The following is a 144179-nucleotide window of genomic DNA, read 5'->3' as shown; positions in this document are numbered from 1 at the left end:
CAATTGTCACAGAGACCAAAAAAGTTCTGGCTGGGATTACAATAATAAAATATACAGTTCTGACTTACATACAAATTCAACTTAAGAACAAACCTACAGACCCCATCTTGTATGTAGAAACCACATCTTCATTTTGCTACATAATGGGACCGGGCATCAAGCCCTCCACCCTTAAATTACGGAATTACTCCCAAATACATTATATACCACAAAAAAATAAGGAGTCAAACAATTCTCCAATAAAATTACATATAGTTTTTTATTTCATTAATATATTAAAATTACAATTACAATGGATGTTAAATGGAGGATATCCAAAAAGTGGTCTGGGTATGCTGCCCACCTCACTAACAACTGACTTACATACAAATTCAACTTAAGAACAAACCTACAGACCCCATCTTGTATGTAACCCGGGGACTGCCTGTAATAACACTGTTATGAAATCAACTACCTTAGGCTACATTCACACGATGTATGCATACCTCAGCGCTGCGGAGAGAAGCAGGGAATGAGCGCAGATCACCCCCGCCCCTCTCCACAGGAATATACAGTGCACGGCGCTGTAATACACATGTCCTACGGGCTACGGAGCGGTACCTGTGCTGCACCGTACCGCTCCCGGACGGTGCCGTGAGCCCATAGAAGTGTATGGGGGACGTATATCGGCCGTATAAACGTCCCCCATACATGTGTGTCAATGTAGCCAAATATATACGAACAGTTCAGAGATCTTGATGCCAACAAATCAAAATCCTTTTAGCTGCAGCAGAATAAAGAAGCTCTGCTGATGCGGACAACACCATGATTTCCAGAATGCTACTAATCATCATACTTGAAATCCATGCGATGTTAGTGGTACATAATTATGACTTTTGTACAAAATGTATCTCTCATCAGTGGTGCATTTATATGATCATAACGATGGTTTACTAATCATTTTCATATTGCCACATCCACTAAAAGTTTACAGTAAACCATTGTCTATTAAGTTTCAGTTTTGTTGTGCACTGAACATTTTTTAATCTAAATACCGTAACTCATTTTGGTTAACAGAACCCATACCGTCTACTAGTTTCTGCTTTCCTATACTAATATTAATAAGATCACTCCGCTCACCATCCCCCAGTCTATACAACAAAGCAGGCTATTGTGGCTATTCTTCTTCTAGTGTTCATATTTGTAAATGTGTTTCATGTGGACAGAATTACTGTAATTCTTTTTTTTCTTCTTCGGAAATATGTGATTTTTTTTTTTTTTTTTGATGGTACATTCCAAATATGTTGGATGTGTGAAAAACATATACAACTTGCATGACTGTGTGGCCTTCATAAACAATAAAACGTCACACAACACTCAGTGTACAAGACCAGCGACATCATACTCATAGTCACATATTTTTTTTTCTTCTTTGTGCGACATCTGAGCTGGTGCCAAGAATTAGCAGTGGTGACGTGGTTTGTTGCTAAGCAGCAATTGTGACCTACAAAACTGGCAGCCTGTGTAAGCTATGCTGAGCTCTGTCAACACTAGAGATATGCACAAAATATACGTACGTCACCCAGCATCTCGCCGTGAAATGCGTTACAGCTCTGACCTTTCTAACATCACATCAATGAGAAAGCATTTATAGACCATGTACCTGCGTGCTAGAGACAGCTGGGTATCCTATACAAAGTTAAAATCAGAGAAAAGCAAATCACCTAAAAATGGATTTAGCAGAACAGGCAACAATTGCAGTAAATAATCCCTTACTAGAGGCACTCATTTTACGTAAAGAGACACTTTTCAGACAGCTACATCTCTATACACAATAGACATTTCTGGACACTTTCTATAGCAGATCTATTTTATTATGAGGAAAAAAAAAAAAAAAAGCTATACAAAAAAATGTAGAGACCTTTGTATAGCACTGCAATATAAAAGCTGACGGCTTGTGGTACTACTATAGCCGTGTACCTAAGTGGATTACAGCGGTTTCCTGGGCTGGCAGGCAACTCTGTGATACAAGTTATACTGGGACATTGCTTACACTGCTCAAGCAAGGGAGGCCACTCACGGAAAACAGAATTATTTTGGACACGTGCGGTCTCAAATATAGGGCATGCCAGTCAAAAATGTAAAACTCCGTAGTGGATTTGGACCCGGATTCAAAATTTTCAGGTGGACCTCACACTCATGGTGAATCTTGATTTGCAAATAAATCAGAAAAAAAATCTTTCCACTTTCAGGCCATCTGTTTTACACACATGGCCAGTCATTTTAGAGCTGACAGATCCCCTTTCACAGAAGTAAGTGACTATAACGACTGACAAAAAAAAAAAAAAAAGAATTAAAATTGACTGAAGTACAAAAAAATGAATAGAAATATTACTTGAAGTCTCGGAATGAGCACATAATAGAATATGAAGTAGAGTGATTCCTGAGGGACCATACTCAGACAATAGTATGGAGAATGTATTTCCTCCACACATACACTCCACCCTTCCTTTTATCCCTCCACCCTGGTTTGCCTTTTCTGTGCTTCAGAGAAGATGAGACAAAGAACTGACGGAGAATCAGAATGGAGAATGGAGTTCAGACATTAACAGCATGGGCAGACACAGGTGACTGTCCTGGTACTGGAAACAGAGGGGGAGATTTATCACAAGTTTCTGAGGTAAAACTTTTCTAGTTGCCCATGGAAACCAATCTGAGCTGAGCTCTAATTTTATTAGAAGCCGTGCAAAAATGAAAGCAGAGCTCTGATTGGTTGAACTAGAACAGTTCTGCTCTAAAAGACTTCAGATAAATCTCCCTCAGAGTCTATGTGTTCAGATTTATAAAAATACTGTCATGATTCAGGAAATGCAGATGGAAAGAGGCGACATCCACATCCTCAAAGGAAATCTAACATCAAAACCAGACATGGATAAACCTGAGGCACTTACTCATAGTCCCAGGCACCGTGACTGTGTTAATCTTATTATATTTGTTATCCATAGCCTCCTTCCTTCTCAAATCAACTTTTATAATTATGCTAATGAGCCTGAAAGAGGCTGCAGGGGGTGTTCCCAGAGCAGAGGAAGTTTGAGCACACAGTGGGAGGAGGGAGTGATTTTTGCACACTGTAACAGCCGGTGAAGTTACAGAACGAAGGGGCTCTGATAACACTAAACAGAGCCCTTCTGGTTCAATAGCATAATTTAAAAAAAAATTTGATTTTAGAACGGAAGAGGCCATGGATGACAAATATAGAAAGATTACCACAGTCATGGTGCCTGGATCTATGAGCAAGTCACCCTGGTTTATCATGCTTGGTTTTCATGGTAGATTTCCTTTAACCCCTTCCTGCATCCGGACGTTCCTGAACATCCCGTTATGGTAGGGGGGAGTATGAAGAAAGTATGAACCCTCGTCGTGATTGCTAAGTAATGCAATAAACACCTATCACTAACACCAGCAATCAGTGCTGGCAACAATCGCGGGTCTCAACTATTCAAATGCCGCAATGACATCATCAGGGCGGGCGCTTGATCACCACGGCAATCAGGAGTTTGTATTAAATTCTCAGGCCTGCCTTTAGGCAGCATCTGTCATCGTCTGTGAGTAACAAACCCATACAGATGTACTGCAAAATCGCCATATACCGCAATCCAGTAGTATTGCAGTATTTGGTGGTAGTGATCAGACCGGGTTCAAGTACCCTAGTAGGTCTAAAAATACACTAAAATAAATGAATTAAAAAAAAAAAAAAGTTTAAAATAAAAAAAATTCTAAAAATCCTAAAAGCTCAAATCATCCATCCCTTCGACCGATCTAAAAATAAACAAGTAAAATCCTGTTATGTAGCCATGTCCCAAAATGCCCAATGTTTTAAAATATAAAACTGGTTGTCCCTGGTTGAAACCCGTAATGGAAATTTGCTTCACATAAAATTTTAAACAAAAAGTGATTAAAAGGTAGTAACATCCCCAAAACGGTAGCAATGAAAAGGTCTTCTCATCCTGCAAAACAAAATTACACTGTACACGGAACATCTCAATACACCAAGGGGCAACACGGTGACTTAGTGGTTAGCACTACAGCCTTGCAGCGCTGGGGTCCTAGCTCCATGTCCCAGGGTCAACATCTGCAAAGAGTTTGTATGTTCGCTCTGAGTGTTTCCTGCAGGTTTCCTCCCACACTCCAAAACATACTCGTAAGTCAATACGATTGTGAGCCCCATGGGGACAGGGACTGATTTGGCAAGCTCTGTGTAGCGCTATATATAAATAAAGGAATTATTAATTATAATTATTAAGTTATGAAAAAGTTATTAGCATAAGAATAGGGCTAAATCAAGATTATTTTTTGTAAAAATGGTTTTAATTTTTTTAAATCTATTAAAAACATCATAAAAACCATAATAAATTTGGCATCACTGATCGTACCGACCAAAATAATAAAGTAGAGGTATTATTTGCACAGTAAAAGTTGTAAAAAACAAGCCTTCATAAAGCAGAAATATAAAAATAGTTATGAGTTTTGAGGGTGGGGAGCAAAAAAATGGAAACGAATAAAAAAAAAAAAAAAAAAAAAAAAAAAAAAAAAAAAAAGGGCAGTGGCGTTAAAGGATTTAACTTCCCAGCAAAAACAAGCCATATATTATTGCACAGTTCTGAACATTATTTCTACTCTGAACTTAAAAGAGAAAATATAGTGATTGTGGGAATTTCCACATTTCAGTGCTTCAGAAAATCACTTTCATTTTTAAAAGGATCACTGCAGACATCGCAGTAACCCCTCCACAAGTGTCAGACGCGTCCACATGCAGTATTACTCTTTGTAAAGTACCGCATGCATCTAAACACGCACTGACTTTTCCCTGTGACTAGGGAGACTAAGGAGCTGCAGCAGCAGCGGTTCCACTATGTCCTGCCGTGCTGTCAGTTTGGCACATGCTGCTGCTGAGAGGAGATGGAAGAGCTGTGAAGTTATTATGGCTGCTGAGAAGAGATGGAGGACCCATATGTCTGGGGTGTCAACAGTGGTCTGGACGGCAGGAAGGGGGTCTGGGGCATCAGCTGTAGTCTGGTCTTTACGCTGAAACTTTTTAAGGAGACAAAAGAAAAGAGCTTCCACTCCATTATTTAATCCAAGATGTCAAATTAATATAATTGTCTCATGTGGCTATTTAAGGACACAAAACACTGGCTGTAATCATTTTCATGCATAAATATACGCCTTAGATTTATTTATATGTATTACTGAAAATTTCATACTCCTCCTCGCCTAAAAATACTCCCCAAAAACGGTGAGATGAATATTATTACTCTTCTGGGAAAATGTTAGTGCGACCTCTGGATCAGTGTATTCTATAAAAATACATAAACAGGTAATATCAAGTTGTCCACCCAGTATTTTTACTTCTCAAACATCTAAAGATCTCTCCTCTATCAATGAACAAATTATAAGAACTATAAAAACTATCACTAAAAAAAGTATAATATTGACCCATGTTGCATAACATATCCATATAAAAAAAACTAATTGTCCTAAGATGCCAGGAGGTCACTGCGGTCATTACAAGAATGCCTGAATGCAGTCACATGGATGGCCATTTGTGAAAAGAATTCGAGAAGAGTCACATGAACACAAAATCCTTTACAATGCACAAAATATCCTCATGGTTTGTCTTGAGAAAACCTAAGAAAGTTAATGGTGAGATTTAGAATAGAAGCATACAAATACAATCCAGCAGCTTTAATACCTCTGGTCTTGTCAGATATAAAGTAACAGCGGCTTCTATACACTGTATTTATCCACATTCAGGAAAGAAAGAAGAGCACATAGCGCTCCAGTATATAACACAGTAGAATTTTTTTTTTACACGTTACTACGTTAACAGATCATGACAACGCGGTCCTTATTGCAGATCTATCCAGCCATATTTAGCCCTGTAGTCATTTCACTACACAGACTATAGACGCATTAGGCAGGCTTAGCCAGGCTTAACCTGTGCTTATGAAATGACTTCTATTTTTATGTTGGGATTAAGTAACAATTAAGTTTATTCTCCTGCGTGGGCCCTGGTTTACATAGATTCAGATCATCGTACAGTACGAATTACATTCTACAGCAAATATGAAGAGGCCTAGTCAGGAGCCAGGTGACAAATGTGACACTTTAGTGGCAGTCTTAGCACAGCACTAACAAGCCTCCCGCTGGTTTATGAGAAATGGAAAGGAAAAGGGGTGACCTGGATTCTAAAATAGAAGCAATGCTTCACCACCGCATTAGACATAGGTTGCTTTATAATATTATTTATTGATACATTCCTGGGAGAATAACACGTGCGGGTACAGGAGGGAAGGAAATGGACCAGGTTTTACTGCAAGCACAACCAACACTTGTGTGATTAAACCCCATGTTGGATCAAAATTCTTTCCGAAACAAATTTGTCCAGCGGCTGCCTGCAGATGTAACAATCTATTAAAAAAAAAAAAACAACATCAAAATAAATTATGATAAACCAGGGGCACTCACTCATGGATACAGGCACTGTGACTGTGGCAATTCTTATATTTGTTATCCATAGCCTCTTTCCGTCTAACAACAAATGTTAAAGTTATGCTAATGAGACACGTGCGTTTACAAGGTCAGTTTTTCAGATGCAGTTTTCTAAGCCAAAAAACAGGGGTGGATTATAATGGGTGAGAACATATCATTGAGAAATGTTAGTCCTCCTCTTTTATTCACTCCACTCCTGGTTTGGACATTGAAAACTACAATGAACCCTGTGAATGAACCCTGGAGATGTTACCAGAGCCCCTCTGTTTAGAAGGAAGGAGGCCATGGATAACAAATATAAGAAGATTACCCCAGTCCCAGTGCCTGGATCTATGAGTAAGTGTCCCTGGCTTATGATGGTACAGGTTACACAGGGTGGCCATGAATATTATTTAGTGACCATTTCATTTTAATAGTATATTGTACAATCACTAAATAAGAATTATCAGCAAAATGAGTTAAATGGATGGCCGCATTATAACTGCGGCCAGCCACATCCCGGCTCTGATGTGTATTGGCAACCTAAGAGAGAAGGAATTAAACGTGGATTTATGTCTGCACCAGAGACTGCAAGTCTGAGTCACAAGCAGAGGCCTTACCATGCAAAAACTGGAAAGGCTTGCAAGAAACCAGTTGTAAAGATCACCTGTCAGCTCTCCGGACAGGTCTCAGTAAATACCTCTATTCTTATGGAAATAGAAAGGTTTCTCCTTTAGACTCTTCACATTGTGCTGTTACTCCAAGGAACGCCCATGTACAGTCCTCTCCCCTATAATGATTGTATGTGTACTATGAGAACTTTTAGGCCGCTTCAGTGTTCCTGTGTTGGCAGGGACACAAGGTTAGTATGGAAAAGCGCTAGCATAGCGACAGCAATTACTTGTCACCTGCAGAACGTCCCATGGTTCTGTTTAGGTTTCTGCAGCCAAAATTCACTGCGCTCAAAACATGGGGATATCCCGGAGGGGAAGCTAATTGTCATTCTGGGCGCTCCTGCATAGTAACTGTGCATCTCCTCCATAACAGAAACTAGCCAAAGGACGGAAATTACTTCCAAAGTGTAAATCCATGATAAACATGCAGTAATATACTAGAAGAGTACATGAGCACAAAATACACCAGATCCCTCCTACATATCGGTGATTAATAAGAAATAAATCAATAAAAGCTGTAGTGCAATTGTCTGTGCAGCCATATACAATAGAAGTACAGCAGATGGGATGTATACAAAATCTGTGATAAAAACCAGCAGCCGGTTCATTAATGCTACAAACTCAGGAAGCAAAACGCAACATCTGCCGTGCAAGGGTTAAACTCTGCTCCACTGTCACAGCGAACATCTGACAAAAACAACTGCCGGCTATACCCGGCTTTATTGTAATATGTTTTTGTGCCTCCAGAATCCAGACAAGAATATATACAGGTCCTACTCTGTGTGGAATACACCTGTATCTGTATATGTGGCACCTTCTATGCTCACAAATATCAAGCACAGGAGCAGAGCACCATTTATGCCTAAGGACAGCCTAAAGTCAATGGCAGCTAATTACCTGGTCCCTTGTGAAGGATTATTGGTCCCTGAAACTTGTAGTAATCAGTTTACCATGTACAAACCTAGTATAGATGCCAGGCATCACCCAAATCCCTCAGAGGACAGATACACTAAGGAGAGCAGGTAACAACAAAAACTAAAGCTTTTAGCTCACATTATCATGATCTTTCCAGGGCATACTAAAAAAAGTAATTTCCAAAACGTCAGCAATAGAGCCCCGGGCCATGTCGATGTGACACCCATGTAACTTGACTGCGCTGTATGATGACTAACACATATAGTGCTAAGGTAACAAAGCACAGTGTGAGCATACCCGATGTCTGAGATCGGGTTCAGCTGCATGACCCAGACATAATGTTGGATTGGCGTCCGAACAGCTAATCCAACAAAGTGACACTTATTGCAAGGGGCATAAATCTGCCATATTTGCGGTTGTGCCACCAATCCAGCATTATGTACAGGTCATGCGGCCAAACCTCAACATCATATCTGCTCATTTTACATATAACCTGTCACATGGATGCACAATATGATGTCACTACAGCCAACAATATCAGCTGAGGCACACTGTGGTATACGCGGACAGATGTACAAGACCTGGCACCTTTTCTTACATGGCTGTACATTGTACTTGTATACAGTATCTTTTCTTACAACTATGCTGTACCTCCAATGTATGAATACATTACTAGTCCTAGATGTGGCCGAATAAGCACGGACTGATCACTATCAAGTGCAGAACACCATCAGAAATGTGTAGGAGGAACCAAGCCACTACACAAAGCTCCGGATTTGTTATTTCATGAGGAATACAAATATTTACAAAAGCATAAAGAGTAACACACAAAGCGTACAAGTTCATAGAACACAGAACCGTCTACCAATCCTCTTTCAGCTACAATATCCTCAGTAGTAGAAGGAAGCAATAAGAAGGGATATGTAGATACAGAGCCCTGTGGTGCCCTAGCAAGTTTTAGCCAGGCCTAGATAGGCTTCTTGAGTAGAATAAAATCACCTTAAATTTCAAAACTGATATGCAGCTGTATACATGTCCATATAAAAAACACACTTTATTGCCTTTTATTTAACTAGTGCCAGGTAACAAGTACCTAGATGTTAATAAGCGACTATAGTTTCTGGAGTTGGCTTTGTCCTCAACCCTTTGATGGTATACTGACACCAAAGATGAATGGGGCAGATGAGCAAACGCCTTGTTTGTGGCTGGATATACATCCTCTTCGACGGCTATGGCATGCTCTATCTTTCCCTGTGTACAGGGCGGTGGATGTCATTTCCTATGGAGAGGGGGAGGTTCAGCACACGTACGTATAAATGCGTGAAACGCCACTATACCTTTATTAGTCCAGGGGAGATATAGAAAATAGAGCAGTCATTCCAGTGTTTCCTTATCTCCAAGTGATATAGATGAAGGTGACCATTCATATATCAGGTGCTGGGCACAGGTTACCTATAAGAAAAGTTTCCTGTTTCTAACTTGGATAAGATCTGCCCTGTAATAAAAACTAATACCCAGTGCAGTCCCCGTAGAAAGACTTCATATAATAATTTCAAATTGCTACAGTGACTTGGAAGCTCTAGAACCAAAAACATCCTTTATAACCTAAGCCTACCTTCACATCGTCAATTGGGTTTCCATTACAAACAAATCACTTAGGGTACTGTTTTATTTTAGTTAGTTAAAATGTTTTTTTTTTTTGTTTTTTTTTTACTTATTTTTTTTTTAAACTGAGGCACAAAGTAAAGGAAAAAAAAACCAAGGAAGCTATGACAGGTTGATGCACCCATATAAGCTCCCACATTGATACATTTTCCATCAGGTTTCCTTATTTTTAAGAAAATGAACAACATGACATTATCACGTAGAACAATAGTGACCGCACACTTGAGGGGGGTGGTGCTCAATGTAGGATTCTCAATCCACGTTCAATCTTATACGGAGAACATGGCACACACCAATTCTGAATTTTTTAAATGATTTTTATTTCAGTGATTCTATCACATAGCAAAGCCTTCACCATAGTACAAAGAATTTTTTAAAGAGTAATTTTTCACAGATCTTTAAATATTTAGTACGACGTTTCGGTCATCACGACCTTTGTCAAGTAGGATCTGACATAAGAAGTCTGTAATGGGGGGGAATTGGTGAGGCTTTGCTATGTGATAGAATCACTGAAATAAAAATCATTTGAAAAATTCAGAATTGGTGTGTGCCATGTTCTCCGTATAAGATTCAACATGACATTATCGTCACTGAACTAATAATGCAAGTGTAAAATGAATAAATGGACAATTAGTGATAAATGGACAATTAAAAGTGTAAATATTTCCGTTTCACAGGAAAAGTGTGGCATTAACTGACCCTAATATTGTGTAGATCACCATGGCCAGGACAGGTATCTGGCAACAAGTCAACAGGAGGAAATTATCTAAAGGAGTACTCCATCCAGAAGTATTCAGCACTAGAGATCAGCAGACCCAAACCCAACAGTTGCTAGGGGCGCAAAGTTGCCTGATAGGTTGCTTGATATCCAACATGTCAGATGGTGATTGTTATTAAACTGATGGGTGTCCTTTTGCTGGGGACCCCTTGATCACCACATTCTCCCATCCCTAACCTAACTTCCAGCCACAAGACTGCAGCTAGCAGGTGTTGTAATACAGAGGTCCCTATCTATGATACTAATGGACATAGCCAAACACTGCACACTGTAACCAGTTAATAAATGTCAGCAGTCTTGTGCATGACAGGTCTCAGGTCTTCTCGGATTCTCTTCAGATCAGAGGATGTACATAAAGATGAAGCTGAAACTTAAAGAATATTCCATAATAAATAGCAGATTCCCTGGGGCTGATGAAGTTCATATGTTCAGGACCTTGTAAGGAACATTCCTTATGGAGGACCTGAGGCTAGGGAGTCTGCTAGATACAGAGCGGCCAACTCATCGAGGCAGAAGAAAGAAACCGCTTAGGAAGTAGCGTGATCACTCCCTAACCACATCCACAAAGTATCTAACACCTTCTCTAACTTCTAAATCCATAAGATAATATTGTTACCTGGCTGTACAGTACATTATTACATTATCTGAGTGTATACAGTGCAGATTAGATAAGTTATATATACTTCTAGTACAGACAGGTGATCCCATAGTAAAGTGCCAGGCTCTAGTGCTGCACCTGTGACGGCACAAGAAATACGACTAGTGACACCCATGGAGGAGAACATGTCAAATCTGACAATAAATCACCTACCTCAGGGCTGTCACCACAGCATATAGTAGTAGAATAGTCACAGCTGTAGTCTGGCATAACCTAAGCAGAGCTGTCACCACAACATATAATAGTTGAATAGTCATATAGTATAATAATGGTATAGTAGTGACAGCAGCAGCCAGGTGGTCACAGCCTGGCATGACCTAAGCAGGTCTGTCACCACAACATATAATAGTCATATAATAGTATAGTAGTGACAGCAGCAGCCAAGTGGTCACAGCCTGGCATGTCCTAAGCAGGTCTGTCACCACAACATATAATAGTCATATAATATAATAGTATAGTAGTGACAGCAGCAGCCAGGTGGTCACAGCCCGGCATCACCTAAGCAGATCTGTCACCACAACATATAATAGTCATATAATAGTATAGTAGTGACAGCAGCAGCCAGGTGGTCACAGCCTGGCATGTCCTAAGCAGGTCTGTCACCACAACATATAATAGTCATATAATATAATAGTATAGTAGTGACAGCAGCAGCCAGGTGGTCACAGCCTGGCATCACCTATGCAGATCTGTCACCACAACATATAATAGTCATATAATATAATAGTATAGTAGTGATGGCAGCAGCCAGGTGGTCACAGCCTGGCATCACCTATGCAGATCTGTCACCACGACATATAATAGTCATATAATAGTATAGTAGTGATGGCAGCAGCCAGGTGATCACAGCCTGGCATCACCTATGCAGATCTGTCACCACGACATATAATAGTCATATAATAGTATAGTAGTGATGGCAGCAGCCAGGTGGTCACAGCCTGGCATCACCTATGCAGATCTGTCACCACAACATATAATAGTCATATAATAGTATAGTAGTGATGGCAGCAGCCAGGTGGTCACAGCCTGGCATCACCTATGCAGATCTGTCACCATGACATATAATAGTCATATAATAGTATAGTAGTGATGGCAGCAGCCAGGTGGTCACAGTGTGGCATCACCTATGCAGATCTGTCACCACAACATATAATAGTCATATAATAGTATAGTAGTGATGGCAGCAGCCAGGTGGTCACAGCCTGGCATCACCTATGCAGATCTGTCACCATGACATATAATAGTCATATAATAGTATAGTAGTTATGGCAGCAGCCAGGTGGTCACAGCCGTACATCACCTATGCAGATCTGTCACCACAACATATAATAGTCATATAATATAATAGTATAGTAGTGATGGCAGCAGCCAGGTGGTCACAGCCTGGCATCACCTATGCAGATCTGTCACCACAACATATAATAGTCATATAATATAATAGTGACATCTGTAGCCTGGTCTTCCATGGGTGTAATGGAGGGTCCCGCACACAGACTATGAGAGGTGACAACTCACCGCGCCCCCATCTTTCATGAGGATCCTCTTGACCAGCATAATCCTGCTGCCGGCCGCCTTCTTCTTCTTCGGGCCCTGGCTCATCTTGGCCTCGTCATCCTGGCCGCCTGTCACCACTGATGTCCGGGTCACTATCAGGGGACCTTCGGCCGCGCTCTCGGCGGAGTCCAGGGCTGGCTCGCAGCACACCCCGGGGGAGAGGTCTATGGTGGCCACCAGCACTGGGTGCACGGAGTGCAGGGCTAGCGGCGAGGCTGGCTGCAGGGGCACCGGGCACAGGGAGGCCGGGTTCAGCAGGACAGGGAGGCTGCGAGGGGCTCCCTCCTGCTCCGCACAGGGGGACTGACGCGCCGGTCCGGAGGAAGGCTCGGGCCGGTCAGCTCCGGTGCCCTCTTCCGGCCTCCTCTCGTCCTTTGAGGGATCCAGACTCCAACCCCGGTCCGATTGGACCTGCCCGCCTACACACTCACAGGCCGGCAAGCTCGGCCTCCACCTTCTCGTCTCCAGCACCGACTGCGCACTCCCCTGTGCTCGCCGGATGCGCGTCACCAGCCGCCCGTACAGCCTGCCACTCGCCGGGAGTACAGTCCTCTGCCTGCACGTCTGTATATGGCCTGTAGAGGGCGCCGGCGTCACTGCAGCTTCCACAGCTGACTGCGAACAATAAAGATGACGCAGACGCGTTCCGGGAGGATGTTATCCGCAGTCACGCTGTAGAGGAGACGTTACGTGCAGGACGCGCAGTCCTATAGAGGGCGCTCTGTCGTCTGGACAACAGAGCCTTCACAGCAGCATCACACACAGCAACCAGTCACAGACACCTTAGCCTCATAGGGGATGTAATAGTTGTCAGGTTTTTACATTTATTGTTTACATGTGCAACACCCTCGCCAATGCAAGGCAGAGCTGTGGTTGCAAATACGTCCCACCATGTAGCTTGCAGCCTGTGTAGGGTCTGATTAGCCTCACAGCATGTCACTACATAACACAGATGAACTCTGCAGTGGTAGATCCTGCCTGGTAAGGCAGGAGTTAATTCTTTGATGTGATGTAAGATGTGTCATCCAATCACATGTATTATCCTAATGTACTGTAAGCTGGGATGTAATTGGAGGAGTAACCACCACATGACCAAGAGCTGAGAAAAAGTGACGGTTGGAGATTTCCAACAGTTAGTTCAGTCAGAGAAGTGAGTCTGACAGGATTCAGTCAGAAAGACTAGTCAGTCAAACCAAGCAGTGAGTTAGACAGAGAGAGGAAAGGGGTATCATCCTACCTTCAAGGGTGATACCTGAAGCACTCCAGGACAAGCTGAAGCTTCCTATTAGGACACAGCTACCTCCCAGCCTGCCCTCTGCATCCAGGCTGGCGATCTACCTCCTGTGGCTCCCTCCAATTGCAACTCAGTACTCCACCATTTTGTTAAGGCACGTTGCTGCGGTTCCTGTCGGTTCCAATAAAGAAATGTAAGTTGTTTTTGTTCAACCTCTGCCTCCGTCTGGTCCCTGCTACTACAGCTGCCATCATCACAGGCACCCTGTCCACTACACAGAGACTTATACTCTAGACACCAAAGGGTTGCCCCAGGGAGATCCGCTATAGCAGCCTCTCCCTCATCATTTCTTGCCAACACCACCCTGCTGGAGACCTGCCAGGCTGTAGGACAGCCCTCCGGTTCCCCATACCAAGCACCGTGACACTAGCGTGCCTAGGCCGCAACCGCCAGCCACTCAGGTACTGTGGGTCCCGGCTGACTCCAGGCCCCGAGAAAAGGCTAGGCCCCGGTGGGGGATGTTGCAAGTGGCGTCACGAACACAGGATCATTACTTCTGTGCCTTATTCTGGCACTAGAGACTATCCTTTATTGAAAAACTACTGTGCTGCCTAACCCTGCTACCATTCGGGTATAGGCCCAAGTGATTTTGTGCTATATTTCACATTGACTTTATTACTGCTGCCAAGCGCTGTCAAGCATCGCTCCAGCAATCAGGGGGTTAATCCCTGCCAACGGACTCTGTTAGCTCAACAACAGTTGGTGCAGAGCGGTTGAAGCATTTTTACCTCAGTCACTAGGCTCCGCCCTCTGTGCGAGGAGGAGGCGGAGGAAGTGGAGGCTGTGCGGCCGGCAACGAAGAGGGTTAATCAGCCATCTTGGATTTCGGCGCAGGCCGCGCCTGAAGCCTGCCAGCAGTGTGCGCCTCATTCGGAGTTCCGACGCACGTGTCCTGCGACTGGAGGAGAACACCGCTGAGCATCACCGAGCCCCTGCTGCCTGCCGGACATCGGGAACGGAGTCCTTCATGCACCGGAGCTGTCCTGTCACCGCGGCTGATCCTGAGTGAGTACCGCTGGGGAAGTTAAAGGGGGGTAGAGATTGTTTCCGATGCTAGGTTATTGGCTCACCTCCCAGGGAATAGTGACTGTGTCTTAAAGTGCCCACGTCCCATTCTAGCCATCGCCCATAGCAACGGACATTGTGTAACCCTACAGACTTCCCTCAGCTAGGCAAGTCATGTCCGCCCAGGACGAAGATACGGGACTGGAGCAGGTCCCGTCCCCTGGTCCCTCCTCAGGGTACCGGAGCATGTTAAGCCCTCCAGAGAGTCCTTTCACCCCTGCTACAGTCAGGGTCCCTGGGACCCCCACCATGATGCCTCTGACTATGCCATACTATCCAGGGGCCCCCTGGTTACTCCACTACGAGGGAGAATCACACACTCTCCCTGAATTTAGGGACAAGTTGTTAGCCACCTTCGCCCTGTACCCGTTCACAGAGGAACAGAAAGTGGGCATCCTAACCGGGCAGTTGAAAGGACCCGCTCTCCGGGAAGTCAAGTCTTGGCCCCAAGAACAGTGTGAGAATGTGGTCCAAATTCTTGATAGGCTGCGCAACACCTTTGACAAGTGTACTGCCTCAGAGTTGAAGCAGCAATTCTTCGGGAAAAGACAGAAGCCCCAAGAGTCCCTCCGAGACTTTGCCCTCTCCCTACAGGAGACATGGAAGGCCATAACCCGTCTTGAGCCCAAAGACGCTAAAACCTCTGATCAAACCCTGAGGGAACAATTCATTAATGGACTTGTTGATAGAAATCAAAGGTGTCAACTAAAGATCATCTCTTCTCAACATGCCCAGGCCTCCTTTCTTGAGTTTAAGGAAATTGCCATTGACATATTAGGGGACCGACCGCCTACTGGACCGCAGAAAGAGCCTGAATCCATGGAAATGGAGGACTCTGCTCTAGCTTGCCATCCATTGCAGTCGACATCACCTACTCCTGCGGCTACGGAAGTTGCTGGCTTAGCAGGACAGATCCCTAATCTGGCGGACACCCTGCATAAAATACTCGATCGGTTGACCCAGTTGGAAGTGACTGTCTCCGCTATGAGGAAGAAACCTTCAGAGAACTCTGTACGGTCAACTACCCCTCGTGACTCCCCGGCCAAACAGCGCCCAAGAGAAGCGAAGTCGTTAAGCACCTGGAGTCAGAAGGAACCCCGCCAGCGGTGCAGCTACTGCCATAAATATGGGCATGAAGAGGATGGATGTCGTCAGTTAAACGACAAACCCTTGGAGCTAAGGGACGACCTCCAAGGGAAGGACCTGTAAGTCCCCGAGATGCCAACTGGATGCCCAGGTTCGTGGGGACTCGCCCCATGGTTCATGTAACCATCAACGGAGTTACCCTACCAGCCTTAATTGATACCGGCTCTCAAGTGACCACCCTCCGGAGTGCTGCCTTCGAGAAATGCCGAGGAGGAGCATCCTTAGTCCAGCCTCCCAAGGCTTACTTGAACATTATTGCTACGAACGGAAAACCCGTACCCATCCATGGCTACTGGGAGCCCACGCTAACCATTGGAGACACTGAGTTAACCAGACAGGGCGTAGTGGTGACACGAGTGCCCGAAAACGGTAACTTCTCCCTGGTACTGGGTACCAATGTCCTCCGCAACTGTTACCCTGAAGTGCTGAAGGCTCTCCACGACTCCCTGCCAACAGTGCCCAACAGTTCCCGGAAGGTAATTCAGGAGACTATGCAGGTTCTAGCGGCGCAACAGAAGTTTGCTGGCCCTAATGGAGAAATCTGCAGAGCCCGGATCAAGGATCCCCAACCTGTCCGCCTTCAACCTGGGACTGAGACGTTAGTATGGTGTCGAGCCTGCATGGGTGTCCAAGGTCAAGACTACCAGGCGATAGTAGAACCTCTACCAGCTGATGAAGACCTGCCCATTCTAGCCGCCAGGAGCCTAGTTACTGTATCCCGAGGACAAGTACCCATTCGACTACTAAATGTGGGAGACTCCCCAGTGGATCTGAGAAAGTACCAAGCCGTAGCCACTCTCTTCAGCGTCCATCCTGAAGACTTGGTGGAAACCTCTCTGTCTGCCTCCCAACAGTTGGAACTCTTGCAATGTGCTGAAGGTGAGCCTGCCGAGCAATCCTGGTGGCTTGAGCTCAATATTGGAGATGACGATTTTACTCCTGCAGACCAAGTACAAGGTGTCCTGGATGTCGTTATGAAGCACCACCAGGCCTTCAGCAAACACCCACTGGATTTTGGGCAGACTACCCTGATTCAACATACCATCCCTACTGGCTCTCATCCTCCTATCAAGGAACGATACCGGCCCATACCTCCAGCCCGCTACCAAGAGGTGAAAAAGCTGGTACAAGAGATGAAGACAGCCAACGTTATCCGGGAGAGTCACAGCCCATGGGCTGCCCCGCTGGTCCTTGTGAAAAAGAAGGATGGAACCCTTCGATTCTGTGTTGACTATAGGAAGATCAACAATATCACCCACAAGGATGCCTATCCTCTGCCTCGAATCGAGGAATCCCTCGCAGCCCTAGGGTCAGCTGCCTACTTCTCTACCCTGGACCTGACCAGTGGCTACTGGCAAGTGGCCATGGCGCCGGAAGACAGAGAGAAGACGGCTTTCACCACCCCAATGGGCCTGTTCGAGTTCAACAACATGCCGTTCGGGCTATGCAACGCCCCAGGCACATTTCAACGGCTGATGGAGAGATGTTTGGGTCATCGCAACTTCGAGACCGTCCTGCTATATTTGGACGACATCATCATCTACTCCAAGACTTATGAAGACCACCTCCACCATCTGGCTGAAGTCTTCCAAATCCTGACCCAACATGGGTTGAAGGTCAAGCCATCCAAGTGCCACCTGCTACAACCTAGCGTCAAGTACCTGGGACATGTAGTGAGCGCTAATGGAATTGAGCCGGATCCAGAGAAGATTGAAGCTGTCCACGACTGGCCTACCCCATCAACCATACGGGACATCAAAAGCTTCCTGGGATTTGCCAGTTATTACAGGCGTTTCATCCCGAAGTTTGCCCAGCTTGCGGCTCCCCTGCAAGAACTTCTAAGGGGCCTGCCAAAAGAGAGCCAACGTTCCCGAGTATCCATTGAGTGGACAGCCGAACGAGAAGCTGCCTTCCAGATGCTCAAGCAACGGTTGACTGAGCCTCCGGTGTTGGGATATCCAGACTACAGTCTGCCTTTCACCCTATACACTGATGCCAGCAAGCAAGGCCTAGGGGCTGTACTATCCCAGCTCAAAAACGGAACTGAAAGGGTCATAGCCTACGCCAGCCGTTCCCTCCGAGAACCGGAGCAAAACGACCAGAACTACAGTTCCTTCAAGTTGGAGTTTCTGGCGTTAGTCTGGGCTGTGACCGAAAAGTTCAAGGACTACCTGGCTGCATCCTTCTTCACTGTCTTCACAGACAATAATCCCTTGGCGCATCTGAACACCGCTCGTCTTGGAGCACTGGAACAACGGTGGGCCTCCAGACTTGCCAACTTCAACTTTACCATCAAGTACCGGGCTGGTAAGACCAATGACAACGCCGACGCTCTGTCCCGTCTCCCTGACCAGTGGGAGGGACCCTCCACAGATGCTCAGTGGGAAGATGTAGAGATGCCAGCGTTCTATGCCCGGTTTGTGCGTCAAGATGCTCAGAGAGTTTACTCCTTACCGTCAGAAGCAGCGCCAGCTACTCCTCAAGAAGAGTCAGAGCTCCCTGCGGAAAAGGACCTCTGGATAAGTCTTCAGGCTGATAGCCGCGCCATAGGAGAAGTAATGGACTATCTCTCTAGTGGGCGAGTGCCTGAAAGAATCCGCCGCAGAAGAGCTGATGGAGAACTGTCTCAATTGTGGCGCCAGAGAAAGACTCTGAACATGCATCAGGGTCTGTTAAAGAGAAGAACTCTGGACCCTATCACTTATGACCGGCTGTACCAGATTGTGATTCCCAGGAGGGACGCCAAGATAGTACTGGATATGTACCATGACCAGTCTGGACACTTTGGCGCTCAGAAGACTGAAGCCACCCTCCGAAGGCGCTTCTACTGGGTCAATATGAAGCCCGACATCGAAGCCTGGTGTCGGGAATGCCCAGCCTGCGCCATCGCTCGAGGAGAGCGACACAATCAAAGGGCCCCTCTACATCCCATTGTGAGCCAACGGCCCTTAGAGATCCTGGCATTGGATCATGTGAAGTTGGAGCCCAGTAGATCCGGTCATAGTTATGCTCTCACGATCATCGACCACTATACCAAATTTGTGGTTGCAGTACCTGTTAGAGACCTATCTGCAAGGACCACCGCAGCGGCCCTGTGGAAGAGCTTCATCCTCCCCTTTGGCTGTCCGGACCAGATCCTTACGGACCAAGGAACGGCATTTGAGTCCCAAGTCTTCCAGGAGCTGTGCACTCTGTATGCCTGTAAAAAGCTGAGGACCACAGCCTATCATCCCCAAGGCAACGGGCTTTGTGAGAAGATGAATCAGACTCTAATCAACATGCTGAGGACTCTGACCCCTGCAAAAAGGGCTGACTGGCCAAAACTGTTGCCCGAATTGGTGTACCTGTACAACAATACAACTCATTGCTCCACAGGATACACCCCGTATTATCTGATGTTCGGGAGACATGGCCATCTCCCTGCTGATATGACCTGGGACATGGAGTCCCCTGATTCCCAATCTTTACTCCCCCAGACTGACTGGGTTCACGAACACCAGAGGCGCCTGGCGGATGCCAGAAAGGTTGTGGATCTGCGGTTGGAAGAGGCCCGAGAGAAACAAAAAAGGGACTTCGATCGTAATGCCTGTGCTGAGCCTCTTGCCCCAGGAGATCGAGTGTGGCTGCACAACAACCATCCCACCAGTAAGCTAGATGGGCGTTGGGAGCGTGAGCCATACCTAGTTAGGGACAGTCTCTCCCCTGAAGTCTACGAGATTTCAAGAGGAGACCGTCCACTACTCCGGGTACATAGGAACCGGCTGAAGAGATGTCTTCGTCCTTTTGCCCCTATGTCCACACCTCTCACCTCGACCCCCAACTTACAGACCTCCTTGTGTTCACCTACCCCCAGTTTCTTAGAACTTGTGACTGTGCCTCAACTCTGTTTTGTTGTTTCCACTCCAGTAAGAGGTACCCCAGAGAGACCATCATCCCCACCGCAGTCTCCAATACTGCTGCCTGTGGAGGATGATCCGGCTCCAGTGTCTGCAAACCCTGAAGCATCAGAGGCAGCTGAGACTCTGACTCCAGCGCCTGACTCAGAGGAGGACGATGAGGAGGTTGTTATCTTCTCCAGGCCGGAACTTCGGAGGTCTCAAAGGGAGACAAAAGGTAAAGCTCCTGCGTACCTGCAGGAGTACCAACTGGTGTCACACAGAAGGAGGAGGCAAGTACGCTTTTCTGACACCGAAGTACTTACCACCGAAGAAGATACTGAGTAACCCCGATGGGCTGTAGCCCACTTCAGGTACTGTGAATACTGTGTACATATGTAAATATTATTTCCGCTAACCCTATAGAGCCAGAGACTTTCCTGAGACTGTCACCCCTATTTCTTTATTTCAGTCAAGAGACATACCTTGAACTGCCCACTGTAATGTGCTATGATAGCACCCCTACAAAGGAATCTGTCCCTCTACACATAGAGGAGACCCTTTGCATCGTTATTGCACTTTTCCCACTTCAAGGGCTGTACCCAGAAGATGGACTTTGCTATTAAAGACCTTCTGAGAGACTTTTGCCAACCTCAAGGAAAAGTTGCTACTTTATTTATTTTTATATTGCACTTAATGGCTTCCTTTTAGGTACGGACATTCTACATGCACTTTTATGCCTTTCCTTTTCAGGTAAAGAGACATTCTATGCTGCTACCCTGAGTAGCCTAACTATCTGTAACGTTTGTAATGTTATAAGATGTGTACCCATTGGGCTCCTAAGCCAATGTGAGTTTACAAAATGTTTGCACACTGTCAATTTATGCCAGTAGTTTGCACTAACCTTTGATAGGCTTTCCAGATTGTAGTGTGGCTGTGTCGGACCGTTTATATGTAAACCCTGACTGCAATCTTATGCAGTTTGCAAGTGGGGGTAGTCCGTAAACTGCGGGTCCTTAGGGGACCGGGGGTGTTAAAAATATAGCACCTGGATGCCACTCACACAAAGGTAAGAATGTCAGTCGGCAGATACTTGTACATTGTACAATGTTTTATTGTGTCACATATGCCAATGTAATGCATATATACACTATATATTTGTCGCCAGGGAAGAAGTGTTTATATAACAAATATACAGGCCCCGGTGCAAGGAGTGGATTACAGTACATGACACCACACCTTTCCTACTGTACAGTTTGGTTTAATGGCGTCAGCAACCAACTGTCACACATGTCCTTGTCTTAGTCCGACACCAACCCAGGTGCCTGTCTCCAGGACCATGGGCGGTTTGTCCCTACAGATCATGTAGCCTGCACTTCACAGAAGTGCCCCTATCTACCTCTGCACCCCAATCAGTCTGTAGTCGAGCCGAGGGCGGCTCTTTCAATTGCCCCGGGGGTATGCAACACCCTCGCCAATGCAAGGCAGAGCTGTGTTTGCAAATACGTCCCACCATGTAGCTTGCAGCCTGTGTAGGGTCTGATTAGCCTCACAGCATGTCACTACATAACACAGATGAACTCTGCAGTGGTAGATCCTGCCTGGTAAGGCAGGAGTTAATTCTTTGATGTGATGTAAGATGTGTCATCCAATCACATGTATTATCCTAATGTACTGTAAGCTGGGATGTAATTGGAGGAGTAACCACCACATGACCAAGAGCTGAGAAAAAGTGACGGTTGGAGATTTCCAACAGTTAGTTCAGTCAGAGAAGTGAGTCTGACAGGATTCAGTCAGAAAGACTAGTCAGTCAAACCAAGCAGTGAGTTAGACAGAGAGAGGAAAGGGGTATCATCCTACCTTCAAGGGTGATACCTGAAGCACTCCAGGACAAGCTGAAGCTTCCTATTAGGACACAGCTACCTCCCAGCCTGCCCTCTGCATCCAGGCTGGCGATCTACCTCCTGTGGCTCCCTCCAATTGCAACTCAGTACTCCACCATTTTGTTAAGGCACGTTGCTGCGGTTCCTGTCGGTTCCAATAAAGAACTGTAAGTTGTTTTTGTTCAACCTCTGCCTCCGTCTGGTCCCTGCTACTACAGCTGCCATCATCACAGGCACCCTGTCCACTACACAGAGACTTATACTCTAGACACCAAAGGGTTGCCCCAGGGAGATCCGCTATAGCAGCCTCTCCCTCATCATTTCTTGCCAACACCACCCTGCTGGAGACCTGCCAGGCTGTAGGACAGCCCTCCGGTTCCCCATACCAAGCACCGTGACACTAGCGTGCCTAGGCCGCAACCGCCAGCCACTCAGGTACTGTGGGTCCCGGCTGACTCCAGGCCCCGAGAAAAGGCTAGGCCCCGGTGGGGGATGTTGCACATGTATTGTTACAGCAATAACATTTATATGGGTTAAAATTCAGGATGTAATGGACTGGGCTGTATTATATTTCATGTCCTTGCACAAAACCTTATATTGAGCCATAGGATTGCATGCCTTTCCCTCGCCGGATAAAAGATAGAGCAGACTGTATGGGCCGGCTGCAGTGCTTCCTATGGAGAAGGGAGGGGTGAAGAGCGACCGAATGTATGGTACACCCAGGTCCCGGCCCAGACGTGGCATACGTACAGGAAATCTACCATCAAAATCCATCATGATAGTCCTTCAGATGCAAGGTGACTTTCGTATTTACTCTTTCATGGCTCCTGGTACCGGGATGAGAGCAGAAACCAAGACACACCAGTCTCTTAGAAAATGCAGAATCTCTCCCCATTTATTAGTGCGCAGTTACATATATAAAACACATAACATCATCAGCTCAAGTGGTGATACAATACTGCAATGCTATTGGCCGTAATGAATGTATCAGAACATTCTCCAAGACATTCTTCCAAAATGCTTTATGAACTATAAACCATTTCTTCCAGAGACCTTGCTCTAATACAAACAGAATGTTACAAGATGTACAGAGAATGGCTCCTAAAGCTTCTTGCTAACCAAAACAAGATTTGGGGAAGAAAACAGGTTGAAGGACAACTATCTCACAAGCGTCAAGGAGAAACTGTCAAACAAGCAAGCAGGTCACAAAATGGAGTTTGAATCATGACATGGCTGACAGTGCTCATCATAACCCCCTGGCTAATACTAAAATGGCCGCTAGGTCCAAAATGGCGTCTTTTAGAGGAATATATCTTCAACAATGGCCTCCTTCAGTCTAAAATCAACTTCCAAAGTTATAACCAATTATAGTGACATATGTGTATAGTGACAATTATAGTGACACAAGGATGCCCTGCGGCCAGCACCCCACTTATGAAATGCCTTGCAGCCAACCCCCCCCCACACTATTAAATGTCCTGCAGCCAGCCCCCCTGTTCCCCTCCATTGATGAAATGCCCTGCAGCCCCTGGGTATATAAAATAATAAACTACTGTACTCACCTTCCGGCGCTTACCATTGCTCCTCTTCCATTTAGCTCTTCATTTGTAACAAAGCGGGAAAGTCACGTGCATGACCTCTGCCCATCGGCTCACACTATGACACACCGGGCTTATTTACTAAGGGTCCCGCGGCCGCATTTCCGTCTTGTCTTCTGACTTTTCGGGGATTTGGAAGGGCATTGTTGCATTCGATGCGATTTTGGCTTTCATGCGACACAAATTGAGAGGCGGGCCATCGGACTACCCGAAGGATTCGGACAAACCGCAGGATTTAACTTAAAAATTGTGTTGAAATCCAAGCACTTACATGCACTGTGAACAAGAAGGTGAACTCTGGCAGACCTGATCGAGGAGAAACACATGCAGGAAATCGGGCTCACAATCTTTGTGAATTGCACCGGATTGCATGATCATCGGACACTCAGGGAACTCCTGTGGCTGGGTAAGTAAATGTGCCCCACTATGTCAGCAGCGGTGACGACGCTGTATCATAATGTGTGCCAGCTGGCAGAGCGCATGGAAGCATCTATGCCTACTTTGTTACAGATGAAGAGCTGAATGGAAGAGGAGCCGCGAAGAGCATCGGACAGCACCGGAAGGTAAGTATAGAAGTTTATTTATTTTTATACATTATTTGTGCTGAAAAACTCGTCTTATATATGTGAGTATACACGGTACTACTTCATTTGTTGCCTACTACATGTACTTATAGTTTCATGACACAAATGATTGTGCATATAAACTTTTTGCCTGTGTTTTTTTTGGAAAATAAAAAAAAGAATGTGTTTTATTTTATGTTCAAGTTGGTTTATTGTGCTGGGATTCATTCATTTTCCTTGCTCATATGACAATGGGCTCACCTCTTCTGGGCTCATTTCCATCATCTGAGGACCAGTGTGCTTAGATTTTCAGGAAAACTTCGGTTCTGCATGAATGCAAAATTTACGGTGATTCGTGGGCACAAATTTTTTTTTTTGCGGCAAAATGGCCGCAAGCACAATGTGTTACATGGGGGCAGAGAACTCTGGGAAAAAGAAAGGAACACCCTGATGGAGTGATTTTTGCTCAAAGTCCAAGTTGTCCGTTTTGGGGATCTGCATACGCCAAATTTAAATTCTTTTTTGTTGCTAAAGTTGATATCAAGAAATCCGTGTCAAATCCACATAGTTGATTAACTAATATGTCAGACAGAGAGGTGGCAGGTGGAGCAAGCACAGGTCACAGCACAGTAAGGGGACGTCACAGCAGGGGTGACTCTATGAGGCCAGAGCTGCCGGTGTCATCTAGAAGCAGTATGTTGATGAACAACCCAAAGGTTCTCGATTGGTTGATTAGGTCACCCACCTCCTCCCAAATGGCATCTGACAACCCCGGTCAAGAATGATAAGTTACAAAAAATGATAAAAATAAAATGTAACAAATAAAGGTTAGTAGAAAACTATACCAATGATTAATTATAATAGGGAATAACATATGCTCCTCTCACCTGGTGAAGGATTTTAATGACACAAACAAACAAACAAAAAGGGCATACAAGAGGAATGATATGCACAAAATTTATAATGAATTAATAACAAAATTTATTGATAATAAATGGATAAAAGTACACATACATATATTAAAATCTGGCTTTCAGGAGAGACAAGAAGGTTCACATGAACCGTAACCATGGCACATATAATCAATATTACATGTTGCCTAAGACAGGCATGATGGGGTATCCAACCATTACACTGTAATGGTTGAGAAAGACCGGCGTGGTTGAAACGTGCGTTGGGGGATTCTTGCAGTAAGGTAACCATGGTTAACAAGACCCAGACCACTATATTTCATTGATGCATGGACATTGCTTCACCTTTATGCTATTGCACTTTATATGAGTGCTAATGTTTACGTATGGTCTGGTTGGGCACAGTGTATAATGGTTGGATACCCCATCATGCCTGTCTTAGGCAACATGTAATATTGATTATATGTGCCATGGTTACGGTTCATGTGAACCTTCTTGTCTCTCCTGAAAGCCAGATTTTAATATATGTATGTGTACTTTTATCCATTTATTATCAATAAATTTTGTTATTAATTCATTATAAATTTTGTGCATATCATTCCTCTTGTATGCCCTTTTTGTTTGTTTGTTTGTGTAACCCCGGTCAAGAGTCTGTGGGTTCCTCAGATACAACCCAGGAGCAAGTCAGCGGCCCTCACCTGTCCTCAACCAGCCTCTGTCCTGCTAGGTGGTCTGAGCTATATACTACCTATTGTACCCCTCTCAATGAGGAGAAAAAGTGAGGCAATTCAGTATCATCGAATAGCCAAATATACTCACAATTTATACAAAATTAGCACAAAAGTAGGTGAGTGTGGACAGTATTAGAATATAACTTTTAATTCAACAAGTATTAAAAAAGTGTCACATACCTAGTATTTGTTATTGTAACACCAATCGCAGAAGTAAAATACTCCAAAATGTAAAACAATTATGCAACATCCAGGCAAGGGCACCCTTAGGAATGAAATATGTACTCTTACCGTGATTCGGACGTAAGTGCACCCATGGGCTGGAGATCAGGGATACCAAAGGAGTATTTTACTTCTGCGATTGGTGTTACAATAACAAATACTAGGTATGTGACACTTTATATCATGGTTTTTAATACTTGTTGAATTAAAAGTTATATTTTAATACTGTCCACACTCACCCCCTTTTGTGCCCTCCTGTCCCCATACCAAGCACCGTGATCACAGTGTGCCCAAGGACGCACTTGCCAGTGTGGGGAATCGCTCTGGTAGATGCCTTGTAGCAGTGCAGGAAGCAGGGACACACACAGAGTTAAAGTCCAAAAGTCAAGTGTTTATTCACACTTCCTTGTCAAAACACAAATTCAGCCTTGGCTTAGGCACATACAAAATAAACCCTGCCTGGCTGGGCACTGCCTAGCACAATAACAGCACCTAACTATACATGTACCAGGCTGCCTGGCACACATTCTTGGCCAGCAGAATATTCAGGAGGCACTCAGTTACCTTCGCTGTGTGAACACGGTCCAGCCTTCAGCTCTCCAGGTAGTGCCTCACCTACTGCTTCTGGTCGAAATCAGGCTCTAACGAGGTCTGTGATCTGCACCTGTGGGGGCCAAAGGACCAAAGCCTTGATGGAGTAGGAGTCCCACTATCAGCCTACCCCTACTCCATAATAAGCAGGCCCAGTACGGACATTACAAAGGTGTCTATGCTAGCTAGGCCAACATAGACCAGATCGACTTCTCCTGCTTACCACATGTCTGCATTAACCCATGGATTACTGCAGACAAATCCAGGGCTTTTACAACATACTTTTTATCTGCCTGTAGGACAGATAGCGGTGCTCCCAAATGACACCTCTCACTTTCTCACACCAGCCACTCCGGTATGCTGGGCCCCAGCTGTTAATATCACCTTTTTCTCAGCTGAATTCCGGTCGGTCTTTAAGGAACCTGCCCAGGCGTCTTCTGCTGAAACCGCCCTGCTGAACTTGAGTTAAGGGGACTTATCTGTTCGGTGACTATGCAGTTCCGTACCGTAGCTTCAGAGCTGGCCTGGAATGAAGCACCCTTGGTTGCAACCTTTAAAAAGGGACTTTCTGGACAGATTAAAGACGCACTGTCGTCTTCACTGAGTGGTCTCATCTTTTGGCCAATCGGATTGACATACAGTTTACTGAGCGTTCTTTTCAGGGCTGGGAGTCTGTGGACCCTCTGGACCACCGCGGGAGATGGTACTAGCCAACCTGGAACCGGAGTCTAAGTGGCACCCGATTTTCACCAGAGCCCGCCGCAAAGCGGGATGGACTTGCTGCGGCGGAATACCACCAGGTCGTTCCACAGGTGCAACTAGCCCGCGGCTGCCAAGGCAGTAACACAGGAGACAGTCTGTACCCGGAGTGACGGCAGGAGAATAGAACTGGAATGCACAGTAGAAATTGCAGGAGCTGGCACACAGGAACGGACTGGAACACAGGAACGCAGGATCACAGGAACGGACTGACACACAGAAACGGACTGGCAAACAGGAACGGACTGGCACACAGGAATCACAGGGCATCAGCCTTGACATTCTTTTCAGCCGGACGAAAATGGATAAGCAGATCGAATTGGTAGAAGAACAATGAACACCGGGCTTGCCTGGGGTTCAGACGCTGGGCTGTCTGGAGGTATAACAAGTTTTTGTGGTCAGTATACACAGTCACGGGATGGAGAGCACCTTCCAGAAGATACCGCCATTCTTCTAGCGCAAGCTTGATGCTCAACAGCTCTCTGTCTCCAATAGAGTAATTTCTCTTAGCTGGGGAAAAGGTCTTGGAAAAGAAGCCGCGTGTGGAAGTTCGACCCTTGGGCCCTCTCTGGGAGAGCACCACTCCAGCCCCAACGGAGGATGCATCTACGTCAAGATGAAAAGGTTTGTTGGTATCAGGCCTAGAGAGGACTGGTGCTGAGGCAAAAGCGGACTTCAACTTGGAGAAGGCCTCTTCAGCTGTGGAAGACCAAGCACGTGGATTGGCACCCTTCTTAGTGAGTGCCACGATGGGAGCCACGACAGTGGAGAAATGTGGAATAAACTGTCTATAGTAATTCGCAAACCCCAGGAACCTCTGTATGGCTCGGAGACCTTCTGGATGTGGCCACTGAAAAACAGCAGACAGTTTCGGGGGATCCATCTCAAGGCCTCTGTCGGAAATTATGTACCCGAGGAATGGAAGACTGTGCTGGTGAAACTGGCATTTCTCCAGTTTGGTGTAGAGATGATTGGCACAAAGTCGACCAAGAACTTGACATACGTGTGTCTGGTGGGATTCAAGGTCTGGAGAGTATACCAAGATGTCGTCCAGGTAGACCACGACACACGTATAGAGAAGGTCCCGGAAAATGTCATTAACAAATTCCTGAAAACAGCAGGGGCATTACACAGTCCAAAAGGCATTACTAGATATTCAAAAAGCCCTTCAAGAGTATTAAATGCCGTCTTCCACTCGTCACCTTTGTGGATCCGGATGAGATTATAAGCACCCCGAAGATCCAGCTTGGAGAATACCCTTGAACCGCGTAGGCGATCAAAGAGTTCCGTAATCATTGGTAGAGGGTAGCGGTTTTTAACCGTGATCTTGTTCAGCCCTCGATAGTTGATACAGGGACATAAGGAGCCGTGACAAAGAACAAACCTGCACCAGGCGGAGAGGTATGTATTCCTTGATGTATTCAGACATGGCAGCCGTCTCTGGAACGGAAAGCAGATAGACCCGACCTCTGGGAGGAGTGGCACCCGAAGGAGATCCACTGGGCAATCATAGGGACAATGTGGTGGCAAGGTCTCCGTTTCTTAGAGAACACATCAGCAAGTCCCGGTAACAAGCTGGAAGACCCTTCAGGGTTGTGGAAGACGCAGAAGAGGTCAGGACCTGAAGTGGTGCACGGGAGGACCGGTACCGACACGGAGGAGCACGGGAACAGTCAGGCATGGAGAAGCTGAATTCACACCTAGGGATGCCTCTCCCAGAAGCCCTAGGTGCTGGCGTTTCCTAGATGTTGGGGACAGACTGGACAAGCCCCGATGAGATGTTTGGGGCTGGCACAGTACAGACAAAGGTTTTCTTGGAAACGTCTGGATCATTCTGCAGGTGAAAGTCGAGCTCTGTCAACCTGCATAGGCTCCCCTGCAGACTGTACAATCGGAGGCTGGAACGGATTCTGGAAGACTGGAGCCAACCGAGGCAGACGGGGAAGCCGGACAAGAGATTGCTCGTGCCGCAACTCTTTAGCTCGTTCCAAAAACCGCACCTCAATCCAGGTGGCCAAGGTGATAAGACCACTCAGTGTTGCCGGCAAATCAAGGGCAGCCAACGGATCTTTTACCCAAGAGGCAGTCCTTTCTTAAAATTCGCACATAAGGCCACCTAGTTACAACAGAGTTCAGACGCCAAGGTGCGGAACTGAGTTGAAACTCCTTGGAGTAGGTTCAGTAGCGCTGTTTCCGCTGAGGAGGCTCTTGCTGGTTCCTCAAACACCGACCGGAACTCTGTCAGGAAGTTGGTATGGGTAGCTGTATCATTCCTGTCCCACAGAGGAGTAGCCCAGGCCAGGGCCTTCCCGGTGAGGAGGCTGATGATGAACGCCACCTGGAGCACTCGCTGACCAACTGAGAAGACATTAACTCCATATGCAGCTAGCACAGGGTGATGAATCCTCTGCACTGTTTGGGATCGCCATCGTATTTATTAGGCATAGGCTCTGGTGCCGATGAACTAGCTGCGATGACAGATGAAACCACAGAGGTAGTTGCTGGAACTGCCGCAGGAGTGGCCACAGGCACCTGATGCTGAGGTCGGGAGTCAAGCAGCTGTTGGAGAGTGGAAGCGACTCGGCCTAAAACTTCTCCTTGGGCAGCAATCTGCTGCGACTGCCGGACGACAACACTGGAAAGTTCAGCCAGAATCTGACGTGGCTCCTTGGCGGGGTCCATGGCCGGATCTTACTGTCAGGGCTTGGAGTCTGTAGACCCTCTGGACCACCACGGGAGATGGTAATAGCCGACCTGGGACCGGAGTCTAAGTGGCACCCGTTTTTCACCAGAGCCCAAAGCGGGATGGGCTTGCTGCGGCGGGATACCACCAGGTCATTCCACAGGTGCGACTAGCCCACGGTGGCTGCCAAGGCAGTAACACAGGAGACAGTCTGTACTCGGAGTGACAGCAGGAGAATAGCACTGGAATGCACAGTAGGACTCACGTCAGGAATCGCAGGAGCTGGCACACGGGAACGGACTGGAACACAGGAACGCAGGATCACAGGAACAGACTGACACACAGGAACGGACTGGCACACAGGAACGGACTGGAATGGAGGAAACACAGGAGATCTTTCTCTTCATGGGGAAGACTTGAAGATTCGGCAAGGGTCACAGGAAGAGGCAGAAATTTATAGCAGACCAGCGCCAATTACCGGCGTGCTGGCCCTTTAAATTTGAGCGAGCTGGCGTGCGCGCACCCTAGGAGACAGGGCGGCGTGCGCTGAGCCACGGGAGCAGGAGAGCACATTGCTGGAGCCAGGGGAGGTAAGATGAGAGGTGCTCCGGAGGGAGAAAGGATCGCGGGAGCACCCGTGACAGTTCTGAGGAGCAGCATATTGTGTAAGTGTAAGTCAGAACCCAATGCCTGCCCCCGTTTGCTCCTGTCTTCCGACTTCCACCTCAGCCGTCTTCTGTTTCAGCTGCCGAGGAGTCCATGCAGGTGGATAGAGCTTGGCTGACTCCCCAGGAGCTTTCCAGATGACGACAGGAGAACCTCTGTTTCTATTGTGCCAGCCTGGAACACTTCCTTCAGACTTGTCCACTCCGTCCTCAGCATCCAGGAAACCCACGCACCTAGAGTTCTTGGGAGAAGCATCCCTAGGTGAGATCAAAGCTTCTCCGTGCCTAAACATACCTGTTCTACTCATCTCTGGGACAAGGGGCCAGTTTCAAGTTTCGGCTTTCCTGAATTCCTGCTGTGTCCGTTAGTGGGCAGATCCTCTATGATTCCATCCATTACCACAATGAGCTTCATTCTCTGCAAGTTGGGACATTGCACAAAGAGAGTCTGTTGTTTTATTTGCTTCACCGATCCACATCCAATGTGCTTTTGGGCCTCCCGTGGTTGCAGCAACATGCTCTTGTTCTCGACTGGCAGACTGGGAAGATTCTGTCTCACGGCTCTCCATCCGATGCCCACCATTCTCTCCGTGGTGACCTCCAAGACTCTGATTGGTCTCCCCGCTTCTTATAGGGACTATGATGATGTCTTTTCAGCAAAGCAAGCATAGATTCTGCCTCCACACCATCCTTACGACTGCCCCATTGAGCTGCTTCCAGGTGCATCACCTCCACAAGATCGGGTGTACCCATTGTCTGTGCCGGAAACAGAGGCTATGTTGGCGTACATCAAGGAGAATTTGCAGAAAGGGTTCATCCGCAAGTCCTCTTCTCCTGCTTGTGCTGGATTCTTTTTTGGGCTGATGTCCCACTTTGTCCTTCTACCATGTTTGCCATCAGCTACACACATTGCCAGCCTGTTCTTCCTGCAAATCTTCCGGCTTCATGGACTTCCTCGGCACATCGTCTCGGACCGCGGTGTCTAGTTTGTTTCCAAGTTCTGGCGGTCATTGTGTAATCAACTACAAGTAAAGCTGCATTTTTTGTTCCGCATATGATCCACAATCTAATGGACAATTAGAGAGAGTCAATCAGACTCTAGGCTACTACCTTCAGGCACTTTGTCTCGACAAGACAACTGGTCTACTCTTCTATCTAGGGCATAATTCTCGTATAATTCCTTGGACTCTGAATCTGCTGGTGCTGCTCCCTCTTTATTGTCTATGGACGAATCCCACATCCACCTCTCCCTCTGTCTATTCCTTCGGATGGTTCTATGGTGGTTCAGGATTCGATTCAGGATTTCAAATCCGTCTGGGAGCAGACACATCAGTCTCTACTTCGGGAGTCTGCCCATACTAAGATTCAAGAAATGCAGGCCTCCTCCAATTTTTTTTCCCGGTGATAAAGTGTGGCTTTCTTCCAAATACATCTGGCTTAAGATTCCCAGCTATAAAGTCGGTCCCCATTTGTTGGGTCCTATCGAGGTGCTGAAGCACATCAATCCTGTGGCCTACAAGTTTTCCTCCCAACATGCTCATCACAAACTCCTTCCATGTCTCTCTCCTGAAGCCATCTTGAACTGCTTTTCCAAGCAAGTTCTTTCTCCTGCTCTTGAGGCTGATTTCACCAACATCTTTGAGGTCAAAGAGGTCCTGGACATGAAAATGGAAAGAGGAAAGCAGTTCTTCCTTGTTGACTGGAAGGGGTTCGAGCCTGATGAGAGGTTTTGGGAGCCCGAGGACAATATCCTCCAGACCAAGAACAGGGGGAAAACAAGGGGGGTTCTGTCACGGGTGCTCCTGCAACCCAGGACATAGGGTTGCAGGCACACCCGTGCACCTCTCCGCTCCCTAGGACCCCCGCGGCTGGCTGTCTCACCTGGCCGCGTTCCAGTGATGGCTCTGACGGCCCAGCGTGCACGTCCCTGCTCCCTAGGGTGCGCGCGCTGGCTTCCAGAAATTTAAAGGGCCAGGGTACCACTTATTGCCGCTGACCATCTGATATGTGTAAAATTGCCAGCCTCTTACCACATTCCCCGCAGGATCATTCTGCCTCATGCCTGAGAAAAAATACTTTGACCCTACGCCTTCTGATTGCCTGCTGAATTCCCATTGTGACTGTTGGTCTGTTCCCAACTTCGCTCCTGCGCTGCCTGACCTGACCTTCCGGATCGTCCCCGACTCTGATCCCGTGCTGCCTGTCCTGACCTCCTGCCTGTCCCCAAATATGATTCTGCTCTACGAGTCTGTACTACACCTTGGCTGCCACCGCGGACAAAGTCGCACCAGTGGAGCGACCTGGTGATACCACACTGCAACAAGTGTAACCTGCTTTACGGCAGGATCTACAGCTGCGGTGGTAAGTAAAGGTAGGTAAGTAAAGAGGTAAGTAGGGAGGAACACAAGAAGAGAAAGAAGCCATGTTCAGCATAAAAAGGGAGGTAAATCTATGGTAAATATAGGGCAGCAGAATGGTTTAGTGGTTAGCATTATAGCCGTGCAGCGGGTTCATGTCCCAGGATCAACAAAGTGTTTGTATGTTCTCTCTGTGTTTGCGTAGGTTTCCACCGGTTCCCTCCCATACTCCAAAACATACTGGTTGGTTGATTAGATTGTGAGCCCCATTGGGGACAGGGACTGAATTGGCAAGCTCTGTGTAGTGCTGCGTAATCTGTGGGCAATATATAAATACATTACTATTTATTATTAAAATATCCAGTCTGTCCTTACAGGAAGCATATTCATCATAGTCAGCCGGCCAGAGTCTGCAACCAGTCACCGGCGCCACCCTGCACCGCCACCCGTCAAACCGGTAACGGGCAGAAGTTTGTTTATTTGCAGATTCACATTTGAACTTGATAAAGGTTGCAAAAAGGCTGAAACATTGTTAATGTGATCTGCTAAATATTTAGTATCAAAATATTTTTTCATATCTGGTGAAGGCTATTTGAAATTTCCTATATAACTTGTATATCACATCTGATTAAAAGATTTAATGAAATGAAAACAAGATTAGTAAGTGCCATGCTTATGTACCCTGAGTGTTTTAAGAAATCTTTTCTACAAGCTTCTATTACTTAGATAAATAACAGAGATATAGAAGGATAAAGGATAAATAACTTGTACTTTCGGGATAAAATATATGATGGATTTTATGTGATTTGATGCATTTTTATGGGAGTTATGTTTGTTATGTTGTATGATTTATCTGGGGCTAATGTAACATGTTATATTTTGTAATATTTGCAATATTTTGGGATGAATATAGTTATTATTGTTATAGTAAGTCTGCCCTAATGAGTACAGGAATTGACTTGAATATTTGAAGCAGGTATTGATGCCATAAGATGATGTCCAACTTTTTGCAAATCAAACTTTTATCACCTATGAGTAATATTTTTAAAAACTTGCACTAGGTCCTAAGCTCTATTAAAATGTATTTAAATATTTATATAGTTTTTTACGCTCTGAGATGATACATACATTTCTGCATTGTAATTTTTTTTCATACTGTCCATGTAGTTGCAGAGTATATGCATGCATAGCATATGTAACACACCTGACACTTAGTGATCTGATCTCCTGAACTGAACTTGCGGAAACAAAGAGTATAGCATATCAATGTTACCTGCCATGTGTTCCTCTACTTAGCCGGAAACTGCTCATGCAAATTTCATAATTTATTGGCAGTCCTTGTTTACTCTGATCCATGGCAACTGCTGCCAAGTAAAATAAACCATTTGTCAAAGATACAGCCAGTCTTCAGTCCTCTGAAGTGTTAGTTAGCTTTTTTATACCAGTTAGCTGCTTATCAAGTAACACAGTGCTGTGGACATCGGCAGATCACGTAGGTAAGTCTAGCAGTCTGTGTAATAGATAGTTGTGTATTAATGTGTGGTATTTTTAATGATATGTATCCAGAAGGACTTTAATATAATTTTTATGGTGTTTATCTGTGTTTTAAGCTTAAAAAACATGGCTTTGGCAAGTGGGCATTGGGTACAAAGTAACGTCCTCGGAGATGCACCAAGGCCTCGGTAGGTTTGCTTTCTCTATCTTTATTGTATATTTAGAATGTTTAATGAAGTGTGAGTATCCCAGGACTGGACTGTAATATTGATGACCTAGGATAGATCACCAACCAAATATTGGTAGAGTCTCTCTTCTTGCAGGGATGGGGGTACCAATCAGCTGTTTAAAGATTTGACAGTGCTCTGGAATGCTCTGTAGCCTCTTCATTCTTTGCTAGGCACAGAACTGTACAATGCTCGCTATTAAGTGAATGGCATTTGAAGTTGAAATTCCAAATTGAAGTATCCACATCTCTTGCTGAAACACAGTGGTTATTTCACCCAGATGATCAGCAGGGGCACCAGTTGGACCCAACATTCTGATGTTGGTATCCTAAGAACGGGTCAACAATACTAAAGTCCTGAAAGAAACTGTTTTAAGGAAACCTACCACCACCTACCAACCTACCATCTACTGATTAAGGTAGATCAAGTGGCAGGTTCATCTAATCTATAGTGGGATAGCCCTTGTTTTGGCTAATCATTAAGTCACCCATAACTTTTATAATTTTTAAATGCCCTAATATGCAAATTCACTAAAGAGGCTACTGGGGCGTGGAGTAGCTGGAGCTTAGGCTACACGGTGCGGCTACTCCACCTCCAGTAGTCTCTTGTGACCCGCTTCGTAGCTGCGCGCACTCGTCTGCGAAGCCGGCTCTGCGCGGTGCAATCGCCGGTCTGCACAAACCCGGCTTCATGGATGAGTGCAGAACAACAGCGCAGAATATCATAATCTGTCAATCAGGAACAAGGAGGCAGGGCAATGAAAGTAAAATTTAATATGCATGACTCAATTTGTGTGAATGGCATCAGGTGAGTTGCATATACAGTAAATTCACAAACTGATTTTTTTAATATCGCAACAAGGGAAAAGAACTATTTAGGGATAAGGGCAATGCTTTTTAAACATAGTTTTTAATGAGAATTTATTTTGAGTGAGTTAATTTTCATGACGGGTTCTCTTTACCAATTGATAAAAATGGAACACTAAGGGGTCATTTATTTTACTTTTCTTTCTTTTATCTATCTTATATTTGCACCTTTTGTGGCCTGTTTGAATATTTACACAAAAAGTAGTGCCTTTTTCATTCACCTAGCAAAGTTCACTGCCACAGTTTTTTCAGTGTTGCATCTAATATATTTTTAAAATCCAGATGTGGACATCGCAATAAAAAGTTTTTATTTTGCAAAAAAAACAGACATAAGCAAACTCAAATACCAAATATTGTATATTACCCTCTAAGATAAATTAAACAAGGCCAAAATCTGGAAAAAAAAAAAACAAAACAAAGAAAGACACACACAAAATGATTCCCTTAATCACCCAAATACAAATTATACACCACTAGTTCAGAGATAGATGAAATGCTTCTGGGCCAAATTTGGTCTTTAGTAATTTCAGTACAATGCCTCATGGTTATGACTTCCTGAAACTAGAATTGTAGTATTGGCTAAACATGCCACTTGGCTACCAGGGACCCCACAAACAGTACAGATTAAGTACACACAACACGTACAATTTTTTTTATTATAGAGGTATAGTTTATGCTTTTCATACAATCTCGCCAAACTGAGCTTTATTTCTTTGAAATTTTACCTTATTCAAAGTTGATCTGGACTTTACATATCTTTTATTCCATAATCTTCTTCTAATTACTCAGTCCTTGCTCAACATCAGTTGAATAACTTGATTTTGTAAGCTTGACTCACCCGAACTAACAGGCTATATGGTGTTAAAGGTTTCCAAGCATGATTGCAGAGAGTGTAAACAATAAAATACCAGGGCTACTTGCCAAGTAGTACATTACTTTACATGCTGCCCCTGTATTTGCTATTCTAAAAAAAACTCAGGTGTTGGTAAAAATGTTTGGGACTTTGGGGCCCCTTTAATTGGAAGGACTGGAAACCAACCCTCTCCCTGAATCATGTGAGTGAATTTAAGAATAATGTATTCATAGATTGAGACTCTCTTCATAATTGAACCCCTTAACTGCTGTATCGGGTTTTTATGCTGCTCATCAAGTGTACTTTATTCACTTTAAATTATACAGTGTTTAGATACACTACTATACAGTACAGTCCTGAAATCTCCTGACCTCCCCTGAATCACAGTTAAAAAGAAAACGCATCACATATAATTTTCACTCATTGCACCAAATAAAACTAAAATGTATTTTTCCTAAACTGTTTTTATTTTATGATGCTGGATTTTGGAAGAGATGATATGGTTTAGGTAATTGAGAATTGGTTTAATGGCACAATGGGGGAATTTATTATATGATAAAGGCCATGCCCCCCCCCCCCTCCTCCCCTGTTCCGGCAGATAAATCAAGAGGCTTAGACCTCTTGATTATCCACGGGTTAGCCAATTTTGCATAAAAACAGGTGCTTGCAGGCTCTGGGCAGGAAGGCCAGCCTACTCCAGCAATGGCCACGTAACTCTACTCTAGCTCCACGCACACATGGTGTGGAGGTGGTGTAATGCTAGGTAATTGTATTTTCTTTCACAAGGTGAAAATAAACAATAAACATAAGGTTCGTTATGATACTGGATCTTGAACATGCATATAGTTAACATTTTTATTGTAGCATCTGTAAGTTTCAGTTATGACTTAGTTATTTATACTTACATGTTTTGTTATTACACTTAAATGTAGCTATGGCCATGCATTAGCTGTCGCAGGTAATATTGCATTTATATATGGAGGCTGCACAACTAACAACATTCTGGTAAGTGCTGCATTTTATCACGTTATTGCATTGAATAGTCACTGCTACCTTACTTGTGCTGGGTTCCCACATTCAGTTTTTCTTATCAGTTCTTAAAGGTAATCTGCCATCAGGATGAAGGATTGTAAACCAAGCACACTTACATAATGGTGTGTGCCCCCTCTGGCGGGATATGCTCTACGTTTAGCTTCTTACGTCCTTGCTTTTACAAAAAAAGGCTTTACAATTACAATCATTTGCATATTTTTTTAAAAGGGTTTGCCCATGAAAGAAAGTTCTCAAATTTACATCCTATAATGATGTTTACGTAACAATTTACTTTACAATTTACTTTACAATTTACTCAGTTTTATTGCTGTTTATAACAGCTCCTATAACTCTCTAAGCAGGCACTGTATATCCCCTTGGTGCTGAGTATTCTACTAGTATCTGGCACATAGAAAAAGATAGATGAGACACATCTGTGATGAGATAATCAACTTGTTTTTTAAATCAATATGGAAATCCACCAAAATATGTGGAAATAGTTTCTACAAAGAGATTTACAGGATTTTTAATAATGTGATCTATGATCTGGGTGATTTTAAAAACAATAAACCACTTATACTCACTTCCTCCACTGCTCCCATTCAGCGGCTGGCCTTACTTTGTTTTCGGCCCGTCAGTGCTGTCCTGAACGCTGCCATGCTCCGACTACAGCTTGAGTTTCAGTGTGTAGCAGGGAGTGTCAGGACAGCACCACCAGCGACAGACTGCACAGCAGCTGAACAGGAGTAACAGAGGAGGTGAGTATAAGTGGTATAACTTTTTTTAGCCGCCACGGGCCATAGATAAAAAAATTTATTTGGTTTTATATTATTGGAATTGTATTTTTTACACTTTTGGTACATACCTTTTTATAGGACGAGGAGCCAGTATATTTCAATGATTTTTACATGCTTTCAGGTAAGATTTTGTCCTCAATTCTATAAACTTTATATAGTAATTTATCATGGTGAAATATTGTATTATTTAAATGCAAATAATCACATTTGGTTAAATAATGAGTTATCATATTTATGTGCTATTCACCTGGTTGGAAATTAAATGTATATGTGTTGCTAATATAAAAAGATAGTAACTCAAACGGTGGAGGCTAGCCCATTTGTATGTTGTCTGTATGAATGGTCCAATTACTACGTTTAGATAGGTCAGTTTTTAAAGCCTACGCGCATCAAGATGTACTATAACGTTCCTGGTGTTATGAGGGGTTATGGAGAGAGCTCACAGGCTGAGCTGTCTCCAAACACAGCGGGGTCAGGTGTATAATACAGCGCCTGTTACTAATGCAGACGGTGCTGGCACCGATCAAGGATGTTAACCCGACCACCGCACCTAACTTACTATTCCATGACATCATTGTAGGATGAGGATCAGTTGCCATGGAAGCCTACAATCTCATTAATACTTGTAGAATTGTGTAATGATCTCTGATAGCCAGCAGATGGCAGGCTATTAGAGGTCAGCAGTAAAATTGCTATGTACTGCAATACAGTAGTAATGCAGTACTGTATATAGTATTAGGTTAATGTACACTGGAGGGTCTCAAATGGTAAAAAAGTATTTTTTAAAAGAATATTAAAAAACTGTAAAAAAGTTAAAATCACCCCCTTTCCCTAGAACACATATAAAAATAAATAAAAAGTAAAAGCCACAAATATGATAGGTATCACTGTGTCCCCAAATACCTGTTCTATCAAAATATTAAAATATTATTCCCAGCCATGAACACTGTAATGGAAAATAGTACCCAAATGTCCAAATTGCCTCTTTTTTCCCCATTTTTCCATCCATGAATATTTGATTAAAAATTTATCAAACAGTCAAATAGGTCTATTGATATAAATTAATACGCCAGCACATACCGTAAAAAATGACACCTTACATAGGTCCGTACACCATTGTGTGAAAAAGTTATTGGCCTCAGAATTTGGCAAAAAGGCAAATATTTTTTAAAATGTATGAAAACATAATAAAATCTATATCACTGTGATCTTAGTGACCCAGAGAATAAAGAGAAAGTGTCATTTGGAGCACAGAATAAAACCCGTAAAAACTGTGGCCACAAGAAAACGCCACAAATGTGATTTCCCTGGAATTTGATTTTTTTTTTTTTTGCAGATTTCCAGTACATTGCAGGGAATATTAATTGGTGCCACTAAAGTGGCCTGCAGATAACAAGTCCGCACATCTCTGTAAACGTAAAAATAAAAAAGCTTGGAATGAGGGAAGTAAAAAACAGAATCACAAAAATGAAAAAGGGCCTGTACAGAGTCCTGTAAGGGATAAAGGTTACTGACAAAAATGAAAAAAAAAAACAATTTAAATATTTATCAAACAAAAGTAACGTTAAGTAATATGTTTTCAATATAAGCAATATGTATGCAAGTTAAAAGTATATGCACAAATCACAAATCATTTCTTCAACAGTTACATCCAATGATCTAACATGGGAGCTAATCCCTCAGACTGGCCATATACCGACCCCACGAGAAGGCCATGACATTTTGTAAGTATTTAATATGACTATTAGAAGAATTTGTGTAATGATAGCATGTATATGTTTAATAAGTACTAACACACATACTTATACACATGCATAGTACATTTTTACCTGATTATATATATAAGGTAAATACAACAGAGAAAGTTCTGAGTGCCCACATGAAAAAATTGGCATTGTGTAAAGTTTCAATAAAATGTATGGAACTCAACACATTGGAGCTTATTTACTAAGAGTCCGCGGACGCACTTTCGTCGGACTTTCCGACGTTTTCAGCACGGCTTTGACAGGTATTTAACAGGGGATTGTATCACACGCGATCGTATTGTGGCGCAGCTGCTCCGGCTTTCATGCGACAGAAAACAGGGGGACGGGCTGTTGGACGATCCGACGGATTCGTGCGGGATTTAAGTTTCAAATTGTGTCGCAAGACAATGCACTTACATGCACCAGGAAGAAGAAAGTGAACTCTGGCGGACCTGAGCGGGGAAACAACACATGCAGGATATCGGGCACACGATCTTAGTGAATTGCGGCACAATGCATTATCGTCTGACAATGCATACTGTGAACTCCTCGGACCGGGTAAGTACTGTAAATGTGCCCCATTGAACCACATTTAGAATTTTTTTTTTTCTGGTGCACTCAATTTAATGGACATGTGCCACATTTATGTGGGACTTTCAACATAAATGTAATGGCCAGTGCGAATGTGCGCCCCTTTCAGAGCACAGTATTGTGTCCATAGTGCAGCTGTGACACTATATTAGCGCTTAAGTCCAAACAAAAAGGAGAGGAGGCAGCAATCCAAAGAACTGTAGTGGTTCAGATATAAGGTGCACGTAGCCCAAGGTTCTGGTGCTCAGCAAAACCTTGTGTAAACATAGTGATTGGAGAAGACCACAGCACCGGAAAGGTAAAGTTCCAACGATTTCTTTATTTACAATTCATCCAGGTAAAAAGAGCAGCGACGTTTCGATTCACATTGAATCTTTATCAAGCATGATAAAGATTCAATGTGAATCGAAACGTCGCTGCTCTTTTTACCTGGATGAATTGTAAATAAAGAAATCGTTGGAACTTTACCTTTCCGGTGCTGTGGTCTTCTCCAATCACTATATTAGCGCTTAACACTTCATAAATACTTGTACTTGTGCAACCACTTTGCACATGTATATATGTGCAGTCTACACCAAAATTCTGGCACAGACTGCATAATGAATGTGGGCCACTGAATTATTTTTTGTAGTTTACTTTTATTTAAGATATTTGTCAAAATGAATTTGTTAACCAAAGTATATTCCAAATACTTCAACAAACATATTTCTATCGAATGTAGCAACCAATCTAGTAGACCCACAATCTAGTCACACACTGCATGATCTTGGATAGTTACTACCTTAAAATTTTCACATTCGAAAAATGCACCTTCTGGAAAAAGCTTAATCTTACACAGAACACCTTTTCTTCATTTCTCCACAGTGTTGTGAAAAAGAAAATCTTTTTGTTTGGAGGTCATGATAACAAAGGTGCTGTTGAGTGTTTGCCAGGGATATACTCATTTGACCTGGGTAAGAAGCTTTAAATCATTTGTAGATTTCTGTTTGCCTACATTGGGGTGTCACCTCTCCTGATTCTCTGTTTCAGTACATACTTGTTTTTCCCTTTTTATAATATCTTTTTTATTTAAAGAGGACTTGTCACCCCAAAAAAGACCCCCACCCAATGTGCTCCCCATAACCCTCTCCCCAGCCCCTTTCTTCCTGTCTCCCCAGCCAGTTTTTTTTAAATTTATGTTTGGAAAGTTGGTTTAAACAGATACGAGGATCCAACCTCTTATTTGGTAAGAGGTCGGATCCTCGTATCTTGTGCGCTGGCAATTGGGTTTATTCATAAGGGGGCCAACCGGCACTCCCCCAGCACGCCCCTGTCAGCAGAGACCTGTAATGGATCTCAATAAAGCAAGCATTATCGTTGATCTATCTGGCGCTGGACTATCCTTCCTCTTCTCAGAACCCAAGCGGTAAATAGGGCTTCCGTCTTCTCTGCATGGCACCCTGCAGTGAGAGATCCAATAGTCAGCTGCCTGAATGCTTGGGCAGCCTCCTAAAGCATGTGCCATAAATATACTATGGCGCTTGCTTTAGGGCCCCAAACTGCCTGCTGTACATATACAGTGTGCATTATGAATACTGTGACAGTAGGATGAGTGAATTTTATTTTTATTATTTTTATTTTCCAGAAATATTCTAGTGTACCCAAATAAACTCTTAAACCACTTAATTACTTGTGACATATTAGTATGCCACAAGTCTGTCAAGGGAGTATGGAGAGGGCTCACCGGCTGAGGCCTCTCTATAGAAGCAGGTTGTTTTCTGCGTATTGCAGTAACAGCCATGATCTATATAATATTCTCCATATACTGATATACAGTAATATTGCAGTATATGGTAGGTGCAATCAGACTATCTAGGTTTAATGTACCCTAGGTGGTCTAAAAAAATGATAACAATAACGTAAAAAAAAGTCACACCCCTTTCCCAAGAACTGATATAAAAATAAACAATATCATAAACATGTTAGGTATTACCACATCCCAATAGTCTCAATCTATTAAAATATAGAAACGGCTTTCACAGAGTTAAATGGAAAAGACAATTAGCACCTGAATGTCCGAAACACCACTTTTTCACCATTTTGCAACACATAATAAATTTAGGAAAACACCATCAAAAGGTCATATAGTCACCAAAATGGTAGCAATGAATATCAGATCATCTAAAAAAAAATTCACATTACTGAGCTCTGAAAAAGTTAGAATATGGTGAAATGAAGTAAAAATTTTTGTACATAAGGTTTTAAAGGGAACTTGTCACCACACTAACACTCCCAATCTTACAAAGAGTACATTATTCTGTAATATGTACATCCCTGGTGGTGTTTTTAGCATATTTCTAGGTTGCAACATGAATGAAAATAGCTCTTTTATTTTTTTTGTAGAGGGCCTCCTATAGTCAGACAAGCCTGCCTCCCTCAGTCAGTCTGTTGTGTCTACTTCATGCATCTGGCACGTTGGATGCATGGGATGGGCAGAGCAAACTGATGGCAGCAGGTGGGGTTGTCTGACTGCATTCTACAAAATACATTCTACAACCTTTTTAAATTTAGTATCCCCTTGATTGTTCTGACCCAAAGAATAAAGGTTACGTGTCCTATGGGACGCACAGTGAAAGTTGTAAAAACTGAGCCCAACAGAAAATGACACAAATGCTTTTTTTCACCAGCTTCCCCAAATTTTTTACCCACTTTTGAATACATGGCATGCAATATTAAATATACTCAATATAAAATACTATTTATTATTCAGAAAATAAGCCCTTACACAACTATGTACACTGAAAAATTTAAAAAGTTATCTATTTTTGAAGGTGGAGAGTGAAAAATAGAAACACAAAAACAAAAAAGAGCCAAGTCCTTATGGTGTTAATTTTGACTTCCTCTCGAATGTATTGGATAGATGGAATGAAAATGTGGATAATATATAATCACACTATTCACAAATTTGTAGATTTTTTCTAAATTTCTACCAGCTAAAGAAATGGTCACAAAGATTATACTTTCCATACTTGTCACTTTTCAGGTACTTTAAAATGGGAAAAGTTAAAAACGACTGGAGCTGCTCCTCAAACATTGAGCCATAGCGTTGCCACTGTTGGTGAAAATGTCTTTGTTTTTGGTGGTATCTACCATGGAAGAGCTGTAGATGACCTTCACATGTTCAATACAGGTGACTTCTAAAGTGTATATCTATCTATCTATCTATCTATCTATCTATCTATATTTATATATATATATACACATCTAAGAACTTTTTTCTTTCAAACAATTGTTGTGAAGTTAGATTAAATTAGCTTGTTTGTTATAGTATAATCACTTGCATTTTCGTGTAAGGAAGGGACAGATAAATTACCTCAAACATTCAAGCATTAGAAAAACCAATAAAACCTAGAAATACTCACCTGCGTTCCTCTTGATGTTGATCCGGTTACTGTCCCCCGCTAGTCTTGATACTCCAGGATCACCAGACAAGAAACTTAGAATTGGCAGCAGGGGGCATAGGGACAAGTTTTTCGGCACTCCAAGCTGCTAATTATGCATGCCCATGCACCTCCCTCTCCCATGCTGGGAGCATGGTAGAGGGAATAGACATCACTCAAGATAATTAGCAGCCTGGAGCACCAGACATCTTGTCCCAGCGCTCCGTGCTGCTAATTATAAGTTTCTTTTCTAGGTGATCTCGGCATGTCAAGACAAGTGGAGGATAGCACCGCGATCAACATTAAATTCGTTATGAACCAAATATACCTTGAGAATGTTACAGCTACACTGATGCAGAATCATGTTTCAGTCACTGATTGAATCATTGATCATCATCTTGTTTAATCCCTGTGCTGAGTGGTTTTGCTGTAAAAACAATTATAAAATTCAGGACCTTGGGAAAGCTGGTACACATTATACACAAGCTTTCTGAACAGCCAAGACAGGACTAATCAATTTGAGCTGGATCACTCAGCAGCTGGGGGATGGTGCACCAATTGATTATTCTGCCTGGCAGGGAGAACCGTGATTGTGGCATCCTCTGGTGCAGTATGATAGTAATCAACTATTTCACATTACATACAGTTTATGCTGCATGCACATTAATTACAAATTACACACAGTACTGACAGTCCCCGGGTTACATACAAGATAGGTTCTGTAGGTTTGTTCTTATGTTACATTTTTATCTAAGTCGGAACTTTATACTTTATCATCCAAAGTACCAGCCAATTTTTTTTTGGTCTCAGTGACAATTGTATTTTAAAATTGTTGGATTCTAATAAGAACTAAAATTAACAATAAAGATTCATTGCAGACACCTTTCAAATCTATTATAGCTGTTTATTGTAGCCAAAGGCTAAATTACCAACATCCAGAGGTCCGTTTCTAACTAGGGGTCGTCTGTAAGTCGGATAATCTTAAGTAGGGGACCGCCTGTATAGGCATATGCATACAGACACACATCGACATGTGTGAAGGATATGTGTGCAGCAGGGAGTTATGGATACATGATACATTACACTGCATGTCTCACAAACATTATTTACACATTGCAGGTTGAATACTTCATTTACATGTTACCCCCACTGATCAGCAAGTGGATGGGCCTACTAAACTGCAATAGCTCCACAAATAGCAATGTTCCATCCACTGGCCATGGATGGGACTGGCAGGTGCTCCCTATTTGCTATTCCTGGTGCTGCCACAGACTCTTAAGTTAAGAAAGAAATACCAGAAGTGGGTTTCGTAAGCAAAGTTCATCAATCTAAAAAGTCCTGGAAGACATTTTGGTTAGTTTGCATTAAGGTGTTGGCATTGCCCACATTTATAAACTAGTGCAGTCTGTACTATGTGCAGTTTGCCTATGGAGTGTGCAGAGTGTGTCAGATTAAGCAAAACTGGTGCATTAATCTGGTACCCCCTGCACTGGTCTGGAAGTGTGCACCATTTTTTTTGGTGCACTTTGTTTATCCTGCTTAATTATGGGGCAATCAGAATTGTGGCGCAATAAATGTCTCAGTAATATATGTGGCTCAAACTCTGACTAAGAACTACCACGCCCCTTTAGGTGTACATTTTTGTCAGACAGTGTAGCCGTGACACAAAACTGGTGCAGACACTTTATAAATACATGTGCAAGAAGTTTGCTCATTTTTTTCAGAGCAAAGTCAGACAGAAAACAGGCGAAAACACTTCCATAAATGTGGGCCATTGCTGTTTCTTATTTCATTTCCATATAAAAACACCATGAATTCGGTTAAATAAGGATACTTTTAGCGATATATCTATATTGTATCTATAGCTTGTCATAATATTTAAAACTGCATAGAAACTTTTACTATTTTTTTCTATTTCTTTTTTTTTTAAGTTTCTGCAACGTGGGTACCAATAAAAACATCTGGTACATTGCCTACAGCAAGGTAAATATCTATAATATATCACTAAACTAAATTATAATTACATTTTACTATCCAAAAAATAATCAAGTGTTTTTCATAAATATAGTAATTTTTTTCATGTGTTATATTAAGGTTGGGCCACATATTCGCTCCGGTTGGACAGCAGATATACATGTTTGGTGGCTGTTCAGTAGATGGAGTTTACTACAATGATGTATATCTACTGGATACAGGTGAAGGATTTCTTTTTCTTGCTAGACATAACCAAGTAATTATCTACAATTCTTTATAACATGACTTAAGGTGGTATTCTTTTTTTATTTATCTATAGAACGCAATATCGTACAATATATTAATAAACATGTTTATAAAGTTGCATACAATTATTCTTTGTATATAATCTCATGACCAAAGTACAATAGTATATCTCATTGATCTGAACTATGCATTACATCCATAAAGAATACATTTAGGCCATGTGACATATCTTGTATCCCCACCTGTGTTATTTAGTATAAAGAATTGGAAGAATATTATGTTAATAATAAGAATATTAGAAAAGTGTTCAATATCCTTTTACCGATATAAATAAATGAAATTATGAAACCAATAATACCGCATTAAATACATTTTTAATTTTAGATTATATCAGTAGATAAATATAATTATGCATATTTTTCCCATGAATACTAAACAAGTATTTCTGCTCAGACAATGTAATATGCTTCAAGCCCAACAGCCAATTAGCTAAAGATTTTGACAGTCTAATTTCGGTTATACTCATCTCTGAGACTGTATCATAGCTCACTGTCTTCATTAAATCAATTATATTGAATTCAAGTCAAAAACCTGAAAACATATTATACATGCAAGAAACAAAAACAATCAAAAACATAAAGATCTGATTGTGTTTGTTTTTAATGTACATTTGTCATGAAATAAGTATTTGCCGTAGCACTTAGGCTACATTCTCACGTACTTTGGTGGATGTATATACGGCCTCAAGCAATAGGCCGGCAATCGGCACACGGATTGTTCAGGGGCGAGTATGCGAGTTTGCACCAAGGTGTGGCCTTAGTATACATTTCTGGAATATTTTACACCTGCCATCAATTACAATAAATCTTTTAAGCCATGGTAACTCTTTCTCCTGCCGGGGCCCCTTTTAAAAGTGTTGTGAGTTTCATTAAGGTGGGGGGAGTTGGAATTTTCCGAATAAAGAGGCGTATAAACTTTAGTCTGTTAACATCTAAATGGATGTTCCATGCACACGTCCCCTATTGTTTTTTTTTTTTTTAAATAGCCACAGATCAGCATATGTAAAGGTGGTGGGGAGCCGCTTCATTTAGACAGGCATTCATCGAGATAAATAACTCCTTGTTAGGAATAATGGGGCTGATTTATCAAGCTGTCTAAGAGTAAGACCAGTAAGAGCAACCAATTACAGCTCCCCTTGACAGCTCCCCCATGAGCACTGGTAAAATTAAAGCTGAGCTGTAATTGGTTGGCCGTGGGCAGCTAAAAATATTCTTACTCTTAGACAGCTTGATAAGTCTGTCGCAATGTCCCTGTCTGACAACAGCATGATGTCCTCCTGGATGACTGGATGTCTAGATAAAGCTGTCTCCAACCCGTTTGACTAGTTAAGATTTGTTAAAGGGGTTGTCCAGGTGCAGAAACAATTTGACAAATGCTTTGGGGGGGGGGGGGTATGAAAACAAAAATCAGTTCACAGTTACACTCTTTAGTACTCAATTTCAGCCATGACATTGCCTGCGACCACTGGCCTCTGTCTGTGTCTGTCTGTATACAGAGCCCTAAAGAGACACCATGTGGACAAGTGTGTACAGGAGTAGCAAGACATTGAAATCATGGCCACTGTTGTGAGGCTGGCAGTAATAGGTGGCACCACAGCTGAACAGATGAGAGGGTGAATTAAGCTGTTTATTATTTTCACATCCCTCTTCCCTGGAAGCATATATCAAAAGTTAATGAGAGTCACCATAGGATAATGTATGTGAATGCTGGTGCCAGTATAGGGCAGAAAAAACACCTGACAGGTTCCTTTTAACTACTGCCCAGAGTGAATATGATCATATTGACATTATTTGCTTACTTCTTTCAATAGCTACTTTGTCATGGCAGTGCTGTGAGATCAAAGGAGAAAGCCCAGCTGGAAGGAAGTTCCATTCATTTACTGCACATCATGATAAGGTACTATGCTATAAAGTATTGTAAAACACAATAGAAAGACTTTTACAAAGTACAGACATACAATGATGCTGCCAAGTTATCAAGTTTAAAGGAAATCAACCACGTACAAAACGTAATAAAACCTAATAATACTCATCCCCGCTCCTTTTCACCTTGATCCCGGCACTGTCTATCACTAAGCTTGAAACGCCGGGATCACATAGAAAACATAAAATTAGCAGTATGTAGCGCAGGGAGAGGGAGGTCCAAGGGCGTGCATAATTAGCAGCCCAGAGCGCTGGACATCCTGTCCCCGCACTCGGCGCTGCTAATTATAATTTCCTTTTCTAGGCGTGTCAAGCTTTGTGACAACAGCGCTGGGATTAAGGGTAAGAGGAGAAGGGGTGAACCCTTCTTGTTCATGTAGCTGCTTGTAGCCATTTCCTGTGCCAGCTTTCTTTTCCCTGCAACTCCCTCCTCCTTCTTCTCTATGCTGCTGTCAGCTGAAAGGCTGGTGGGGAGACATTTGAAATATGAATACATGAAAATATTTGAATAGAATATGAAAAAAACATTTGCCTAATGAAATAATTTCTCCCCCAACCTACTGTATCTCAGGTCCAGATGTGGTATTCTCTTGGCCTGCTTTGATCTATGTATGGCTTCAAAATTACATAGGTCCCCTGGTATTTGTACAATGCAATTTAATGTCCTTGTCTATTTGATTTGGCAGGATATCTACTTGTTTGGTGGCATCATAGAAACTGAGAATGAGACTAAAATGTTGAAAAGTGATGTGATTAAGTTAAGTCTTGGTAAGTGATGCAAAAGTAGCAATGTACACTATTATATTAACATAAAAATCAGATATAAATTATAAACCTAATTGTAAAATAATTCTATTGTTCATATCAGCAGTTAAAAAATAAAGGTTCGGAATTCTAAAAGTAATGTATGTGTTAATGATTCTATTTATATGCCCAAATGCCATGGTATGACAATATATAAATAATACTGTGTGCACAATAACAGTTTTCCACATGTCACCAGGGAAAGTGTGAAATAAGAGTTCATAATATGTAATTAAGTTTATTCCTGAGCAGGCAGCTCTTGAGCTGTTTACTTCAGACAAGATGGTGATGCTGAATGTCCTAGATATACTGTAATATGAATATAGTTACTGAAGGTTATGCAGCTTGTCTATGCCACTATGGGTATCATTACCTCTGCCAAGCCTTACACAGGTCACACTGACTGTGCAATTACCATTACTCATTTTATCTCCTTGTCCAAACTCCTCCCATGGTATGGAATACAGGATACACGGGAACACACAGGAATGCAGGACCCGGGAACTCAGGATCAGGAACACACGGGAGCAGGAACGCAGGATACACGGGAACATACAGGAACGCAGGAGACACAGAAACGCAGGAGACACAGTAACGCAGGAGACATATGAACGCAGGAATATCGCTCGGGAGCTTTTTCTAAGGCTGTGAGGCACAAAGATCCGGCAGGCTGTGATGGGAGAGGCAGGTTTAACTAGCCTTCTGGGAAAATGGGCAGCACCAATTAATGGTGCACTGGCCCTTTAAAGTTCCCAAAGCCAGTGCGCGCGCCCTAGGACATGAGGACGCGCACATGGAGCGAGGATGAAATTCAGGATCGGGGACAAGCGACTGGCGCAGCCACTGTGTATGTGGGCAGCGAGGGATATGGGTGAGACCATGACTTAAGAACAAACCTACAGAACCTATCTTGTACGTAACTCAGGGGCTGTCTGTATTTAATGGCCCTGTGCATGAGTCCCGGTGCATGGAGAGGGCTTGTGGGCCGAGCCCTCTCCATAGCCGGTAAGTCTTTGCTGCATATTGCAGCAAAGGCTTACCGGTAACACCCGCGTTCGGCGCCGCTATCTTGGCGCGGATCGTCGCTCCCCGATGACATCACGGCGATCCGTCACCATGGTAGCCTCGGGTGTTTCGAATACCCGAGGCTACTTCGTTTTAACCCATGCATTACAATGTGCTAATTGCACATTGTAATGTATGGGGAGTAAAATCCACATATACTGCCATAATGTAGTATGGCAGTATATGATAGGATGAATCAGACTACCTAGGGTTAGAGTACCCTAGGGAGTCTGAAAAATAGTAAAAGTAAAAATAAAAAAAGTTAAAAAAAAATTATATTAAAAAAACCTAAAAATTCTATTCGCCCCCCTTTCCCTAGAACTGATATAAATATAAATAAACAGTAAAAATCATAAACACATTAGATATCGCCGCGTCCGAAAATGTCCGATCTATGAAAATATAATAACGGTTTTTCACTGCGTTTAACCCCGTAACGGAAAATGGCGTCCAAAGTCGAAAATGGCATTTTTAGCCATTTTGAAAAATATAAAAAAATTTATAAAAAGTGATCAAAAGGTCGCGCAGTGCCAAAAATTATAGCAATGAAAACGACCTCAAAATTCGCAAAAAAATGACACTAACTACAGCTCCGTACACCAAAGTATGAAAAAGTTAATGGCGCCAGAAGATGGCAAAATCCAAAAAAAAATTTTGTACAGGTTGTTTTAATTTTTTTAAATGTATGAAAACATTATAAAACCTATACAAATTTGGTATCCACGTGATCGTACCGACCCAAAGAATAAAGTAGACTTATCATTTGGGACGCAGATTGAAAGCTGAAAACGTCGCAAATGTGGTTTTTCACCATTTTCACTGCATTTGGAATTTGTTTTCTGCTTCCCAGTACATGCCATGAAATATTAAATACTGTCACTATGAAGTGCAATTTATTACGCAGAAAATAAGCCATCACACAGCTCATTATGTGGAAAAATAAAAAAGTTATAGATCTTTGAAGGTGGTGAGTGAAAAATGGAAGTGAAAAAACTAAAAAAAAAGGCCAAGTCGTTAAGGGGTTAAAAACTAGAGCATGTACTACCTACCCATTTTTCAAGAATCACTCATTGCCTTTGGTTTATAAGGAACTAATGCCAATTAATGCCAAACTGATGCAAATAAGCAGGACTGAGAACTTGCTAGTTCCTGTGCATCTTGCCTAAAGTCTCTTGGACACAAACATTAGGGGAGATTTGTTATGCCTTCTCTGCCAGTTTTCTAGCAATGAAAGCACATGAATCCCCCCCCCCCCAATCCCCCTGTTTTCTGGTTTCTCTGACCAACACGCCACTTTGGCGGGGACCAAGTCAGGAGGAGGGCGGAGACTAAAGCAAAAAACCCAGTCAGTTCAGACCTGGTCTTGGGTCTTGGTATGGGATACAGAAGCTAGAGTGCCAGCTGGGGAATCTTTAAGACTGGCATTTAAAAAAACAAGACATAATCAATTCCCCCCATTAAAACAGGACTTGTCCAACTACTCATGCACATGCCCATAATTACCACAAGCCCATCCAACGGCCAACTGCTGGAACAGCAAAACTCAGAGCAGATCCTATTCCTGCATGTGCTTGAAGCTCAGGCTGTGTTTTCTTTTGCCATCAGCTTTATATAAATATCTTCTTTTTAGTAAAACCTGGAGTACAAAATGATCCGCAGAATGTCAAAAATCGTGCCTTGTTTCACTTAAACCTTACAGATCTTAAACAGATCTCATGTAGATCAAGGCAATCCTCTAAATGACCATGACACAAAGAAGCTAGACGGAAGTAAGGATCCATAGTGTAGATCACACAAGTAGGCAAATAGTTTAAAAGCTTTTATTGTACTAACAATTTTTTTTTCAAATTCCTTTCCTTAGAATCAAGTGATATATATACATACATATAATTAGTGCATAAGATTCACATATTAACAGGTCAGGATAAACTGTATGCATAAAAGCACAATATGTTCAAACCAGGAGTAGGGGAGGGAAGAAGGGGGAGGATAGAGGGGGTGGGAGAGGGTTGGGTAAGAGGGTCTAGTCTGTCAATGCGGTGTATTCGGGGAAGTTCACAAAATCCGACCAGGGGGTCGTGGTTTTCCCCTGTAGGGTGAAGTTCTGTGGAGAGTTCCTCCATCCTCTGCAAGTGTAGGATCTCCGCAAATCAATCAGACATGGTTGGTACCCTTGTGTACTTCAACAATCTGGGGATCGAAGAGCGAGCTGCGATTAAGAAAAAACCATCAGGGACCTTTTTGCCTTGGGGAGGGGGGGGGGGATTTGAAGCATAGGCCGGGTCGTTACTCAATGTATGCCCTGTCACTTTGTTTGTCAGGTTGACAACACGAGTCCAGAATGGTTGTAAAACTGGACATTCCCACCATATATGAAGCATGTTACTTACACTTTGTCGGCATCTCTAACACTCCGCTGGGCAAGTGGGGTACAGGGCGTTTAGCTTAGCTGGGGTCCAGTACCACCTATACATGATTTTAAAGTTGGTTTCCTGAGCTTTGCCCGAGGTAGATACTTTATGGCAAAGTTTGTAGGCTTTCAGCAAATCCTCTGGTGCGTAAGTCGTCCCTAGTTCTCTCTCCCAGGCCTTCACCTATGGAGGGGTCGCTTTCACCCATTCATTTGGAAAGAGGCCATATATAACTGAAATTGAGTGAGGGGTAGCTGAGGAGGACATGCACATGTGTTCGAAGGGCTAGAGTTCTCAGTGTAGATTGAGGTGTCCCTTGCGTGTGTTGTAGAATTGGAACAGTTGGGTGTATTCCCAAGATGTGCGGGAAGTTTCTGTACTAGAGATAAGGATGCTACTGAGGGGGCGGAGACCGGTGTCTTCTAGTAAATCTTTGAACTTGAGTGGTGAGCTCGATCTAAGGGAGATTAAGAAGTCAGGGTGAGTTCCCGGGGGTAATTCGGGGTTGTCTGTAATAGGAGTCATAGGTCCGTCAGGGTCAAAGAGGTGTATGGAGGTATTGAGGTTTTTTTAGCGTCTTTAACACCTGGAGAGCCACAAATTGAAGTGTGTTTTGACGATGGGCAAGTAAAGTATAAGAATGCGCAGGGTGGTTAGTGGTGTAGGCGAGAGATAATCCTCAAGTTGTACCCACAACTTATTTTTCTTGTCATGAAACCAATCTAATATCCTGGTATATGTGGCAGCAAGGAAATAGCTTTTGCAATCGGAAGTCCCAGACCCTCCTGTAATTATCTTAGAGTCATTGTGGCCCTGTGGTCAGTTTGTCGGAAGGGATTTAATTACCACATGGAGTTCTTCTGACCTAAAGGGTAGTTCGAGTAGTTCTGTGAGGGAATAAGGGGGGTAGGGAACATATTAGGGAAGGTAAGGGTAAAGGGCAAGAGGATGAGAAAAGAACACAAAAAATATGGGCACTTTTATGGGGGGCTTTGTATCAGTGTGTTCACCCCTTTGGGGCCTTTTCTTGGGGTTTCATATAGGGTCTAGGAGGAGGGCCCAGAGGACCTTTAATTTCAGAGCCATTGTGCTGGGCGCTGGCGTTGCATTGAACGCAGTCTCCCAGTACCCTGCGAGTGTATTTGGTTTAGTGCCCATGCCTGGGGAGATTTGGATGGGGTAGTATGCTCACCGATAGATGGGCCTGCTATCTTAGGAGAAAGGCCTGGCAGAGGGCGTACTTGAGGAGAGGATGTACGCCTCTGTTCGCGCCACACGGGAGGCACCGCGTTAGCTGTAGTTGCAGAATGGCGTGTCTTCCTCGGCTATGCGCTGTGAGTGCACTCCTGTGCCCGATCCGTGTGTGCTGCGGCAAGGGTCCAGTGAGTATTCCCACCCTTGGTTTGGAGGTTTTATTTACCTCTTGCAGAACAGAAGGTTGCCTGTGTGTTTTGTTTTACTCCACATGGAGTGCATGATGGCTGCGAGCGGGAAGATGAATCGCGGGATTCCCCGTCGGAAGGTGGTAGGTGATCCTGCAGCGGAGAGAAGCGGTTGAATGTCGGCGTGGAGTGAGGTGACTGGTCTCTCAAAAGCCCTCCTGGTGCCAAGTTTCTCCATGTACGGTCGTTTCAAGCCCCTTTTAGCTCGGCCAGGCACGGAGCTCAGCTTAGGCACATCTGCTCGGCATCTCAGTCAGGCCACGCTCCCCTATACTAACAATTTTCAAATAAGACAGTGCTTATTATAAAATCTATAAAATGCATGTTGACGCTGGCACTTTATTGATTAGATAATAACTGCTGCTTTATTTGAAATTTGTAAGTACAGGCGGTCCCCTACTTAAGAACACTCGACTTACATACGACCCATAGTTACAAATGGACCTCTGGATATTGATAATTTATTTTACTTTAGTCCTAAGCTACAATAAACAGCTGTAACAGTTATCACAGGTGTCTGCAATGAAGCTTTAGTGTTAATATTGATTCTTATGACAACACAACATTTTTAAAATCCTATTGTCACAGAGACCAAAAAAGTTCTGGCTGGGATTACAATGATAAAATATACAGTTCCTACTTACATACAAACTCAACTTAAGAACAAACCTACAGACCCTATCTTGTATGTAACCCGGGGACTGCCTGTATAATAAAAGCTTTAAACCATTTACTTACTCATGTGCTTCAACTCCATCTAGCCTTAGCCTCTTTGTGTTGTGGTCATTGGATGGATCAACGTGATTGGAGATCTTCATGGTGGGATGAAGTAGGATTCAAACAAAAAAAAATTATTTGAACCATAATAACTCATATAATGAAAAGAAAAGCACTGGCCTCCAGTAATCAGATTGCAAGGGATATTTTTATAAGCCACTTTACTTTGCTCACCGCTTTACAATTCTGTGCTAGTTTTGATGACTCTCCTTACCCAGATGTAATTCACTTACCAGTAAGTAACCAGTGCTTATGAAATATGGAAATATCTTAATAATACATGATGAAGCTCTCATAGTGTATAATATGAGTAAAGGCTAAGTACCACATGACAGAGATTTTTAATAAAATAAACTTGGCAGAAACACATTAACTATTCATGCAGTGTGGGTTGCATACATGTGCACATGACTCTAATCTGTTTAGTACAATTTAAACCCTGCTGAATTGTTTGGATCAATTGAGACTTTTTCATAATACAGTAAACGGAAATGTTCCTACTTGAATTACGTAACAGAATCGTAATGTTCTAAATGATGCATATTCTATTGAACTAGATATGAAAAACAAAATTATTATTTCATAAACATCTGCATTCACATACAAATTCACATGCAGACAGCAAATGAACCTCAACAAGTCATCCTTGTCCTCCTTTCCCCACTCTTCCACTTGCTTTCTTGATGTCCCTATTCAATGTTAAACTACCAGCAGAAGAATCCTGGTGATCCATTGTTTGCAGTCCGAGGGTCATCGGTGTGTAGAGACCTCTTGTATGTTGAAAGGATAAAAGACTAGCCCGAGCCATAAACTTGGCCAGAAATAGGACTTCTTCAGCAGTGGGATCATACAAAGGGCCATGTGTGTAAGCAGATAGAAGTACATAGGGGGATGTGTGAACTGTGGTAACAATGGCTAACATACAAATAAAAATATTTGTGTGCAGGAGGCCTAAGGGGTACTTAATACAGTACTAATATAGATCATGGTGGGCAACCCTATTTTCCTTGTACAGTGGATATGGAAAGTATTCAGACCCCTTTAAATGTTTTACTCCTACTTTCATTGCAGTCACTTGGTAACATATTTATCCTTATTAACCCGTGAATGCAATAAGATGTCCATGTAAGTCGGAACATTTGGTGCATTGCAACATTCTGACATGCATGTATGTCTCAGTAATCACACGGGCTCAGAAGAACCGGGCTCCTGCACTAACATCTACAATTGTGATATTTGCGATCCTGGCTATTTAACTGGTTAAGGACCGGGCCCTTTCCTGTTTTTTCATGCCCATTTTTTACTCCCCACCTTCAAAAATCTATACCGTAACTTTTTTATTTTTACACGTAAAGAGCTGTGTGATGGCTTGTTTTCTGCGTAACAAATTGCACTTCATAGTGATGGTATTAAATATTCCATGCCATGTACTCAGAAGCGGGAAAAAAATTCCAAATGCAGTGAAAATGGTGAAAAAACGCATTTGCGCCATTTTCTTGTGGGCTTGGATATTACGTCTTTCACTGAGCGCCCCAAATGACATGTTTACTTTATTCTTTGGGTCGGTACGATTAAGGGGTTTACCAAATTTGTATAGGTTTTATAATGTTTCATACATACAAAAAATAGTTCTTTTGATTTTGCCAACTTCTGGCGCTAATAACTTTTTTATACTTTGGTGTACGGAGCTGTGGGTGGTGTCATTTTTTGCAAAATTTGATCATATTTTCAATTATATCATTTTTAGGACTGTACGTCCTTTTGATCACTTTTTATAGATTTTTTTATATTTTTTAAAATGGCAAAAAAGTGCCATTTTCGACTTTGGGCGCTATTTTCCGTTACGGGGTTAAAAGCATTGAAAAACCGTTATCATATTTTGATAGATCAGGCATTTTCGGACGCGTCGATACCTAATGTGTTTATGATTTATGATACTGTTTATTTATATTTATGTCAGTTCTAGGGAAAGGGGGGTGATTTGAAATTCTAGGTTTTTTTATTATAAATTTTTTTTAACTTTCTTTTATTTTTCTTTTTACTATTTTTCAGACTCCCTAGGGTAATTTAACCCTAGGTTGTCTGATCGATCCTATCATATACTGCCATACTACAGTATACTACAGTGGGGATTTTCCTCCTCATTCTTTACAATGTGCTATCAGCACAATGTAATGAACGGGTTAAAACGAAATAGCCTCGGGTCTTCGGAAGACCCGAGGCTACCATGGAGATGGATCGCCGCTCCCCGATGATGCCACGGGAGCGGCGATCCCAGGTAAGATGGTGGCGCCCATGCGCCGCTATCTTTTTGAGGCTGCCAGCAGCTTTGCCGGCAGTCATCGCTGTGGTAACTCCCGCGATCAGTGCTAGCACCGATCGCAGGTGTTACCGGTAAGCCTTTGCTGCATTATGCTCAGACCATGAGCCCTCTCCATGCAGCGCGACCCAACCGCCGCCGTGAATACACGGCTGGCAGTCGCGAACCGGTTAAACCTGTTGACGCTATAGACTTATAGTCCACTATGGAGCAGTACCAGGTACTCACCTTGCAGGTCGGCATCCTCCATGCAAGGCATGGGGGCACCAACCACTTCCATGGCAGCCTTGAGGTCCTATAAAGGACCCCAGGGCTGTCAGCAGGAAATGCCTTTTCGATTGTGCTTTCAGCAAAATGTAACAGTGCTCCTGTCAGCCTATGCAGAATGTATAGGCTAACTATATAATATGCTGCAATAAATTAGTATTGCAGTACTGTATATTAAATTGATCAACTTATCATTTGTTCATGGCCCACACTGGGAAAAAAGTTTAAAAAAGGTTTAAAAAAGAAGTCCAAATTAAAAAAAATTAATAAAGATCCCCTATTGCCCCATCACTTATAAAAATCTAATTTCACAATAAAATAGTGATGGAAAAGTAACATTTACCCCAACATGATACCAATAAATAGTACAGCTTGCCCCACAAAAAAACAAGCCCTAAAACATCTCTGCATACGAAACAATAAAAATGTTATGCCTTTGTAACAGGAGAACATTGTTCCTAAATGGACACTGTGCTCTATGATTATATATTACATCAAGGGTAAATGGATACAGTATATCCTGTCAGCATTCACAGATATTCTGTAGTGAGATGTCAGTGTGTACAGAGGCCAATTGGTCATTAACACCTATGGGACCTATTTTGGCCTTTAGGACACAGCCCCATTTTTCAAATCTGGCCTGTGTCACTCTAAGTGGTTATAGTTTTGGAACACTATGAGATATCCAGAGGATTTTGAGATTTGAGATTAGTTTAAAAATTTGGATAATATATTTTGTGTTTAGTTATGAAAAAAACAAATTTGGCAAAAAATTGGAAAAATTCTTTATTTCCAATGTTCTAAATTCTCTACTTTTGATGCAGATAGTCATAGCACCCAAATAAATTCATAACTTTCCCAAATGTCTGCTTTATGTTGCCATGTTTTTTTAAGATTCCACATATTTTACTAGAATGTTATGAGGCTCAGAATTTAGGTATCATTTTTCACATTTTTTGTAAAATCACCAAAACCTGTATTTAGATGGACCAGCTCAACTTCTAATTGACTGTGAGAGGCCTAAATAATAGTGAGACTCGTAAATTACCCCATTATGGAAACTACACCCCTCAACGTATGAAAAACCACTTTTAAAAAGTTTGTTAACCCTTTAGGTGTTTTATAGGGGTTAAAACAAAATGGAGGTGCAGTCCACAAATTGTAATATTTTTTCACAATACACACATTTTGGGTGGAAAATTAAACATTTGCAATGAATTAAATGAAAAAACTCTCCACAAAGTTTGATACCCAATTTCTCTCGAGTACACCGATACTCTATATGTGGTGGTAACCTGCTGTATGGGTACACGGTCGGGCATAGATCTGCATTGTCAAATTGTACAGGCTATAATATTTTTCTTTTTTTAATGTGGATTTATAGGGGCTTTTTTGTTTTGCCACATGAGATGCACTTTTCTGGTACGTACCGTATTTTTCAGACTATAAGGCGCACAAAAAATCCTTTGATTTTCTCATAAATCAAAGATGTATCTTATAGTCCAGTGCGCCTTATATATGAACTGTATATAGACAACAGCTGCCTTGAACTATGCACATGTCTGCCACCTGTTGGTCATTCATCCTTATAATCAGGTGCGCCTTATAATCCAGTGCACCTTATATATGAACCTAGACCTATATGAACAGGCATTTATTGATGGTGTGCCTTAGACTCTGGTGCACCTTATAGTCTGAAAAATACTGTAATTTTGGGGCATCTATAGCTAATTGGTGAGATTTTATTAACTCCTTGTTGGTGGAGGAAATGAAAATCATCTATTTTTTTGTGGGGTTTTTTGGCCGTTAACCATACAATAAAAATAGTATATTATTTTATTCCATGGGTCACCACAATTAAGAAAATACCTCAATGATATAGAGTTTTTATTTTTTTCCCATTTTTACTGAATACTTTTCATATGCATAACTTTTTTATTTTCCGGCTGACAAATCTGGTTAGGGGCTTCTTTTTTGCGAGAAGAGTTGTTCTTTTTAGTAGGCTTATTTTAGAGTGCAGAACATTTATTTATCACTTTTTAGAGCATTTTTTTTAGAAAGGTATTACCGTATATTCCAGCGTATAAGACGACCTGGTGTATAAGACGACCCCCCTACTTTCCTGTTTAAAATATAGAGTTTAAGATATATTCGCTGTACAGGCAGTCCCCGGGTTACATACAAGATAGGGTCCGGAGGTTTGTTCTTAAGTTGAATTTGTATGTAAGTCAAAACTGTATATTTTATAATTGTCGATCCAGGCTAAAAAAATTTTGGCCCCAGTGACAATCGGATTTTAAAAATTTTTTGCTGTAATGGGACCAAGGATTATCAATAAAGCTTCATTACAGACAATTTATAGCTGATTATTGCAATCTGGGACTATAGTAAAGCATTCAGAGAGCTTCACCAGAGGTCATAGGGGTCTGTCTGTAACTATGGGTTGTCTGTAAGTCGGGTGTCCTTAAGTAGGGGACCGCCTGTATAAGACTACCCCTTTTTTTATATTTTTCAAAATGGCAAAAAAGTGCCATTTTCGACTTTGGGCGCTATTTTCCGTTACGGGGTTAAACACATTGAAAAACCGTTATCATATTTTGATAGATCGGGCATTTTCGGACGCGTCGATACCTAATGTGTTTATGATTTTTACTGTTTATTTATATTTATGTCAGTTCTAGGGAAAGGGGGGTGATTTCAAATTTTAGGTTTTTTTATTATTATTTTTTTTTAACTTTTTTTTTATTTTTATTTATACTATTTTTCAGACTCCCTAGGGTACTTTAACCCTAGGTTGTCTGATCGATCCTACCATAGACTGCCATTCTACAGTATGGCAGTATATGGGGATTTTCCTCATTCATTACAATGTGCTATCAGCATATTGTAATGAAGGGGTTAAAACGAAATAGCCTCGGGTCTTCTGAAGACCCGAGGCTACCATGGAGACGGATCGCCGCCCCCGATGACGTCACGGGGAGCGGCGATCCCAGGTAAGATGGCAGCGCCCATGCGCCGCTATCTCTTTGAGGCTAGCACCAATCGCGGGTGTTACCGGTAAGCCTTTGCTGCAATATGCAGCAAAGACTTAACGGCTATGGAGAGGGCTCGGCCCGTGATTACCGGCGTATAAGACGACCCCAGAGAAGACAGAAGATTTTTCTGTCTTCAAAAGTCGTCTTATACGCCGGAATATACGGTAATTAAAGATAATCTTTTTTCGGAATGTTTTTTGCATTTTTTTTCTTCCAGCGTTTACCGTGCGTGTCCAGTAACGATTCTGTTTTATTGTTATGGACGCGGCAATACCAAATATGTGTGGGGAGGGGTTGTGTTTTTTATACTTTATTAAGTGTTTTTATGGGAAAGTGACATTTTAGGGGCTTATATTTTTTATGTATTTATTTTTTATTTATTCTAATGTGTAAACTTTAGTGTTTTCACATTGTTTTACTTTTCCATACTTGAACTTGAACCAGCGATGCTTGCCTGCGGCATGTAAGAGGTTAACACGCCAGCTTTGATCGCGAGTGTTAGCGCACCGTGTCAGCGTGATATACAGCTGACAGCTGCTGCTTCTGGTGCCAGCTCCGTTCGTGAGCCGGTGCCAGAAGCAGGAAGTTATAGCACGTCCCAGCGCGCTAAATATCTAGCCGTAGGGACATACTATAACGTGGAGGTATTAACTGTTAAAGTGCCATCAGCTGCACCCGAAATTCTCACTTTAAACGCAAATATCTCTGGTTCCCTGACACCTAGAAACACAATTTTAGATTCATTTGAAAGAAGAGATTCTCCTATTTTAGGTGGCCCTGGGCCCTGACTGCAATTAATGGTCCTGCATCCACAGACATCACTAACTAGATCTTCTGAAGTCGGATGCATGATGTCAATCACAGAGGAGGAGGCGTTCAGATCTCCCCACCTTGACTTCAGTGTTAAACTATCCGCCTCCTTGACTTTATACAACCAATTTATATCTCACTTCAAAGTTGATTTTCTAGATGATGCCATCATACTGGACCATGAAAGAAACAAGTATTACACTGTTTGACAATATACTGTTTATTAGGCCACGACCAATCATAATCTTTTCTTAGTTTTGTTTGTTTTGAAATGTGTACATTAGCTTTAAGAGTCACTTTCTCCTAATATTTAACAACCCACTTCTCTTTTTTAGCAAAGATGAAATGGAAGATGCCGCTCTATTTTGGCATTCCCCCAGCATGCAGATATAAGCACACATCTTTTGTTCTGCAAAGCCATGTAAGTACTCTTCAATTGGCTCACGTGTTATAAAGTCCGTATACTATATTTTGCTGCCATCGATAGTTTGCCTGTGCTGAATACTAATTTCTTTGCCAGGCGGGTTGTTATTGTTAATTTCAGTGCACTGTAGAGGGGTTACATGAGAATAGATAGCATTTCATCTCAGCTGCAAACATGGCACATAGCTTGTGGACATGAGGAGGTTTTTCCACATCCAACAGAATATGATTTTATGTGAACATATCTTGATTACAATAGTATTTTTCTTATATGTCTTTTCCCCTCAATATTAAAGCTTTTTGTATTTGGTGGAAGAAATGAAGAAAAAGATTTCAATGATGTAATGGCAATGAAACTCATAAACCCATCTGACAGACAACCCAGTAAGTAACAGTGCCAACACTTGGCTAGGCATTTCATTCTATCCCTTTCCCTCCAATCATATACCTAAATTATATACTCATAAACCTTTTTATCACTGCACAAGAACTGTGAAAGGACCACTACTACTAAAGCAAAGAACATATGGGTCAATTGGAAAGTTATGACTTATACTAAACACATTGTTATCACATTCTATAGAGAGACTACCACTATAAAACATCTAACAATAATTAAAATAATTGACCTGATCAGTGTAGATGGTCTGTTCCTGTGGGCACCCGGCTCTTTCCGACACCCCTGGTGGCGGTGGGTGCCGGGGTAATTATTTTGGGGTTGGTGCTAGCATCTTCAGGCTAGCACTAAGCCCCAGCCTTAGTAATGGTTGCCTTCTATAAGATGTTGAATATTACTAAGTCTTCATGGTGGTAAAAAATAAATTAAAAAAAAATGTAAAAAAAATTTAATTGAAATAGAAACTCCCCTAGACCCCTGATTGAACATTTTGTTAAATGTAGTAAAAAAAAACTCTTGGTGAAAAATAATCCAAAGGGTCCCGAAACCTGTGTATAGTAAAAATTTTTGATCCACCATTGAAAGGTAGCACCGTTCACATGTAAAACACTGGGTGCTCATTAGTGATCACATGTGTTTCAATGGAAGCACAAAACAGATCAGAATGAGCCTTCTCCCGTTATGTTCATTTCAAGAGATCTTAAAGGGGTTGTCCAGTCATAGCAAGTTAGGCCCTAACCACAGGATAGGGCCTAACTTGCTGATCAAGGGCGGTCTCAATGGTGGGACCCCCATGGATCACTGTGATAGAAGTGTGTGGCACTTAGCATTAGGTGCAACTGGCTGCTCCTGTCATCTTGGGTCCAAGATAAGTCGCCCCTGATTCCCTGCATCCCTGCTTCATTGAAGGTGCATTCCTGCCACAGGCACCTTCAGTGGAATTGAATTAACCAGTTCTACTTTTGTTAACCCTTAGAGTACCAGGAAGTGTGAATTGGCACAGTGCGTGGGAGGGAAGAGTGATACCGCCCATCATAGTGTGCAGGACTGCAGTCAGGCCATTATAGCATGCAGCTCTGGAGTTGGGCTGCAGCGCCACCGACCCAGCAGCACTGCTTGAACCCAGTGATGCTGCCGCACTCACTATAGTGGAGTAGCCAGGTGAATCATGATTCACCTGTGTAACGCTTCCTTAAAGAGGACCTTTTACCAGATTTTGACCCCCCCCCCGACTAACAAGGGTTACAAGTCCTCCCCATATCACCATAAATTAGCTGCCAGTGGGGCACTGTAGCTTAATTACAGACGTTTTTCTGATTAACTTTTCTGACTCATTATTGAAAGTCTGAGAGAGTAGAAGAGTCAAAGATACCAGTGAGCCATGCCCCATTAATCTGACTGACATTTCTGTGTCTCCAACCATTAGAGAATGGACCTTGCACAACCCAAATATGTATTAATTAAGCAAAATGCCGACACACCAATAAGAATGCATGAATTACCAAAAAGAAAAAGAAAAGTGTGTCACCAGGCAGATATGATACAAAGTGAAAAAATCTTTATCGTTTTGAGCATATCATATCACAAACAGGGAAAACTGTGTAAAAATCAATTAAAACTGTACCAAGTACATAGATAGAAAACATGGTCAGCCATACAGGTAAGTATGGACCAACCACACCCCCTCTCATAAAAAGCAATGTCCAAACCACTCCTAGAATCAAATGTTAGTGCCTGACTGAGTAACCAATAAAGTGCAAAACAATAGGGAAATTACACAGGTCTATGTAAACAAATACTCATCCGAAAGATTTCCTTTTAGGTATAAAGGTACAAGACATAAAGTGCTTTGATATACGTTACACAGCAAATCAGCCTGTGATACTCCAGTGAGTGTGGTAGTAGTTCGTCAGTCAACAGAATGGTGGAGTGGTTGTGGAGGGGGTGGAGGGCCCCCCACGTGGTCCATCTCCTGATGGAGACTTCCTGTGTCTCTTAAAATCTCTGCTCTGCCTCCTTGTACTGCCTCCTTGTACTGCTAATATTCAGTTACAGACATATAAACTTCTATGTACAGATGAGAAATATTGTGTCAATTTTTTTGCCTTGTGTTACATTCATGACATGGGACCAGTGACATCATCACAGGTCCTTCAGCCTTCTAAGAATAGCAAACTGTACACCATGTATGTGATTCTAAGAGAACATGAACTGTGACCAGCAAGGAGGTATAAGACATGGGGAGAATTAGAAGGGAGGGGACTGCCAAGCAGGACACATCCCCATTTGATGCCAGGTAATATAAGATATAAGGTGATTTATGTGGATGTAAGCAAAACAACTTTTAGTCAGTTAGTCAGTTAATGTAGCTCTATTGAAGTATGTCACTGGCTGTATATGTGCAAATGTGGTGACAGGTTCCTTTTAAGGGCTCAGATATCTGCCGCCTGAGGCGAGATGAGAATGGCAGATACGGCCCTGAAGGCATGGCTAATGTGCCAGAATTTGGGGAACAGATTTTCAGCATAAACTAAGCCAACTAACAGGGGGTGCAAAGTACAACCAGACAATCTTAGAGAATCCCAGATTTAACATCCAGCATAACACACTGGGATATATGTGATGCAGCATAAGACTGTCTTGTCTTACTCTGCACTCTCTTACAACATTTTTGATATATCTGTCCCAATGTATTTGACCTTCTGCTATGCAACAGGCTGAGGTCAGGTTATATCACTTGTAGATCATCCACAGTGCCTGGATTGAATGAAGCTGGCACTTAGGAAATGTAGGAAATGACTGAAATCACAGTATTGTGATGCAGAAATCTCTGTATGAGGTGGATACAGACTACATGTAACATGGGTTAAGAACTACTCATAGTGATATTCTCTTTACATGTGGAAGAAACACCGTTGGCACCCCTAAGATATATGGACAAATTGCAACTATACCCGCTGTACCGTCCACACACACTCAAAGCTACACCTATATCCCGCAGCACTGTCACTGCCGTTGTCATATCCCTAATTCATAGCTACATAGTGAGAAAAGGGAGAGAGAAGCCTTAATAAACCACTTCTGTCCTCTCCCTGGGGTTTCTGACTGTGTCTGATAGCTAGAAACCTGACCTATTCTTACAAGTTTGCAGGAATAGTCATATTAATAATAATAATCTTTACCACAGCACCTTTACCAACTACCACCAATATGGCAGTGGGCAGCTGGAAATAGGTTAAATGTGAATACTATACATAGTTTCTTACAATGTTGACATTTTTGATCCTTTGCAGTAATGAAAGACATTCTGTTGGAATGTGGGATTCAAGGCATAAGTAATGGGTAGGTACAACTGTATTACTCTGTATTTCTATATTGTTGCCTATTTTTGATTTGATTCTTTAAACCAGATAACACAATCTATCACTTTTTATAATAATTTTTTTCTTTTATTTTCTGTACATGATTATGAGTGGTTACTTTCTTGCCCAGGCTTTAGTAACAACATTTAGTGATATATGTACATAAAGTATAAATGTGCATCACCTTTGGTTAGTAGTGAAGGTGTTTTATATAGAGTTGTTTTCTTCTGTTGAGGTAAATGAGGTAACTGCTGCACACAATTCCACTACAGATTTAGTGTCAGAGTATTATTAGGTCTACTGCCTAGAGAGGGAATTGCAGGTTACATATATACCCGAGTATAAACCGACCCGAGTATAAGCCGACCTGAGTATAAGCCGATACCCCTAATTTTAACACAAAAAACTGGAAAACCAATTGACTATTGACTAAGTATTAGCCAAGGGTGAGAAATGCTTTGGCCACAGCCCCTGTAGTATATAGCCTGACATCCCCCTGTAGTATATAGCCTGCTAGCCCCCTGTATTATATGGCCTGCCAGCCCCTGTAGTAGATAGCCAGCCCCCTGTAGTAGATAGCCACCCAGTCCCCTGTAGTAGATAGCCTCCCAGCCCCCTGTAGTAGAAAGCCTGCCTTCCCCCCTGTAGTAGATAGCCTGCCTGTAAAAAAATACTCAGTACTCACCATTCCAATGACACATGTGCGCGGCAGGTCCGCGGTCAGCACCTCTTCTTTCTTCAGGCTGGAACCAAATCCGCGACGTCTCTGTGCGTTCGGCTTGGCCGGCGCACAACTATGATGTCAGCCGCTGCTGACATCACAGAGTGCATCGGCCGGGCCTTATGCACAAAGCCGTCGCAGACTTGGCACCAACTTGAAGAAGGAAGAGGCGCAGCCCTGCCGTGCACATGAAGATAGAAGATGAGCTGCCCAGGCTGTCGGAATGGTGAGTACCGAGTTTTTTTGTTTTTTTTTAAATACCTGAGTATAAGCCGAGTGGAGAATTTTCAGCACAAAAATTGTGCTGAATTGTGCTGAAAAACTTAGCTTATACTCGAGTATATACGGTACTGAAAATCCTAAAAATAAAATATAAAAAAATATTTCATGAACACTTTATTAAAAAATAAGCCATATTTGGTGATACCTTCCATTTAATAGTGTTGTCATTAGTCTCTATTATAGAGAATAGAAAACATGCTGATACAACAGGAAACTGCCTCAACTTTACAGAGTCAGTTGAGTCTATTGCCTTTGTCTTGTTCTTTTTGATGCCTTTCAGATATACCCCAACCAAAATCCCGAAAGTGAAATACCATCTTAGTGAACTGGAGCCTCCAAAAACCTATTCTACACATGTCTTTTCTGTAAGTCCAAATAAACTATAAAGTTACTTGTCATCATTTTCTATCACCTTTAAAATGCTACGCAACTGACACTATAGCCAAGTGACTATTTCTCCTACTCAGAAGAGGCATAACGAAGATGTGCCACAGAAGCATGTATGAAATAATGGCAAATCACCACAAAATGCAGAAAATACTGCAGAAATAGATTTTATTTACTTCCTTATTAATTTAGACATTTGAGGTATTTCTCTGAATTTGGAGTGCTAATGATACCTAGGCCTTTTTTACATGAACTTATGCAAATGGCTGTATGCTACTTCGTTTTCATATGGGTAGCATTAGTTTTAGTGGGCAATACGGCCATCCATTTATATGGCCATATTGTCCACTTTAACGTACCATAGCGTGAGCAAAATGTAAAAAATTCATGTCTTTATTTCTGCTGTATCTCTGCCCATAGTAGCCTATGGAAATATATATGTTTTGCATACCTGCTGCAAACGGTTGTGCACTGAATTCTGCCGTTTACATGTGCATTATGCAAGGAGACCAAAACTAGTGGGAGGTGCATTCGGTCAGCTAGCCAATAGTCAGCCATCCATCAGCCAGCCATCATTTGCCAGCTCAATGTATTTTATACGGATATGGTACAGATACATTGACATAACATCACATACAGCTCTGGAAAAAATTAAGAGACCACTCAACAGGAAGATGGAGAGTCACAAGCCATCAAAAAGCGAACTGCTTACATTTTTGCGCCAGGAGTGGCTTAAGTCACCCAAAAGCAGTGTGAAAGAGTGGTGTAAAGCATGCCAAGATGCATGAAAGCTGTGATTAAAAATCATGGTTATTCCACCAAATATTCATTTCTGAACTCTTCCTGAGTTAAAACATTAGTATTGTTATTTCTGAACCAATGTGAACTTGTTTTCTTTGCATTATTTGAGGTCTGACCACACTGCTTAGTTTTTATTATTTTGACAATTTCGCATTTGCTGCAAATATATTTTTAGCTTGCAATTAAATAAATAACATTTTTAGCTTGCAATTTTGTAGTTTATATAATAAAAGAAGAATGTACATTTTTACACAAAAATATACCAAGAGAAGAGAAAAAACAGAGAAACTGAAAAATTTTCTGTGGTCTCTTAATTTTTTTTCCAGAACTATGTATACAGATTCAAACGGCCCAGAAATACAGGACTGTAGAAATTATACAACTTTGTGAAAGGGGCCTTATTCAGTATTTCGGTTATATTTTCATGCCATATTTATTTCTTTTGCCCAGGATGTGAAAGAAAGTAACTTTATGTCTCTTCGAAGTGAAGCCATAGAAAAAATAAAATCAGCCTTTATCTTGTTAGATGCTGAATTTGAGAAATTTGATCTGTAAGTATTGCTGTGCTGTTCTGCAATGAAATACATGGTAGTACTTTACATAAAGGGGCACATTTACTTACCGGTACTGTCCCGATCCCTGATCCCGACGGTCCAACAAAGATGAAGTCCGGCGTGATTCACCAACATCGTGAGCCCGAGATGCTGAATCTGTCTCTTCCCCAATGAGGTCTGCCGGAGTTCACCTTCTTCTTGCCGATGTATGTGAGTGCATAGCTTGCGACACAATTTGCGATGTTAAATCCCGCACGTTGTCCGAATCCATTGGATTGTCCGATGACCCTCCCCCCGATTTGTTTTGCGTGAAAGCCGGTGCCGATGCGCCAAAATCCAATCGTGTGCGCTAAAAACCCCTGTTAAATGCAACGCAAAACGGAAATCGTCGGGAAACCCGATGAAAATGTGGTCTGCAAACCCTTAGTAAATGAGCCCCAATGAGTTTTACTGTATAGTGTAAGAATAATAGTGACCAGCATAAGACAACATTTTTATAAACTTTGTTATATGTAATATTTGTAATCTTTTGAAGTAGAAAGACTATATTATTACTTATGATAATCATTTCAGCTGCTAAAAACCCTCTTTCTTCAAGAAAGTAGAAAGTTCAGTTGACTCGTAACATAAAATTAATTGCAGACAGTGTTGTAGCCCTGGAGACCTGTGTAACCATACCTTTATGTGTGTTGTCAGTAGCAGCAGGACTGTGAAAAATGGAGTTATATTCCAGCTGGACTTGGAGCATTCAGGGAATATCCTCAAACTGCTGTGTTTTTTGACCTTTGCATTAACTACCCAGCCCTACCAGATCTGTAATGTCATACCACAGGCCTGCTTCTGCCGTGACTAAGAACAGAAGGGGACAGGCTGTACACCACATGAGAGGATAGGTCTCCAAGTCCAGCTGTAATACTGGAATGCATTTTTCCCAGTCCTACTGCTGTGACTACCAATATAAACAAAAGAGTGGTTATCTCTAAGGCTGGGAACTAACTCTGTCTGCAGCTTTGTATGGTAGCTCTACTGTGCTAGTAGACTACCATTATTGGAAAACCTCATTTTAAAGATGCAGGTCTCCAAGATGACACACTGTTGCTTGCAGTCTGTAGTAAAATTGTGGCATCAACTTGACAACCATTTTCTCGTAAGCATATTTATGAGGTAAAGTATGACTGGAGTTTTGACTGCAAATATTTCCTCAGAGTCATGTATGAGTGCACCTTGTTTCATACAGGCTCCTAGGAATAGAGGTCATAGTAGCAACCAAACTAGATTTTCTTCTGCTGCACCTCTGCAGGCTATCATTGTATTAGAGTCTGAGCCATTTTGAGAATCCTCTGGCACTTTAACACATGGACAGGGCTTTATTTACTACTTTGGGACAAGGAACGTGTCTGACGCTGTCTGTTATTATGATGGTCCTGGAGTCCCAGTGGTCAAACCTATGGCAGACACCTATCCCCTGTGATAAGGCAAAAGTATGCTTTCTAGAAAAAAAACCCTTTAATGTCTTTCATCAAAGAAAAGGTTGTGCCTATAGAAAAACATTAAAGTTATCCAAGAGAATGCAATATGTTTTCATATTCTCAGGTTAAAAGGAGACTGATCTAAGCTGCAACAACCAATTCCACCAACTAATAGGAGGTGCAAAGTTATACTATGCCAGATTTATCATCCAGCCTCAGACAAAGTGATAAATCTGGTGCAGTACAGTCCCTCGAACTTGGAGCTAAATTTTGAGACACTTTTGTGAAATCTGCTCCATTGTGCTTTTGCCTCTTTTGCAAGTTTTACAAAGCATGTGACTGCAATAGTAAATATATCACATTCTCAGCTTTAATAAGTTAGATATTGCTATAATTTTTAGTTGATTCCAAGTCTATTTGTCTAATACAGTGATACCTCGGTTCTCGAACGCCTTGACTTTCGACCAAATCGGTATTCGAACAGGAAGTTCGAGAAAATTTTGTCTTGGACTCCGAACAAATATTTGGAACTCGAACAGCCGAACGTCCGAGATTAGCCGAGTTGAGCCGAATGGCGTTCATTCGGCCCAGCGCCTTGCCTGCGTCATCATTGTGAGTTAGTGAGAGAGAGAGTCGCTTTGTGGAGAGAGTCACGCAAGTGTGTACTGTAAATTACTGTACTGTACTGTACACTGAATTTAACCCTTAGACATGGGTCCAAAGAAAGCCAGAAGTGGTAATGCAGACAAAGGTAAGCGGAAAGTTGTGAGAACAACGATTGAACTCAAGAAAGAAATCATTGGCAAATATGAACAGGGCACACGTGTGTCGGATCTGTCTGCAGAGTATGGCATGCCAAAATCAACCATCTCTACCTTCCTTAAGAATAAAGATGTTATAAAGGCTGCCAGTGTTGCCAAAGGTGTTACACTGTTAACTAAGCAAAGGCCTCAGATAATGGAGGAAATGGAGAAGCTGCTCCTTATTTTCATTAAAGAAAAAGAGTTAGCAGGTGACAGCATCAATGAGGTCGTTATTTGTGAGAAAGCACTCCAAATATTTAGTGACCTGAACACAGAAACACCTGGTACAAGTGGTGAATGTGCTTTCACGTTTAAAGCCAGCAGAGGTTGGTTTGAGAATTTCAGACATAGAAGTGGCATACATCGCGTCACTAGGCATGGGGAGGCAGCTAGTGCAAACCAGGAGGCTGCTAATAGCTTCATAAAAGAATTTAGTGACTATGTCAAGGCAGAAGGGTTTGTTCCTGAGCAGGTCTTCAACTGCGATGAGACCGGATTATTCTGGAAAAAAATGCCAGCCAACACCTACATAACCAAAGAGGAAAAAGCACTACCAGGGCACAAGCCTATGAAAGATAGGCTTACTCTTTTGTTTTGTGCAAATGCAAGTGGTGATTGCAAGGTAAAACCCTTGCTTGTCTATCATTCTGACAATCCCCGGCCATTCAAAAGGCACAATGTCATGAAGAGTAAATTGGCTGTGATGTGGCGGTCTAACACCAAAGCTTGGGTTACCCGACAATTCTTTACAGAGTGGGTGCGTGAAGTTTTTGCACCTCGAGTGAAGGAATACCTGACAGAAAAAAATTTGCCATTAAAATGTCTATTAGTGATGGACAATGCTCCTGCTCACCCCCCAGCTTTAGAAGAAGATCTAGTTGATGACTATAGCTTCATAAAAGTAAAATTCTTACCCCCCAATACAACCCCTATTCTGCAACCCATGGACCAACAGGTCATATCCAATTTTAAGAAATTGTACACAAAGGCCCTCTTCCGGAAGTGCTTTGAAGTGACAAATGACACACAGTTAACTCTGAGGGAATTTTGGAAACAACACTTCAACATCCTGAATTGTGTAAACTTGATTGACACTGCTTGGAGTAATGTCACTCATCGCACATTGTATGCTGCATGGCGAAAACTTTGGCCCGAAAGGGACAGTGAGCCTTTAGAACCTGAGTCAGCTCCTGTTGTTGATGAAGATGTTGCTGTGGTTGATGATATTGTGGCCATAGGAAAGACCATGGGCCTTGACATTCAACAAGATGACATCACCGAACTTGTGGAAGGTCACGCTGCTGAGTTAACCACCGAGGAACTAATGCACCTACAACAACAGCAGCAGAAGGATATGGTTGAAGACATTTCTTCTGAAGAAGAGGAGAGAGTGGAGGATATTTCTAGTGGCCTTATTCATGAAATGTGTGCTAAATGGGCAGAAATCGCCAATTTTGTTGAACAACATCACCCTGATAAAGTGGTAGCAAATAGAGCAGTTAACATTTTTAATGACAATGTTATGTCCACTTTCCGCAAAATTTTGCAAAGCCGAAAAAAACAGCAAACCATTGACAAATTCTTCCGTAAAGAAATTAGACAAGCAACTGCAGAGCAAGATTCTGATTCTCCTCAGCAAAAGACACCGAGAACAGAAACACCCGAAGAGCAGTTACCCTCTGTTGTTATTGAAGAGGACTTCCTATCAGAACAATAACCATCCCCCTTCCCTCCTCCCTCCACATTCATTCCCTCCTGCCATAAAGGTTGGTACAGGTACAGTAAATGAAACACAATTTACTGTACTGTACAGTACATTTAATTTTTTTTGTTTTAATAAATACACTTTTCTTTCTTATTTCTTGTTGAGACTCATGTTTTTCTACATATTATATACAAATTAGGCCAGTAAATAGGCATTTTCTGGGGCTTGGAACGAATTAATCCAGTTTCCATTATTTCCTATGGGTTTTTTTGTTTCGGTTCTCGAACAATTTGGTTCTCAACCGACCTCCCGGAACGAATTATGTTCGAGAACCGAGGTATCACTGTAATACTGTTGGCAAGTAGATTATACATTTTTATTTTTGTGATCTAGCACCACCAGCTGGTCACAGATTGATATAAAAACTCTATACAGGCAGTCCCCGGGTTACATACAAGATAGGGTCTGGAGGTTTGTTCTTAAGTTGAATTTGTATGTAAGTCGAAACTGTATATTTTATAATGGAAGTTCTAGACAATTTTTTTTCTTTTGCCCCAGTGACAATTGGAGTTTCAAAATTTTTGGTGTAATTGGACCAAGAATTATCAATAAAGCTTCATTACAGACATCTTACAGCTGATCATTGCAGTCTGGGACTATAGTAAAGCATCCAGAGAGCTTCACCAGAGGTCACAGTGGGCAGAGGGGTCCGTCTGTAACTATGGGTTGTCTTTAAGTTGGGTGTCCTTAAGTAGGGGACCGCCTGTATAAGGTATTTCTGTCAGTATTTGTAAGTTAAAACCTGCAGTGGATGCTACAAATAAATAGATTAAAGTTTTTGTCTTACAAATACAGATGCAAGAATATATGAATCTAATTTAATTTGTCTTTTTTAGACTGGATATATTGCTGATTATGTTCAGCTCATATGTACATACAGTGGGTGAAATATGCATGGAGCATTTCACCAAATTTCTAAATAAATATACTTTTAAAGGTGTTAAACATGAAATTCTCACCAGATGTCGGTAACAACCAATCTAATCCACACTGGTAAAGAAATCAGACCATAGATGCCCATAAATTAAGTTATGTATAATAATGAGAAATCACACAAGGATAAAGAATAGAAGACACTTACTGAAATGTATTTACTACTTCATACAAAAGCTTTGGCTCTAGTTCCTTCTATAGTTCAGGTTCAGGTCCTGTGATTGGCTGGACTGTTCTAACAACTTTATTTTATTCCTCTGAAACCAATTGAGAGTTTCCATAGCTTCCATGGTAGATGGCAGCAGATTTTTATAAAGAATATCTTGGTACATTTGTCCATTGATTCCTCCTTCAATTACCATATGTACCCAAGTATAAGCTAAGCTTTTCAGCACAATTCTTGGGTTTCTGTGTAGGAGTGCAGGTTGAGATGGGACTACGCTCTCTTCCCACACACACACACACACAATGACGCTCGGGTATTGTCTCCTGATGACATCATAGTGTGTAAGCAGGCAGAGCATATGGACCTCTCTCTACCCGTAATGAACAGGAACTGCAAGATGGAGAAGGAGCTGCAGGGAGAGCAATACAGAGTTTAGTTTTTTTTTTTACAAAACAAAGGGCTGCTGCTGGGCATTTAATTATTGGGGGAGGCTGTGACCAATGCATTTTCCACTTTAGGCTTATACTCCAATCAATACATTTTCCCAGTTTTTGGGGGTACATAGTTTTCCCAGTTTTTATTGGCTTATATTTGCCAATGCCCCATGGGTAAACCACAACCTTACACCTAGATGTTCCCATCTACATACTTCTCTTTTGTTTTGGTGTTTTTGGCGGTGTTATGCAGTTCCTTTTGACATTCAAACATGGTGGAAGAGTTATCAGAAGTGTCTGAGAGCAGAAATTTCATTGTTTTTCCCCACAGCTGTTTTTATAATTAAAGCTGAGCTCTGATTGGTCACCATGGGCAACTAGAACAGTTATTCTCAGACCAGACAATATTCTCTCCATATTTCATAGGCTCTTCTAGATGTTGTTAAGCAAATAAAGACTCTTGAACATGCTGTTTGTTCAGCATAGGAGTCTTGCATAGTGAGAGTGTACACAGGTATAGAGGATGAGTGCTTACTGATTATTTACTTTGCAAAAATTTCACCTGCTGACTCCACAGGTGGTATCTCTCTGGACCTTGGCACTTGCACATCTTTTCAAATTTCTTTCTGAAATCTTGCGGGAAGCACCTGATTGTACCTGTTTTACCTGTTGTACCTGCACCCCATATATCGGGGCGCGGGCTGACCCCTGCTAGTGCGCTGGCGCAGCTTACCTCTTACCTGATTCTGGACCTCGAGCCATGCCCATGCATCCCCGTGTCCTAGGACATGGGCGCACCGGCTTCAGAAAATTTGTAGGGCCAGCGCATCATTAATTGGCACTGGCCCTTTCCCAGAATTCAATATATATCTGCCTCTCCCTGCACACCCTTACAGATCCTCGTGCCTTAGAGAAAGCTGTGTGCCATGGTCTGTGCTGATAGTGTGATTTCCCGTTGTGAACCCCGGTTCCGTTTCTGACTACAGTAGGATCCTGCCAAGTTGTCTGCAGTACTTAAGTGGTCGCATCCAGCGGGACAACGAGCTATCCAGAGATTCCTGGGCTTCACTAATTATTCACAGCAGTTTATCCCACATTTCTCCTCTCTGGTATGCCCCATTGTGGCGCTGACTAAGAAGAACGCCAACCCTAAACTCTGGCCTCCAGCGGCTGAAGACGCTTTCACAAAGCTAAAATCTGCCTTTTCATCTGCTCCCGTTCTCTCCCAGCCTGACGCTGAGAAACCATTACTGCTAGAGTTTGACGCCTCATCCGTTGGTGCTGGAGCTGTTCTCATCCAGAAGGAGCCCAAGGGCCGAACTCTCACCTGTGGGTTCTTCTCCAAGACCTTTTCAGCCGCAGAGCAGAACTACTCTATTGGAGATCGGGAGCTTCTGGCTATTAAACTTGCTTTGGAAAAATGGCGTTACCTTCTGGAGGGTGTTCGTCATCCAGTCACTATCTATACTGATCACAAAAACCTTTCTGTACCTCCAGACTGCCCAGCGTCTCAATGCAAGACAGGCTCCTTGGTCTCTCTTCTTCTCCCGCTTCAACTTTCTAATACATTTCCGTCCTGCAGAGAAGGATGTTAAGGCTGATGCTCTCTCTCGTGCCTTGGATGTTGTTGGGGAAGATCCTGCTCGCAGACATTGTTGCTCCTGAACAGCTGTTTCTTGCTGCTCCTGTGAACCTCACGCAGCTTACCTCTCCTCACGCCTGATTCCGGACCTCAAGCTGTGCACGTGCATCCCCGTATCCTAGGACGCACGCACGCTGGCTTCAGAAAATTTAAAGGGCCAGCGCACCATTAATATGTGCTGACCATTTCCCAGAATTCTATGTATATCTGCCTCTCCCTGCACACCCTGCCGGATCTTCATGCCTTAGAGAAAGCTGTGTTCTATGCTCTGTGCTGATGGTGTCATTTTTTTCCCGTTGTGACCATGGTACCATTCCTAACTACGCTCCTCCGCCGCTTGCCTTGACCTATTGCTACATCCTGTCTCTGATCCTGTGCTGCCTGTCTGGACCTCCTGCCTGTCCCCGACCATGAGTTTGTCTGACAATTTTGTACTATGCCTTGGCCGCCACCGCGGACAAAGTTGCGCCTGTGGAACGACCTGGTGGTACCACGCCGCAACAAGTCCAACCTGCTTTGCAGTGGGCACTGGTGAAAACCAACTGGGTCCCAGGAAGGTGCAGGAAGTGAAAAAGAGTTTCCCACACAACATTTGGTATGGCACAACATTCACCAACAACCCTGAATGGCTTAAAGTCCCCTTTCACTAGCCTCAATTAACAAGAGACTTATCAGTACAGTAGGCTGCCACCAACTGCTTGTTTGATATAAGCCCGGACCGTAATGGGTAAGGAGTCAACCCGGTACCATGTATTTATTACTGATACACAGACATGGGCATTCTGGTATTGAGTTAATAAAACAAGGCAGGTTATATTTAATATTTAATTGTCTTAAAGGAAACCTACCACTTAGTATGGCAGGGGTAAGCTGTAAGTACCGAGCACCAGCTCAGGGTGAGCTGGTGCCGGTACTTACTTTCGTTAGTGTTAAAACCGCGGTATCGCGGTTTTAACACTTTTTAAACTTTAGGGCAGAAGGGGCTTCGGCGCTGCGCGCGACCGTGCGCGCGCAACATCTCCGCTATTTCCTATGGAGGCGCGCGCACGATTGTGCGCACGCAGCGCCGAAGTGTCTTCTGCCCTAAAGTTTAAAAAGTGTTAAAACCGCGATACCGCGGTTTTAACACTAACGAAAGTAAGTACCGGCACCAGCTCACCCTGAGCTGGTGCTCGGTACTTACAGCTTACCCCTGCCATACTAAGTGGTAGGTTTCCTTTAAGGGCACACTAGACAAAACAGTACAGAAAATAGATGGGCAGAAAAGGTGATCTGCTTATATTAGCTGTAGCCTAACCCCTCGAAATCCCCTAGGTGGCTCTAGAGAACATCTTACTTCTAGCGGTGGCTCTAGAGAACATCTTACTTCTCAATGTGAGGTCATAGGATAAGTGTTCTGGTTTTGTTACATCGGTTAGATCTGTACACATCCGTTAGATGCTCTGATCCCAGATATGTATTTGGCCTCTGGCTGAGATAGATCATACCTTCATAACTGGCATATGGAGTTCTGGGATTTATGATTATTTTTCTCTTTGTATAGTTTTGAAGGAAACTCTATGAAGGCTGTCAGTGCCGACTGTCTGTGGAAGTGTCAGTGATTTGCTTCCCCCCATGGAATAAATTACACTTTACAGTATGTCTTTCTTTGAAACCTATCCCTTCTAAAGAGTAAATTATGTTCATCAGATAAAGTTGGGGGAAGTGAGTGAAGTGAACTGGCCCTGTTGAACATAATGCCCACTCCCCCTTGCATGAATGGTCTATACTTTTATCACACATATCATGAGATGTTTCTTGTGCAGATCTCTGGTATTGAGACACTTTTTATATGCCATCAGTTGAACGAGCTGAGATAGCAGGATTGGTTTCTGATACTAATTACTAACAGATTTTTTTAGCTGGTTTCATGACTTTTTTTTCTCTGTCTTAATGTGTTGAATACTTTTTGCCAGTATAATTTCTCATTATTACACACATTCTGATTTATGGACATCTATAGTTTGCCAGTATGAATTGGAGGGGTTGATATCAACAATTGGTGCTAATTTCAAGTGAATAGCATCTTTAAAAATATATTTACTTTGAAGATTGGTGATGCACAAGTGCTGTGAAACCTCTAAGTAAATAGTGTGTCATTCTACATTTTGGGGATCATTAAGCTTGGCACACAATGCGCCAGTCTTAGTATATTCCACCCACAGACTGTAAGATGTAAGTGGATCCTCTTTCTTTCATGCTGCCAATATGCCACCAATAAAATGTATATTTTAGTGTGTACCACCAATTGTGGTCAGTGAACATATTCTTATTTTTGGAAAGTAACAGTCATACTTTATCATGTGCTTCCAACTCACAACTATGTAATGCAAAATATCATTGGCAATTACATTATTACTATATATTGTACAGATTTGAAGAATTAGGCATATAATCATACCATAGGGCCTCACAGTCTGGTTCGTACATGGCAAATTACGTCTATAAGCCCTTCCTAGAATTGCTGCCCATAGTAACCAATAGCTGTTGTTTACTGAATGGCCCTTTAATGAATTTGATCCTATTTTATACACTTTTTCTATTATATTAATTAGATTTTTTAAATGTCACCTGTATACAGTACTCTATTAATGAAGTTTTTAAACGTCATGTGTCTTTAGCGAAAAAGCTAAATTTGCTCAGGAACAAGAAATTTTCTGTCAAGAGAAAGAAGAACTTGACAGACAATACAAGCTGCGACAACAGGTTAGTAACATTGATTCTCAAACTTGAATTATCTAATGTTTTACTTTGTTGTCCCTTCTTTTTATGTTTTGGTTGTGGTAATTAAACATACTAGCTCACATTTATCAAAAGTCTGGCGCAGCCTGCACGGCTTGGAAAATGTGCATCTTTTCTTTGGTGCATTTTTAACATACAGATTGCAACACAATTCTGTCAATATTTTAGCCCGGTGGACATAGAGCAACCAGAACACAAAACTAGCGCAACCACTTTATAAATACAGTCACTTTATTATCATGGTGGAATAAAGAAATACTTTTTTTTAAGGAGTGCTGCTTCGCTCCTATATTTTTCTGGTGAACTTTATAAATACATGTGCAAGCAGTTAGCATGTTCTTTTCAGTGCGCAAACAATTTAATAAATGCGGGCCAATTAATGTGATATGGGGAGTATACAATGATTACATTGTAGTACAAAGTTTTGTCATAAAAAACTCATATGCCGGCACTCCTGTGGCCACGCCCCCCCCTTTTTGGGCCGGATCAAGAGGTTTAGGCCTCTTGATATATCTGGTGGACAGCGTAGGCAGTTCACTCCAGCATAGTTTTGCGTTAAAACCAGCGTATGAAAGTTTGCTCGTTTCTCAAACAAACACATTTACAGGGCAATTCCCAAATGGCATGGGGATGGCGTATTCACAATATACCAGAAAAAAAACTGATGTAAAAGCAGTGATAAGCAATCTTCCCCACAGATTGTATGAAGAGTCACTACTGAGAAGTTAGAAGCTATGATTAATTAATGGAACCTATATTTTATATGTAGGAACTTCAAGAGATGTTGGAAAAACACAGGCAGCAAAACGAAGCTTGGCTGAAAGCAAGGGCAGAAGAGAACGACAAAGAAAGAAAAGACATCAGTAAAATTAGAGTAAGTTGGGTTTTTGCTGGATCATTTATCTTAAATAGCTCATTTTCACTGTAAAGTCCCTTTTTGGCAGATTTCAGGTGTCACACGAGATTATACAGAAGCATTGGTGGATTATCATATCCTAACTCATAGATACAATACAATACTCCATAAGGCAGTGTCACTTTGTGTTATTGCATCAACATTGCTATGTAAATGATACATTACAAGTCCCCAGTAGTTTTATCCTCTAATACGTGTGATAAAGCTATATAAGTTACAAAGAGCAGCATATGTATGGTCATTTTACTTTTCAAGGGTTTGTCCAAGAGTTATAAAAAATAGCGATCGGCGAGGTGGGATCTGCATTAAAAAAAACCATGTAGTTACCACCTCGGTCCCTCCCGGTGTTCTGCACCACAGTCTCTCCATGCCGTAAATCTATTTGTTTAGTGGACGCTCTGCTGAGACAGCTTCCAGCAGGGCATGCTCACCGGTCACCATACGGCAGCACCTGATACAGCACTGGAGCATGGGACGGGTTGGAGTGCCTGGCCGGCTGTTAGCTGTCTGGGTGGAGCTCCCGTGCCTGGAGAGACCGTGGCGTGGGACACCAGGAGGGAGGAGGTAAGTACAAGTTTATTTTTTTTTATGCAGGCCCCGGCCAAATTATTTTTTATAGCTCACAGAAAGTGTGAAGTGACAAGGGCCCAATGGACAAAGCGCTCCTCAGCACCTCCCCCACTTGTGTCGCCACACTGAGGTGTCCACTAGAACTATCACAGAGCCCAACAGATATATTTGGTATTACTGTACTGTTCGTGTGGAATGTTAATTAATTTTTTTTTTCAGGTTGCACTGCTAAAGTAAGGCACAAAGATTTTTCCAGATGTTTCTATAGAAAGAGCAATTCATAACTATTGCACTAAGTGGACTTCATGTATAATGAATATAGAAGTCCTTTGCATTATAAATGTACTCATAGACCATTTGGGAAATCTACTTGTCACTACTCAAGTAGCATCTTACTCTTAAAGAGTTTTTAAAGATTATAGTGATTTCAACAAAAAATAGTTTTTCGTATATTAACACTTTAAGGTCTTGACCATTTTTAGATTTTTTAACTTCCATTTTTCACTCCCCAACTTCAAAAATCTATAACTTTTTTATTTTTCCACATAAAGAGCTGTGTGATGGCTTATTTTCTGCGTAACAAATTGCACTTCATAGTGATGGTATTTAATATTCCATGGCGTGTACTGGGACGCGGGAAAAAAATTCCAAATGCAGTGAAAAAAATTCCAAATGCAGTGAAAATGGTGAAAAACCACATTTGCAAATTTTTCTTGTGGGCTTGGATTTAAAAAAATTAAAACCTCCTGTACAAAATATTTTCTTTTTATTTTGCCATCTTCTGGCGCCAATAACTTTTTCATACTTTGGTGTACGGAGCTGTGGGTAGTGTCATTTTTTGCGAATTTTGATGGCGTTTTTATTGCTATAATTTTTAGGACTGTGCGACCTTTTGATCACTTTTTATAAAATTTTTTATAAATTTTTTAAAATTTAAAAAAAAATGCTATTTTCGACTTTGGACGCTATTTTCCGTTACTGGGTTAAACGCAGTGAAAGACCGTTATTATATTTTGATAGATCGGACATTTTCAGACACGGCGATACTTAATGTGTTTATGATTTTTACTGCTTATTTATATCAGTTCTAGGGAAAAGGGGGTGATTTGAATTTTTAGGTTTTTTTATTATAATCTTTTTTTTTAACTTTTTTTTATTTTTACTTTTACTATTTTTCAGACTCCCTAGGGTACTCTAACCCTAGGTAGTCTGATTCATCCTATCATATACTGCCATACTACAGTATGGCAGTATATGTGGATTTTACTCCCCATTCATTACAATGTGCACTTAGCACATTGTAATGCATGGGTTAAAACGAAGTAGCCTCGGGTATTCGGCGATGGATCGCCCCTCCCCGTGACGTCATCGGGGAGCGACGATCCGCGGCAAGATGGCAGCGCCCATCGCCGGCGGCGATCGAGGTGAAAACCTCGCACCGATCGTGGGTGTTACCGAAAAGCCTCTGCTGCAATATGCCCGCGAGCCCTCTCCATGCACCGGGACCCAGCGCCCATTTCAAACTTGTCTCTTAACCCCTTAACGAAAAGTGACTTATTAGTATGTCATGCGTCGGCTGCGGATGTTTGAAGAGGGCTCATGGGTTGAGCCCTCTCCATAGCCGGTGAGTGCTGCATATTGCAGCAAACACCCACTGGTAATACCTGCAATTGGTGCTAGCACTGATCGTGTGTGTTAACCCTTCGGACGCCACCGGCAAAGCTGCATTAAAAAGCGGGCGGCGTGTGGGCATCGCCATGTTGGCTTGGATCGGCTTGAATCAATCAGGCAACCTAGGGTTAAAACAGTCTGACAAATATTAAAATATATATATATATATATATATACAAAAAACCCATAAAAATTCAAATAAACCCCCCCTTTATTGATAATAAATATACAGTAAAACTCAGAAACATGTTATGTATCGCAGTGTCCCATTATGTTCAATCTATAAAAATATATTAATGTTTTTTTTACTGCGTTTAACCCCGTAACAGAAAATAGTACCCAAAGTCGAAAATGACACTCTTTTACTATTTTGCAAAACATAAAAAATTCACAAAAAATTATCAAAAGGCTGTACAGTCCTCAAAATGGTAGCATTGAAAATGTCATCAAAAGTCGCAAAAAAACGACACCACACGCAGCTCCGTACACTGAAGTATAAAAATGTTATTAGCGGAAGAATATGACAAAATTAGGAATTTCATTTTTGTACAGGAGGTTTTAATTTTTGTAAATGTATTAAAACATTATAAAACCTATACAAATTTGGTATCCACGTGATTGCACCGACCCAAAGAATAAGGTAGATATGTCATTTGGGGCGCACCACGAAAGCTTCAAAAAACCAAGGCCACAAGAAAATAGTGCAAATGCATTTTTTCACTGCATTTGGAATTGTTTTCCCGCTTCCCAGTACATGGCATGGAATATTAAATACCGTCACTATGAAGTGCAATTTGTTATTGTTTCTTAAGTTATGGATTTTTGAAGGTGGAGAGTGAAAAATGAAAACGCAAAAACAAAAAAGGGCCTGGACGTTAAGGGGTTAAAGGGTTTGGACCCTGCACTGATCAACTGTTGGGCCTAGCACAACACAGTTTGTGGAACTGGAAGCATATGGATCCACGCTCTGTGTAATGGCCATGCAGCGTAACTGCATGTTCTGCTCCCATTGCAGTGAAAGGGACGTTGGGTATCGGCCTTCCCTAATCAGACATATATTATAAAAATCCATTTTATGACAAAAAATGTATATATACTTAGTGTTAAATAAACATAACTATTTACCATGGTAAAATTCAAAGAATTAAAAAATGGCTTAATTTTTTTTTCTTCTATAGTTTCTGTGTTCCCTTGCTACAAAAGTAATGTAACGCACTACTACACAACACGTACATGCAAATCTATAATAATCATCAACTCTATAACTGTGTTTTAATTGCTCCTCAGGAAGAAATTCTTCTACAACAGAAAAAGTTGAAAGAAGAACAGCAAATGATTGAAAAACGCAATCAGCAGTTGATTTCCATCATGCAGCAGTTCAAAGGAATGTAAAGAGCTTTTATGTCAGTGGAAATGGGAGGAAGTTTAATCCCAAAACTTTCTGCATCTCAGTACTTACATCATAACCATTTTAAAAATGCCCTGTGTTTTCATGTATTTTTTACAAGTTATTTAATACACCCGAAAATAGTAATATATTCATCATTTTGATTAAATTATATGCAAATAATTAAACAATAAATATATGCTTTATCTTCTTAGTTTCATTTAAAATCGTCTTTATTTCTAAAAAGTATTACGAGAAAACTATTTCAAAAATGTTAAAATCACTTGGATATGTTAAAGTGTTCAAAAGTTATAACCACTTATAGTGATACAGGGCAGATTTGAAAAAAATGGGCCGTGTCAGGAAACTGAAAAGTGTCTTCGGCGTTAAGGGGTTCAGTCTCTTTTGATGTTTTAGAGCCTCTACTATTTTTGTAACCTGTGTGTGGACCCATTCATTTTAATATCTTTTTTTAGAGTTGTTGAATGCAGTATTCTAAATTTGGTCTCTTGATCTCTAGATTATACTGCAAATCTCCATACTTCTTTCAGTTATAACTTAGCTTTGGACTCACTTTGCTATCTGCCTAGCCACAAAATCATTAGACAGCTCTCAGAAATAAGTAGCCCTGAATTCTTCCTTTCTGAAGTCCTATCTACCATGAAAATTAACTCTAGTACACACCTAGGAGAGGCAGGGCCCCATAGCAGTGAATGGGGTCCCCTTCCCACTTAAAAAATATACTTATTTCTATACTCATACATGCGAGTTTCAAGCACACACCTATGTACATATACACATTTAGGGCGCATTCACACTAACGTATGCCCGCAAGGCTACTACCCATCCCCTCTTCATAGCGATCCACGGCAAATGGCCCGTAATAGGGGAAATGATAGGACATGTCCTATCTTTTCCCCGTGTACCGAGCCGTATAGCTCCATTCGGCCATTGCTGGTCTATTGTGGCCATACATATGTTCCCCTATGGTTGTGTGAATCCAACCTTATACTATGTACACACACCATACAGTATACACACACCACAGATACAGAATATAAACATTACATATATGTTATATACATATTATGCTGCAAATCCTCCACTTTTTATTGTGTCAGATGATGGGACCTCCTGACACTTCGGGCCCCATAGTAGCTTGTATGGCTGCTACCACTGTAGTTACACACCTGCAAGTGTAACTTCTGGGGCAAACAGGAAAATCTTACCTACTAAATGTAACCTTCAAAAACATTGCAGAAACCAAGCCAACTACACTCTTATATAAATACCCTTTAACCAAATGCAACCAACTAAACTATGCAGGTTTGTGTCCAATTTACAATTATTTATCAGCTCTTTGTGTGGTAGTGCATCACAGGCTTTATTGTAGGATATATCCTTACTGTCGCATAGTTAATGCAGTCAATAATAGAGTTTGAATTGATCAACCATCAGTGACGCCATGTTGTTTTTAATCTAAAATGTTGTTTGTTTTAAGGTGGTCATATACCCTCATTTTATAGAGCATTTCTATTATTAATACCACTACTACAGGTACCAATCTAAATGTTCTATAGCTTTGGGCTTCTTCTTTATTACTCTTCTTATGGATAAGTAAAACTTACCATTTTTCTTCTATTCTTTTTGGATGGATAGAACATTGACCATTCTTTGCAATGTTTAAGTGAAAAACAATGGGTGCTCAATACCAATCTCATGGGTTTCTATGCAAAAGCATATGCGATCAGGTCGAGCACCACCCATGGGGGTTTCTAAACACAAGGAAAACACCATGTGTGAACGCAGCCTATTGCTGCATTGACATAAACAATTTGGGGTTTTACTTTCGCTATTCGGCAACAAAAGCTATGCCAAGTTCATGAGAATTGACCCCAAACTACAGCCTCGATTTTATGTCGATTAGTTAGGTCAAGATCAATGACAGACTATTTTCCTTGTTGACTTTTTTTTAAGTGGTTGGAAATTGTATCCTCTGACACAACTTCTACAGAGGCTACTACAGTATATGCTTCACCCAAGTTTACTTCATACAATCATCTTAAAGGAATGTGGAGACTTAGAGCCATAGATGCTCCACTAGGGAAATATGGGAAGTATGCAAAACATGTTTTCCAAGGTGTTAAATGGAAAACAATGCCTCCTTTTGTTACCTTGAAAGGCAGCCCCCTTAACATCAAATATTACCTACAAGAAGTCTAAAAACATGATGTGGGATTAAGCCAAACCAGTATATCTATTCCATAAGGAACAGGCTCCCAACTGTAGACAGCGCTGTTTGGACCTGGTTGGGTCTCCTCAGTACAGCGTAGGGAACTGGTTTGGCTGTGTGAGTGGCTATTGGCTAGTCTTTAAGGTGACATGGCCTTAATTGGCAATCGCTCCATAAAGAGACCTACCGTCTGACCCTTGTCAATAGCCTCTCACTCAGCCAAACCAGTTCCCTACACTGTACTGAGGAAACCCAACCAGGTCGAAACAGCGCTGTCTACAGTTGGGAGTCTGTTCCTTCTGGAATAGATACTTGGTGTTAAGGGGGCTGCTTTTCAAGGTAGCAAAAGGAGGCATTGTTTTCCTTTTAACACCTTGGAAATCATGTTTTGCATACTGTATACAATCATGTCAGACAATGGACCACAATTTATACACAAAAAATATATGGTAATAAATAACCTTATACAATTTGCAACAGCTCTATCTCCTTCACCATTAAACAGACTAGCAGATGATCTCGTTTACCTGATTATGTATTGTTTAAAGCAGTACAAGATGCTGCTTTACTCATTACTGTATTATATATAGCAACCACAAGAGGGCAGTAGATCATAACTGCAATTATTCTAAAACGATTCAACACAACAATCCTGGGACATGCTCTTATGTTTCCACAAGAAGATTTCTACTTCATTTTCAAAAGTTTCAGGATAGGGAAAAATGCCAATTGCGGTTCAACTCTAAAGGGTCACTATTTATTTTCTGCAGCATGACTCAATAAAGAAACTTGTACAAGTAATTAACTGAAGTAACGAGGAATGGGTAAACCATTGGTGAATAGATCTGCTTTTGAGTCAAAATCTTAATTGGTTGTTATAAAGTCAAGGAATGACACCTTTATTGGCTAACCAGAAAAATGATATTTGGTGCAAGCTTTCAGGGCACACAGGCCCCTTCTTCAGGCATGGATACAAATGAAGCACTGAGAGAAAAACACAATATTTGAGGGATGTTACAACAAAATAATTAGTACATATGGTGAGACTCAATTAAGATAAGCTGGGGCAATAAAACTAGAGGTTACGTTACACAGAGAAGGGTGATGGGCACGGGGTGGGTGGCTAGGATGGCAGGGGTCTGGAGTTAGTCTCTTGTGGGGATTGAAGCGAGTCCATGTAATGGGCCATAAACCCAGGTGCAATATTGAGGCCTTGTGTCAGTGACTGGAAGGTCATCATCAGTTTGAACTCCCAGGTTTTCCTTTCTCTGTTGTCCTTAAAGTCACCTTTCAGTATTAGGACCTTTAAATCCTCCACGCTGTGGCCTGGTCCAGAAAAGTGTTTCCCCACAGGTGTGTCCATCCCCTCACTTATGGTGTGTCTGTGAGAATTCATCCTGCCCTGAAGTTTTTGTTGGGTCTCCCCAATGTATATATTATTTGTGTGACACCTCATGCACAGTATCATGTACACAACATTGGAGGATCTACAGGAGAATGTGTGCGGGATTTTATACTCCTGTTGTGTGTTGGGGATGTGGACTGTGCTTGATGATAGAACATGGGCACAAGTCTTGCATCTTTTGTTATGGCAGGGAAAAGTGCCTGTCTGTGTTGGTGGTGAGAGGGCACTTCTTACCAGGAGATTCCTTATGTTGTTTGGTGGCTGTTTGTAAGCAAGGAGGGGTAGGTCCGGGAATATGTCCTTTAGCCTGTTGTCCTTATGAAGAATGGCTTGGAGATCTTCTGCAATTTTCTTTAAAATCTTCATTTGTGGGTTGTACATGACCACCAGGGGTACTCTGCACTTGTCCTCTTTATGTTGTACATGACCACCAGGGGTACTCTGCACTTGTCCTCTTTATGTTGGTATTCTAGCAGGCTGCTCCTTGGAATCCTTCTAGCTCTGTGGATCTGTCTATCTATAACCAGGGGGGTGATACCCCTGTTGTAAGAATGTTCTTCTTAGTGATAGAATAACCGATGACAATAACCGATGCAGACAACTGAAGACATAACAGAGGTGTAAAAAGGCCCTTAGTATGTCATTTTATCACACTGGGTTCTCCGTTTCCTAACAAAACCACAGTGTAAAAAACTTAGCCTAACAGCATCCTCTGCAATCTATTTTATTTGTTATTTGAAGAACAGTGACAAGCAAAAGGGTAACAATCGTTTGAATCCTTCAGAATCCATACCTCACCATCCTCTACAGCTTTGAGGCTATCATAGACGATTATCATTACATTGATATAGCATAGATACATTTGTCCATCAATTACTAAGAATATGCTTAGTGATGAAGGTTCTTGGGATGTAACTGCATTATTACTGTTTTCATCTTGGTGGAACAATCTCTCTCTTTGTATAGTACAAATTACAACCTGTTCTCACATTCCCTAAAAGCTCACTGTGTTATTCGGTTGATTCTGAAATGAAAGGTCACTTGAAAGATACAAAGTACATCCATCTAGTTCTAGTGTGACAAAAAACGTCAGACGAGATGGTTCTAGAAGTCCATGCAAGCATCGTGTATCACAGAAATCTGGAATGGTGAACCGAAATATAGGTGAAGCAGCCATGAGTTCGAAAACAATTGAAGCGAGGAGTTTAAAATCCATAGACTGTGAGCAAAAAGGTCTGGATGAAATAAGGAAAAAGCAGGCTTTTTTTTTTGTTCATCAATTATACTATTCTCCCTCCTTGGGGGAGGGCTGGGGGGGATTGGACTGGAGTTTTGATCAACATCATTGGTTAAGGAGGACTATTGATACATGAGCAGCTGTACTAATTATATCTGGGTAAGAAAACTCACCTTGAGATGAGTTTTTCTCTCTTTTGGTCCTCCTGTATGTTGCTAATTGTGTTTGTTGCTGACCCTAGCTGGTTAGATTGGGTAGGGTTGGTGGTGGTGGGGGCTTCGGGGTGTAATATGCTTTATTGGTATATCGGGATTGTATTCAGGTATTAAATGTATGTATATTTATATATGCAATTTGTATCATTTTTTATTATATGCTTGTAAATTTGTTGGTATTAATAATGCTTTAAAAAAAATGAAAAAGCAGCCTAACGGACTGAGAAAGGAATTGTCACATTCAGTTGAGGAAATCTGATGATATGGGGTTGTTGCACAGCCAAATGCGTTTGATAGTTGACCGGAATTGATGGTGGTCTCAAGGCTGAGCTATATGTGAATATCCTTTAAGAGGATGAACAATACATACTTAAATAATTTGAAGAACTGTTGCCGTTATTGTCTGCTATGACAATTGTTTATTTTTTAGTAATGCCATCTTTTTTTCTGTTCTGTTTCTGTTGTGTCACTTTTTGCCTGAGATTATTGACACTGTGTGGGTGGAAGGGGGATCCTTAGTCCAAAGCTCCTATCTGGAGAGCAAGTTCAGTGGTGAAAATGCTGGTGACGGGCCCAACTCTAAGGATATGTTAGTAATACCTTAAGGCCACAAAACACATTTAAGGCTACATTAGTACGTCGGCGCCCGGGAGAGGAGGAGGGGGGTGAGGGCCGTGCACTCCTGCCCCTCTCCACAACGGTATATGGCGCACGGCGCCGTATTACAGGAAGAGATAAGACATGTCCTATCTTTCTCCCGCCTATGGAACGGTAAGGTGCTTCATGTGTGCTGCACCATACCGCTCCCGTACGGTGCCGTGCGCCCATTCCCCCGGCTATGGGGGATGTATAAAGACTCTGACTTTTTTTTTTACAAATCAACAGTTCTTGAAATGTAGAACAACTTTGCCTATTATCTTGTTTAGCTACTTGCAACAGATTCTCCTCAGTTAACCCCTTGAGGATGCAGCCATTTTACAGCGTAAGGCTCAGCCCCATTGTTTGGATTCTGACTTGCGTTGCTTTATATGGTTCTAACTTTTGAACACTGTTACTTATCAAAGCGATAATGAGATTCTTTTTTCCCCACATGTTGTACTTCATTTTAGTGGTAAATGTTGGCTGATAAGCTTTGTGTTTATTTTCCAAAAAAAGGAACAATCATGAATTTTTTGAAAAATTTCACTGTTTTGAAATTCAAAATCATTACATTTTCAGGCAGATAGATTTACCACCTAAATAAGTTGCTGAATAACATTTCCCATATGTCTACTTTACATTTTCATAATTTTTGAAATGTCTGGATAATATATTTTGAAGTTGCGTGGCTTACAAATCAAATAGCGATTTTCTGTATTTTCAGAATTTACTCTTTTGCGGATAAATACTGTTTTGAATGAAATTTTACGCATTAAGCATCAAAACCCCCTATATAATAACCCATTTTCAAATCTGCACCCATCAAACTATCAGAAACAGCTTTTAGGAAGATTCATAGTAATTGAATCAAAATGGAGGTGAAATTTAGAATGGTCAAATTGTGCCGGTTATACGTTTATTTAGCCCTAAAATTTACACATTTCCAAAAGGTAAAAATAGAAAACCCACCATACAATTTGTTCTATAATTTCTCCCAAGTACAGAGACCCCCCACATGTGGCTGTTCCTAGAAAGGAAGGAGCGCCCTGCAGCTGCCAGGATTTTCGTTTTCTTGTTGCTTCCTTTTGTAGGCTATAAAATTTTCGCTTTTTCGTCATCGGGGCCATGTGACGGCATTTTTTTTGCAGGATGAGATGCTTTTTCCAGTGTTGCCATTTTGGGGTTGGTATCACATATTGTTGAAAATTTAGGAACTCGTTTTTGAGGGCAGGAGTAGAAAAGCATCAATTCTGTACTGGATTTTTTACTTTTTTTTTGTGTTCACCGTATAGCCTAATAATCATGTTATCTTTATTCTATGGGTCGATGCGATTACGGGGATACCAGACTTGAATATATTTTCTTATATTTGTCAAAAAAAACCGCAATGTGGGGAAAAATCTATCATTTTTTTTGGCTACAGAGCTGGTGGATGGCTTGTTTTTTGCGGGACATGTTGTACTTTGCACCAGTATCATTCTGGAGTACATATGTTATTGTGATCACTTTTTATTGCATTTTTTGTAAGATTGAATAGGTAAAAATGATAATTTTTGGTGGATTTTCAACAGTTTTTTTAACGGCGTTCATCGTACGGGTTCAATAATGATTTACTTTTATTCTACGGGTTGTTACGGATGCGGTGATACTATATATATATGTATATATGTGGGGGATATTGTTATGATTTAGACTTTTTTTGGGGTTATATGTATCTTTATATGTTATGCTTGTTCTCCACCATGGGACATGAACAAGCAATCAGATGATACTGATGTATTGCAGGGTATTAGCAGTGTCAGCCTATCCAAAAATGCATGTGATGTTGCTAAAGGTTATAGCAAAAAACTATGGCAGGAAGAAGCGCTGTAGATTTTATTCGGGTGCAAGGAAAGTAAGGAGGATATTTATACTGACCAGTGTTCATACATTACCTGAAAGGGTTTTTTTACATGCATTTTGTTTTTTTCAACATGTGTGACCCCACATTATGCTTTACATTTGCTAGTGACGTAAAACACCCGAAACCCTATGAGGTCCCATCAAAAACGCATTGCTCTCTGACATAAATGTAAGTGCAATGCATAGCACTTCATCAGTATTTTCAAATATGTAAAAAAAACTGATCAAAAAGACAAAAGAAAATACTGCTCCAGTAAACAAAATCTGACAGAAGACTGGCTTAGACTGTTTTCACACACACACGTATGCTACACCTAGACTGGGACCCAGGTGTAGTATAAGTTTGGCAGGAGAATTGGAGGGGTGCGCGCTCCTCGCTTCTCTACACACTATATATTATGCAAATACGGTAATATTTTCTCTTTTTTTTCCAAAATTACCTATATAGTTATTAACTATTCGAGTATAATTTAAGTGTTTTTGAACAAACCGCCTATGATAACAGTATATTTAAAAAAAAAATAAACTTAAAATGCATGTTCTAAATTATTATACACAGCAGTTTTCAACCTTTTCATTTTTATTAAGAACAAAAAAAAAAATAGTATTGTGTGACATTATAAGCATTAGCAACTTATTACAAACTGAAATCAAACAGTCAAGTCAAAAATTTATCCTAGGCAATGTTACATTTGCACATAGGACCCCTTGTCGAAGGAGCTTCTTAACTCTCTCCTCCATTAAATTTGTCAGTTTTTGGATGGTTTCTGCTTCAATTGTTTTGCATGAGGACAGAATACCCTCCCAGAGCTGTTGCTTAGAGATGAACTGCCTCCCACCATCATAGACGCTCCTTTTGATGATGCTCCAGAGGTTCTCTATGGGGTTGAGGTCAGGGGAGCATGGGGGTCTCACCATAACTTTGTACCCTTTTATGCCCATAGCAGCCAGAGATGCAGATGTGTTATTTGCAGCATCATATGGTGCATTATCATGCATGAAAATGATCTTGCTGCGGAATGCACGGTTCTTCTTCTTGAGCCATGACAGGAAGTGCTGTTTGAGAAACTCCACATACACTATGGAGTTCATCTTTAACCCTTCAGGGATCTCACTCCTCATGATTCCAGCCCAAAACATTACTCCACCTCCTCCTTGTTGACGCCGTAGCCGTGTTTGCATTGGGTATTCATCAACCAGCCATCCTCAACTCCATCCATCTGGACCATCGAGCCTTGCACGGCGCTAGAGATAATTGAGCATACTCGTCCGAGCATGATGCTCGCAACTGCTGGTTGCTCGGACGAGTATTTCGCCAGTTCGAGAAAATGGCATCTCCCGGCATTTAGATTTTTGGCGGCCAGAAACAGAGCCAATCACAAGCCAGGAGACTCTGCAGAACACCCGGCATCACGAGGTCCACTTACATGTCGATAGCAGTGGTTGGCTGGGATAGTGTTAGGGTGTTCTAGTAGATTACTGTTAGGCAGGAGTGATTCTAAAAGAACCTTACTGTTAGGGAGGAGTGATTCTCCAAGAACCCAACAGCTCTTGTTAGGGCTACATTAGCGTTTTTCAAAAGTTAAAGTGACAGTCACAGCACAAAATCCTTTTGTGTGCTGTCAGTGTTGGTTAGAAACTAGCCATAGCAATCATCTTCTGAGGTTGCTGTCTGATTTCTTCTGCACGTTTTGTTCTATTAAAAAAAAAAAAGTACAGTTTATAATTCTATTTTGTCTATAATTTAGACTTTAATTTGGAAAATGTTGAACCCGAGGGCTAAGGGTAGAGGACTAGGGCATGGGCATCCAATTACTGCAGGGGTTAGAGGCCGTGGTCCTGGGCAGGGTGAGATACCACCTGCTGATGTGGGAGCAGGGGCACGCCACAGAGCTACACTCCCTAGCTTCATGTCTCAACTTACTGGGACTTGTGGTAGAGCACTGTTGAGGCCACAACAGTGCGAACAGGTGATGTTGTGTATTGGGGACAATGCTTCAAGCCATTTGTCCATCAGTCTTCCACGCAGTCCACCCATGTTACCCAAATGAGCACTCCTCCAGCTCCTCCACCTCAACCTCCTTCCCCCAGTCTACCCCCTCCCAGGAAAATTTGGAATTTCATCCGGCATACTCTGAGGAACGGTTTTCTGGACCCTCCCAGAGTCACAAACCACTTCTCAGGTTGCTGCTGAGCCCTTTCCTGATGCCCAGATTTTCCAACGGTCTCAGTCTGTGGGTCTTTCGCAACCTCATGGCGGCGGCCGCCCCTAGGTATTCGGTCCCCAGCCGCCACTACTTTTCCTGATGTGCTATCCCAGCCCTGCACAAGCACGTGTCAGACAACATCATCTGTGTCATGACCAACGCCATTTCTGACAAGGTCCACCTAACCACGGACACGTGGACGAGTGCTTCCGGGCAGGGCCACTATATATTGCTGACAGCACATTGGGTTAACTTAGTAGAGGCTAGGACTGAGTCTGACCCTGGGGCCGCTCATATACTGCCGACGCCGAGGATTGCGGGGCCCTACCTTGGTCACGGTCTCTCAGGCCTACTATGAATCCTCCTCCGAATTACCATCCGTGGGCAGGGCGCCATCAGTCGCTAACCGACAGCAGGAGGTGCTCAAACTGCTGAGCCTAGGCGATAAAAGGCACACCGCCCAAAACCTATTACAGGGAATCACGGCGCAGACCGATCTGTGGCTGGCACCGCTAAACCTGAAGCCAGGCATAGTTGTGTGTGATAACGGCCGTAACCTGGTGTCGGCCTCTCAACTCGGCAGATTGACACATGTGCCATGCCTGGCCCATGTGTTAAATCTCATAGTTCAGCGGTTCCTCAAGACAAAACCCAATCTCTCTGATTTGCTCACGAAGGTGCACCACATCTGTGCGCATTTCAGAAAGTCGACCACAGATGCTGCCACTCTCAGGGCGCTGCGCTGCCTCCAACTGCCCGCTCACCGACTGTTGTGCGACGTACCCACGAGGTGGAATTCCACATTAACCATGTTATCCAGAGTATACTAGCAGCGCAGAGCGATTGTAGACTGCCAGATGACAACTTCCATCAGAACTGGTAGTCAGGTCAGTCAGCTTCCTCAAGTCTACAATGAGGAGTGGACGTGGATGTCTGATATCTGTTAGGTGTAACTTTGAGGAGTCAACACAGATGGTCAGTGGCGATGCCGCCATCATCAGCCTCACCTTCCCGCTGCTTGGCCTGTTGAAAAACTCTCTGGTCAGCATGAAGTCGGAAGCTTTGCGCTCATCACAAGAGATGGGGGAAGAAGATTCCCTTGTTGAAAGCCAGAGCACCCACTAGTCTGTCTCTCAACACGTATCGGAGGGGGTGGAGGAGAATGTTGGCAACACAGAAGAGGGGACCATTGCTCAGTTCTTAACTGTTCAGCGTGTATGGGCAGAAGAAGAGGAGTTGGAGGAGGAGGAAATGGAGAGTAAGGCCAGTGAGAGGAGTGAATTCGTGCGCGTTGGGACTCTGGCGCATATGGCAGATTTTATGCTAGGCTGTCTATCCCGTGACCCTCGCGTTCAAAGAATATTTTCCAGCACCGATTACTGGGCCCACGGTACAAGCAAAATCTTTTCACTCTCATTCCTGGAGAGGAAAGGAGTGTGAGAATGCATGAATACCAGCAGGCCCTGGTGCACAAGCTGAAACAGTATTTCCCTTCTGACAGCGCTAGCGGCAGAGGGCGTACTTCTGCGGGACAAGTAGCGAGGGAGAGTAGGCGAGCAGGCAGCTTGTCCAGCACTGGCGGGGGTACGCTTTACAAGGCCTTTGCCAGAAAGATGGTGAGGGTCGTAGTACGTAGCTGACCATACCATTGTCCTAAATGATCACACAGCTCCCTACAACTACTGGGTTTCAAAGCTGGACATCTGGCCCCAACTGGCGCTGTACGCCTTGAAGGTTCTTGCCTGCCCTGCCGCTAGCGTGTTGTCAGAGCGGGTTTTCAGTGCAGCTGGTGGCATCATCACCGAGAAGCATACACGCCTGTCGACTGATAGCGCTGAAAGGCTGACGCTTATCAAGATGAATCAAGCATGGATTGCTCACGATTTCCATTCTCCACCAGGTGAAAGAAGCTCAACCTGCATAATTTGCATGTATGCACTCATCCTCCTCCTCTTTGTACACTAAAGCAGAGGCAACTGGCTATTCTTTGCCAGGGCCAACTGGCTCTAGCTATAGTACTGTATGTATTACATTTTTATGGAGGGCCACATTCGCGGTCCTCAGTATTGCAAATGTTTTGGGAGTGCCACATAGAGGTACTCTATGTATTTAATTTATCTGGAGGGCCACCTACCCGGTCCTCTGTTTTGAAAACTTTTTTGGACTGCCACATACAGGCACTATCCAAATGTAATTGTCTCCATAGCAGCCTCACTCGCTCACTCTGTCATTGCCATGCTGTTGCCCATAATTTTGGCATAATGGTGTGATTAGGCTGCCTCAGAGGCATCCATGCATGCTGCCCCTGCTGTTATCTGTCCATTTCCGTGGTGTTTCCATCATTTTCTGAGGTTACCAGGTTTTTGGCCAAGCTTCCATATGCAGAGCCTTGGTCCACTTGAAAAATGCTTGAGTCTCCCATCGACTTCTATGGGGTTCGTTATTCGAAATGAGCACTCGAGCATCGGAAAAAGTTCGACTCGAATAACGTGCCTTCAAGCATTTTAGTGCTTGCTTATCTCTACACGGCACTCATCGGTGAACAAAACAGTTTTGAAGTCACTCTTCATGTACAGTTTGGGCCACTGAAGACTTTTCTGCTTACGTGCAGTGGATAGAGGAGGCCGACAGGATGGCTTACGCACAGCTTCAAACCTCTGAGGACCCTGCATATTGTTGTTCAGGGGGTGTTGGAGGCACTAGCAGCTTTAAAAACTTGTCTGCTGCTATGACAAGGCATTTTTGCAGCTGCTCTTTTAACCTGACATAATTGCCTGTTGGAAAGAGTCCTCAATTTTCCCTTATCAGCTCTCACACGTGCGCTGTGATTCCACTACATACTTCTTGATTGCGCGATGATCACAATGAAATGTCTTGGCAATGTTGATTGAAGGCATGCCTTGACTTAAACACTCCACAAATTGTTGCTTCTCAGCAGCTGACACATCCTTTTTCTTTCCCTTTTTGGCTGAAAATGTAGGCTGCTTAATAATGTGGGACAGACTTCTTAAGTAGTCTTGCCTTTAATTGGACACACCTGCCAAACTAATTAGCATAGGGGTCTGCAATTGCTTTCAGTGGTATAGAGAGCCCTGACACACATCACCATCAATAAGTAACTGACAAACAAAAAATTCTTACCTTATCACTCCTAAACACTTTTTGCATAATAATTTGCAACACAGTGTAGTGCGTCATGCTGCTGGGACGCACATACGGAAAAAGATGTGACACATTTGTGTACTCACCATAAACTGCCGTGCCTAATACAACTCTGTGGCGTCCATGAGCTATCTGCCGTTCATACAGTCACCATATACATGTGTGTGACAAACTCTTCCAATGTCTGCAATGCTCGTGTGAAATGGCTTAAGGCTTCCAGCATGTGAAAGCGTGCATTTCTCAGACCGAAAAAACTGGAATTCATGCTGATGTAAACAATTTCAAATGGTCAGACACTCAGGGACCTAGGGGTAGTGTGCCTGGGGTAGTGTGGCATTCATCATCTGGTTCCACAGGGCATTGTTCACAATGAAGCAGTCATCAGTTTGGGATAAAGCACAAGAATGTCCACTTCTATGTTTGTTTCAGTTTCTCTGTATCTCATAATGGCAAGGTAGTGTTTCCCAAAGGTTAGGTGTCACCTTGGGTCTCTTGATGTTAAAATGAACAGCATGATCAGTAGGACTGTTAAAATACCAATTCTAATTGGCTTGCATTTCAACCACAAGCCAAATATCCATAACTTTCTGTAGCTATGTCTTGACAAACATATACATTACTCAAAAAAAACAAAAACAACAAACAAAATGCCACATCCTAGATCCCAATGAATGAAATGATCCAGCTGCTGTTTTAGTAAGCACCTAAGGCCCCCTCCACATCTCACGGTAGGTACCCCCCATTCTCTGGACATCTTGCGCACATTGATGTGCCATCCTAGATAAGCACCACGTAAGTGTGTTGTAGACACTACCTCTAGGGGTGAGTAGTGACAAAAAGGAAAAAGTGACCAGAACAGCCAAAATAGTATGAGAACAGATAAAGTGTCTGGTCACCACCTTCAGAACCACTCATATACAATTTCTATCATTGCTACCTGTTGTCTGTTTCATTTGCACAACAGCAGGAGAAATTAATTCAGTCACTGTTAATTCATAACTGGACAGATTAACTTTACAGAACAGTGATTGAGTTTCATTGTGTTTAAAGTGATGGCTTTATAATTTTTTTTTTTTTTTTGTACCTGTGAACAAAACTCACATGTCCAAGGCATGTGAGGTCAGTGACTAGTGACCACATGCACACGTGCAGCTGGTTGAGTTAAAACTGTTGGTTTGGTGACATTTCTTAAACATATGTGAACAGGTACCCTGGGAGGTCAGCACACAGACCAGGATGAAGTTAATGGTGTAAAAAGGTCAGAGATGAAACTTGGGTGCCTTGCACGTGCCTGCTTAGATTTTTCTTGATCTTTTATCTCCTCTTCTGCTTTTGGGTTACCAATTCCATTTAAAACAAAAAAAAAAAAAAAGTGACAAAATAGGCATATGTGGTTTTTGTCTTTTAATACAATAGACAGCCAACAAATGTTTTTTTCTGGTGTATGGATAACATCCACTTATCCTGAAAATAGAAGTCAAGAGGCATGAGTTCTGGAGATGGATCATTTTTTTTTCTTCTCTGCAAAACCCATTCTAATGCATATGGTAAATTGGTAAAAAGCTCATAAAATGATTAAGCCAGATGGAAAATAAGCGTTTGCCACCTTATACAGGTACAACAACATAACAGCCAGCCATTTCGTGACAAATGCCTCATCGATGCTTTTTAAACCTAGCTTTACTATAATACACAAATTGTAAACCGATTGGTATGGGCAAAAGAACGAATTCCAGCGGTGGATTCAAATGATACCAACAATTTGAGCGACAAAAAGAAAGATGTATCACCCTGAAAGATCTTAACTCTCAATGAAGGATTATTTTTGTATAATAAAATATAAACATAATAAAAGCAAAATAGTTTTAACTCATTGTAGTTCATCCAAGGTGTGTCAGGAATAGTGGTTAGAGCAAGCCTAAAGGTGGGTAAAACAGTCATAAACAGAGTGTTTAAATGGTCAAAGCATTAGAATTAAAGACTTAACACAATACAGGCAGTCCCCGGGTTACGTACAAGATAGGGTCTGTAGGTTTGTACTTAAGTTGAATTTGTATGTAAGTCGGAACTGTATATTTTATAATTGTAGCCCCAGCCAGAATTTTTTTGGTCTATGTGATAATTGGATTTTAAAAATGTTGGGTTGTCATAAGAACCAGGATTAACATTAAAGCTTCATTACAGACACCTATGATATCTGTTACAGCTGTTTATTGTAGCCTAGGACTAAAGTACAGGAGATTACTAATATTCAGTGGTCTGTGTGTAACTAGGGGTCGTCTGTAAGTCAGGTGTTCTTAAGTAGGGGACCGCCTGTATTTGAAAAATAACAATTTGGTATGGCATTATAACTTACCTTTATGCTTCAGTCATTACCAATACATTGTTATTTTTCTAGTATTGTGCCAAGTCTTTCATTATAATGCTTTGACCATTTAAACACTCTGTTTATGACTGTTTTACCCACCTTTGGGCTTGCTCTAGTCGCTATTCCTGACACACGTAGTTTTAGCTGATTGTAGTTCGTCTGATCTTGCCTTATGTCTATATTTTATTGTATAATAAAGGATAATTTGTCGTATATCTTTCAGGGTGATACATTTTTCTTTTTTGTTGCTGTAGGCACCTTAAATATGGGGCAGGGGTTTAAAAAAAAAACAAAAAAAAGAAAAACAATAAATTTTAGACCGCTCGTTTCACACATGCACCATATAAGCATACTAACTAAGCATGCAGAACAAAATTGTCTGGTCAAATCTATTTTATATATATTTTTATGTAATATTACATGGCAGCCTGACATCACGCACACAAAATACAATTATACATTAGAAATAAAAGGCCCAAAAAAAATAGGATTACAAACAAAACACAGCTTGCAGTTCCTGTAAAACGTCTTGACAAAATTTTCAAAGCCACTTTTATCCGGGTATCGAGATGTAAGGTAACATTAAATGCAAGCACTGCATGCAGATCTAAAACGTGAGCCCTAACAAAAATCTTAAGAGATGAGAGGTGGAAGTTCTTTAATGTACATGCACCCGACTAGGCAGGTGAAAGCAAATCAAACAGAAACATAAAAAAAAAGTACAGAAAAATGTATATAAAAAACAGTAATTATACTTGTAACCATAAAGAGTTATTCAGCAGAAAAAGGAAAAACAAACAAAAAAGGCCCAATTTGACAATACATACTGTGCGTTTTCAGTTGCGCACACACGCACATTTACAATGTGTTACAAACTATAGTGGTGGGCTCACGGAGCCAGGCTCTGCTTTGAGATTTACATGCAGGACTCTTCAGAGTCAATAATAGTCACTTTAGAGATCTGCAGGTTAGAAAAAACACTGTTGCAAATCTATGTATTTTGCTAAATACACAAAAAACATAATTCAAAGACCTTTTTGATGTGTAACACAAAAAGACAAATGGATAAGCTATTCACTGAATATTCTTCCTCTGCCTTTGCTTTACTCCTCACCCCCCCCCCCTCCAAAAAAAAAAACAAAAAAAAAAAAACAAAGAAAAATGTACTGAAATAGCAATGGACAACCACATAGACATTAATGTTGAGCAGTAAGAAAAAAAAATACATTACAAGGCATTTGCCATAAGGCTATATATGAAACATGGCAGAAGAGTTCAGTAAAAAGAACGCCACAAGGTTTTGAGTGAGTAACAGTTCAGCACTCTCATGCATTAACAGGAGGTTAGTGCTAAAACTTAGCAGCAAAGGGGGACAAAATAAAACGCTATCAATCAAGTTTACCTGCTCCCTTCCACAATCTTACAGAGATGGTTATACTGGGGGACACCGGTGGCTCGTCTGTATACGATGCAGGGAAAACACAACTTTCCCAATACTTTACTGTAATAGTGGGTGAAATCACGTCGTATACCCCCAGTTATAGGTTCAAATGAAAGAGAAAAATGATATGTTGGCACTAAATCAGTATTCAAACTGGTAAATGTTATATGTCGTCACAAGTAAGCCCCACTAGGGGAAAGAAAATGAAACATGGTGAACTGCATTTTAGATGTTCAATACTTAGGGAGTGTAATATCAGCTTTAAGTTTCCCAAGTTATGTTGACTCCACAAGTCAATATACAAAACCCCTTTAATTTCTAGGCAAAATCTACCGCAGGAGGGAAAAAAATGGGTAAAGAAAATCTATTCCTAATATAAATACATTTTTACATATTTAACCTGCTTTGTAATCCCCATCTGCTAAACATTAGTGTGCAAGAACAACTTCTAGCCGATGCCCCACAGGATAAAAGGATTTTAAAATGATGTACGTCATTAGGTCGGAGAACGTGGTGTGAATACGTTTTTATTCCGTAAAGCCAAGATTTGTGCAGTTTTATCTTAAATGCTAGGTTCAAGTGTGCAAGTGTTGGAGGCTGTAGGTCAGAGCTCCGCTTCAGGATGTGTGAATGAAAAATGCCATCATAGCTTGCGTAGTGCCATGAGACCCATCAGCCGCAATATGAAAGGCTCATCTCCACTCAGTAGCCATTTCTTATTTAGTTTCAAAAAGGATTTTTTTTCCATAATGTTACAATTCAAAAATAGGACACACGTTTGGATCATACTTGAATTACACATGAACCAGCAGCTGGTGTCTGGGAAAAATGTACAGCCAAAACACAGAAGATAAGATGTGAAAAGAATATAAAAAAAAAAATATATGTATATAATAATATGATGTGGGAAGCAAGAACACTTCTCACTCACAATATAGACTTAACACTGGAAATATACTTCCACAGAGTTTAACATGGAGCAGAAGTGCCCCACAACCCAAGACATCATGTCCAGGGTAAAGTAAGGAAAGGTTAGGTTTTTATTTTCGTATCAATACATTTTTCTCTCTTACACAGCTTCACTAGCGTTGCCATATTTGATGTGGAGCTTCAGGCCAATTTACAGCCAATGAACATCCCACACATTAACTGAACTGTGCCATGTTACTGGCTAAACGTTGGCAAGAACCATAAGTCAATACTTCACAGTGCAATGTTTTGCTTGGACTCACAGCACAAGTATCAATAACCCCTACTGCTTTCAATAGAGACACTGGAAGCCAAAATAATGGACAGCTACTTTACGGAAGTTAGACATACCAAACAGTTCTCTGTAGAGTAAGGAATGACTGCTTAAGAAATACATTTCTATCCCGATATTTGATAATCTGCATGGCAGGTCATGTCTTTACGTGCCAAGCTGCCGCCGCCTGCTTCATGTTCAGAACTGTAGTGTTTCCAAATCCAAAACGCGTCAATCTTTCAAAGTGGTTTGGTCCTTTGCAAGAGAAAGACGGATTAGCATGTCCAACCAAAAAGACTTCTCCCTTCTTTAATACGCAACACCAGGGATTGTGGGTTCGCAGGAATAACTAAGCGTTTCTGTAATCAGAAAGCAAGTAGTCTTTCTACAAATTTTACATATATTTAAATCCACAATTTTGGCAAGGGTGTCCACAGTTCCACTTAGGATGTCTTCACCAAATCGTAGACATAAATATGGAAATCGTCATCAAACTTTATGAAGTAAACAGAGGGTTTGGCTTCCACTTGATGAATAACCATGCCAGTCCTTTTTGAGCCATCTTCTTTGGCGTATTCCACTTGCTTCCCCACCAAGCTGTCCACAACCTCACCTGGCTCTCTTTCAGCTGGAGGAGAATCATCTATTGGCAGCAAACACAAGGGGGGGGGGCACATTAGCATAATTAAAGTCTCATTTTCACAAAAATAATGAATTAAAACCTATAAAAGTTATCTAAAGAGACTCAGGGCTGTGGAGTCTAGAGGTTTACTTCCAATGAAAGTTGATATGGGGCACAACACATATCAATCAGATGGACAGAAAACATTACCCAAATTAGGCTTCTCTGAAGCTGGCCATAAGGATAAAGCACTAGAGAAGTGGAAACTAATCAACACCAATTATTTTTTGAATGTTTTAGAACGACTTTTTTTAATTTGCAAATATTACGGTAAGTAGATTTGCAATAAGTTGTGTATCTAGTAATTTCTAATAATATATAATAATTTTAATATTACTGCCCAAGTTAAATTTGTACATTTCTATTAGCTCCCACTGTCACAGCCGTGAAAATAACGTCATTTTAATGCCCCAAATCATTTACATTGAACAATTGACCACGGGATAAAAAAATTCTTAATACAAATCACACATTTAATCTTTAGCAGAACAATATTTCATAACCTTACATTAGCTGGTAAAGAATCAATGACAGAGAGAAGACTTTATTCAAAAGGAGAATGTATAAAGATGATAAGAAGTTCAAAGAAACATTTAAAATTGTGCTTTATGTCAGAATATTGATAACAAATGCTTAAAGACATTGTCCCATTTCAGCAAATATAGTTCAGAAAATGGTATAACTTTCATACAATGTGCTTTCTGTATCAATTACTGGATCTCTACCAATGTCCTGTGGAAATCTGCCCATCCATGGTCATGTGATGTCACAGGTGTATGGCTCGTAATAGATCACACAGTTCTGTTAACTCTGTGGTAACAAGATGACCAGGGAAAGATTTCTATACACATTAAAGTTGTCTGTACTGAAGCTTTATTGTTAATCCTGGTTCTTATGACAATCCAACATCTTTAAAATCCAATTGTCACAGAGACCCAAAAAAAGAAAAAAATTGTCTAGAGCAACAATAATAAAATATACAAGCCGCAAGAGCCGGGAGAGGAAAGGAGCTGCAGGGAGAGTCGAAGGCAAGTACAGAGTTTTTTGTTTTTTTTAATATAACGAAGGGCGGCTAGGCTGTGACCAATACATTTCCCACCCTAGGCTTACACTAGAGTCTATATGGTACATTGGAAAATTTAAAAACTCCTGATTATACAATTACATTTGCTGAAATGGGAAAACCCCTTTAAAAAGGGAAAATTCACACTGAGCCAATGAGTTCAAGAACTGCGAGAAATAAAAAGGCCATCTCCAATTTACTTCTGGAAAGGTTGCATAATCCTGAAGTCCTTATAATACATGAGTAGTAGTTTTAAGACAAAGAAATTAGTACTTTAAATATCACAGTGTTAAATCTGTTTGCTGTGTTTTAATGTCAGAAATTCAGTTTGTCACTCTGTGTTTCAGCAGACACAGCAGACTCTTGGTGAATTTCTTGTGGTAGCACAAATAAAAGAAATACATCTAAAAGAATCTTAAGGTTATATGAGCAAATGTAAAAATGTATTACCTTTAGCATTCTTTGACATGGATGAAGATTGCCCTAATAGGTATAATAAATTGATTAATCAATCGATTTGTAAGTCAGAACAATAAAATAAAAATGCTTGTCACCATCAATGGATGACAATTAGTAAGGAAAGTTTTTAGCGAGGTTCTAGTTCATATCTGCTTATATGGATTTCACCACTCATGTATTATACCAGGAAGAAAAGAGCCAGAATTTGATGATTTTGGCAGTCACAAATGAAACCTTAAATATATTGTATCCACCATTTAAAAAAGGTAAAATATACAAGATTGAGGCCTTGTTATAACTTGCCACATTGTTCCTTATACTTCTAGTTCTGAAAACTAAAATGACCCTTTTCCTAGAAGCTCTAGGTGCCTAAAATAATATGTAAAGATAAAAAAATAAAAAAAAATTAAAAAGGGAAATTGTGGGATTGATCAGTGTGATTTTTAGATCAGTGGTTCTTAACCAGGGTTCTATCGGTGGGTCTCAGGGGTTGACCGCCACAAAGGTCAAGACACACATATTTGATTTATCACTAAAGAAGGGTGTGGTGAATGTGCATATGAAGCTGGTGGGTTAAGAACCACTTTTTTAGATGATTCCAGAGTTGCACTTTTTCACCAAGATCTTTACGAATTGTCAAAATGGCAATCTTTACGTATCCAATCTTTGGAAACCACATGTGTCAGATTGCAGTGGAGTGCCAATAGTCTGGGGACAAGTCTGCCAGGTCATCGTAAAGAGGGCCAGTCACCATGTATTAAAAAAATTAAAAAAAAAAGGTTTGTTTCCAAGCAAAATATAGTGGTTTAGAAAAGATGTTTCTATTCCCTTTAAGCTTCAGAGCATACAAAAAATAAATAAATATTAAAAATGTAATAAAAACACCTCTAGGAAAAAATAAAATCAAGAACACAGCAAATCCAGAAAAAAAAAAAAAAACAATATTGCTAGTGATCGGAAAATGTAAAAAAAATTGTGGGTTTTGTAAAACCAAAATCGTCCGATATGTTTTTTATTCTTGTGGTAAAGCATCTTTTTGGATAGGGAATTGGGATACTGTTCTATCCATTGTGTTTTCCTCTTTGGCCCCTGATATACATCAGTAACTTCAACAATTTTGACAAGGCAGCAGAACCCACACCCCCAACCAAACACAAGCATACACACCCAAGTTAACGCACCTAGAAAGGATTACATTTTCAAACAGATTTTTAGAAAACCATCATTTTACGATTGCTTACTTGAATCTGGCATAATGCGGAGGTCGCCTTCTTTGTAGTCATCTAACAGCTGATACATGTATAAGACAGGGTCTTTTTCATAGGTGATATAAAACCATGTGTTCATAATAGGTGCCCGCGCCAAAACCATCCCTCTCCATTCATCTTTAGAGCCGTCTTCGGTTTCAAACATATGCTCCACAGCTTTACCAATCATGGTGTCCGCTAAATGGGCATCACTAATTCGAGATGACGCTTTAAAAGAATAAATACATTACGTCACACATTTATTTGTTGTTGAATCTTAGTAATAGAAAAGAAAAAAAGAATGGTTTGTTGCCAGAACAATAGCAAAAACCCGACAACAGCAATTTACAGTCTTTAACCCCTTAAGGACGCAGCCATTTTACAGCTTAAGGCTCAGTCCCATTTTTTGGATTCTGACCTGCGTCGCTTTATATGGTTATAACTTTTGAACACCGTTACTTATCAAAACGATTCTGAGATTGTTTTTTCCCCACATGTTGTACTTCATTTTAGTGGTAAATTTTGGCTGATAAGTTTTGCGTTTATTTACAAAAAAAAAAGAAAATATGATGAATTTTCTGAAAAATTTGCCATTTTTGAAATTTGAAATCATTGCGTTTTCAGGCAGATAGATTTACCACCTAAATAAGTTGCTGAATAACATTTCCCATTTGTCTACTTTACATTTTCACCATTTTTGAAATGTCTGGATAATTTATTTTGATGTCACGCGGCTTACAAATAGAATATCGCTTTTCCGGATTTTCAGAATTGACTATTTTGGGGATAAATACAGTTTTGAATGAAAATTTACATATTTAGCATCAAAACCCCCCATATAACCAACCCAATTTCAAATCTGCACCCCTCAAGCTATCAGAAACAGATTTTACGAAGATTGTTAACCCCTTGAGATCTTCATAGTAATTACATCAAAATGGAGGCGAAATTTAGAATAGTCAAATTGTGCCGGTTATACGTTCATTTAGCACTAAAATTTACACATTTCCAAAAGATAAAAATACAAAACCCACCATACAATTTGTTCTACAATTTCTCCCGAGTGCAGAGACCCCCCACATGTGGCCGTGACTTGTTTTATGGGCACACAGTGAGACGCAGAAGGGAAGGAGCACCCTGCAGCTGCCAGGATTTTACTTTCCTCATTGGCCTCTTTTGAAGGCTGTAAAATTTTCGCTTTTGCGCTATTAGGGTCATGTGACGACATTTTTTTTGCGGGATGAGATGCTTTTTTTCAATGTTACCATTTTGGGGTTGGTATCACCCATTGTTGAAAATTTAGGAACTTCTTTTTGAGAGCAGGAGTAGAAAAGCATCAATTCTCTACTGGTTTTTTTACTTTTTTTTTTGTGGTGTTCACCGTATAGACTAATAATCATATTATCTTCATTCTATGGGTCGATACGATAACGGGGATACCAGACACGAATATATTTTCTTGCGTTTTACTAAATTTGTAAAATAAAACCCTATTGTGGGGAAAAATATATCATTTTTGTATTGCCATCTTCCAAGTGGCATAACTTTGTTACGTTTTTGGCTACGGAGCTGGTTGATGGCTTGTTTTTTGCGGGACACGTTGTACTTTGCACCAGTATCATTCTAGAGTACATATGTTTTTGTGATCACTTTTTATAGCATTTTTTGTGGGATTGAATAGGTAAAAATCATAATTTTTGGAGGGTTTATAACAGTTTTCTTTTACGGCGTTCATCGTGCGGGTTCAATAATTATTTATTTTTATTCTACGGGTTGTTACGGACGCGGTGATACTATATATGTGGGGTTTGTGTTATGATTTAGACTTTTTTTTGTTATATGTCTCTTTATATGTTTTGGGGCTTTTGGGCATTTTTGGTGATTTATTACTTTATTTTTTTATTGAATAATTTTTTTTTAAAACTTTTTCACTTTTTCCACCATGGGAAATGAACAAGCAATCATCTGATTGCTTGTTCATAATAATACCCTGCAATACTCATGTATTGCAGGGCATTATCAGTGGCACTCTGCCAGTAAGATGACCTCACAGACGCCATCTTACCGGCAGTTCCTGCAGGTAACACTGGGGTCCACATCGGACCCCAGTGATACCGTAGCAGTGATCGGTGCCCCCCGAAAATGATTCGGGGGGGGGGGGGGGGGGGAGCGATTGTGGGGGAAAGACACCCCATATGCATGTTAGATGCCGCGGTCGCGATGACCGCGGCATTTAACGGGTTAATCACCCGCGATCAGAGACAACTCCGATCGCGGGTGTTACACTGGGGTGCTGGCTATCAGTCACAGCCGGCACCCCGTGTTTCCCGATGCCGGTTCGGCTCAAATCTTGAGCTGAACCGGCATCGGCTCAGTGTCCGATATATCGGACGCTGAGCGCCAAGTCACTGAGCTCAGCGTCCGATATATCGGACGCTGAGCGTTAAGAGGTTAAACTTGGGGTTGTGAGTGCACCGACTCTTCAGGAATACACTTTGGGGTTGCAACAATTTTTCCTGCCAGTACAGGTTGGGTGAACTGTTCAATTTTATTCAATTTATTCCAGTTTTTAGTCCCATTCAGTGATAGTCAGTGTTAGATTTATCAGTGTAAGTGGGATTGGGAGGGTTATCTCTAAGAATATAATGACCCTCTAGTTTGATTGTATTAACCCATCACTGATACATTTCAAGTCCTGTGACTGTTCTTCCCCTTACAAATTTCCCCTCTCCCATGACATGCTTTTTGGGAATTCCAAAAGGCCAGGCAAGAGAAATAGGTAATAGGTAATGTTTCTTGTGTTTCCTATACAGTCTGCATGAGGTTTTAAAGTTCACCAAAACACTAAAGTGAAATTTTATGACTCAAACTAGATGTGGTAGGAAGAGGGCAAGTTTTTGGTTGCATTGCCGTGCAAATATTGGATTGTTATATTTACTATAGTGTCCGCCAAGACTGACCTGGCATAGAGTGCTTCTGGGTATACCAAGAGGTCGTAATACAGTGTTTGACTACATTGCTTTTACTGGTCATACAACCATATAGTCTATAAATCATTGTTGTACACTTACCAACTCTGTCTGGAAGAACTTCGAGAGCAGACACCCTTTCATCTTTGTGAAGCTCAAGTCCATAAACACAATCAAATCCATCATATTTTATAAGATAAAGGGAAGGGTTAACTGGTACTTGATCCAAAACTGTTCCTTTCCATTGAGTTATCGGACCGCTGCCTTCTTTCCAGCCATGCTGTATTCTGCAACCTACAATATTTCTTCTTGGTTGAGAGATTGGTTTACTTGGTCCCATATTGCTTCGATGTTTCCTGAATACCAATATCATCCATTAAGACATAGCATAAATGAACTAGCCTACCAGACACGGCATTCATTTTAGATACAATTTACTTGGAACCGGAAAGCCATGCTAGTCAATACAAATGAAAACCTAAAATATTTAGATGCGTTTCCAACTGAAGGCCAAAAGCATCTTAATCCTGTAAAGGTTAATGTAGAAGCACCTTGCATATCTGGCAATTCCATAATTCAATGTAGCTTGTATTTAGAATTACTAAATAAATATGTATTACAACTTATACTACAGAAACACTGGGGTATATTTGTCAGTAAAAATGTGCCCAAGACAAAAAACCCCAAATGATCAGCCACGCAATTACCGATTGTTTTAAAATAAAAGGGGTTTATCTGAATGCACCACCCAATACACAAATAATTTGCTGCATTTTCTGTGTAACAAGACTAGATCATGTTACACATTACATTTTGACAGCACTGAAGCAAGCTCGTATCACCAGTCATAACATTAGTAAAGTGCCAATCCTACTTTTCTAAACCAAATACACAAAATTATTATACACTCACTTGTGAGAGGCCCTTTTCTTCATCATATTTGCAGAAACCCCTGCATGTGCTGGTAAAAAAATAAAAAGGGAAAGTTAACATTTTAAGCAAAAACAAAAAAGTTCCAACAGGCTTAGAGCAATAAATCTACATCTTGTGTATAATTATTAAGCAGCTACTACCTGTGGTAGTTGAGTTGAGCATAAGGGGGGGGGGGGGGGAGGGGGGTTTGCTAAAATTGCTAAACTTTAGCGAAACTTAAAGTACTCCTGCACGACAGATACCTACCTCGCCCTGCAAATGCCCTAGCATGAGTGAGTAATAGCCTGGGGATCCAAACATTAGCCCGTCGCTCTGTAGCTACTTTTTAAACAGTGATCCCAGTTTGTCAAGCTTAAAGAACAACTGTGAACGTTTTATTTTCCCCCACAAATCAATAACTCTTGGGAGGTAAAAAACTTTGCCCATTATCTTTGTTGCCTATATCCAGCAGTTTCTTTGCTGTACCCCTCAGATTATCTCAGTGCTGAAGTAGCTTCCTCTGCCAATGAGCTCTGGAGTCCGTCTGATAAACAAATATAGCCCCTCACATAAGAGCCCCTTTGCTCACAGAGGGGGTGGTCACGTGCCAGTGCTCTCTGTGTATGTAGCAGTGCTGAGTGTGATACAGATGTCTCCTGCACAGACTACAGAGGTACAAGATCTCCCCTGTTCCCCATCTCAGTGATTCTACAGAACTCCCTCTGTCCCTCTCCTCATTGAATTCTGCAACCCCTCCACCACTTTGTACTCGGCATTATGAGTTCTGTGCATGTTTTCTGCCTCTCTGTGTGAAGGAAGCTGCCAAGCTGGTCAGCATATATATCCTGTATGTACAAGTTGCAGTGTTCAGTGGATTGACTTGTGGGAAACCAAATGGATTTAAGGCTAAATTACTTTGAGAGATATCACAGGTTATCATGGGTTCTGTGGGCAGATTGAATTGGACTCAACTTCAGGGCAAGCACAGGTAGACATTAGTCTCCACCCACTTCAACCCTAGTGAGAAAGATTTTTGTCAAACACTTTCAGAAAAGAAACTGCCATAACTTTGAAAAAAAACGGCAAGCAGCACATTATGGGCATCATTCTGTTTTTAAAAGGGGAATCAAATATGAGAATGTGGTGAAATGATACCTTTAGAGTTACGCTTTCATGAAGACCAGCACCAAGGAGAAAACAACTATAGGAAAGTATGTTTATTTTTATTTACTAACAATTAGTGGTAGAGTTTCTTTATTGCACACATTAACAGCAGCAATGCAAGTAGGAAAATCTTGTCTCAAGTGCATTTGTGAATGCAGCCTAACTGTCCTCATCTCTTTGTATTTCAGTGAAGCAACTTGAACAATGTTTTACAGTGTATTGCAACTGACTAAAGTATGCCAACACATATTCAGTTAGTTACAGTCAGGTCCGGTCCAGAAACAGGATCAGATGTACTATGCGATAGGGACGAGCATAGATCACTACTGGCCGCTGTAGAAGATCATGTGACTGGAGATCAGCGGCTTATAAAGAGTATTGGAGCTCCAATCATATAACCTATCAGGCCTACAGCTGCAGCAGTAAAGAGATTGCAGCATGCAGCCCATCAGAGGGAGAGCGGCAAATAGTCTGATGTGAATTAGCAAGTTAGCCCCCAACATAGGAGGGGGATCAATAAAGTAGTATTGCAACATATCACTTGACAACCCTTTTAAATAAATTTTAAAGTTTACTATGATCTAGACAATTTAAGTATAGTGTCATAGAAACCGTTTTAGACAAAGTGATTTTCTGGAGAAACTTTCCCCATTTAAAATGGTACTCCAAACAAGAAATTAAACATTGATTTTTAAGCTTGAGTATAGGTCACTACTTAAACTCTTAAAAGAAGCCAGGATATTAAAAATGTGAAAGGATAATAAGAGATTAAACCAAATCCTATATAAACATCTTATCCAGTGTTCCACTAAAAACTTTACAATCTACAGCCAATGTTTTACCTGCATCAGCTCTTGATCGCTGAGCGGCTGCCTTTGCAAATGGAGTCTTCATTCATCTGTGTATGCCAGGGCAGCAATGCTGCCAAACTAGGGTGAAAACTTGTCACTCCAAGTCTGATGTAGTATTTTCAGTCTACATGAAGACGACAAACTTTCTCCACACCAGAGATAAAGAGCCCGTCAACCATGAAGTGCTCCCACCAATCAAAAAAAGTTATCTGCAAAACAAAAACATTTTTAGTGGCAAACAGCTGCAGTTTGTACAACACTACATAATTAAAGCACCCAGCGCTTGTCTGCAATATGGAGGAAACCTTTCCATACTGCAGAAAAGGGGAACAGAAATTAGCTCGTTTTAACTTGGCATCATGTCCAGCCATGCTGTGGCGACCATTGCAGAAATCAGTAAGGAATGCAAAGACTGATAGCTGCAGCAAATCTGCAAGATAAACAAGTCAACCATCATCTGCCAAACACTGCTAATAATCTAAAAGGGGTATTCTAGTCTGGGCATTCACATTCAGATTCATTAATCTGCCATAAATAAACATTTTTCAATTGGATGTTATTAAAAAAAAAAAAAAAAATGTTCCTGTGTGAAGATAATTTCTCATAAATGTTGTTGAAACAAGATGGCTTCCTCAGTTACGACCACCACGCACTCTGGTCCTCTGGCTATTGAGTCCTGCCAGACCCCTTGTTTTCAGCAATCATTTCCACAGGACCTCTGTGAGACATGAATTAACTCCCGGACATTTCATATACAAAAACTTTGTTTCTTTGTGCGATCACTCCAGCAGTGGTGGCCGTATCCAGGGACACAGTCTTGTTTCTAAGGGAGCAAATGACTATATTTATGGGAAATTATCTTCACACAGGAACATTTTTTAAATAACATCTAATTGAAGAAATGTTTACATATGGCAGATTAATGAAACTGTATGTGTATGCCCAGGCGAGAATACCCCTTTAATGCTCTGCGCTAGAGTTACTAAGAAGTTCCAGCCACTTAATTTTGGTGCACGATCATGCACCTGAATGCAACCTGCGCTACCCCCAACCCCACACACACACGTATTGCGAAGGGCAAAGAGTTGCAATTTCCTGGCTACAGGAGTTGCTGATTTTTCATGCCTTGTATGCCAGACATACAAGGCACCATAAATGAACTCCAACATGCAGTTATTTCAATACATCACATTTTTATGAAAATACCCATGCAAAAATCCCAAATAAAAAGGAAAGAACAAAAACATTTAGACCACTAGTAACAATTGTAAGACTAGGCATGCAAGAAAAGCATGACTTTATGATTAAGTCAATGTTATAATGAAGCCATCGTTTTTTCTTCCCAGTGTATGGGAGCCAGTAGGAAGCTCAGCTTGCCCTGAAGAAAACTAGCCCTCTGAAAGACTCTTAATGAAAGGGAAAAAAAATTGCTTTTGGAAGCCACCTAAAGCCAAATAAAGCGATCAAATGTCATTTTAATGAGTAACAGTATACTGTGAATGTATACAGGATAATCATTCTCTCATTCATTGGGGAGTATGGGTTATTCAACCACCATCTGTGACAACCGCTATAAATTGCCATCACAACAATAGGAAGGTACAAAGAGAAGGCCAAATGCTAAAATGTTTCCAGTCTCCACACTTCTAGCGACTGAAGTGAAGATTTTGGTGCCATGTGAAGTCATTTCTTTACACAATCTCAAATCACTTCTTGAAAACTTTTTTTCAGAGCTCACTTGACCACCTCAAGTCTTTAAAGAGCACAGTAAGCTCTCAATAATGTATTATATTATAACTAACTATACAGCAGACAAAAGATGAAAGCAGAAGTGTCCAAGTACAATATAGCAAAAATGGCAAGAAGTTGGGCTCTTGCATACAAATGTTCTGTATGGTGGGATAATCCCAAGGACTGCACATAGCGCAGTAGGCAGGAGTCTGTGCATTATATAGAAATATAATACAAGGACGTACGCGACTCTGGTGTTACGCCACCTTCCTCTCAGGCATCGAGAGTAATGAATGATATTAATATACGCAATGTGAAGAACAGTGCCTGGATCGAGGAGAAGAAGAGTATATTGGCAAGTATGTGTAGTTTTACTTCATAATATATTAGCGGTAGATTAATGCAGTTACACCCTCATATGTGATCTCTCACCCCCAAAACTTACAGTTAAACTATTTTCTATCTAATCATGTATTAAAGGGAACCTGTTGTCAGCAATTAGCCTAAAAAAAAACAAAAAAACAAAAAAACAAAAAAAAAAACAGAATATTGTCAAGCAACGTAACACCATTTAGTTTTTGTTTCTTTCATGGCCCAGTGTGGTGGCATCATCCAGAAAAGGCAACATTAAAGGGAGCTGTAAATTGGTTGTATAAAGTCAAGAAGGAGGAGAGTTTAACACTGATGTCAAGGTGGGGAGCTCAGAACGCCTCCTCCTCTGTAACTGATATTGTGCAGCAGACTTCAGGAGACTTGGTTAGTGATGCATGTGGATGCAGAACCATCAATTACAGTGAAGGGGACTTTCTGAGGAAGAGAGAACTTGACTTCAGTTTTAAACTTTCCGCCTACTTTATACAACCGATTTACATCTCACTTTAAGAAAAAAAAAAAAAAAAATTCCTGGATGATGCCACCACACTGGGTCATTAAAGAAATATGATCTGCAATGTGTGTCAGCTGCACGACAACATAATAGTACTGCTTTATTAGGTCAAATTCTGCTGACCGGTTTCTTTTAAGCGCCAACTTAATATGCCGGCTAAAATTCAAAATGGCGACCTAGATTGCCATTTACATACTATTAGCATTACAAAAGACAGACAAGACCATGACATTTTACTTTTCTTAGTCTCGACACTAGCCACCAAGGCTTGGCTACACAGTATGCACTGATACGCCTTTTAAATAACCATAAAGGAAGAAGCTTTGTGGGGAAATAAATGGCTAAAATGGCTCATGTGCAAACAATGCCAGCGCACTACCTTGTTTTACATTCAAAGACTACATTTTAGTTAGATTATACTGGTTAGTCATGTTTTTCTCAAGGTGCCAGGAAAAACATTGTCCAGGGAATACCACTCTGCTTCTAAAGTATTATATTTCATACGCAAGAGAGAGAGATATATATAGAAAGAAAAAAGGGAAAATAGGCATTAACCAAAAATATAAGTGGGATCAAACGTCAAGCATGTGATATAGGGCAGTTGCTGTGAACCTTTTACTGGCCGAATGCACAAATTGTACCCCAAAACACAAGTTTTTACCACAAAATGCAAGCAGCACCAATTTCAGTAGTAGCTTGTTGTATTGTGCTTGGACTCAGAGTTCAGTGGTGTCACATGGACATCAATACTTTTGAAAGAAGGGAGAATTCAGATCATTGTAGCTTCATTCTAGGGCCCTCTGAAAATAAATTGTTGGGATTGGAGCAGGAGCTCAAATGATAATCCGACTCCGTCTGCACCATCTTATTCCTGAGCTGCCTCTAGACTGCAGAAGGATGCCCACAGAGAAGGCTCCTAGGGCCACAACAACTGGTAAAGGGCTTCTTGTCCAAGTAACAACCACTGCAAAGTAGATTATTTTGGTTTTTAAGGTTTCCATTCTGAGACTTCTAAAAAGTCAGCTAGTGTTTGAAGTCTCTAAAATGCCAATTGTTGCTCTGATTCACTCTTGGCTAGACTACTGTAACTCCCTACTAATCGGTCTTCCACTCACTAAATTCTTCCAATCTAGGCTTCATGCAGGAGCCAGGCTGGTCTTTCAGACCAAATGCTACATCTGATGCCTCCAGTTTGTTCCAGTCATTGCACTGGTTGCCCTTCATCTCTTTAGGCCTATCACACTCGCTAACTGCATGAAATTTCAATGCTCAAGCACTGGTGCACACAGGGATCTTTCTTTATACTACTGGAGGAGGTCACAGCTACTAAATGGGAAGCCTATGTTTTCAGGCTCTGCTCAGGATTCATGCAACACTGCCACTTATCAGTTAAGCCCTCTATCAAGTTGTGCAAGGTCACATGTAACCAAGAGAAAGGGCTGCTCTCCAAAACACAGGTGCAGTTGAAAATAACTCAATACTGTAAGGCTACATTAACGTGTGCCTACAGCACCGTAGTACGGCAGACAAACGTTGGTGCCTGGTGGGGGGGGGGGGGGGGGCTTCAAGAGGAGGGGTTTAGTGTCAATCACCCCCGCCCCTCTCCATAGTAATATATGGTGCACAGTATTCCGTACCACTCCCGTATAGCACTGTGCGCCCTTCGCCCAATTTTATGATAACATTTAACCAGAGGTCACACTAACATTTTTCCAGAAGGGTAAAATTACTCCTCTAACCGTTTTTGAGGAGTATTTTTAGCCGAGGAGGAGCATGAAGTTTTCATTAATACAAATATTCATAGACATCTATTTATACAAGAAAATCATTACAGCCCCTGTTGTCCACGCTTAAAGAGGTATTCCCACAAAGACAAGTTTCTTATATGTACTCAGATAAGGTGTTATTTTGTTACCCAAATTCACTATTAACAAAAATACAGCCTTTCACAAATATAAGTCTAACCTGTCTATCAGTCCCGCTGTACATAATTTAAGTTGCCCCTAGACACGACTCTGTAACTTTTGACTTTAGGGTTGGTCTGCCATCTTGGATTTCTCTGTCTTTCTGCTGTGAGCCTGTAGCCATACCCCTGCAGTGCCTGCATGGAGCTCTTGTGATGGGATTTCCAGCTCTTCTTAGTGAGCTGGCTTGAGATTGAGATGTGAGAATTTTTTTTCATGGGAAAATCCCTTCAAGTAGCCAATTGAGATAATAGTTATAAGACCAGGCTGGGGTTGACAACGGCCTCAGACTACCCCTGAGGCTGAGGTTAATACTGGCACCATCAGTATCGCATTGAGTGCCAGCAGTGCTTAGAGTCGCTAGCCAGCGCTTAAATCAGCGTCATAGCCGCTTATAGAGGCGACCTCTGTATTTGACAATCTCAGAACAGGGTGAAGGTATCACATAAAAGTCTGTCTTTTTATGGATCTGCTCCTCAGACCTGGCATCCATTCAAAGTCATAGACCAGACCTTAAGCAAGGGACCAGCTACGGCTGGGCGGCATACATCAGCCACGATGGAGAAGGAGGTGGTGACACCTCTCCATCCCAATGCATTGCATACGGCCCGTAAAACAGGGCCTATCTATTTCCTGTGTATGGACTGGTACGGTGCCGTATTGCTCCGTGCGGCCATTGCCGGTCGCTAGCTTGCTTTAGTTGGCTCTTTATGCCAACATTAGGTAGTTCACTGCAGAAGATTTTCCCACCCTGTATATATCTAAGAAAACTTCTTAATAGTTTTGCCCTTTTAATAAAGGTACACAACGTAAAAAATTATGTAAAAACAGGTCCTTGAAATGAAATGGTGATGCCAATTGTTTAAGATGTCTTAGTGCAGAGTCCATAACCTTGGTCTAGTGCACTCTTTATTTATGTTTACTTTTCAGTCACAGTGTATGTCTGAAATCGTCAAGGTTCTTCTATCAGACATTGGAGTAAGCTATTTAAGTAGGCCAAATGTATGCTCAAGCAGACCTTATTGAATTGAATCTTAAACTCTTTCATGGAATAAAATGACTATTTTATGTTCCAGTAGACTAAGGTGCTGGTCAGCACTTTTATTGTGACAGAACTGTAAAAATTCCATGACATCAGCCGCATGCTGACATCATAGTATGTACCGAAGCTGGCACACACAGAGCGCCAGCGAGCAGCTGACGTAACGAAGACTGTGCCGGACCGAGACCAGATGTCGAAACCGCAATGGATGCCGGGAGGCGTCGGAAGGAGAGTTCATTTGGTGTTTTTTTTTTCTTGACTCGAGTATAAGCCGAGTTAGGGGTTTTCAGCACAATTTTTACTCTAGTATATACGGCAAGTGTCCCTGGTTTATTATGATGGATTTTGATTGGAGTGCAACCAGTTCTAAAAGAAATCTACAGTTTCTCAGTACATTGAATGGTTTATTAAATTTTACCACTAGGAAGAACTGTTTGTTACACAGATTAATAGTTCCCATAAATCTCTGTAATTGGAAAATTGAAGTTATTGCTTTTGGAAGGTAGGGATTAAAACAAAAATTGCAAATAAAGAAAATGACTGCATTGTTAAAAGGTTAAAAATTAAGACCAAAAAGTTAATAACCAGGTCACCTCAAGCAGGTTTTATACAAAACCTCAGCAGCTTCCAAAGGTCAAACAGCAGTCAGGATTGCCTACAACGCCAATAGAAACGAAGCAGATAAATGGTCATCACACAGAAGCACCAAGCCGCTGTACATGACTTCCCTGAAACCTAGTACAATACTAGATCACCATTTCGGCGCTAAGAATTGGGCTCATGTTATCAGAAATAAAATGGCAAGATAAAAAAGTAAAACAGGTGTTGAAACATTTCTCACACAAATATATAAAGAACACTTATTACATAATCTGGACTTCAATACCATATACACATTAGCATATAGTTTATGCACAGGTTGCAGTTAATTGAAACCTCCTGACCCAGGAATCCATTTATATGTACTAAAAAGAAAATAGAGTAGAGCTTTTAAATTAAAGAAATAAATAAAGAAGTCAACTTTGTCAATGTGTTTTTGTATACAGCTCATAAGTGTCATAGCGTCATGGTAGATAGGATTGGATAACTACCAGGAAGATCATGTCCGACCTATAAGATTAATCAATGCTTTTTCCTTAAGAAACTTTTTTGTTCTTAGGGAAATACATTCAAGCGTCTAACATGAACAAAGTATACGCCATATTTTCTCTCCTCCGGCAGCGAGGGTCAGTCTCACTGCCATTGGGCTACCTGCACGCAAGGTAGAATTTAGGACATGTGCTAGCCATTGTTTCTACAGCTATGGGCTCATGCATACAGCCATGGATTCCACAACCCGCGTGTATGAGCGACTGCATGAGAAACAAAAGATAGGTGTTGTAATAGAGCAGGTCCTATTTGCATCTATGGCAGTCATTTTCAATTGTCATGGGCGTATGAGTGGTGGTCATCTGCGGGGGGCACATAAGATTGTGTATAGGTAGCCTTAAAGTATAGCGATGGAAGAACCGCCTCTCCTCTACGCGTAGAGAACCCACTTTGTTTTGGCAGTGGTAATAGACTACAAACTGGGTATAGCTTGACACTACAGTCTTACTGCCAACAATCTGATCCATCGTTCTCTGTAAAGACACATTCACAAAGTTTTTTCCCCCTCAGTATGACATCTGGGATTTTAAATAGCATACCATTTTCAATAGATGGCCGAGTGCTGCCGTTTAGCAGGGATTCCTTGCAGTATAAACCAATATGATGCAAAGAGCCTTGTTCCTGCAGTGTAGTCAGTCCCTGTTCACCGACTGCGTGAAAAAGTTTTTGACAAAGAAGGCTATCCAGTCCAGCAGCACGATTTCATTAAAAAAAAATATATATATCCAAAACAATCCACAATAAACTTTACTTCTGAAAAATAAAATCTACCATAGCTTATGCCAGTTGTGTGGTTTGATCGCCACATTTGCACTGCCGTGCAATGGTAAATTTTTGTTTCCAGATGTATTCATCAGTTTAATTAAACGGAAGAAAAAGGTTTTTATCAATTTTATGAATTGTGGCGCTGTACTGGAAACCTTTGTCTAATTGTTCTGGGTCCAGACGCAACCTTTTCTTGTACACATGCATCCCTTTATGCTGAGGAGTGGTGACATATGTGAAACAGCCCTTCATCTAAGAAAAAAAAATATGTCAAGGCGAGTTCACGTGTGGTGTTAACGCATGCATTTTCAACCACATCACAACAGGTGAAGGGGGAGATTTGCTGTTAACATTGTGTTTACAAAACGCATGTGAACGCACCCTCAGTAGGACATGTGACAGACAGAAGTGTTTAGATCACATGATATAGGGCTTGTTTCTAGTTACTTATTACAGCTGTAGCTTAGGATTAGTAAATCTTCAATGATTTGTAAAGCACTATGGAATATGATGGTGTTATATAAAGATCTATATAATTGAAGTTTATAACTTCATTTATATGATGCACTTGAAATAAATAAAAAGACGTTGTGAAGGAGTTAGTGTTGACTGAAAGGTTTAAAGATGGCGATGTGCTCATCCAGTGCAATGTTATTTTACTAAAGAAAATGGAGCAAAATACTTTCAGACACATAAATGTCTAGGAGTAAAATAGTAAAATGATGTTTTATGTTTTCGTTGCGTTTTTAAAACGCATCCAAAACGAAAGTGGGAGTGAGTTTGGCCAAGACGCATATACATTTGCAATGAAACGCATGCTTTCAGGCAGACCCCCCTCCCACTTGCGTTTGGAAGTGTTTAAAAACACAACGAAAACGCCACATGGGAAGGCGCCCTGAGCTAGATAAGTGTAAGTGGTGCAAAGCAGCACAGCTTTCTTTTGAGACAAGCTTTTCACGGCCTATGAGATGTCTTTCATCTTCATGAAAGCGTTCTCCCATTGAACAATACAACGCTATTTGAGAGGACAAATTCCAAAAGGACGCCCAATGTGAAATGTACAATTATATACACGTTTCTATTTTTAAGAAGCAACGCTATTTATTTTTGATAAATTGCTAAAGTTGTTAATTCCCTTCCCACACAAGTCACACTAATTGTATTTAGCAGCAGGGGGCATCAATGATCTCAGTTGATTCAGCTGGGATCCTGAGAACACGCCCACAAGTTGCATTTTAAGACGCAATCCAAGGGCTTTCCCAGTAGTTAAATGTCGAGGTAACATTGCATTACTAAAAGCGCAATGTTACCCTGACATGCCTCAAAACACAACGGCCCACATTTATCAAAAACAAGGCAAGCTACACTAAATGCAGTGTGCTGGTGGAGTGTGCAGGGTGTGCCATATTCAGGATTTCTGGTGCCCCCTGCACTACCTGACAGAGTGCCCCATTACAAGGGGTGCATGAACCAATGCTGTCAGACAGATATTAGCATTGCAAATACTGCATCCAAAAACCCATCTTAAATACACGTGCAAACAGTTTGCACTAAAAAGAATGTGCATATTCTGACAAATTTGGGTCAATGTGGCCTCAGGCTAAACAAATGCAAAGTAGAGAAGTCTAGAACACGATATTTGTATTTTACCTCCAATAAAGTACAAAATCTTGAACACCAAAACATCAAGTAGGCCTCAAGACAAAATCACAAGCAAATCGAATTGCTGCTGAAATTTACACAGCCAAAAAGCATTTCCATTCATCTGCAGTACACAAATGTACCCCAATCATGATCCACATATGCGTGAGCAGCACTGAAGTTTCACAACTTATATGCATGCCATCAATCACCTGCACACAAGATCACATTTCACTATGAATGAGCAACGCCACGCTTTATTTAGCAGTGATTCATCATAATCTATAAAAATCTAACAGCATTCCTAATAATAACGGTCTGCATCCTTTACAGTGAGTGGAGGCAAGGTCAATATTACAAGGAGCCACATCAGAAGTGATTTTTCTTTTCATTACCCTGACCCTTGCCAGGCAGATGCTGCAATGACAAAGGCGGCATACCAGTTATTCCCAAGTAACCTGCCTATCCCTTCATTCATCTCCTTAGATGTAAGCACAGACCTGAGTCAGGATCACACTGGTACAGACACATCCTGATGAGAGGATGACAAGGGAAGCAGCACCAAAATAGCCATCACATAGCTGTGCCCAGTGTGTGCATCCCAGGGATGGGAGCACTGGGTACCGGGCCTGCATTCCTATGCCTGGCTCTTACCCTTCCATGAGGGGTCCTACCATCCACCGGGGCAGAAGAGCCGGGCAGGGCGAGAGTCAGCCATGTTGGGTGCTGCTCCAGTATTTACAAACCTGCAGCAATTCCGTCCTGGAGAAAGAGACGAGAGGGGGGAGGGGGCGGAAGGCAGCAGACAAAGGAACCCGAAGCCCGAGACACAGACAGCAAGGCTGCCCCTGGCCGGCTCTATCCCCGCCTCATGTGTCTGCTGCCTCCCACAACCTCACAAGGAATGACATCACGGAGCGAGGATTCCTCAGCCCAGGTGAAACAATAGCGGCTGCAGCTCTGTTACGTCATACATTCTCCAGCCGCTGTGACGTCACAGGCTGAAAGGGAACACAAGGGGGCGTCGCTGCGCGCCAGGGGGAGAGCGCTCTGCTACAGCAACAGGAGGAATGCAGCGCACGGCGCCGCACACAAGTGATGGACACAAAGGGCTGAACAGGCCGCTCTCTCCCCCTCCTTCCCGCCCGCAGGCGCCGCAGCCTCCTCTTACCTGTTTCCCTCCACTTTGTCTCAGGTGAAGGCTGCGCCACTGCTCCCGGGCGGCCAAGTAGCCCCAGTGCCGCCCCCTCCCTCCTTTGTCAGAGTCCGTCAGCTCCCGCCTCACTCGCCTCTCCCCCACAACTTCCAAGCCCTCCGCTCAGACAGTCCACTTCTCGTTTTCTCACTCTTCCCTCACCCCCTCCCCCTTTCACACGCTGCCAGATTTGGAGCTGGCTGCTAGTATACACTGTGCTGTGTTTCTCCTGCAAGGAGAAGGCCTCGCCTTCCTGCCAAATAATGATACCCCCTCAGAGCTGGGCCCCTCCTCCCCGTGTTGCTGCAGGACCGAGCTGAGCGCATGCGCACACGGAGCCCGCTCTCCGCCGCGGTAGGACTGAATTGCGCATGCGTGATACTGTGGTTTTTTTTTTTGTTTTTTTTCCACCACCTCAGCGTGGCCAGTGAGTAGGACAGGTTTTTCCAATAACGTGACGCGGGTTGTGTTTAATAATGAGCACACGTGACGCAAGCCGGGAGGAATCTCCATCCAGGACTGTGTGTGAAGTAGGGCTTCTACAGGAGATCCTGGGAATTATCTAGTGAGGGGAATCCAGTAATGTGTCCTTGCCCAGCCCTGATCCCTACATTGCACCAATCTTGTGACAATCTGTGGTCATTGTTTGGCCAAAGTGAGTCCTGTGGCCACGCAATGCTAGAGCCAGAGAAGGGACATGCATTGTTATATTGGGACCCTGGTGTCCACAATGAAGTTTATGACTTGTTCTATCAATGTCTTATCACCAGTGCAGGGTAGCGAGAGCTATTCCACTGTCCAGGAAGCTTGGAGCCGTGTAACTTCCAGGCTTCCTGAAGAACTATATCTCTTGATCCTGCCTGTGGGCATTAAAGGGGTTCTCTGGGTGCGGTACTGATGGGTGGTGGCACGGGACAATGGGAGCGATAGAGGAGGTAAGCTTTTTATTTTCTCTTGTTTTTACAGCTTGGTGTCAAACGTGAGTGCTACGTTTGTACAGCAAAATTTTTTTGTTTGTGCTGCTATCAACTTTAATGCATTGATAAAATTTTTTCCCTAAAGGTCATCATAGTTCATTCTCTCCGAAGTACAATGCGGCTTATTTACTAAGGGTCCGTGGCTGCACTTTTGTTGGTTTTTCTGATGTTTTCAGGATTTGTGCCACTGGGACAAGTCTTTAACTGGGGATTGTGTCTCACGTGTTTGGGTTGTGGCGCGGTTGCGCTGGCTTTCAAGCGACAGAAGTCGAGGGGTGTGCCGTTCGACAATCAGACTGAGTGCAGGATTTAACTTTCAAATAGTGTCACAAGACCAAGCACTTACATGCACCGGGAAGAAGGTGGTGAACTCTTGTCGGACCTGAGCGGGGAAGCGACACATGCAGGATAACGGGCGCACAATCTTGGTGAATCGCGGCAGAATGCATTCTCGTTGGTTCATTCTAAACGCCTAAACCTATGTAAACACAACAAGTAATAGCGGCACAAATGGAAATTTTTGCTGCACCAACATTTAACACCAGTTTTGTTTGATTCGGTTAATGTGCATTGCATTTTCAGGCATGAGACTGTCCATATCATCTAGGAGCCATTTCTCCACAGGGGGTAAGCAGAGAGGGACTTCAAAAGGGTCTGGACAGATGCTATTTTTATTCAACTGGCACCAATGTTTACCTTAAGACACACACATCCTGGCCTTGGGGAAACAAAAGGAGGCTGCATTAGTATGCCAGCCTTTACAAGATACACTGAGCAGTTTATGTGGGGGGAGGTTTTCCCGCCTAAACCCACAAAGGAGAATCCTATTTGTCCAATCACTTGGACATGGCTTATAATTATGAGTGCGCATTTACAGGAGAGGCTAAAGGGGATTTTGGTACATGCATTTCATGAGATTCAAGGGCCTAGCTGGGTAAGACCTAGGACAAATCACGGAACATCCCTGATTTTTAAGGGGTTTGCCCACAGAGAAAATTCTTAAATTTCATTCGCCTAGTGATGTTTACACAATAAAGATCATTTTTAACCCTTTACATTACAATTTTACTCAGTTTTATTAGTTTTAACTCCTATCACTCAGTGATGGTCAGTGTAAAATTCCAGAGTGCGGGCGGTGACTTCCTCTAGTTCTGTGAGTTGCTGTGTACTGACAGTGTGGTTAGATTATCAGGGAACAGGGTTTATATACACTTTCATATACCTTCTGAACACTGTACTAGTATCTGACACAATGAGAGATGAGATCCATGAGATGAATATTACACACAATGACAAAGTCAGCCCTGCTACATCTCTGTTCTCACTCTATCAGATCTGATATGTCTCCCTTCCCGGATAAAGAACTTATCTGCTTGTAGCTCTCCTCTCACTGCTGCTGTTGTTTGCCGGCAGGAAGTCCGTGTGTATCAGTGTGAGCTTGTCCTGAAATGCAAAGGTGGGGGCCGCTGGAGGAAGCAGAAAAGAGCTCAGCTCCACAGCGTCAGACAGAAAAACAAGATGGCTGCCGACCCTAAAGTCAGAAGATCCCCTGCCGCCAGTGTTCTTCCTGTCCCTACCGAGGCAGGTCATAGAGAGGTGCCCTCTCTCCTCAGGGTGGGGGGGTTACGAAGTATACTCACGGGTAAGGCCGTCCACAGCAAAATCCCGGCGGCCTTGGCTCTCGGTCGATCCTGGGTCCTCCTTGCAGCCGTCCTGGGGTCTGTAGGGCTGGATTGCATGCGCGCGCGGCCCAAGAATACTAAATTCCCCGGCAGCCCGAGGTCCGATTACGACTTCCGTCCGTGACCAGAATTGGCGTGCAAAAAGCGCAATGCATTGCTGGGAGCCGGAAGACGTGGGCCACAGCCACTTCTAAGGGGGATGGGCTCCCCATTAAGGTATTTAAGCAGGTAGATCACTATGATCTGAGGTCTAGTTACTCTGTGACGACGGCTCCAGTATTTGCGGCAAAAATCTTCTATTGTCTATCATGACTGACGAAGTTAACCCGAATTTCCTGCACCCTCCAGTCTCTGTAAGTGGGGTTGATTTGCAGGGGATATCTTGCCATTGTGCGTTCAATGCTAGTGGGTTATTAGTCTCCTGTATTTGCATTTTAGGACAAAGACCTGGGGTCTATGGGGAAAGGCAAAGAGGAGAAGGGGGATAAGGCTAACAGGCCTGAAAGACCCGAGAAATCAGACAAATCCAAAGCCAAAAAATGTAACGTGTAATCATTCTATGCCAGATTCGTATAAAAAAACAATTTGTAAAGTTTGTATTGACAACTTTATAAGAGAGGAGAAAACATCCTTTCTGGATGAACTAAAAGGTTTCATAGAAGAGAAAGTGGTCTCATCTATAGCAGCAGCTACGTCTATGGCTCCCCCCTGTAAAAGGCCCAGACTAGAACCCGACACGTCACCATCAGAGGCGGGAAGTGATGCGGAGACACCATCTTGTTCTGTAGTAGAGACAGAAGATTCTATAAACCCTCAGGATTTTGTTAATACTGTGGAATCAAGACATCTATTTCAGATAGATGAATTAGATAATCTGTTGAAAGCCATAAGACAAACCTTGGAAATTGAAGATGTTGTTGTACCCAAATCCAAGGAAGATGAGTTATTTGGAGGATTAACCCCTTAATGACCGCCCTATCGGGTTTTTTACGGCGGTCATTAAGGGTACTTCTTCTGATGCGACGCCTTTCTACGGCGGCGCATCTGAAGAAGTTTTCAGGACACCGGGTCTCGCTGGTGCCGGTGTCGGGCTGTGATGTCACAGCCCAGACCCGGCACTAACACCCGGGATCGGAAAAACTCTGATCCCGGGTGTTTAACCCCTTGCACGCCGCGGTCAAGTGTGTCCCCCGCGGATTTCTCCAATATTGGTTTTACTCAGGAAAATTGAGCAAAAATAAGAAAAACTATATAAATGAGGTATCACCGCAATCGCAGTGAACCAGAGAATAAAGATAAAATATTATTTTTACGTTACGGTGAGCGGGGGGGAAAAATGCTAACAATCCAAAATAAAAATTGATGATTTTGTTTGTGTCCCCCTTGAAATAGTTAATAAAATCTCATGAATAAGCTTTAGACTCCCAAAATAAATTATTTATACATTGTATCTCATCCCATAAAAAATAAGCCCTCATATGATCGCATTACCAAAAAAAATAAAAATTTATAGGTCGTACAATGTGACAATACAAATCTGCTCTGGATGGCGCCTCCATTCATTCTATACTCGGCCGTGCGCCCGTACAGCAGTTTACCACCACATATGTGGTTTCAGTACACTCGGGAGGAATTGGGCATCAAGCGTTGCAGTGCGTTTCATCATTTAATTTATTCTGAAAATGTCAGTTTTGGCCTAAATGAATGTATTTCCAAAAAAATTCCATAGTTTCTAAATCGCAGGTCCATATTTTTTAACCCATGTGAAACACTTAAAGGGTTAATGGACTTAATAGAAGTTGTTTTACATATGTTGAGGGGTGAACTTTCTATAGTGGGGTAATTTATGGGGTTTTACTATTATTTAGGCCTCTCAAAGTCACTTGAAAGCTGAGTTGTCCCTCAAAATGTGAGTTATGGCAATTTTCATGAAAATAAGAAAAATCGCACCTAAAGTTCTGCGCCTCATAACATCCTAGAAAAATGACTGGAAGCATAAAATATCATCCCAACATAAAGCAGATATTCTGTAAATGTTAATTATCAAACTTTTTGGGTAGTTTTACTTCCTATCTGGAAACCAGAACATTTCAAACTTGGAAAATGAAGAATTTTTACAAACTTTTGCCAAATTTTCACTTTTTTTTCAGAACGAAACGCAAAACTTATCACTTAAATTTTATAACTAACATGAAGTACAATGTGTCACGAGAAAACATTCTCAAAATCACCAGGATATGTTAAAGCGTTCCGAAGTTATAACCAATTATCGTGAGACATGTCAGATTTGAAAAATCGAGTCTGGTCATTGAGCTGAAAACTAGTGTCGGTGATAAGGGGTTAAAAGCGAAGCGTCAGAGGGTGTTTCCTTTAAATGACACTCTTAGGGAGCTGGTGTCTGAAGATTAGAAGGAACCTGAAAAAAGAATTCTCATATCAAAGAATTTCAGGAAAAGATTGGTGTTTGAGCCAGAAGACTCTAAGCTATGGGATTCCTGCCCCAAGGTGGACGTGCAGGTTACTAAGATAGTAAGGAAAACATACCTTCCCTTTGAGGACGCAGCGCAGCTTAGAGACCCCATGGACAGATAATCCGATTCTCTGTTAAGGAAAGCCTGGGAGACATCCATGTGGAGTTTAAAGTCTAACCTAACAGCTACTTCAGTTGCAAGGAATCTTCTGTACTGGCTGAACGATCTAGAATCCCATATCAAGGAGGGCACCCCTAGAACGACCATCTTAGAAAATTTTCCTCTACTAAAATCAGCAACGGCTTTCTTAGCAGATGCTGCAGCTGAGGGTGTCCGTTTCTCGTACAAAGAGGGGGCTCTGATGGAGTCGGCAAGATCTGCCACCCACATTATGCACCAAAATGCTTTAATGTGCACTATAGACCTAAAGGAAGCGTATTATCACGTCCCCATTCACCCTTCATCTCAAAAGTTCCTAAGATTCTCTGTTCTATCTCCAGGGGGGTTCCACGTTACATTTCCAGTTTTGTGCACTCCCCTTTGGCATATCCTCGGCCCCCAAAACCTTCACCAAGGTGATGATAGAGGTGGTGGTATTTCTAAGACAGCAGGATATATTGATTTGTACCGTATCTAGATGACCTGCTGGTTATCGGACGGGACAAACAAAACCTAATTTCCTCAAGGGATATTACAATAGGAACTTTAGAAAGACTGGGCTGGATTGTAAATTACCAAAAATCAGATTTATCACCAGCCACAGTGAAAAAATTCCTAGGTGTAAATTTAAACTCATGTCTACAAATGTCGTTCCTTCCACAGGAAAAAAGGACTCGCATCAAGGTAGAGATAAGAGACTTCCTTCTGAATCTTCTTATCTCCATTAGGGACGCCATGAAGGTCCTAGGACTCTTAACAGCTTGCATCTCTTCAGTGGCCTGGTGACAAGCTCATACCCGAGTCCTTCAGAGATGGATTCTAAAATCCTGGAACAGGAGTTTGGAGGGACTGGACAAGAAAGTGACGATTCCTTCTACAGTCAAAGAAAATCTCAAGTGGTGGTTGGCAGACGCAAACCTAGACAGGGGAATTTTCTGGAAGAACAGTCCGTATATCCCTATACAAACAGACGCAAGCAAGAGCGGCTGGGGAGCAGTACTTCCTCAAAAACTGACGCATGGTTCATGGACGGAGGAGATCTCCAGAAGATCATCCAACTACCGGGAGCTAAGAGCAGTTTGGGAGGTACTCAGCACAAACACTACTCAATTGGCTCAACACCATCTGTTGGACAATACCATGACAGTGTCCTACCTGAAGAGACAAGGGGGAACCAGGTCTCCATTACTGATGTCTCTAACACAGCAAATATTTTCGTGGGCAGAGGACCACGTTCTATCATTCTCGGCTACCCACCTAAAGGGAATAGAGAACAAAAAGGCGGATTTTCTCAGCCGAAGAAAGATACTCCCCAACAAGTGGTGTCTAAAAGAAGACATATTCCAGAACCTGACTTCTCTTTGGGGGAAACCTCAAATAGACTTATTTGCAACAAGAGAAAACACCAAGTGTCGACACTTTTTTTTTTTCCTTGGAAAAAGGAGAAACCAGCAATCATCTAGATGCGTGCTCCCACTCTTGGAGCACCACTCTCGCTACGCCTTCCCCCCCCCCCCTTTCCTATTCCCCTAATCGCCAGAGTCTTGGAGAAAATATACCTAGAAAAGACCGAGACCATATTTGTGTGTCCAAACTGGCCGAAAAAGAGCTGGTACCCAATACTAAAGAGAATGACTACTCAAGATCCAGTTATCCTACCAGTATTGAAAGATCTCCTGGTACAGGGTCCGATCTTCCATCCAAATCCAGGAAGGCTCCAGTTATCGGCATGGATCCTGAATCGGACTATCTGAAGTCTCAGGGGCTCTCCTCTGCTGTCATAAACACCTTGAAGGTAGGTAGAAAACCTGTCACTTTTGCCATTGATCACAAAATTTGGAAAAAACTTTCTTCCTTTTGTTCAGATAAGCCACCATGTCAATCTAATCCAAAATCCAGCACTTTAAAAGTCCAGGTCTCGGCCCTAAGCACCTTCTTCGATCAGCCCCTCATCGAACACAGGTGGGTTAAAAGGTTTATTCTAGCAGACTCTAGACTAAAACCCCAGGTCCTCAAACGGACTTCTTCATGGGATGTCTCATTGGTCCTAAATGCTTTAGTTAAAGAACCATTTGAACCCATTTCTCTCGCTAGTGTAAAGAACCTAACGCTTAAAACCGTATTCCTGATAGCAATCTCCTCAGCAAGGAGACTGGGCGAACTTCAGGCAATCTCTATTAAAGAACCCTATATGAAAGTTCTTGATGATAGAATTATTCTCATGTTGGATCCAAATTTTATCCCAAAGGTGGTCTCAGAATTCCACAGAAGCCAGGAAATCATGCTACCTTCTTTCTGTGAGAATCCGTCTTCCGAGAGAGAACATGAATGGCACACTCTAGATGTAAGACGCTCTGTTATTAAATACTTGGAGGTAACTGAATCCTGGCGTATCGATTCTAACCTTTGTCCAATTTCAGGGGAAAAATAAGGGGAGGAAGGCGTCCAAGGCAACCATCTCTAGATGGCTAAGGATGGCAATATCTTCATGTTATGACATTCAAGGAATTCCAGTACCATCAGGAATAAGAGCTTCTACAAGAGCTGCATCCACCTCCTGGGCATAGAAAAGAGGGGCCTCCTTAGAGCGAATTTGCCCTCCTTTGGTCTGTCCTTTGGGAGGAAGGTGCTTAAAGCCGTAATCTCTACCTAAAAAGACTACTTATATTGTAAGTCTCCAGGTGGGCCGTCATGGGGGACGAAGTGGAAAGAATGAATTAGTTACTCACCGGTAATTCTATTTCCATTAGTATACCATGACGGCCTATATATTCCCTTCCTTAAATAGTTTTTTTCTCTTAAGGTTATGTTGTATTCACAATGATAAAGCTTGTATGTGATCAGAACATATAAATAAATCATTGTTGCATCTTCCTAAGTGTGGTTATTTTGAAGTCACTGGCGGGAGGATGCGGGGAGGGGAATTTAACCTCTCTTCTTCCTGTCCCTACAGAGGTCAAGGGGCATCCTCCAGGTGGGCCGTCATGGTGGACTAATGGAAATAGAATTACCGGTGAGTGAGTAATTCATTTTTTTGGTATCCTGAGTATATTTAAGAAACCTTGTCTAAGTGTGAATACCCCTTTCAAGCCTAGCCATGCCAATTATGACATTTATTCGATCAAAAGTTATGGGGTTTTAATCAATATCATCCTCGGAGGAGACCTTTCTGAAGGCAGGGGTTAATGCAGATCTCCCCTTCTCAGTGACTTCACAGTTGGGGTGGGGGCCAAAAGCCTGCTGGAATTAAATTGGTGAATCCAGTGAAACCCTTTTGTCAGTCTTAGAATGTAAGCTCTTGCAAGCAGGGCCCCCACTCCTACTGTTTCCTATGACTGTCTGCACTCTGTAATGTAATATTATATTTGTATATGTCCGCTATGATTTGTAAAGCTCTACAGAATTTGGCGCTATATACATTTTGGGAAATTCATTGCACATTGATAGGCAACAGTGAATATAACTAGAGCTATTCCATTGATAAGGTTATTTGGTTTTTTTTCTGTGGGTGTTTTTTTGGGAGGGTTAGTTTTTTTCAACTATTCAACTTTTTTATCTGACAATTTGTTTTTGTTTTTTTAATTGTATTGTACCTACATGTATATATTAAAGTTTAACCTTTTTGTGAGCCTCTTCTTGTAGCATTGGTGAATCTAACTTTTCAAAGAGATTTACTTTACCATGTTCTATATCAGTGGTGGCGAACCTATGGCACGGGTGCCAGAGGTGGCACTCAGAGCCCCCTCAGTGGGCACTCAGGCCATCACCCAGCACAAAGGTCACCATTCAGGACTCAAGACCTGAATCAAGGAGGTGTGGACAGAGCTTGATTATCATTGTAGCCCCTTCTCCAGACCTTTCGTTTCATCCTATTAAGGGGACGTTAGAGGGAGACTACAATAATAATACAAATTTCTCCTCCTTTTCTCCTGTATTGGTGTCCTCGGGGTGCCAATACGTTTGAAACCTGTTACTTTAAATTGGCCTTTGTGAAAAATGTATGGCTTTTGCTTGTAGTTTCGGCACTCGGTCCCTAAAAGGTTTGTCATCACTGTTCTATATCATAGCATATTTAGCAACTGCATGTTCTGTATGAATTACCAGTGTTTGGATGAGGTGCCTACAGCGTTCTTATTTTAGGTAAATTCGTAGGTGGTGGCAGTTTGGTGTTGTGCTGGTGCTGCGAGTGCTTGGGGATAGATTTGACATTAAGACGCCATCCTGCATAGGTGGGCTTTATGTGCTAAATCGTGAGGTCTCCCTAGCGTAAGTGTGGGAGTTCATCACATTTAATTTTATAGGTGGAACTTGATGGACCTGTCATTGAACACGCATATAAAACTATTTAGTATTTTAGTGTCAGCCTTGATCACAGTCTTGGATTTAAATGGAACCCATCACCAGGAATGTCATTTTTCCCCAGCACCACGACGGCACCAACCAGAAAGAGGGATCCACCCCCAGGGACAGGAAACCTGAGCATAAAAACTTTTCTCCTCCTATCTTGCCTCAGTGGTTTCCTGTCCCTGGAAGGGACCTGAGCTCTGGATCTTACTTTTCATTATTTTCTGATATTAGAGACTGCTGGTTGGCAGTCAAAATTTTTACAGATCACAACGGTGGCCTCCGATACAGGGAGCGCATCCGTTGGTAGGATCACTCACCCCCCCCCCCCTGTATGGTGGGATGATTTGCGGCTCCTGTTGTAATCGAGACTCCGGCTGGAATCGTACGGCTGCCGCTTACCAAGCGGGGATCGCGGGGAGCAGCACACTGAGAGCTGGAGACGCGACCGGAAGTAACGTATGAATTACTTCCGGTTCGCGATACTGCCACTGGAATCGGGAGACGCGGCTGATACATGCCACAGATGAACCAGGGGATTGTAGTCCTCCTCCTGGGTTAAATATTAGCTTGTTATGAGGTTTTTTTTTTTGTTTTTTTTTTTATAGAGATATTGTTGATTTTAACAAAGTATGTTTCCCCACGCCGGGGTAATGCCCAAGGGTGCGGAGCTAGAATATGTAAACCCTGGCAAATGTTAGTCAAGACTTTCACTCGCTGCCAGGATGTCGGACGGACGTGAAGCTCCTGAGCCCTTGAGAACACCAACTCTGGTAATTCAGGAAGGTTGTGAGTGCTTCTTAAATCATGTTCCTCTGCCAATTCTGATAGTAATCTTCTATTAAATTTTTAGGGAGAAGAGGCTCCCAAAAAAAAGCTACTAAGAAAACTCCCCACAGAGTGCAGGATCTGTGGTAGAAAATTGCCATCAAAATATGAAAAAAATGTTTGTACCGCATGTATATGATAAAATATTCACAGAAGAATCTTCCTCATGGCTGGAATCACTTAGATCAGTAGTCAGAGAGGAGGTTCTGGTGACCGTAAAAATCGGTGTTAATCTAAGGCAGGCTATAGTGGATAAAGACCTCCCAGGGCTCTCCTCAGCGAGCACACAGGACCCGTAGGGGAAGTCTCAGCTTCAGAGGAAGAGGGAGAAAGAGCAGAGGACTTAGCATCTTCAGTCTCTGAAGAAGAATTGTCAGGACGCCCTTAATTTCTAACTGAGGACACAAAGTTTATTACGGATGGTTAGATCCTTATGGTCATAGAAGAGAAAAAACAGCCAAAAACCGTCCAGGATATCATGTTTGATGGTCTAGCAGAAAGAAAAAGACGTACTTTTCCAATACATAACACTTTATCGACCTTAAATAACAAGGAATGGCAGAATCCAGATTAAAAAAATCATATATTTCTAGGGCTATAAAGAGAAAATATCCATTTGAGGAAGAATCTACCTCCACATGGGGACCTCCACCGATGGTAGACGCTTTTATAATAAAAATGTCCTGAGGTTCCTCCCTACCTTTTGAAGACATTAACTCCATAAAAGATCCTATGGATAGAAAGGCAGAAGGGTTCCTTAAAAAAATCCTGGGAAGCTTATACATCCTCTTTTAGGCCAGCAGTAGCATCTGCCTTTGTAGCTCGTTCAGTCCTATTGTGGTTGGACCAATTGGAAGAGGATATTCTGTAGCCAATATTCAGAAAGGGGCGGCGCTGTTAGCAGACGCTTCAGTAGATACTTTAAGACTCTCAGCCAGATCTGCAGCCCTATCGAATTCTGCTAGAAGGGCCCTATGGCTAAAGAACTGGTCGGTTGATACAACATGTAGTAAATTATGTGGCATCCCCTGTGATGGTAATTTTCGGTTTGGACCTATACTAGACGGTGATAGGAAGAAAGGATTTTCCTTTTTCTCCGCTACATACAGAAACAAAGCATTCCGGGCCTTTTGTAAAACAAGGTTCCAGAGAAAGGAAAGAGACCCTAGGTCCGGTTCTGCCAGCTCACTCCAGACAAGCAGGGGTTATTTATTCAGCCATCAGATGCAACCCAGACAGACCAATCCTCGTCCGCAATGATGTGAGGCCCCAGGTAGGGGGAAGGTTATCCCACTTCTTCCATGCCTGGAAACAAATTTCCAACAGCGATTGGATCCTCAACTCCATATTACACGGGATAACTCTGGACTTCAAGTGGACTCCTCCACAGAAGTTCTGTTTAACAAAAATTCCAACAGGGGAAAAAGGCAGTGCTATGATGTCGGAGATAGCTATGTTGCTTTCCAAGAAGGTACTATGTCCAGTCCCTATAGGAGAAGAATGTCAGGGGTATTATTCAACCCTCTTTTGGGTAAAGAATTCAAACGGGACATTAAGAACAATAATCAATATAAGAGTTAAACAAACATCTTCAAGTACCGAGTTTCAAGATCGAAACATTAAAATCCACAGTGAATCTGCTATTTCCAGGATGTGTTATGGCATCCATAGATCTAGCAGACGCCTATTATCACATAGCCATCCATCGGAGTACCAGAAATACCTGACATTTGCATTTCAAATAGGGCCAAAAAATAGTTCCTCTTCAATACAAAGCTCTTCCTTTTGGAATAGCCATAGCATCAAGGACATTTACAAAAATTATATCAGAAATGGCAGCATTCATAAGAGTAGATCAGGGTCTGTTTGTTCCTTATCTAGACGACTTGCTTCTGGTAGGTTCCTCAGAACACGAGGTAAGAAAGCAGGTGATCAGAGTAATCAAAATCCTAGAGTCTTTAGGATGGATAGTAAATATGGAGAAATCAGAGGTAATTCCCTCACAGAGAAAATTATTTTTAGGGGTACTTCTAGATTCCACCTGTCAAAAACCTTTTCTTCCCTTTGAAAGACAGGAGAAAATAAGAGAAAGCATAGCCAGAATAAAAGTATCTCCCCACACTTCTAGGAGGATTAGTTGCCTCAATCCCAGCGGTTCCCTGGGCTCAATTTCATCTGAGAACACTGCAAAACTTCCTGCTAAAGTCCAGAGACAAAAATCCAAACTCCCTAGACAAGAATATAAAAATTCCAAGGGGGATATTACAATCCCTAGACTGGTTAGTGTCAAAAAACTTGGGAAGAGGCCTTCCCTGGATAGCAGACCCAGAGATAATAATCACAACAGATGCCAGATGGGGTTGGGGAGCACATGTAGTGAGCAGGACGTTTCAGGGTCAATGGAACCCCCATGAAACAAAACTATCCTCAAACGGCAAAGAATTACTAGGCATTTTAAAAGGATTGAAAGAAGCACTTCCAATAACAAGAAATCGGGGAGTCTCCGTAAGATCAGACAACATTTCGGCAATTTCTTTCATAAACAAACAAGGAGGGACAAAGGGTTCACACCTTATGGAAGTCGCTTCTCAGATTTTTCAGTTAGCTGAAACACATCTGACATCCCTAAACGCGGTTTACTTAAAAGGGTCAGAGAATATTTAGGCAGATTTTCTAAGTCGAAATGTCATACACCAGGGGGAGTGGGTCCTCAACAAAGAAATTTTCAACATGATAACCAGGATTGGGGTACTCCAGAGAGAGATCTCTTAGCCAACAGGAAAAATTGCAGAGTAAAACATTTTTTCTCTCTAGATCTCAGAGATCATCTCCTAGCAATAAACGCCTTCTCCCAAAATTGGGAGCATTACCGTCTCCTATATGCCTCCCCCCCCCCTATTATTCTAATCCCAAGAACCCTAGGAAAAATAAAACAAGACAGGGCGAAAGTTATCCTCATTGCCCAATTTTGGCCTTGCCGTGCTTGGTTTTCAAGTCTAAGAAACATGTCGATAACGGACCCATGGATTCTTCTGGAGAGGACAGACTTATTATACCAGGGGCCTATTTATCGGAGTTATCACAACTCTACAGAAGAGTAGGAAACCCATTACATATAGTATTTATTTAAGGACATGGAAAGCCTTTTTATCTTTTATAGGCAAAGGACCGTTAGACATGTCTAACCCAAACTTTAGTATTATTCTGAGATTCCTACTGTTGGGTCTAAAACCAGCCACATTAAAAATTCAGGTGTTGGCCTTGGCAGCTTTCTTTGATCAGGATATAGCTAGTCACCTGTAGATAGCTAGATTTATGAGGGTTGTCATAAGACTGTGTCCTTCTATTAGATCCAAGTTTCCACCTTTGGGATTTATCAATAGTCTTAAAGTCTCTATCAGGGCCTACGTTTGAACCCATAGAAAACATCTTCTTAAAACTCCTCACATTTAAGGCTGTTTTTCTAGTAGCTATTACTTCGGCTAGGAGGGTAAGAGAAATTGCTGCCTTATCTTGTAGACCTCCATACTTTACTCTTTGTCTTTCCAGACAAAATAATTTTAAGACCTGACCCTAACCTGAATTCCTTCCTAAAGTGGTTTCAAACTTTCATAGGTCCCAGGAAGTAATAATTCCCTCCTTCTGTACAGACCCAAAGTCAGAGAAAGAGAAATTTTTTCATACTCTAGATCAGGGGTCTCAAACTCAATTTACCTGGGGGCTGCTGGAGGTAGATTCTGGGTAAGGCTGGGCCGCATCAAGTTTTCCACACAAAATGCACTTACAAAATATCATTATTCAGATTCAAATGTCATGGCGTCTCCCAGCGCAAGGAAAGCCCCAAGCTGGGAGACGTGTTTTCTCTATGAACGCATCCTGTGCACCGAGGGGTCCCAAGCTCCTACCGCACTGAGCCCAGGACACTCCATCCCCCCCTCCCCCCTGGTACTTGTCTCCCCGTGTCCCTCCCATCGAAGAAGATGAAATCGCCGCTCTGACCTGCACCAAGTGCGTTCAGAGCGGCGACTTCATCTTCTTCAAGTACCGGAGGGAAGGGGATTAACCGGTTACGGGCCCTTTCCTGTTTTTTCATGTCCATTTTTCACTCCCCACCTTCAAAAATCTATAACTTTTTTATTTTTACACGTAAAGAGCTGTCTGACGGCTTGTTTTCTGCGTAACAAATTGCACTTCATAGTGATGGTATTTAATATTCCATGCCATGTACTTGGAAGCGGTGAAAATGGTGAAAAAACGCATTTGCGCCATTTTCTTGTGGGCTTGGATATTGCATCTTTCACTGAGCGCTCCAAATGACTTGTCTACTTTATTCTTTGGGTCGGTACGATTAAGGGGATACCAAATTTGTTATAGGTTTATAATGTTTTTTACAAAATTAAAACCTCCTGTACAAAAATTATTTTTTTGATTTTGCCAACTTCTGGCGCTAATAACTTTTTCATACTTTAGTGTACGGAGCTGTGGGTGGTGTCATTTTTTGCGAAATTTGATAATATTTTCAATGATATCATTTTTAGGACTGTACGACCTTTTGATCACTTTTTATAGATTTTTTATATTTTTCAAAATGGCAAAAAAGTGACATTTTCGACTTTGGGCGCTATTTTCCGTTACGGGGTTAAAAGCATTGAAAAACCATTATCATATTTTGATAGATCGGGCATTTTCGGACACGTCGATACCTGATGTGTTTATGATTTTTACTGTTTATTTATATTTATGTCAGTTCTAGGGAAAGGGGGGTGATTTGAAATTTTAGGTTTTTTTATTATAATTTTTTTTTTTTAAACTTTTTTGTATTTTTATTTATACTATTTTTCAGACTCCCTAGGGTACTTTAACCCTAGGTTGTCTGATCGATCCTATCATATACTGCCATACTACAGTATGGCAATATATGGGGATTTTCCTCCTCATTCATTACAATGTGCTATCAGCACATTGTAATGAAGGGGTTAAAACGAAATAGCCTCGGGTCTTCGGAAGACCCGAGGCTACCATGGAGACGGATCGCCGCCCCCCGATGACGTCACGGGGAGTGGCGATCCCAGGTAAGATGGCGGCACCCATGCGCCGCTATCTTTTTGAGGCTGCTGGCAGCTTTGCCGGCAGCTATCGCTGTGCAAACACCCACGATCGGTGCTAGCACCGATCGCGGGTGTTACCGGTAAGCCTTTGCTGCAATATGCAGCAAAGACTTACCGGCTATGGAGAGGGCTCAGCCCGTGAGCCCTCTCCATGCAGCGTGACCCGACCGCCGCCGTGAATACACGGCGGGCGGTGCTTTTCCAGGTGGGGGCCGCAAAATATTGTCCCGCGGGCCACAGTTGGCCCACGGCCCGCGAGTTTGAGACCCCTGCTCTAGATGTTAGGCGTACTGTGCTCCAGTGCTTAAAGGTTTCAAAGTCTTTTCGAAAGTCAGTCTGTTTTATTCTTCTTTCAGGAAAAAACAAAGGGACAAAGGCATCCTCATCCACCATTGCTAGATGGATTAGAGCCACTATCCAGTTGACCTATGAAGTAGCCGAGAAGTCTGTCCCAGAAAAAATCCATGCTCATTCCACTCGAGCACTAGCAACATCCTGGGCAGAGTTTAGACATGCTTCCCTAGATCAAATCTGACAGGCTTCATGCTGGTCTATTCCCCACACTTTCTTTAAGCACTACCGGTTAGATGTGATCTCTTGATCTGGCTTTTGGGAGAAAAGTACTCTCTTCCATTATCCCTCCCTAATTTTTCATCTCTGAAAATCTCTCTGGTTGGTGCCGTCGTGGTGCTGGGGAAAACAGGAGTTACTTACCGGTAATGATGTTTACTTGTACCACGACGGCACCTGATATATTCCCACCCAGGTGTTATTTTCCTTTCTTTTTTCTTGGTGAAGGTCAAAAGGGTGTTGCAAAAAAAAAAAAAAAAAGTATATAAACTACGCCTACATAAAATTAAATTTCTGATGTATTAACAAAAGTCTCTTCCAAGTCTCTGTAACCACTGAGGCAAGATAGGAGGAGCAAAGTTTTTATGCTCAGGTTTCCTGTCCCTGGGGGTGGATCCCTCTCTCTGGTTGGTGCCGTCGTTGTACAAGGAAACATCATTACCGGTAAGTAACTCCTGTTTTACGTTGGTGATGGGTTCCAATAGCCTGTGCTATCCTGATTAGTCTTTGTCAGCATTCTGAATCTTTTTGAATAGTTTATATAAGTTGAATTCACATTATTTTGCTCCCTACTAGTAGAGTGTGGAGAGTCTTGTGGGAGTCCTCTGCTCCGTCCCTCCCCTGAGACACAGGTTGCAGCTGAAACTCCCACCCCTTCTGTTCATTGTTCTTTTTCTGGGAGATATTGTCATCACATAAAGAGCAGGGGGAATCATCAAGTGTGGTCATCTATCTCCATTGATATAATATGTATCAAACAAGTGTTGGTGGCAATCTACTCTTTTTTTGCTGAGGCTAGTGACTTTCAGCCATTCAGAGTTGTGAGCTATACTGGAGGTTGTGTGGACCTCTCACATCCTGCACCCCATGCTTTTAGTGAGTGTCTATTAAACAAAAGAAAACCATAATTAAACAATAATTCAGGAGTCTGGAACGTTACAGTAACTATTGTAGCAGAGCGTCTAAGATAAGTCCTACATAAACAAGTTATAATACTATTAAATCGAGGGGCTACCAAGCCATGTTGGGGGCTCATGAGCTGCAGACTAAGGACGTCTTGCTGTGGACAGTGTTCTTTGGGGCTAAAGGACTTCAGGCCCATAGGCTGACGAAATGTGTTCCTGACATTGCTGTGCTATATGAACGTGTTGGCTGTGGGGTTCCTGTTGTGTTTAGCTATATGCACGTTAGGTAGGCGAGTTGACATTCCGTGAACTGCCACAAGAGAGCAATAGGCAGTCATGTAATTGTATTATAATGAGTTTTATTAATTCAGATAAAGTTACTGAAAAACTGTTATTTTGTTATAACTATTTGATTGTGTTATTATTGCTTGTTTTAATACATCGCTGAGCATAAATGTCTTATTTTGTGTTTGGCATAAAAGCAATACAGCTCATCACCCTTGTTAGTGATTAGAGATGAGCAAGCACTAAAATGCTTGAGTGCTCATAACGGTCAAACTTTTCCCGATGCTCAAGTGATCGTATCGAATAATGAACCCCATTGAAGTCAATGGGAGACTTGAGCATTTTTCACTGTAAGAACACTAAAGAAGAACACATTGCAGATGTTTGCAGATGTTTTCACTGAAAGAACACATTGAAAAAACAGCGAAGAACACATTGCAGATGTTCCGTACATCTGCTAACTTATCCGAAGACACGCGTGCCGAGTGGTGTTCTTCACAATAGTATGTGAAGAACAATATGTGTGAAGAATACATTGCAGATGTTTCCATGTGGGCACAAGGAGTCAGCCAGCTGCTCTGCACTACAGATCACTCCACGGGCTCACAGCTCCTCCCCACACTGAGAGATCAGCTGACACACTGCAGCCAATAGGTGAGAGAGGAGGAGGGGCAGAGATTGTGCTGTGATGGCCACTGCTTACCAACTTCACAGGTGCTTACAGCAGCAGATACAAGGTAACTGCAGCCAGACATGACCATCTTCTGCACAGAGGAGTCCTCCCCCTAACATGAGTTATAGCAGCCCTTTCCTCCCTCCACCATTAGGTCACACAGGAGGCTGCAGAGATAAAAACAAGCAACAGGCTGAGCTCTGACGTCTCCTAAGGTCCAACATGTCCTGCAGTCTTCATCCTGTCCTCTCCACCATTCACTGTCCCTCCATGCTACACTGCTGTCCTGCAAAGGGGCCCCTGTCCCTGACTAATCTCACCTATTATCTATCACCTGTCATCTATCTATGTATCCATTATCTATCCATCTTTCCTAACTATCTTCTATGTAGCAATCTTTTCACAATACATAGGGTCCTCTTCTGTCTCCGATCCCTGCGGCTGCGTTGCATAAACCATGACATCAGCCGCTTACCGACATCACAGTGTGTACGCCACCTTCGGCACACACTATGATGTATGGAGCAGAATAGAGGCTGAACAAGCATCATAAAAACAAATAGAAAGGTATCTTTAATTACAGCTAACCATTACAATAGATTTTTGAAATATTTTAACCTCTTTGCTTTTTGGAGTAATTGGTTTTGTGGCATAACCCCTTTAAATGAGTTGTGTAATTAATGGGCCGTGGAGCAGCCGGTCCCGGGCCGTGGTCGGAAACTTAAACTTCGTGAAAAAACCCCAGTACTTGCCTATGGCGCTCCTCTTTGCCCCGTGGCCACAGCTTCTTCTCCTCAGATTCCCGACACTGCAGGCAGAGGCACCTCCGATGCTCTCTACCCACATGCACCCTATGATGTCATCAGCCAGTGGCACGGCCGCATCATAGCGGTTGCGCACGGGAGAGAGCATAGACATGCCTCTGCCTGCAGTGTCAGGAAGCTGAGGACAGTAGAAGCCGGAGGTGAGTGTTTACTTTATTTTTATGGTGCCCCACTGTGGACATCTAATTGGTGGGGGGAGCACCCAGGCGTCATTTCATTATGTGTGGAGCACTGCTGGGGGCATTAAATTAATAGGGGGGCACCCCTGGGGCATTTCATTAGGGGGGAACTCTTTTGGGGGCATTGTATCAGGGGGGAGCACCCCTGGGGGAATTCATTGATAGGTGAGCACTGTTGGTGACATTTCATTAATAGGAGACCATCGCTGGGGGCATTTCAATAAAAGGGGGGCACTGGTGGGGACATTTAATTGTTGAGGGAGCATTGCAGGAGGCATTTCATTATTGGCGGAGAGGCTGCTGCAGACATTGTATTTAAGAGTGGAGACTGCTGGAATTTTTTTATAAAATAGCGGTGGCTGCATTTTCCAGCCTAGGCCTATACTTGAAGCTAAGTTTTCTCAGTTTTTCGTGGAAAAATTAGGTACCTTCGCTTACGCTCAGGTCAGCTTATACTTGCGTATATGTGGTGTCTATTTTTTTCCTCAGTAAAAATCCCAAAGTCAAGTGGATATTATAGTTGTGTGGGTGTTGCTATAGATGTATATTATTATGCCCCCCTTTCTGTAGCCGCCTCCTTATCAAGGCAATAAAAGGAGGCTACAGAAAAAGGGGCACTATCCCCTTAACGCTGAAGCCACTTTTCACCTTCCTGACACGGCCCATTTTTTCAAATCTGCCCTGTGTCACTATAAATGGTTATAACTTCGAAACGCTTTAACATATCCAAGTGATTTTAAAATTGTTTTCTCGTGACACTTTGTACTTCATGTTAGTTGAAAAATTTGGTGTTATGTTTTGCATTTATTTATGAGAAAATCAGATATTTGGTGAAAATTTGGAAAAATTCTTAATTTTCGAACTTCAAAATGTTCTACTTTTTCCATACATAGTCATAACCGCAAAAAAAATGTAATAACTAACATTCACTAAATATCTAATTTATGTGGACATGGTTTTTTAGGCATCCTCTTATTTTTGTAGGATGTTATGGGCCTTTGAACGTTAGGTGCAATTTTTCACATTTTCATTAAAAAAACGCAAAATCCTGCTATTGAGGGACCTGCTCAGGTTTCAAATCACTTTGAGAGACCTAAATAAAAGAAAACCCCATAAATTACCCCATTATAGAAACTACACCCCTCAACGTACGTAAAACAATTTTTATGAAGTTTGTTAACCCTTTAATTGTTTTACAGGGGTTAAAACAAAATCGGATACAATTTTGAAAGTAAACTTTTTTGGCTAAATGAATGTGTTTTTCAAAAAATGTACAAATTCTCAGTGGATAAAATACCAAAACGCTCCACAAAATTTGATACCCAATCCCTCCCGTGTATAACAATACCCCATATGTGGTGGTGACCTGCTGTATGGGCACACGCCAGGGCATCGAAGGGAGCTGCGCCATTCAGAACAGATTATGCATTGTCACTTTTTATTGGCTATACAATCTTTATTTTTTTGGCAATTTGGACATATTATTTTTTGCGACATGAGATGCACTTTTTTGGCAATTTTGTGTTTTTTTCACTTTATTGCATGTGTATAGGGAATATTTGTGTTTAGGGTACTTTAACTTTATTTAATTCTTTTTATTAAAAAATGATTTTATGTAGTGTTTTTAACATTTTTTATTAACTTTTACAGGTTAGCTTGAACAAGTGATCCACTGATCACTTGTTCAAGCTCTTCTTCACATTACACAGTGTAATACAGATGTATTACACTGTGTAATGTAACACACTGAGCATGCTGCGCATGCTCAGTGTGTTCCAGCCGGGACCTGCCAGAAGGCACGGACTCGGCTCACAGAAGAGGATCGCGCAGCCCCGGGCACCGGCAGTCCCGGGGCTGCGATCGCGGGGGGGGGGTCTGATTCTTCTCAAATGCCCCTAGCACGCCGCGGTCAGCGCAACCCAGCGTGTCAGGGGTTAACACCCGCGATCGGAGAAATCTCCGATCGCGGGTGTTAGAGGCGGGTGTAGGCTATAATATATAGCCGACACCCGCAGCTTCTGGCGCCAGAAGCATGACGTACTATTACTGCATTTTGCGGGGAACGCACCTCCCGCCATGCAGTAATAGTACGTCAAATGTCAGGAAGGGGCTAAAGAAGGGGGAGGGGTACAGAAAAACTGGCAGCTGCGAGAAATGGTGCATTTCAGGGGTTGTGGTTATATTGGGGGTATTTGTGGTGCACACAAAAAGGTTACCCAGGCCATTCCCTGTAAAAAAAAAAAAAATGTTGCTTGCAGCTGGTCCCCAGATGCAAAAAGGTCGGGGAACACTGCTCTAACAGCCTGGTTGAAACCTGACATCTGAAGTGAAACAGGGGGACTTGTGATGTACCATTCTGCTGAAGTAGGGGACCAACAGCCAAAAATATATCCCCTATCCTGTAGCCTCACATGTACACATTACACACATGCATTGTTATAATCACACACTTATACACACACACACACCGCACCACACGACCCTATAGACGGCAATAGCGGCACGGTGCAGATATGGTGCCACACATGTGTGGCTCCGATCCGGGCCGTACACCGCAAAAAGATAGAGCATGCTCTATCTTTCTGCGTGTGTGCGGCCGTGCGCCGCTATTCTCTATTGAGGGAGGAGGGGCCACCACCTCCTCACCTCCAGCACACGGCGGTATGCCCAAACGGCGGGCATACCGCGTGTGAATGTACCCTGAGATGGACAGCTGTGTCATGATACTGAATTCTGGAGATCATTACCAGTACAGTTTAATGCCTCCTCTGTATACAGACCCGTATATTCGCTTAGCCTCATGGACTGCACACCGTGCACAGGACGCAAGTCCTTGCAGTGTATCAAAATATGATTCAAAGTTGATCCAGTGCTGGTGCTGCAGTTCGTCAGGCAGATAAAAAGTCCATGCATCATATTTTGATATAATGCAAGGACTTAGGCCGGTTCAACACTTGCGAGTGTGATGTGATGAACTCGCATCACACTCACAACGCATGCTGCTCAGAATGCACGGCCCCGAACGCTGCTCACCAGGAGTGAACTCAGCATGTCAGTTCAGTCCCGGTGTGCAGCGTTTGGGCCATGTGTTCCGAGCAGCATGCGTTGCGAGTGTGATCCGAGTTCATCGCATCGCACTCGCAAGTGTGGAACCGGCCTTACATCCTGTGCAAGGTGTGCATTCATTTGAATCATGTTTTAATATGCATTTCAAGTGCATAAGAAATTACTCCATCCTGAACACAGATGCTTTCAGACCTAAATGATTGTGTTGTGGAAAATTCAGTTTACCTTTTATAAGGGCTTGTTTTCTGTGTAACAAATTTTACTACCTACTTTACTTCCTGCAGAAACAAATTCCAAATGCAGTGAAAAAAACACTTTTGCACCATTTTCTTGTGGGTTCTTTTTTTTTTTTTCAGCTTTAAGTGTGCACTCCAAATGATGCCTTTTTTTATTCTTTGGGAAGGTGCAAAAATACAAAATTTATATAGGTTTTAATAAAAATGTCTTTTGTACAAGATTAATTTTACTATATTCTGACTATAATAACTTTTTCATACTTTGGCGTATGAAACTTTGAGGTGTTTAATTTTTGCAGGATATGATGATATATGGTAGGATATGATTTAACCCCTTACCGTTCAGAGCCGTACTAGTATGAAGCGGGCTCCCGCTATTAGCACTCAGCGCAGTACTAGTATGGCGCTGAGGCGATGCCAATTCAGCTCTGCATAGTCGCATGGGTTTCAGCAGTAATCTACTGCTGACATCCCCGAGTAACGCCCGCGGTCGGAGGGGGCTCCGATTGCAGGTGTTTAACCCGTTAAATGCCGTGGTCAGATCAACGGCGGCATTTAAACTCCCTTCTGGGGTTCTCTGCCCCACGATCACCTGTCTTCGGGAGGTGCCATTTGTTCCTATGGCAGCCATGAGGTCCGATCAGGAACCCAGGGCTGCCTACAGGCAGTGCCTGTAAGATGGTGTCTATGACGTCATCTTAAAGGCACAGTGTCAGCCTATGCATGTTGACACAGCTAAGACCCTGTAATACATCAGTATTGCAGAGTATTATCATGAACATGCAATCAGATGATGCTTGTTCATGTCCAATGGTGGAACTAATAAAAAAGTTTAAAAAAAAAAATGATTCAATAAAAAATTGCTCATAAGCCCCATAAGATATAAAGAAACGTATAATGCACAAAAAAGTCTAAATCATAACACAAACCCCACATTTATAGTATGGTATAATAAAAGTAAATAATTATTGGACCTGCACAATGAATGCCGTAAAAAAAAAAAAGTTTAAAAAGCCGCCAAAATTTTTTACCAATTTAATCCCACATTAAAGTTTCCACATCCTTGACGTAGAATTACGTCCTGGCAATCGCCCTAGAGTAACAGCCGGGACTATAGACGCTGCGGTCGCTTTGACTATCTGCATCGTCCGTGTAAGGAACCCTTCAGTAGCTTACAGCAAAATCCAACAGGGCAGCTGTAAGCCTATGCAGAAAGCATAGGTGGAATCATGTAATATGCTCAAGTACATTAGTATTGCAGTATATTACAATGAATACGCAATCACCTATTCATGTCCCATCCTGGGACAAAATAAAATGGTGAAAAAAGTGCAATAAAATTTAAAAAAGAAAAAAAGTTCCCTGAAGTCCCATCCCAATAA

At 42.0% G+C, this 144179-nt stretch overlaps 3 protein-coding genes and 1 long non-coding RNA gene across 8 annotated transcripts in view; 2 read left to right on the top strand and 2 right to left on the bottom strand.

Annotated features, from left to right (window-relative positions):
* The window catches only part of LOC140130243 (hippocampus abundant transcript-like protein 1), a 19135-nt gene extending 17732 nt beyond the window's left edge, over positions 1-1403 (bottom strand). Inside the window, exon 1 of one of the 2 annotated variants that reach the window (XM_072150800.1) lies at positions 1385-1403. Coding sequence is in view for 1 of the 2 variants with exons in the window: in XM_072150799.1 (XP_072006900.1) it covers positions 1120-1122 (3 nt within the window). In the remaining variant the exon portion in view is untranslated. Of the gene's footprint in view, positions 1-1119; positions 1139-1384 lie in introns of those variants that run through there. The other variant, XM_072150799.1, reaches the window with a different exon arrangement.
* A 32953-nt stretch (positions 1404-34356) lies between these two features.
* Positions 34357-38490, top strand: LOC140081116 (uncharacterized). Its single transcript, XR_011849919.1, has 4 exons — positions 34357-34593; positions 34708-34779; positions 37470-37542; positions 38445-38490. It is a non-coding gene; the product is annotated as an uncharacterized lncRNA (long non-coding RNA).
* Positions 38491-40014: 1524 nt separating this feature from the next.
* Positions 40015-82909, top strand: LOC140080959 (uncharacterized). The gene is made up of 15 exons (XM_072126210.1): positions 40015-40090; positions 41567-41655; positions 43725-43871; positions 46053-46104; positions 46216-46316; positions 48212-48297; positions 49010-49091; positions 61590-61675; positions 61974-62061; positions 65368-65416; positions 66720-66804; positions 68078-68178; positions 78054-78138; positions 78944-79048; positions 82619-82909. The coding sequence occupies exons 3-15, from the start codon at positions 43859-43861 to the stop codon at positions 82721-82723; spliced, it is 1038 nt and encodes a 345-aa protein (XP_071982311.1). The 5' UTR covers positions 40015-40090; positions 41567-41655; positions 43725-43858; the 3' UTR covers positions 82724-82909.
* A 15567-nt stretch (positions 82910-98476) lies between these two features.
* On the bottom strand, positions 98477-120799 carry SPIN1 (spindlin 1). Of its 4 annotated transcripts, none has more exons than XM_072150796.1 (7): positions 120467-120799; positions 110109-110326; positions 108103-108151; positions 107293-107546; positions 104216-104449; positions 102966-102998; positions 98477-101413 (listed from the first exon to the last, which is right to left on the bottom strand). In XM_072150796.1, exons 2-7 carry the CDS (start codon positions 110158-110160, stop codon positions 101214-101216), a joined length of 822 nt encoding a protein of 273 aa, XP_072006897.1. In that variant the 5' UTR covers positions 110161-110326; positions 120467-120799; the 3' UTR covers positions 98477-101213. The 4 variants fall into 4 exon arrangements, with proteins under 4 accessions (XP_072006897.1, XP_072006896.1, XP_072006898.1 ...); XM_072150795.1 differs by lacking the exon at positions 120467-120799 and adding an exon at positions 119950-120368; XM_072150797.1 differs by lacking the exon at positions 120467-120799 and adding an exon at positions 120042-120368.
* Positions 120800-144179: the final 23380 nt, after the last annotated feature.

This window comes from Engystomops pustulosus, chromosome 1, assembly GCF_040894005.1.
Source record: "Engystomops pustulosus chromosome 1, aEngPut4.maternal, whole genome shotgun sequence".
NCBI classification, from domain to species: domain Eukaryota; kingdom Metazoa; phylum Chordata; class Amphibia; order Anura; family Leptodactylidae; genus Engystomops; species Engystomops pustulosus.
The sequence above is the reverse complement of the archived record's forward strand: the minus strand, read 5'-3'. Positions and strand labels throughout refer to the sequence as shown.

Coding starts and splice junctions, on each gene's coding strand:
- SPIN1 (XM_072150796.1), bottom strand. CDS start 110,160: ATGAAGACTCCATTTGCAAAGGCAGCCGCTCAGCGATCAAGAGCTGAT. Junction 104,450..107,292: donor AGTTCTTCCAGACAGAGTTG/GTAAGTGTACAA, acceptor ATTCTTTTAAAG/CGTCATCTCGAATTAGTGAT. Junction 102,999..104,215: donor CCGCATTATGCCAGATTCAA/GTAAGCAATCGT, acceptor TATACCTATTAG/GGCAATCTTCATCCATGTCA.
- LOC140080959 (XM_072126210.1), top strand. Junction 49,092..61,589: donor TGTGATTAAGTTAAGTCTTG/GTAAGTGATGCA, acceptor TCTCTTTTTTAG/CAAAGATGAAATGGAAGATG. Junction 66,805..68,077: donor ATTCTACACATGTCTTTTCT/GTAAGTCCAAAT, acceptor TCTTTTGCCCAG/GATGTGAAAGAAAGTAACTT.